Source organism: Microtus oregoni, unplaced genomic scaffold (genome assembly GCF_018167655.1).
Source record: "Microtus oregoni isolate MIOR12 unplaced genomic scaffold, Mior012 000008F_ref0000371, whole genome shotgun sequence".
NCBI classification, from domain to species: domain Eukaryota; kingdom Metazoa; phylum Chordata; class Mammalia; order Rodentia; family Cricetidae; genus Microtus; species Microtus oregoni.
Window position 1 is genome coordinate 25,882,806 of NW_024543067.1, and position 127,195 is coordinate 26,010,000.

At 43.9% G+C, this 127,195-nt stretch overlaps 1 protein-coding gene across 8 annotated transcripts; it reads right to left on the reverse strand.

The window, feature by feature from the left end:
* Positions 1–29,581: 29,581 nt before the first annotated feature.
* On the reverse strand, positions 29,582–119,676 carry Yap1 (Yes1 associated transcriptional regulator). 8 transcript variants are annotated; one of them, XM_041657192.1, is made up of 9 exons: positions 119,206–119,676; positions 116,591–116,835; positions 82,043–82,158; positions 71,462–71,575; positions 47,803–47,984; positions 45,568–45,615; positions 36,679–36,806; positions 33,513–33,625; positions 29,582–32,260 (listed from the first exon to the last, which is right to left on the reverse strand). In XM_041657192.1, the coding sequence occupies exons 1-9, from the start codon at positions 119,485–119,487 to the stop codon at positions 32,022–32,024; spliced, it is 1,467 nt and encodes a 488-aa protein (XP_041513126.1). In that variant the 5' UTR covers positions 119,488–119,676; the 3' UTR covers positions 29,582–32,021. The 8 variants fall into 8 exon arrangements, with proteins under 8 accessions (XP_041513126.1, XP_041513124.1, XP_041513125.1 ...); XM_041657190.1 differs by having other exon boundaries at positions 47,791–47,984; XM_041657191.1 differs by having other exon boundaries at positions 71,456–71,575.
* Between the last annotated feature and the right edge of the window lie 7,519 nt (positions 119,677–127,195).

The window sequence follows — 127,195 nt, forward strand, 5'->3', positions numbered from 1 at the left end:
GATCTTATCCCATTTTGTAGACTGCCATATTGTCTAGTTGACCATGTCCTTTGCTTTACAGAAGCCTCTCAGTTTCAGGAGGTCCTATTTATTAATTGTTGCTCTCAGTGTCTGTGCTGCTGGGGTTATATTTAGGAAGTGGTCTCCTGTACCAATGTGTTCAAGTGTACTTCCCACTTTTTCTTCTATGAAGTTTGGTGTAGTTGGTTTTTTGTTAAGGTCTATGGTCTATTTGGACTTGAGTTTTGTGTATGGAGATAGATATGGATCTATTTTCATTCTTCTACATGTTGATTTCCAGTTATTACAGCACCATTTATTGAATATGCTTTCTTTTTTCCATTTTATATTTTTAGCTTGTTTGTCAAAAATCAGGTGTTCGTAGGTGTGTGGATTGATATCTGGGTCTTCAATTCGATTCTATTGGTCCTTTTGTCTGTTTTTATGACAACACCAGGCTGTTTTCATTAATGTAGCTTTATAGTATAACTTGAAGTCAGGGATTGTGATGCCTTGATGCCTCCAGAAGTTCCATTATTGTACAGGATTGCTTTGGCTATCCTGGGGTTTGTTGTTTTACCATATGAAGTTGAGTATTGTTCTTTCAAGGTCTATGAAGAAATTTTCTGGGATTTTGATGGGCATTGCATTGAATCTGTAGATTGCTTTTGGTAATATTGTCATTTTTACCATGTTAATTCAACCTACCTAAGAGCATGGGAGATCTTTCCATTTTATGGTGTCTTCTTCAATTTCTTTTTCCAAAGATTTAAAGTTTTTGTCATACAGGACTTCCTCTTGTTTGGATAGAGTCACTCCAAGATATTTTACATTATTTGTGGCTATTGTGAAGGGTGATGTTTCTCTGATTTCCTTCTCAGCCCATTTATCGTCTATGTAAAGGAGGGCTACTGATTTTTGTGAGTTAATCTTGTATCCTTCTTCATTACTGAACGTGTTTATGAGTTGTAGAAGTTCCTTGATAGAATTTTTGGGGTCGCTTATGTAAACTAGCATTCATCAGCAAATAGTGAGAGTTTGACTTCTTCTTTTCCAATTTGTATCTCCTTGATCTCCTTTTGTTGTCTCATTGCTCTAGCTAGAACTTCAAGTACATATTTAATAGATATGGAGAATGGACAACCTTGTCTTGTTTTTCATTTTAGTGGGATTGCCATGAGTTTCTCTTCATTTAGTTTGATGTTGGCTTGCCATATATTGCCTTTATTAAGATTAGGTACGTTCCTTGTATCCCTGCTCTCTCCAAGACTTTTATCATGAAGGGGTGTTGAATTTTATGTAAGGCTTTCCTTGCACCTAATGAGATTATCATGTGAATTTTTTCTTTCAGTTTGTTTATATGATGAATTCCATTGACAGATTTTCATATGTTGAACCATTTCTGCATCTCTGGGATGAAACCTACTTGGTCATGTTGGATGGTTTTTCTGATGTGTTCTTAGATTTGGTTTGCCAGTATTTTATTTAGTATCTTTGCATCAATGTTCATGAGTAAGATTGCTCTGTAATTCTCTTTCTTAGTTGTGTCTTCATGTGGTTTGGGTATCAGGGTAACTATACCCTCATAAAAAGAGTTTGGCAATGTTCTTTTTGTTTTATTGTGTGGAACAATGTGAGGAGTGTTGGTATTAGTTCTTCTTTAAAAATCTTATAGAATTCTGAGCTGAAACCATCTTGTCCTGGGCTTTTTTTTTTTTTTTTTTTTTTTTTTTGGTTGGTAGACTTCTGATGACCATTTCTATTTATCCTTAATGGTTATAGGCCTATTTATTCTGCTTATCTGGTCTTGATTTAATTTTGGTAAGTGGTATTTATCCAGAAAATTGTTCATTTCCTTTAAGTTTTCAGTTTTGTAGAGTACAGGTTTTCAAAATATGCCCTGATGATTCTCTGGATTTCCTCCATGTTTCTTATTATATTCCCCCTTTAATTTCTGATTCTCTCTGCCTTTTGCCTAGATTGGATAAAGGTTTGTCTATTTTGTTGATTTTTCTCAAAGAACAAGTTCTTTGTCTCATTGATTCTTTGTCTTGTTTTCTTTTTATTTATTTTGTTGATTTCAGCTCTCAATTTGATTATTTTCTGCTGTCTAGTCCTCCTGGATGAGTTTGCTTCTTTTGGTTCTAGAGCTTTCAGGTCTGTTAACTCGCTAGTGTGCATTTTTCCATCTTCTTTATGTATGCATTTAGTGCTATGAACTTTCCTCTTAATACTGCTTTCATTGTGTCTCATAAATTTGGATATGTTGTGTGGTCATTTTCGTTGAATTTTAAGAAGTCTTTAATTTCTTCCTTTATTTCTTCCTTGACCCATTGGTGATTCAGGTGAACATTGTTCAATTTCCATGTGTTTGTGGGCTTTCTGGAATTAGTGTTGCTGTTGAATTCAAACTTTAAGCCATAGTGATCTGATAATATACATGAAGTTATTCCAATTTTTTTGTATCTGTTGAGGTTTGCTTTGTTACTGAGTATGTGGTCAATTTTTGAGATAGTTCTATGAGATGCTGAGAAGAAGTATATTCTTTTATGTTTGGATGGAATGTTCTATTGATGTCTGTTAAATCCATTTGAGTTATAACATCTGTTAGCTCCCTTAATTTCTTTTAAGTTAATGTCTGGCAGCCCTGTCCATGGTGAGAGTGAGATGTTGAAGTCTCCCACTATTAGTCTTTGGGGCTTAATGTGTGATTTAAGGTTTACTAATGTTTCTTTTACATATACCCCTTGTATTTGGGGCATAGGTGTTCAGAACTGAGGTTCCCTCTTGGTAAATTTTTCCTGTGACAAATATAAAATGTCCTTCTTTGTCTCTTTTGGTTGATTTTAGTTTGAAGTCTATTTTGTTAGATATTAGGATAGCTATACCAGCTTGTTTCTTAGGTCCATTTATTTGATTGAAAAATCTTTTTCCAACCCTTTATTCTGAGGCGATGTCTGTCTTTGAGGTTGAGGTGTGTTTCTTGTATGAAGCAGAAGGATGGATTTGTTTTTGTATCCAATCTGTTAGTCTGTGTCTTTCTGTAGGTGAGTTGAGTCCATTTATATTAAGGGATATTAAAGACCAGTGATTGCTATCTCCTGTTATTTGGTTTTCATTGTTGGTGATGTAATTATGTGCAGTTTTCCCTTCGTTGGGATTTGCTGCTATGAGATCATCTATTGTCTGTGTTTTTGTGCATGTAGTTGGTGTCCTTGGGTTGGAGTTTTCCTTCTAGTACTTTGCGTGGGACTGGATTTGTAGCTAGGTATTGGTTAAATCTGGTTCTGTCATGGAATACCTTTTTTTGCCCATCTATGGTGATTGAAAGTTTTGCTGGGCATAGTAGTCTGGACTGGCATCTGTGGTCTCTTAATGTCTGCATAAGGCTTTGTCAGGACCTTCTGACTTTGTTTCCAATGAGAAGTCAGGTATAATTCTGATAGGTCTGCCTTTTTCTTTTGCAGCTCTTAATATTCTTTCTTTATTCTGCTTGTTTAGTGTTTTGATTATTAGGTGGTGAGGGGACTTTTTTGGTCCAATATTTTTGGTGTTCTGTAAGCTTCTTGTATTTCAAAGGCATGTCTTTCTTTAAGGATGGAAAAGGGTTTTTTTTTCTATGATTTTGTTGAATATATTTTCTGTGCCTTTGAGTTGGACTTCTCCTTCCTCTATCCCTGTTATTCGAAGGTTTGGTCTTCTCATGGTGTCCAAGATTTCCTGGATATTTTGTGTTAAGCCTTTGTTGGATTTAACATTTTCTTTTGCCAATGAATCTATTTCCTCTATCATATCTTTAACACCTGAGATTCTCTCTTCCATCTCTTGTATTCTGCTGTTTATGCTTGCATTTGTGGTTCCTGATTGTTTACTCATAGTTTCCATTTCCAAAATTCCCTCGGTTTGTGTTTTCTTTATTGTCTCTATTTCAGTTTTCAAGTCTTGAATCATTTCTTTCTCCTGTTTGATCGCCTTTTCTTGGATTCCTTGTTGATTTCTTCCAATTTTTGTTTGTCTTTTCCTCTAGTTCCTGGAGTGAATTTTTCATTTCCTCTTTAAGAGCCTCAAACATTTTCCTCAAGTTATTTTTAAGGTCATTTTTTCTGTTTCATCTGTGTTGTTGTGTTCAAGTCTTGCTGTTGTAGAACCACTATTTTTTGGTGGTGCCATATTGCTTTATGTTATTGAGTGTTGTTGTTGACCCATCTTTTCCTCCAGTTGGTATAGTTGGGGTTGTCTGTCTCCAGTGATCATGCCTCCCGGTGCCAGTGGGTCCAAGACTCAGAAGGCTCAAGGTGAAGTTGGGGCCAGGATTCTAGATGTTTTGGCCTCCTTGCTCACCTGCTCCCAGAGGTCACTCAGAGAACATCATCTTTTCTTTATGTTGATCTGTCAGTTCTGAGAATATTGCTTTGTATAACTATATAGTACAAAATGATAGCAGTAAGTCTAGGTCTATTTCAGAAATTGTTGGAAAACATGTCCTAGTCCCAGACATCAGCTCATTGAGTGATATTTTAAGAAATTCAAGTCTGCAGCTCAAACAGCAGTTTGTGTATATGTGTGTGTGTGTGTGTGTGTGTGTGGTTTCGTTTGTTTGTTTGGTTTTGTTTTGTTTTTGAGACAGGTTTTCTCTGTGTAACCCTGGCTGTCCTGGAACTTGCTCTGTAGACCTGTTTAGCCTTGAACTCACAGAGCTCTGCCTGCCTCTGCCTCCCAAGAGCTAGGATTAAAGGCAGGCACCATCATTGCCCAGTTCAAACAGCAGTTTTCAAGATAAAATAGTCAAACAAAACACAAACCAAAGATATAATAATGTGATGGTTACATGTTGAGAAATGATGGTAGGTGCATTCCATAAGGAACAGTTAATGCTTCTATAAGAGCAGATAATTTTGTATGTACAGTAGAAATACTGCAACTCGTAGACTGTGGGCATCTCAAGTCTAAGCGTAGGTGTTCCTGGCAGATTATTATCATTGAGGAGTGTGACTATATGCACAGTGCACAATGTGCAGGTTGTGGGTTCAGAACCACAACCACAGATGCCACACAGACACTCCAGTAATACCTTTTGTTCTTTACACATTTAACTTTGAATCTTTGGACAAAGAGAGTTCAGAAACCTTTTATTGCTACTGTCTTCGGGGGATCCTCACATCCAGTTATATTGCGGGGCACACTTTAAGGAACTTCATTTATTTGATCATCTGCTCCCTGGGTGGAGACAGTATCTTCCTGGGTCAGCAAAGCTTGTGAAGAAGTTGGGTGTGTGGTAACTGACAGCAGGGAAACCACCTTCCCACAATATGGGTCATCTTGGTGGACCACAGTCAGCCACTCTACATGAAGACAAGCAGGTAACACTTCTTAGTCTGTGTTTCAGTTCAATCGTGAGACAAATAATTGCTTCTGCTGCATCCTGACATCTGCCATTTTCACCCACACATATATAACTATACCTTAGTCAGAAAACAGTCTGATTAAGTGTTTATATTCAATATAGAGATTTGTATTAATCCCGTGCCTATAATTTTACCAGTGGGAAATTGAGGTGGGTATGAAACTGCAGTTCAACCTGGGTTACAGAGCAGAGCAAGACCCAATCCCTCAAAAAAATAGGGAAGAGGGAGCTAAAATGTTGTGGAATATTTGTTTACACTGTAAAGATTGGTCTTTGCCAAGGTGACTTCTGATTGGTTTAATAAGGAGCTGAATGGCCAATAACTAGGCAGGAAGAGATTAGGGGGAATTCCTGGGACAGAGAGGACTCTAAGAAGAAGGGTGGAGTCTCTGTAGGGCCCCTGGGTCTACCCCTACTCCTGGGGTTCATCTTGACGACAGTTTCTGGTCAGCCAACTAAAGCATTCTGTTTGCTTTTGTGCTCCCTCTGACCCACCTGGTGATTAGCTGTAGGGCATTGTTTACTCGTTTTTGCTATGGTAATTTCCCACCTGCCTGGAGGGAATTCCTTGTGCAGCAGCTAAGTGTTTAGGGATTTTCCCAAGGCATTTGGCTGACCCAGGTCTTTTGTGTGTTCTTTCAATGTCCAGGCCCTTGCCTGGCTTGCACTAGGTACAGTGGGGCCCGAACTGCCACCGCTGGGACATCAGGAATTACAGTCTCCAGGCAAATGGAGATGAAACAGGAAGTGCAAGATGAAAGAAGAGTAGTGTCACATCGTAGAATGTAGTTAATTTAAGTTATAAGAACTAGTTAAAAACAAGCCTAAAGTAAAGGCAAGCTTTCTTAATAAATACTAAGTTTCTATGTCATTGTTTGTGGGCTGGCAGTCCAAAGATAGTCCAACAAAAAAGCTTGCTACACTCCAGGTTAAGAGCACTTGTTACTCTTACAGAGGAACTGGGTTCGGTTCCCAGCACCCACATAGTGGCTCACAACCATCTGCAATCCTAGTTTCAGAGAATCCAATGACCACTTCTGTCCTCCTCAGGTATGTGGTCACAGATATATATATATATATATATATATATATATATATATATATATATTATTCTCAGGGGTTCAGCAGCTCACAGAAATATATGGCTAAATGGTAGAATATATATATACAGGCAAAACACACACATATACACACACATGAGAGAGAGAGAGAGAGAGAGAGAGAGAGGCTGACTGATTTTTGTCTTTATCAACTCTCTTCCAGTTGAGAGTTGATAGTTGATAGAAGTTGATAGTTGATAAAAGAGTTCCACCATCCTAAATACTGAGAAGTACAGGAATTGGGGAATAGTTTTAACAATCAAATTGGTGTCTAATTCTTCATTTTTCAAAAGAAAAATTGTTCATGCTTAACACCATCTCTGACCTTCAATTACAGGTGGTTTTCAATTTTTAACCTAAATACTCTGATATAGATATGAATAACTTGCAGTGGTATCGATTTTAAGGTCAATTTTGTTATATGTATATGTATTTCTAATATTGATTAAGGTATTGTGATTGTGTAGTTCATTTTTAAAATGTAATGTATAATTAGGAAATATAGGTTGTTAATGGATAATCATCAATAATAATCAAGCTTATAGTCATGTTAGTTAGATTTTCTAGATGTACATAGATATATTTCAGATAGGCATTCTTCATGTCTTTCAAAGACTACTTAGGGCTTTTCATGACAATGAAACAACTCTGCTCCTGGCAGCACCAATCTACTTCAAGGGGAAGATAGGCATCAAAGAGGCTCTTTATGGAGTTTGATTAGCCATTTGGGCAAGAAACTGCTCTTGCCTGGACTGTTGCATAAACTGGACACAAAGAACCCACAGAGAGAGGACTGCTGAACTTGCCTAAAGGTGAAATGGACTTTCAGGGTTCCTGATTCATGAAAGAGTCTGTGAGACATTCTGCAGGACACAGCAGAAAATGACTGAACTGTCTTTGAAATTTCCTGCTTCATGGAAATGTCTGCTGGATACTATGGGCCTGTAGGCCAAAGATGGATGCCCCAACAGTACAGAGGAACTTTAGGTGACTGTACAGGCAGCAAGATGCCTCTGTCATTTCTACAGTTTTGGAAGTTGCTAACTTCTTGTTTACTTAGGTAATATATCCTTCTGGAGTCTTTGATGGAGTTGAAGAATAAATAGATAGTTATAATTTTCCTTAGTTATGATAAAAGATAAAATAGATATAAATATTGTAACTATAATTCTTGCTTGATAACTATTTTGTTATATGTAATTTTACTATGTTAAAGTTTAAACAGAAAAAGGGAAAATGATATAGGTGGGTCTTCTATCTATCTGTTGATTTCATTGGTTAATTAATAAAGAAAACTGCTTGGCCTGATAGGTCAGAACATAGGTAGGCGGGGAAGACAGAACAGAATGCTGGGAGGAAGAAGGCAGTGAGGTAGATGCAATGAAGCTCTGGCCCAAGATGGACATAGGTTAGAATCTTCCTGGTAAACCTCCACCTTGTGGTGCTACACACATTAATAGAAATGGGTTAACCAAGATGTGAGAATTAGCCAGTAAGAGGCTAGAGCTAATAGGCCAGGCAGTGTTTAAATGAAGACAATTTGTGTGTTGTTATTTCAGGTGTAAATCTAACCATGCGGGAGCCGGGCAGGACGAAAAGCAGGGCTGCTTGCCCCATCACTATAATACTCAAATGAACTAGGCATGACAACATGTCTTTAATCCCAGCCTTAGGAGGCAGAGGCAGGAGGATCTCAGCGTGTTCTAGAGCATCCTGGTCTACAGAACAAGTTCCAGACCAGCCAGGGCTGCATAGTGAGACCCTGTATCATAAAGAGAGAGAGAGAGAGAGAGAGAGAGAGAGAGAGAGAGAGAGGAGACAGACAGATAGACAGAAAAAAGAGGACAGAAAGAAAAAGGAAGGAAGGAAGGAAGGAAGGAAGGAAAAAGACAGACAGAAAGAAAGGAAAGAAGGAAGGAAGGAAAAAAGGAAGGAAGGAAGGAGGGAAGGAAGGAAGGAAGGAAGGAAGGAAGGAAGGAAGCCTTCAAATGAATGCTGTCTTATTTCTCCAAATCTTTTATGGATCTGTTTTGTCTCAGGCAGTAAATATGTCTAGAAATATATCCAGAAATGCACTCAAGCTGACTATCAGGAGTTCTGGTAGTTAGATAAAAAGCCAGCATTTCTCAGGGACTGTCAAAAGTGATTGCTATGTACCACAAGGAGTTATTTCCATTTCCCTTACCCCTGGGGTTGCATATCAGCTCATCCTGGCCCTTCTCACCTCAGCTCTGCTCTCTTGGTTGCACACCCTCCCCTGCTGTGCTAGGTATTCCCTCACTCCTCCCCCTCGCCCCAGTGATTTTTCTTCTTTCTTCCACTGGGCCTTGTCTTCTTACTAGTTTTTCCCCTGCTATTTTGTCTGTCAGGTAGCCCTGGTCATGTTCAATCTGTCTCTCTCTGTGTGTTCTGGATTCCTCCGGATGCCTTGGGATATTTTCTTTCTTTTGCCTACAGTATAATCCTACTCTTACACCATACTGTGGAGCAGCTGTGTTGGTGAATTTCCTACTACATCCCCAGCATATGCCATCACACTAAAGCCGATTCTTGCTACACATCTACAAGTTCTCAGTTCGGAAGGAGAGGTGACTAGCCAGGCAAACAGCCAAATTAGCTGCCCGTCAACACTTCCCACTGTTCTTTGGGGTTTTCAAATTTACAATTAATGTCCCTTGAATATGATCAAAACAAAATATCTATTTTCTGTCCCTACTTAGCACAAGAAAATAAATGTAATCTCTGTTGCGGTGATCTTGGGTTGGCCAGGTGTTCAGAACGGCAGCGCCTCTAAGTCTCAGTTCAAACTGTAGGTAAAGTTTCTAGCTATACTCTCTGGGGTTCGGCAGCTCACGGAAATATTTGGCTAAATGGTAGAATACATGTAACTGAAGGTCAGTGTTCTCTGATTCAGTGTTTGGAATTAGCTAGGACCCTTCATCTGCTCAAATGGGCACTACAGCTCCTTCACAGATTCCCACAGCTAGAGACTTTAAAAAATTGGGGACCATCAGAGAACATTCAATTTCTTGGAGGTTTATTTTTGCTGAATAGACCAGTCTAAAACATATTATAGGAAATGTTTCTGAGAGGTTTTTTTTCAGTGCCAGCATCGTTTTCCAGCCTTGTACTCACCCTTGCCTTCCCCCCTTTAGAGACAGTGTCTTCCCCCCACACCTCCTAACTTAACAGGAACTTGCTGTGCAGACTAGGCAGGCCTTGAATTCACAGAGATCCACCCGCCTCTGTCTTCCAAATTCCAGGATTAAAGGTGTGGCTACCACAACTGATTTCTTTTTTTTTTAAATTTATTTATTTATTAAAGATTTCTGTCTCTGATTTCTTTTCTAACAAAACAAAACAACAACAAACAAGCAAACGCTTTCTTTAAAAGGATTCTTGTGGGGCAGCGGTGCTGTGCACCTTTGGAGACAGAGTCAGGTGGATCTCTGTGAGTGCAGTGAAACCCTGCCTTCAAAAACCAAAATCAAACAAACAAAAAAATGCTGTTCCTTAAAAAACAATGACTTCTCGAATTTTGCATGCAAATGGATGGAAATAGAAAACACTATCCTGAGTGAGGTAACCCAGACCCAAAAAGATGAACATGGGATGTACTCACTCATAATTGGTTTCTAGCCATAAATAAGGGTCACAGAGTCTACAATTGGTGAACCTAAAGAAGCTAAATAAGAAGGTGAACCCAAAGAGGCAGGCGGATCTCTGTGAGTTCGAAACCAGCCTGGTCTACAAGAGCTAGTTCCAGGACAGGCTCCAAAACCACAGAGAAACCCTGTCTTGAAAAACAAACAAACAAACAAAAAAAAAAAAAAAAGAAGGTGAACCCAAGGAAAAACATATAGTTATCCTCTTGGCTATGGGAAGTAGACAAAATTGCCGGGGAGAAAATTGGGATCTTGGGGGTGGGGTGGGATGGGGGTAAGGGGAGATGGGGAGAGAAAAGTGAGAAGGGGAGGATGGGGGAACTTGGGGAAACAGGATGATTGGGATATAGGAAGGTAGGATAGGGGAGCACGGAAGCACAATTCTTAGTTAAGGGAGCCACCTTAGGGTTGGCAAGAGACTTGAACCTAGAGTAGCTCCCAGGAGCCCAAGGCGATGTCCCCAGTTAGTTCCCTGGGCAGCTGAGGATAGGGAACCTGAAATGACCCTATCCAATAGCAATACTGATGTATATCTTGCATATCACCATAGAACCTTCATCTGGTGATGGATGGAGATAGAGACAGAGACCCACACTGGAGCACTGGACTGAGCTCCCAAGGTCCCAATGAGGAGCGGAAGGAGGGAGAAGATGAGCAAGGAAGTCAGGACCACGAGGGGTGCACCCACCCACTGAGACAGTGGAGCTGATCTATTGGGAGCTCACCAAGGCCAGCTGGACTGTGACTGAAAAAGCATGGGATAAAACCGGACTCTCTGAACACGGCGAGCAAGGAGGGCCGATGAGAAGCCAAGGACAATGGCACGGGGTTTTGTTCCTACTTCATGTTCTGGCTTTGTGAGAGCCTAGCCAGTTTGGATGCTCACCTTCCTAGACATGGATGGTGGGGGGAGGACCTTGGACTTTCCACAGGGCAGGGAACCCTGACTGCTCTTTGGACTGGAGAGGGAGGGGGAGAGGAGTGGGGGGAGGGGAAGAAGGGTGGGAGGAGGGGGAGGGAAACGGGAGGCTGGGAGGAGGCTGAAACTTTTTTTTCCTTTTCTCAATAAAAAATAAAAATAAAAAAAAATGCTGTTCCTAGTGTGTGGTCCAGGATGCTCAAAACGTGCAGAACTTGAGTAGCAGATGAAAGGTTTCTGTGCCCCATAAGCCACTCCACCGATGCAACAATCCAAATCAGACCAAATCAAACTAAATTAGAAAAGCCCAGCTTTAATGGGGAAAATGCTCCTGGATGATTTTTCAGCTCAAGAAAGGAAGACAGTTTAAATACCCTGAGGGAGTGGTCTTGAGCATCTCTGGGGGAGGGTCATCATTTGGAAGGCTTTCTGAGATGTGGCAGGGTTTAGAGAGAGGTGGGGGAGGGGGCTGGGGTGGAGCTTCCATCTGAACATTCTAGACTTTTTGGATATATGGATGCCTGGGGCTGGGGTGAAACTTCTACCAGAACATCCCAGACTCTGTTCATATGGAAGGTGGTTCATGTCTGGATGCTTCCTGTGGGCATGGTGCAACATGGGGGAGGGGAGGAGTTAGGAGTTAGTGGACTCACACTCTGCTGGAGGTGTGAGTGGAGAGGCATGAGGTTAACGGCCATCCTGGAGACTGCAAGTGGAGATTGCTCTTTCATTTCGGCTGTCTGGACCTGAATAATCACCCAGAAACTGTATTAATTACAATACTGCTTGACCTACTAGCTCAGGCTTTTTATTAACTGACTCTTACATCTTAAATTAACCTGTTTCTATTAATCTGTGTATCACCATAAGGTTGTGACCTACTGGTAAGATTCTGGCATTCTGGCATTCTGGCATCTTTCTCCCTGGCAGCTACATGGCATCTCCCTGACTCTGCCTACTCTCTGTATCTCTTCCAGCCTGGCTATAGTCTGCCAAGCCATTAAACAAAACTGCTTTATTCACTAGCCAATGAAAGCAACACATGTACAGAAGGACCTCCCACATCAGAGACCTCAGGCATCTGTTCCTTGAAAGAGCTGAGAAGGCAGGTTGCTAGGAGAAAAAATAGATTGGTATTACCAGCCCTATGGAAGGGGCTAGCCATGGAAGGGGACAACTACCAGAATGAAAGGACTGGAGAAGTGCCCTGCTTGTGCAGGAGAGGAAGGGTGAATGAGTGAGCCAGGAGAGCAGATGTGCCCTTTAAAACAAGATTTTAGTTGTTGGGTAGGTGTCCATTTGAGCCTGGAGAGGCAGCCCAGGTGAAGTCCCAGCAGCCGGTGCAGGTGCTGACGTTATATGGAGAACCCTTTGCAGGTTGGCCTTGGCCCAGGTAGCAGGAGTGACCTGTAAAATACTCTCGAAAATAGGTGGGGTCGACATAGGCTCTGGAGACTGATAGTTTTCACCAGACCAGATTTCTTGATACAGCAGCAGAACTTCTCCCAGGAACGTGTAGGTATCTGTAAGACAGTTGGGACAGATTTACATCTTGGTGTCATAGCAAAAGGTTATGGTTTTAGGTTAAAAGGCATGAACATTTTAGAAGACAATTAGAGAAAATTGAAATTCTGAACCTCTGAAGTTACACCTGAAACCTGTTAATCCTGGATGATAACGCTTATGAAAGAGGCACTCCTGTGTGTGCTTTTAGCAGGAAACTTAACTAATGAGCTGCCCGTACCCTAGCCCTCAAACACCATCAGACGTATCTGAGAGGGACAAGTGAATGAACAGAAGGGAGACAGTTTTCCAGCTTCCTAGGCAGTCCTAAGTCTCTCCATGGTCTTTGGCAAACACTCCATACAGTACTTGCCTCCATGTGGAAGTTCTTCTGTCATCCATCTTTTTGAAGGACCTACAGGATGTTGCCAGGAGCTGGCACGTCTCTCTATATATCATAAGAAACTCTTTTGTTAAATGCCATACTTTCAGATCTGTAAAGGTGCCCGAGAATCAGGGTACCATTGTTATTCCCAGATCTGCAGAGTCCCCCAAAAAACAGCAAGGAGACTGAGTCCCATATGTAAAAGCAAAGAGCCTTTATTTTGACACAAGCTCCTGGATTCAGACTCTCCATTTGCCTAAAGTAATGGCATGATCTGAGAGCTCTGAGCTCAGTTGGGTTTTATAGTAGCAAAGGTGGGGGTGAGGGATTTCTAAGGTTCAAGACCCCTGATTGGCTGACATTTGTCTAGGGGTGTCCTGGTAAAAAGTGATGGGTGTGTGCTGGCAGGTGATCCTGTCTACAATGGTTGGAACCTTAGGAATTTCTCCTTGGTAAAAAGGGGATGGGTGTGTGCTGGGCTAAAGGACATCTGTTCCCGGGTGGAGCATGGGTGGTCTCAGGTTATGGTCTTTCTTAGAACCAGGGATTGTTCTAAGACTGAGACTCAGGCCTACCTTCCTGTTGATCTATAGAGCCTGTTTTGACAGGTTATACTGAGCTGCCCTGGGTCCTACAGCCATTACCTGTCAAGTATATCTAAATTAGACATATAAGTTAAATTTGGACATACAGTTTACCAATCAGTTACATCTTACTGATATTAGTAGAAGCAAGAAGATTAGAAGGAATATTTTAGTGTCTAGTTCTCAGTTGTGGTCCTGAGACCTACAGCATAATTTTAATCTGTACAAGGCAAAACCAAGTTTTAACATTGTGAACAATTTAATGTTTTAAATCAATGTCAAGGGGTTTTTACTCTTAGGTTACAAAATCTGTCTGCCAGCAAGATTCATCCCCGTACAAGAAGGCAGGTGTAGCTTTGATGTCTCAGTAAATTAGCATTGTTTTAAAGCCCTATTTTTTATAAACTTTGTTTTTAGGATGGGACAGGAATTCTATGACCTCTGTCTCTGACATTAGTCAAAATGGCGCTTGCCCACGTGATGTAAGGTTTTGGCAGAGCAGGTGATGTTTTCAGAGCTGTTCTAATTACAGGTTTACAGATTCTAAAGCACACACACAAACCCAGGCATAAACAAGCATACTGTGGTCACATTATTTACACATATATTTTAACAGAGAGATGGAAAAAACTTTTTTCAGGAAACTGTGTGTGCTGACCAGCTTAAAAATTCTGAGGTAGTCTGCAAGAGCCAGGCGAGCACACAGGTGTCCCACGAGGGGCCAGGTCAGCAGATGCTGTAAGGGAGGAGAGAGTGGGAGGGCAGGGCTGGGGGTAGTGGGGGAGGGACCAGTGTCTCTGGTTAGTCTTATTCCTAAGATGTTTGTGGTGTAGCTGCTAGCCCCAAAGAGACAGAGACGGTTGTAAGATCTCAGGCACGGGCTGGCAGAGCCCGCCATGCGACAAGCGGCTACAGTTTCCCACCAGTGGGAGGGCACGCGCCACGCAGGCGGTGGTGGCGGGTAACAGACACATAGACACAAAAATAGGCATAAGTATTTACTAAAGGAGAGAGAGAGAAAGGGGGAGAGAGAGAGAGAGAGAGAGAGAGAGAGAGAGAGAGAAGAGATAAAAGGAGACAGAGACAGAGAAAACGCGTGCGCACGCCAAGGAAGCAGAAAAGGAAGGGCGCAAGATGGCGGCAGGCAGGTCAGAGGTAATGGGAGTGGGCGTGGCTTGTCCCTTAAAACAACAGGAAAGCACAGCATTCCCAGGTCTTCCTTATAATAAAAAGCCCCAGGGATCTTACAACCGTCTCTGTCTCTTCGGGGTTAGCAGCTGTGCCGCAAACATCTTAGAAACATCTTTGGAATAAGAGTTAGCAGCATGGTTAGCGCAAAATTTTTCAATGTGACTTCTACCACCAGCTAGGCCGGATAAGTTAATGAGAATAATTGATCATAACTTAGATTGCTGAAAAAAATCAGATCAGGTATTCAAAGGTCTCAGCGAGATTCGTTATTTTATGTGCCTTGAGAGCTTCACATGCTTGTATGTAAGTGCACCATGTGCATGCATGGTGTCAGCAGAGCCCGGACGACAAAGTAGATCCTTGCACATGGAGAGTATGAGTGCTGGGAGCCTGGGTTCTCCTCAAGAGCGGCCACTGTTCTTAACCACTACGCCACCTCTCCAGTACCACATTTTCCTTCCCTTAGATACTGTTTAAGGGTAATTTAATACAGCAAACGTAGTCAAAAACTGAGCAAATAACCTGGAGAGAGCTAGCCAACATCTCACTGATGTCTTTCTAAATCTAGTAACTCCAAATAACTACGCTTACTTCACCTTTTAAAGCAATTCACAACCCTTGTAACTCTGTGCTTGGGGGGTTCAGTGCCTTCTTTTGACTTCTGTAGGCGCTGCACACACATAGTGCAGAGACATACATGCAGACAAACACACAATACACATAAAAAGGAAGTTAAGTAAACAATAAAGTGTTGTGTATATGTGTATACCCAGTACATATGTGGGTGTGTGTTCCCACAGTAAAGAATTTCTTAGTTATTTTTCTCCTTGCAAAAATACAAAAAAAAAAAAAAGAAACCCTAACAAAAGGTATATATGTTTCTACACATGTGCACACACCCACTTTGTTTAGGCTATGCTTGAGGCCTACAGTAAGTATTAAACTCTTGTGAGCTATTTTATTTTTCATAATTTATCTACAATACCTAAGTGTTATGTATTTGGCCCTTGGTTTTAGGGCACAGCGTTTTTTTTTTTTTTTTTCCCTGAGTTTAGTTTCCAGCACCCATATCATGGCTCATGACTATCTATAACTCCAGGTCCAGGGGACCCCCCCCCCCCCCTCAACCGTGGCTTCTGAGGGTACTTAGCAGTTCTGTGCACATACCTCATACAGACAACACCTACACATAATTCAAAATAAAAATAATTCTTTAAAAATTCAAAATAGAAGGCAGAAGAGGAGGAGGAGGAGGAGGAGGAAGAGGAGGAGGAGGAAGAAGAGGAGGAGGAGGAGGAAGAGGAGGAGGAGGAGGAAGAGGAGGAGGAGGAGGAGGAGGAGGAAGAGGAGGAGGAGGAAGAGGAGGAGGAGGAGAAAGAGGAGGAGGAAGAGGAGGAGGAGGAGGAGGAAGAGGAGGAGGAAGAGGAGGAGGAGGAAGAGGAGGAGGAGGAGGAAGAGGAAGAGGAGGAGGAGGAAGAGGAGGAGGAGGAAGAAGAGGAGGAGGAAGAAGAGGAGGAGGAGGAGGAGGAGGAGGAGGAGGAGGAGGAGAAAGGGACAGAGAGGAGAAGAGAAAGCATTCCCATCTGGAAAGTAGATGCACTCCTGCGGACACTGCACTTTCCCGTCAGGTCTGAACTGATGCAGAAGATGAGCTAGCAGATCCCTGGACCCCACAGACTAGCTTTGCAAAGACTTCCAATTACAGTGGGGATCCTGGGCCCAGTGACTCACCCTCACCTCTGTCCTTAATAACCTGGAAATATTTTGAAGCAATTGTAAAATAAGTGAGAGAAATCTGCCAATCCTGAGTTGTCATTGTCACCAATGTGCAAAGGGGGGGGGGACTCCTTGGTCTTCTCTCTCTCACCATGCTAATTGAAGCTGAGATGCCAGGAATTCCTCAGGAATTAACTCAAAGCTTGGAGGGCATAAGAATGCTGTAGGGTTGGGAGCCTCAGCCCTTGAACTTCAGGGATGGGGTTGGGGGACCAATCATGCCTCTGGTCCTGGAGCTGGGACGACTTGGGGTCATCAGATCATTTCCCCACCCCAGCACAGAGTGAAGCTTATGTAAATAAAAATCTGTGTCGTGAGTGAAAAAAAGGGGGAGGAGGATGTTGGAGTGGACTTTGATTAGATGGACTGACACATTTCTATCAAGACAAGAGCCATGATGCAGGGTGGCAGAGGTCAGCCTAGAGGTGTGACAGGTGTCATTAAAACCCAGGTAATGGGGGCTGAAGAGACTGGCTGCTCTTACAGAGGACTGGGGTTCAATTCCTAGCACCCACATGGCAGCTCACAACTGTCTGTAACTGAATTTCCAGGGCCATGTCCATGGCAAAAGACAGTGCACATAAAATAAAAATAAATTTAAAACAAATCAAATAGGGGTAGCAAGGTGAGTGTGGGTTTGAGCATATCTAATCCACGGGACCCTTGTGGTGGTTTACCATCCACAGGTTCCTACAAGCAAGTTCTCATGCTTTTGATGAAGAAAGGCCTGTCTGTCCTATGAAACACACTTGGTGTGGACACATACCTACAATGTCAGCACTCAAGAGGCAAAGGCCGGAGAATTAGGAACTGAAAGCCCGTTGAAGATACACAGGGATCTATAAGACCCTTTCTCAAAATCAAATCAACCAACCATCACTAATATAATTTCAAACCAAGGCCCAGGCACAGCTTCAGCCCAGACTCCTCATATCCCCAGGTGTAAACAGAGACTGTACTTATACTTCCCAGCAACCCAGACCCAAATAATCACACAGAAACTATGTTAAATACAACACTGTTTGGCCAATGGCTCAGGCATATTCCTAGTTAGCTCTTGCCTCTTAAATTAACCCATTTCTTTTAGTCTCTGCATTACCATGTGGCCGTGGCATTACCTCATTTTCTACATGTCTTGTTTCCTCAGTGGCTGGCTGGTGTCTGCTTGACTCTTCCTACTCTCTCTCTCTCTATTTCTGTTTGGATTTCCTGCCTGTCTTTACTCTGCTAAGTCATTGGCTGAAACTGCTTTATTCATCAACCAGTAAAAGCAACACATATACAGAAGGACACCCCACATGCCCAGGCTCCCCCACATGCCCAGGCCCTCATGCAATTCCCACAGTAAAGAATTACATTAGTTATTTTTCTCCTTGAAAAAAATAGAAAAACAAACAAACAAAACAAAAAAAAAAAACCACCACCACTACCAACAAACAACTTTAAACAGGCAGCTAAGGGATGAAGGGCTTGTTCTGATTCACAAGACTAGAGATAGTCTGCCTGGACTGGGAAGCTATTGTGGCAAGCATGTGAGGTAGTTGATTACATAACACCAGCAGTTGAAAAGCAACCATGAACGCTGTTCCCCTGGCTTTCTATTCTTTTTCTTTTTATGTAGTCAAAGTCTCCAGGCCATAGGATGGCACCCCCACATTCAGGTGTCTCTTGGGTAAACTTTCCTGGAAATGCCTTTATAGACATACCTAAGATGTATTTCCATGGAGACGCTAAACCTCATTTTGTTGATAAGGAAGACCCAACACCTTAAGGAATCTGTCTGCCATTGTGGAGACTAACGCATATACCTCCTGCCTGCTACCTGTGTCTCAGCTGGTGTCTGGTGCTATTTCTATATTATCAGGGAGAAGGAAAGGGGATGTGATACTCTGAGTCTGCTCACAGTGACCACTTCTGAATTGCTTGTCCTTTTTATTAGTATTGTTTCCTTCCTCTAGCCCATCTTCAGCCTCTGCACCACCAATGCTGACCTCCATGTCTGTCTCCTCTGTGGGGTTTTCTGGCCTGATTCATTGTCCTTTAGCAGGCGTTGAAGCAATCCTTTTGTTGGTTTTGAGACAGAGTCTCACTATGTAGCTCTTGCTGGCCCGGAACTCATTATGTAGACCTGTCTGAGTACAGCCTCCCACAAAGGCTACACAAGTGCTTGACCACATCCTAGCTCTCCCAAGAGAAATTTTTTTTAGGAAACTGCCTGTGGGTATTCATCACACACTGGTTGAATAAAATAATAGCTTCTCCATAGGGACCTGCTTCTTCCATGATTATTTCTCTCTGGTATTGCTTACTCTCCTGCTGACTGAGGGACCTGCCTTAGTTCTGTCTGAAAGAAAGCATAACATCAGACAGCAGCTGACTCATTCACACCACTGACTTCCTGTCCCACCTTTGAGATCCTCTAGAATATCTGGCAGTGTTCTCAGCATGCCTCTCTCATGGCTCTATTGGTGAGTCTGCTCTTCCTTTTTTTTTTTTACATAATATTTAAAATTGATTCTTTCAGAATTTCACACATGTACAATATATTTTGAACACAGCCATTTCCCCACAGACTTTATGTGCTTTTGGTGTGGAGACCCACTGGAGCATAGTCAATCCACCAGTGGCCACACTCTCAAAGACAGTGGCTCTCTCCTCCCCAGCAGCCATCACTTGCCAGTAGGTCCTTAGCAAGGGGCGAGGCTGCATGGCTGATGGAGGAGGGTCATCTTTCTATCTGTTGTTTCATTGGTTAAGTAATAAAGAAACTGCTTGGCCTCTGATAGGGTAGAATTTAGATAGGAGGAGTAAACAGAACAGAATGCTGGGAGAAAGAAGCTGAGTCAGAGAGTGGCCATGATTCTTACACTCCAGACAGACGCAGGTTAAGATCTTCCTTGGTAAGCCACCTTGTGGGCTACACAGATTATTAGAAATGGGTTAGATCAATATGTAAGAGCTAGACAATAAGAGGCTGGAACTAATGGGCCAAGCAGTGTTTAAAAGAATACAGTTTCCGTGTGATTATTTGGGTAAAGCTAGCCGTGTGGCGGAAGCGGCCCACTGCTCCACACAACAGGCAGCCTGCTGCATATTACAACATAGTGGCGCCCAACATGATGGACTAAATCCACTTAAAAACCTGAGAGGGCTTTTAAAAAAGGGAGAGAGAGAGTTTAACACAGCTCTTTGCTGTTTGCTAGGACATGCCGTAGAGAAATTTCCTGATTCAGCAACAGCAGCAGAAAAAAAGCTGCATCATTTTAAAGCGCAGCTTCCTGGGGCTGTGCCGCCAGTGCACACTCTGGCTTTAAAGCATTTCAATGGCTTTTATGGGACCGGATGTTTCTGTTCCCACTTGGGATCAGAAGGAGAGTGCTCTGAGACCTTGCCGATGGCTCAGCACTCCCCACCTGCTCAGCGCTCCACGCCTGCATCTGGGCAGACAACAAAATCAGGCTTAGGCGGAAGAGCATGGCGGATTCCCGCCACCATACACAGAGATGTTTTCAGACTGCGCAGTGCTCTGCGTGTCAGATTTGGATGTAACTTGGATGAAAAGAGTTTCTGTGCCACTCTCAGTCTCAGAGTTAAAGTGCTGAGTGCGGCTCCTACCTGGTGGCCCCAGAGCTGGTAGAAAATGATATGACCTCCATTTTGATATTGGAGAGAGGTGAAGCCACCATTCAGAGCAGCCCTTCGCTCTGCACCCCAGAGACACAACTGATTCAGTCACAAGCGGTTCCGCCATTTTGGACTGGGTGGGGCAAGCTGGCAGTACCTGTTTTTGACCTAGGAATGTCACAGCTTAGATTCTTAAGTGCTTAGTGATTTAAAGGCACAAAACAAAGTGCTCCTTTGATTCACAATGAAACAGATTTCAGACATCACAGTGTTGGATGAGTGTATGTAGGCTTGAGAGAGAGAAGAAAAAGAATATAGAGAATAAAGTTAATGCCTTTAAAAAAAAACAGGGTAAAGTCTTTAAAGAGACAGAATAAAGTAAAGTGATAGAGCAAAAATAAGCCATGTAAAAATGGAAAATTCACAGAGAGTCTGGATTATGTACATTGTGTTTTCTTTAAAATTTTTGACTGTGAAAGATCTAAGTAGAGAGAGACATTTCATTATATGGGCTGCCAAGTGGAACCAGAACGGATATCATGAGGGTATGACTTCAGAATTTGGGTCTAAGGATATGATGCTTTGGAAAGGGTCTTCTTTTGTTTTCACAGAGGATGAGACCCTGTGGATTGTGTCTATCACAATATGGTATGATAGACCACTCCCTCCTGAAAGGTTGCTGTGAACACCCTCAAAAAATTACTTCACTCAACTGCCAACTGAGATGACCCTGGCACACAGGTTTTACCATGAAAGACCTAATTAACGACGCCCCCATTCAGCAGGAAGCAGTTTGAAGAGAAAAAACTGCGCTCATATTCCCAAATATTGTTTATAAATGTTCTTTTAACATTTAAAGGGAGATATGATATAGATATGAATAATTTGCATTGGTATGGATTTTAAGGTCAATTTTGTTATATGTATAAGTATTTCTGCTCTTGTATAAGGTATTGTGATTGTGTAGTTCATTTTAAAATGTAATGTATAATTAGGAAATATAGGTTGTTAATGGATAATAGTCAAGCTTGTAGTCATGTTAGTTAGATTTTCTAGATATATAGAGGTATATTTCAGTAAGGTAGGCATTCTTCATATCTTTCAAAGACTGCAGAATATGGCATTTAATGTTTTAATAACTTAGGACTTTTCATGACAATGAGACACATCAGCTCCTACCAGCACCAATCTACTTCAAGAGGATTTGGGCATCGAAGAGGCTCCTTATGGAGTTTGATAGCCATTTGGGCAAGAAACTGCTCTTGCCTGGACTGTTGCATAAACTGGATACAAAGAACCCGCAGAGAGAGGACTGCTGAACTTGCCTAAAGGTGAGATGATCTTTTGGGGTTCCTGATTCATGAAAGAGTCTGCGAGACATTCTGCAGGACACAGCAGAAAGTGACTGAACTGTCTTTGAAATTGCCTGCTTAATGGAAAAGTCTGCTGGATACTATGGGCCTAAAGGCCGAAGATGGATGCCCCAATGGTACAGAGGAACTTTGGGTGACTGTCCAGGCAGCGAGATGTCTGTGTCACTTCTAGAGTTTTCTTATTTCTTGTTTACTTAGGTAATATTATATCCGTCTGGAGTCTTTGATGGAGTTGAAGAATGAATAGATAGTTATAGTTTTCCTTAGTTATGATAAAAGATAAAGTAGATATAAATACTTGATAACTGTTTTGTTATATGTAATTTTACTATGTTAAAGTTAAAGGCTTTCTTTTTTGTTTAAACAGAAAAAGGGGAAATGATGGAGGAGAATCATCTTTCTATCTGTTGTTTCATTGGTTAAGTAATAAAGAAACTGCTTGGCCTCTGATAGGGTAGAATTTAGATAGGCGGAGTAAACAGAACAGAATGCTGGGAGAAAGAAGCTGAGTCAGAGAGTGGCCATGATTCTTACACTCCAGACAGACGCAGGTTAAGATCTTCCTTGGTAAGCCACCTTGTGGGCTACACAGAATATTAGAAATGGGTTAGATCAATATGTAAGAGTTAGCCAATAAGAGGCTGGAACTAATGGGCCAAGCCGTGTTTAAAAGAATACAGTTTCCGTGTAATTATTTCGGGTATAAGCTAGCCGTGCGGGCGGCCGTGAGCCGGGGCAGCAGGAATGTAGTCCGCTGACTCTCCTATTTCAACACATGGCTGCTCTACATCTGAGCTGGCTTGATCTTGTAACTATGGCTGCTGTGAGGTCATGAGTGTACAGCTATGCCATGTCCAAAGGATAGGATTTCACACCTTTCCTCACCATCTACCACACTTATGTTCCTTCTGCCCCTTTTCCTTGATGCTCCCTGAGCCTAAATGAGATTGATATAGATGTCCCATTAAGGGCTCAGCATTTAACAATTGCTTATTCATAGCTCTTTGTCCAGTTATGACTCTCTGCATTAACCATTGCCGTCTGTAAGCAAGAAACCTCTGACCATGGTTAAGGGCAGCAAAGACTTATGGGCATAAACATTTAGAGGGCCATTTGGTAAGACCATTTAGCAAAATACTAAAAGTATTATAATGAAGAGCCTATAACTACCCAAGCTTTGACCAGGTTTCCAATATCAGGCATGAATTCCTTCTGTGAAACAAGCCTCAAATCCTAGTAGGAAACAGTTGGTTACTTCCCTAACAATCATGCCATTATTGCAATAGTGGGTATAGATTACCTGGTAGATTTTTATTGTAGCATGTATGATTCAAGACAAAGGCCACTGATATCTTTTCCTTCTCATTGGCCTGAACAGCAACTTCTAGTTCCATGAAAACTAGCCAATAGAGAGGAAGTTTCCTGGTCAGGTTGATTTCTCTTATATCCTGCAATATTTGGTGTCTTTAGCATTAGGGTCTTATCACCCAGCTAAGGTAGAAAATTACGGCCATATCTGTGTTGTTCTAGAAATTCCTGGGGCTCCCTGACCAATAACTCATAGAAGTATCCTACATGGCACTGAGCTTTTATGATATGTCTTCTGGGAGAATTGCCATCATCCCTCAGCGCAAGGTACCTCCATTCAAAATCCTTTAAAAATTATATGTTGTAATTAGCTTACAAATTAGTGATTCTCCATGAAGTTTTTCAAACATCGTTAGTTTTAGTTAACCCACCCTCTCTTTCTTCTCCCCGTTATCATCTTTTAACTTAACCACTAATCTTAACTTTTAACCTCAGGATTTTAATTTCCAGGATTCCTCTCCTCTTCTTTTATATTATATATTTTCTACTATCCTTTCCTATTGTATTTTTTAATAGGGTTCCCAGTGCTGTAGAAAAACTGTGTGCAGTAGAGGACACTTGTAATTCCAGTATTTGGGAGGTAGACGGACAAAGTTATGGTTATCCTTGGCTATACGGAGAACTAACTGCCAGCGTAGACTATAAAAGACTGTTTGAAAACAAATATTGTTTTGAAAAAGTATGGAGAGTTTATTAGATGGCCTTATAACATCTTTCTTTCCTCTTAAAATTATGTGTGTGCCTGTCTAGGAATGTGTGCTGGTGCCCCTGAAGTCCAGAAGAAGGTGTTGAAGCCCTTGGAGCTAGAGTTCTGGGTAACAGTGAGCCACCTAATGTAAGTGTTGGGAAGAGAAACGTGGGTCCTATGGAAGAACAGGAGGCACTCTGAACCTCACAGGCACATGTCTTGCCTTTTTTTTGAAACCCTTGATTTGGCCAATCAGCACCCATGTGCAGTACACTGTCAGTCAGCACCTGTGTGCTCTACACTATCAGTCAGCAACCGTGTGCTGTGCACTGTCAGTCAGCATCTGCGTGCTGTGAACAGTTAGCACCTGTGTGCTGTGCACTGTCAGTCAGCATCTGTGTGCTGTGAACAGTCAGCAACCATGAGCTGTACACAGTCAGTCGGCACCCATGGGTTGTGCACTGTCAGTTGGCAACCGTGTACTGTGCACATTCAGTACCCATGTGCTGTACACAGCCAGTCAGCACCTGTGTGCTGTGCACTGTCAGTCGACACCCATGTGCTGTATACTGTCAGTTGGCACCCATGTGCTGTACACAGTCAGTCAGCACCTGTGTGCTGTGCACTGTCAGTCGACACCCGTGTGCTGTGCACAGTCGGCACCCATGTGCTGTGCACTGTCAGTCAGCACCTGTGTGCTGTGCACTGTCAGTCAGCATCCATGTACTGTGCACAGTCGGCACCCATGTGCTGTGCACTGTCAGTCAGCATCTGTGTGCTGTGCACTGTCAGTCAGCATCCATGTACTGTGCAGAGTCGGCACCCATGTGCTGTGTATTGTGCAGTGTCAGTTGGCACCCGTGTGCTGTACACAGTCAGTCAGCATCTGAGTGCAGTACACTGTCGGCATGTGTGAGCTGTGCACAGTCAGTCGGCTCATGTTGATGGAGGAGGATCATCTGTCTATGTGTTACTCTCATTGGTTAATAAAGAAACTGCCTTGGCTTTTTGATAGGGCAGAATTTAGATAGGTGGAGTAGACAGAACAGAATGCTGGGAGAAAGAAAGCATAGTTGGTCAGACGCCATGGAGCCAGCAGTCAGGTCAGACATGCTGAATCTTCCCGGTAAGCTACGACCTCGTGGTGCTACACAGATTATTAGAAATGGGTTAATCAAGATGTGAGAGTTAGCCAGTAAGAGGCTAGAGCTAATGGGCCAGGCAGTGTTTAAAAGAATACAATTTGTGTGTTGTTATTTTAGGTGTAAAGCTAGCCATGCGGGAGCTGGACGGGACGAAAAGCAGGCCTGCTCGCCTCCTCACTACACCGTGCTGTGCACTGTCAGTATGTGTGAGATGTGCACAGACATTCTGTATCTGTGTGCTGTGCACTCTCAGTCAGCACTCATGTGCTGTACAAGTGTCAGTCGGCACCCATGCACTGTGCACAGTCAGTATCTGTGTGTTCAACACAGTCACGTTGCCCTTTATCCTGCTAGGAAACAGTCTGAGACTTCAGTTCCCAAAGTGGCTCCAGTCGGGCACCACCAACCTGCCTGTTCTATTCTGCCATTTTAGTAGCACAGGTTTCAGAACAGTGAACTGGAAAGTTCAGTCTAGGGATTCTGTTCCAGTGAGTTAGGAAAACCGGTAAGGGTCTGGTCAGTAATTTATATTTTAAATCAAAAATTTAGTTCAAATTCTGTAATTGCCCCCCTTATTTGTCCAGGACTAGCCTCTCCATTCCAGGCCAAGATGAGGCTCCCCCAGAAACCCTTGAGCTCTTTAACGCTCATATGCCCCGACAAACTGTCTTCAGCTAGAATGGAGACCTGTACTGTACAATGGTTTTGATGACAAAAGACTGAAACCTCCAATCTGCATCCTCTGTCTACTCCAACAGGACTTAATATGGGTGTGAGCAATTTATTGGAGAAGATTAGGCACACGTGAATTTGGGTAGTGACTTTAGTTTAGCCAGCTGCTTGCTCCTTAAAGTGTCTTTACAGCTCTCATAAATCCGAGGCTGGCCAGAGCCAAGGTTCAGGGACTGGTTAAGAGCCTATACAGCTCTTGCTGAGGACCTTGGGCTGGTACCCAGCATCCAAACAGCCAGTTCACAATCCCTGTACCTCCGGCTTTGGGGAATATTGTGTCCTCCTCCAGTCTACACACACCTGCGCTCATGTGCATATACATACACACAATTAAAAATAAATCTTTTAAGAAATCCCCAAGGCAAGCTGGGGAGTGGTGGTGCACGAGGGAGGCAGAGGCAGGAGGATCTATCTCTGAATTTCACATGGTAAGAGAACAGACTCCAACCAAATTGATCTCTACATAAATGCCACCACACCCACAAAATAATATTTAATAAAAAGAATAGAACCATACAAAATATTTGTATTAAAACGGAAGGTCTTGACTCATAGTAAGTGACTAGCTATTGGTTTTTCTTTAATAGCCTGATAAGCCTCTCCGTCCAAATCAGACCAAATCAAACCGAATTAAAAAAAGCCCAGGTTTAATGGATGCCAGCACTTTCGGGTGGCCTTCCAGGTCCCACCAGGGATGGAGAGGGGAAAGGAAGACCGGAGAGTCCACGTGCTCATTCTCCATGGGGCAGTTTAAATAGTCTATGGACGTGCTCATTCCCCGTGGGGCAGTTTAAATGCCTATGGACGTGTTCATTCTCCATGGGGCAGTTTAAATAGCCTATGGACGTGCTCATTCCCCGTGGGGCAGTTTAAATAGCCTATGGACGTGTTCATTCTCCGTGGGGCAGTTTAAATAGCCTATGGACAAGTTCTCAAGCGTCTCTGGGGAGGGGTCACTGGGCTTTCTCAGAGGTGGAGTCTGGACTGAGGCAACTGAGGGGAGAGGCCTTGGATGGAAAGTTTCACCCAAACATCCCTGAATGGATGCCAGGGGCTGGAGTGAAGCCTAGACCCAAACACTTCAGACTCATGGATGTTTGTGGCTGGGGTGCCGCTTCCAACCAAACAGCTATGACTGACCATGGGCCAGTGCAATGTCTCTGAGGAAGGGGGCTTGTTGCCAAGCCTGAGTATCTGAGCTGATTTCATGGCCACGTGCACCAGCATGCACACACCAAGAACACACATGTAAAAAAGTTCTTCCCTTGGCCATGTGCATCCGTATGCACACACCAAGAACAACACACATGTAAAAAAGTTCTTCCCATGGCCAGGTGCATCTGCATGCACACACCAAGAACATACATGTAAAAAAGGAGTTCTGGTCTCCTACACATCACTTTGGCTGTCTATTGAAACTGCACCTCAGATTCGGGGTGCAGACAGACAGATAGCAGGGGTCCTGCCCTATCATTTCCTCCTCTTAGTGAACTCATAGCTAAGCTAGTACCTAGAAAGCCCCAACAATCCCTTCCATCTGTTTCCAAAGGCAGTGGGTTCGTAGGTGTCTACGTCGGTGCTGTGGATTTGAACTCTGGTCCACAGCAAGTGCTCACCTGCTGAGTCGCTCCCAGCTCAAGCTTACATCTTCATCAGTAGTGAGAATACTTAAATGCAAGTTGTGAAGGTGACATTCCTTCAGTCAGGATTCCTAGTGTCTGCATCACTGGCTTCAATAGTTCATGCAGACGGTACAGAAATATCAGTGTTCTTCCTGAGTCTGTCACTCACGCTTCAGAAAGGAATTCCTCCTCAAGCAGGCCAGGGAGGCAGACCACTGTAATTCTGTGTAGACCCACCACCGCAGGAAAGCCATCTGGGGACCTGGGAGATGGCTCAGTGGGTAGAAGTGCTTACTTGCACAAGTCTGAGGAGATGTCAGAAGCCTTCAGCTAACAACATGCTGATGGCCCTGGCTCTCCAGCACTAGAAGGGGAGGAAGGGAAAACGGAACTGACTAGGCCTGTTGTTTTGGAGAGGAGGCTCAGTGTTGTTCAGAGTGGCACCACAGCTCTGAGTTCTGCCAACTGCTCTGCTCTCTGACCCTGGAACCACAGAAGACTCCACAGGACCACCACTGCACTCCCAACTCTCAATTTGGGCACCAGGTAAGCTCTTAAAATGGACTAGTGTAGCCAGGCGGTGGTGGTGCACGCCTTTAATCCCAGCACTCGGAAGGCAGAGGCAGGCAGATCTCTGTGAGTTCAAGGCCAGCCTGGTCTACAAAGGTAGTTCCAGGACAGACAGAGCTGTTACACAGAAAAACCCTGTCTTGGGGGAAAAAAAAAGAAATAGTGTTCACCACAAGTTTGTCTGAGACTGCAAACATTAACATACTTAAAAGTAGCTGGAATTGCAGCTCCAGGGAGGACCTGCCGCCCTCTTCTGGCTTCTGTGAGCAACTGCACACACACAACAGATATAGTGGAGTAGCATGAATGTGTCCACTTCAGATTTACTCCCACAGAGAGGCTGGCTGCCCTCAGAGAAAGCTCTTTCTGTGCAACCTTGGTTGTGAAGAAATGGAAGCAGAAGGGGGGGAGGTAAGCACCAATCACCACTGGGGTTGGCGGTGGGACTCCCTAGGCTGTCTTTAACTAACAAGTGTGGACACAGCGGTGCACAGCCCTGGGCAGCTCCCTACCAAGAGGCAGTGTTGTGGGCACGAGGCGAGCTTTTTCTCTGGGTGTTGGCGTCACACATGCTAAGCACGGACACCTCTAGCTCTGAGTCGTTTGTCCTGAGACGTAAAATCCCTGTATTTTGTGCCAAAAGGGAGAACAATGTCAAGTCTCATAGGCTGTTTTAGGAATATGAAAAACATTTCAGAGTCTAAAAAGCTCTCAGGTCTGCCTGAGCAAAGCTGATGTGTTAACATCAGAAACTACATATGCAAGAAATCAAACCTGCTCCTCGTTCAAAATCCAGGTCACGTCACTTTCTATGTATCTATAAAAACAAATCTTTCACAAATATAACTTATTCTGAAGATCATGAGAGAATGCTTTGGAAAAATAAAAACAAAGCAGGAGTAGGGAGGTAGGCCCAGGGAGTAGAGCCTTGCCTAGCATGGAAGACCCAGCTCCATCAAGGACCAGGACTTTCAGAAGAGATGGTGCCAGGTCCACCTTAGTTTTAGATAAGGAGCAAAACAGACAAGATTCTACGTAAGCTGGTACCTCTGACACATGCACGTGGGGCGTCGAGGGTACAGCGGTCAAGAACCTCGCTGTGTGCAACCACTGCAAACGCACCTCTTGGAGGCAACCTGTCTACCACGGCTGCTGCAGACTGCACTTTATGTTTCATAGCTGTTCAACTAAAAAAAAAAAAAACAAAAAACTAAAAATACGCTTCAGAGTTCAAGAACAGAGTTTAAGTTTGAACCGCATGAGGAAACAAAAAGGCAGAATAATACAGAATAATACAAATTCCTTGGTAACAATTTATAGGTGTACCTAACACGAGCAAGCACTTATATATAACATATACCTAGACACACACACACGTATAGACGTACAAGTGTGCACCGTTTAGAAATAGAGCATAAAAAACATGGAGAAGCCAGGTGGTCCTCACCACTCAGGGAGAGGCCAGCCTGGAGCTAGTTCTATGACAGCCAAGGCTACACAAAGAAACCTTGTCTCAAAAAAACAAAACAAAAAAACCACAGAGACTATTTTATCAAAGTACAGACAACAATGGAGAAAGGACATCCAGAGTCCTTCTAAAAACATGCTTGCCAACATGAAATCCATCTCTGCCCCCAGAAGCACTAGCACTCTGAAGCGATCAGAGATCCTGCCTCCACCTTTGCGCTCCAACCCCACCGCTATGGAGTGTAAATTACGTCATTCAGTCCTTTCAGTCTTCAGCGTCTTCTCTAGTGCACATGCTCATCTGACATCCCACAGCTGCTTCCTTGTGGCCTGTGTTTAGGAAACAATACAATGCACAGAGCATCGATTGCTCTGAAACCCCAGTCAATGGCCTTCTCTCTTGATCCCAGGGAACTCAAAAGAAGTGCTAACTAAAAAGAACGCAAATGTAAAAAGCTGATACACTTTAAGATTATAAAAATTGGTTTATTGTAAAAGAAATTCAAGAATAACCAGTTAAATTCTTATCCGCATGCTACCCACTACAGTCAGGAAGCATTACACACGTCTACAACGGGAAGGACACATCAAGAAGACTACATGGAAGCCGCGATTCAGCAAAGGGGCGCAGGTCCCCGCAGTCAGCACAAAGGGTTGAGAAGGTCAGAGAGCTGTCAGGCACCAAGGCTGCTGGACACTGAGGTATCACCAGGCAAACGATCCCGAGGGAGGAGGAGGATGGCACATCTCACTCTGTGGTGAGCTTAAGCAATTCAGAGTTTAGGAACAACTTTAAGAGTTCAGTCTTTACTGATGAGAAACAAGTCTATAAAAGCGCTTCTATCACGGCCCCACTAACTTCACCAGCCCACTCCCGCCTCCCCACCCTCCCTACACTAAAGCTAGTCTGCCCATACAGAGGATGCAAATCGCAGGCACTCGCCACACTGCTGTCTTCCAGCTGCTTGATTTTGAATTGCGAGTAAAATTTAATTTCTACACTAAAGTCAACGCATCCTCCTGGTGGCCGTTTCCCCAGACCTAATTCAAGGGTGGATCTTCAGCTATTTTCTTAGTAGAAGCCTTAGAGTCGGTGGCTAGAAATGACTATGAATACGTATAATACACTGGTTCTGACTATGAATCATCACATAAAATAATACACTGATTGCATTTTTGAGCACTCAGAGTACTGAATAAAACTTTCCTACTCCCATCCTTGCACAAACTAAATCAAAGGGCCAACAGGTTCTATCTTCCAAAGCTGAGGCTTTTTACAGCAGCTGTAGCCAGGGAAAGAATGTTTTGTTTGTTCATTAAAAACCCTTGAAAATAAGGGCTTCTTCTAGAAGCAAAGACCCTTAAGAGACAGAAGTGCTAGCTGGTACCACTACAGTTCATAACCAACTATTACTTTATAGCTTATATTGAAGAGCTAATTCATGCTTATTTTGTTCCTTTAAAAAATACTCTTTGGAAACCATCATTACTCCCAGAGACACATACTCTAGCAATCTCTCTTCTTGCAAAAATAAAGGCATAATCACACCTATCTCTAGTTCTCTGCTAATTTCAACTACCCCCCACATTACTGTCTGATCACTTCACCAGCCTTCCCATGACCTCACAGCGTTCTACACACTCCCCAGGGTCCATTCAGCAGGAAAATGTGAGCAGGTTTTGTAAAAATGACCTTGTAGATAACACTCAATGTGGTCTTCACTGTGTTCACTACAAGTGAGAACTCATCAAGTACTTGAGCTTACACCCAAAACTGACGTGAAGGCAAAGGGAAGTCCCGCCTCCAAAGCTCGCTCCTGCTCAACATGAATCCGCTCAAGGGGGAGTGAAGCCATTTGCTTCTGTCCCAGTCACCAAATTGTACGGAGGGCAAGAGCTCCCCTAGGCCTTACCACAAGAGCCCTTTCTAGAACACTGCCCGACCTCAAACACCTGCAGGTCGCTCTATCTGTGAAACATAAACTACTAGCCATGTATTCTAAATGCATGTTCAAGGCTACCATTTAAAAAAAATCAACTTGCAAGAAGGGAAACGTTTGAAAGGAGACACTCTGCTACCACACTACCGTTGACATTATAAGTGTGTGTACGTATGTAGACAGGAGATAACCAAGATTTAAATAGGACGGTAAAGAGCCAGGAAATAGATGCCCCCCACAAAAGAACAGCACCACCCACCCCAAGCTACTTTATTTGCCTACATGCCAAGAAAATCAATCACCTTAAAAGGAAGAAAGACAGACCAGCACCCACAAAAATACCCACTCAATCCTAGCCTAGAGTATGTGGCAATAATTAATATATTTCTATGGAAACTGTCTCACGCCATATAAGTTTCTAAATAAAATCCAGGTCACCATGTGACTAATGGCATCACTAGAAGAAGAGATAAAAAGTCAGTCTCCGTGATCTCCCGAACAGCACTGAGTACAGCTAAGGTCAGACGCCATGTTTTTTTTGGCTTGTTGGACCAGAGGGTCAAAGGCAGCTGAAGGAGCCACCTCTTGAACAAATGCGCTGCCGTGAAGCATTTCAGTTCCCAGTCTGAGTGTTCAGTTCAAATGATGGGTGCAGACACCACTGGGCAAACGGAAGGACATCCATCATCATCCGACAGGGTATTCCCCAGCAACCCAAAAGAACAGTAGCTATCAGAGCAAAAGAAACCAAAGGGCCTTTGTCGTTTTGTGGTTCTGATTCTTCAGGGCTGGCTGTGAAGGTCAGCAACAGTAACAGCAGCGACGGGCGGAGAGCGGACAGTGATGGAGGCTCCCTGCTGGACATCTGTTCATGTTTCCCGGGTTAGCCAGAAGCTCGGCCACTGGTTCATCTGAACTTGAGGGATGCACACCTTCACAGGCTCGGAGGGTGGCCTCCCGGCCATCTATAGCCATGTGAGAAAGCTTTCTTTATCTAGCTTGGTGGCAGCCAACACAGACTCCATGTCATTGAGGATGTCAGAACTCAGTGCTTCCTGAAGGCTGGGCATCAGCTCCTCCCCTTCTATGTTCATCGCATCTCCTTCCAGTGTTCCAAGGTCCACATTTGTCCCAGGGATGGCTTCAAGGTAGTCTGGGAAACGACTCTGCTGTGAGGGCAGGGTGCTTTGGTTGATAGTATCACCTAGATTTGGGGAGGGATAAACAGAGTATTTTGTGAGTACCATCGATGCGCTATATGAGCAGAGACTCACCAGAGTCCACCTCAGAAAAGCACACACAGGCTTACACGTGCCTCACCATTTCAGACATGCGATGCACAGCCTGGCTGCTCATTACAAAGTCTAATAACCACCGATGGGGGCTGTCAGGAGCTGAAACTCCTCTGGAAAGCCGTATGCAGCAGAAGGAAATGACACTCATGCCTCCTCTCTCTCTCCCAGAAAGGAGCCACCGTTCCTAAGATGAAGATGGAGGGTCTTTTCTCTCAGATGCGCTCTGGGACACTAACAGAACGCAGACATGAGGCCACACTCACAACAGCACAGGTCCTTGCAGACATATGACCTCTGCTCTAAATTTCTCAAACTTACCTGCCCACAAAACTTATTTTACTTATCTATGACATCAGCCCTCGTTCCTTCTGGGAACTTCATCAGAACTGACTTTCAGAACAACAAGCACTATTTGTCAGTGCTGCAGGGAGTGGGAGAGGAGCCAGGATGGGGCTAGACATGAGGTGGGCTTGAGCGGCTGCTAATGGGGGTTTCAGATGCAGGTGAACCCAGAGGAAGCAGGGGATGTGCATCAGATAAAAGCAGGCATGAAAGACTGACATTAGGAAAGAGTGTGTCGCTCCCAGCTAGTTCCCCGAGAGTGCCCCCTTTCTCTAGTTCAGTGATAAAAATTGGTGCGTTTTACCCTAAACTCCCCCACATCTGGCTTCCTAGCCCTGAAAAACCTTAAACACTTCAGCTGAACCAAAAGTATTCAGAGAAAAGAGATAGACAATGAATCATATAAAAATTATTCAAAATTAAGAACACAAGCCTAAAATGAGAGACTTCTAATAGCCCCCCCCCCCCCACATTAACATTAGGCATCAAAAGATGGTATGTGTCTGAAATCTCGGCATTCTGGAGGCAGAGCAGGAGGGTCAGAAGGTCAGCATAGGTTATACAGCAAGACCTTATCTCTAAAAGAAAAGAAAAACCAGTGTTTTTTGAGGTTCGTGCCTTAATCTCAGCACTCCAGGCAGGGCCTCTTTGAGTCCCAGGTCATACAGGGTAACCCTATCGAAGGAAGGAAAGACGGAAGGAAAGAAGGAAGGAGAAACAAAATGGGCTGAATCTGACTTAAAGTTCTTATCTTTGCTCAAAGTAGTTGATCAGAACCAATGACCACCTGTTACTCAGAGTGAATAAATAAATACTTGCCTGTATCCATTTCATCAACACTGTTCAGGAAGTCATCCGGGGTCCGAGGGACACTGTAGCTGCTCATGCTGAGGCCACTGTCCGTGCTCTCATCTCTAGAGTGATAGGTGCCACTAGGAAAAATTAGACAGAAAAGGTTTTAATCAATTCAGAGCAAACAGTAAGCATGCATTAGAGGATCAACAAGTAATCCTTGCCCTGCGATGCCTCTTCAGAGCCAGACAGCCTGTCCTATCTAAAAGGGACAACCGTTAGTGGGCCAGAATCTTAATTCTAGGGTTCTGAGCTTGGTGGCAATTGAGAAAGAAAGTGTCAAGTTCCATTAACTACCTTGAAGCTTAGAGGCTTCATACAGACCCAGGCAGAGAGGTCAAAACATACACTCCAGGTGGGCAAGTCCACATTAGGCTCATGTTGAACTCCCAGCTCCTGAGGCAGAAAACTTAGGCCAACAAAAAGCCAAGCCCAAATAAAGAACCAGAATCTTTTTGCCAAAACAGATGAGTCATTGCAGATAAGAATTCCCACAGCTAGATCTTCTTGCTTCTGTTGGGGGAGGGGAGCACCCAAACACTCCAGCACCAGATAAGAGGCCCCAGCTCCAGAGCAAAGGGCCTTCGGAAGAAACGGGCACCAGCAAGCATTGTACTTAAGGCTGAATGGAAAGTCTCAAGACTGCACTCAGGATCAACAGAAGACAGCCTTGAAAATTCCCAAATGAACACTTTCCTATGGGAAGGCAGAGAAGTGTGGCTGGTATTAACTGAAAACCTGCATTCTACTAAACTAAAACAAAACCCAAGCCCCAAGGGCAGCTGTTGTTCCTCCTGGTTTCTGGCCACAAATGTAGACTGACTCTCCTTACACGGTGGACATTTAAAGTGTTTAAAACAAAACCACCCACCAGACCCCACCTCAGCACTGGGAAAAGCTTTACTCCACCCTTCTTCCCTAACTGTTCAATGTCCCATCCTCTACCTCATCACCTTGTGGATGACAAACACTGCTGTATGCCAACGCTTCTGTCAGATTTTGGCAAAATTCAGAAGCCTCACAAAAATCTAAGAAACACAAACTTGCCTCTGAGACTGTTAGCATTCAGGATGCCTGTTAGCTTTGAATGTTGGGTTGCTGTCCTCACATGGGACACACAACAGACAACTCAGTGTGTTAAGGAAGACACTAACACTTTATGGACTCTCAGAAGGCACAGGGGAAGCCCACTGTGATCTGGGGAGAGCGCATACTGTTTTCTTGGCTACAATTGCTCTCTATCAAACCCTAGTTACTGCTGAGTGTCTACAACAACCTGACGGGCATCAGAGCAGCTCGATGGACAGGGGTTAAGATGGTGTGGAAAAGAACACACATCCTATGAAGCACATTCTTGCTGTGCGGCAACAGCAGCTGTGAGTCACAGGCGGACGTGCAGCACAGGGTGGTGCTGAGCTTCAAGGTGCAGATCTGGTTCACTAGCAAGCAACAGAAAAGACATCGGGTGTCTAAGTCTGAGGATAGTCTGGGCTGCAGAGCAAGGCTTTGCTTGAAACAGGAAAGAACAGCACAAGTAAACAGAAGATTCTGTAATGGGAAGAACTGCACTGATCTCACAGGCATGCCTAGGTTTCAGGTCTGAAGAGTCAGTCCCTGCCAGTTGGATTTTAATCCTCAGATAAGCCTTCAACAAAACAGGTACTTGAACAGCTCTGAAACCTTTCTCCTGGAAGATTCTGTGGTAGTGCCTTTTCTCACCATCTCCAGTTCAGAAGCACATACTTGTATAAATGTATGGGACTTTAGATAGAAACTTTAAATTCTGCATCTCTCTGTGTGCGTGTAGTAAATGAGACTTAAAAAACAATACCTTCACTTTGTTTGCGGACAGGGTCTTACAGGTTGTCCCGGAACGTGCTACACAGCAGCTGAACTGAACTCCTATGTCAGCCTCCCAAGTGACGGGGTCACGATGAGTAAAACACCCCAGGCCTGACTTCTCACAGCCTTTGAAAACACACCTGCCTGCCAGGCCAACTCCAGTCTTTCCTTTCTTTTGACAAGCTCTCACTACTCACAGACCTCACCCCTGCTTCTGCCTCGAGTGCTGAAGTGAAGGTGTGCCTGGCACTAATTTACTCCAAGAAGCAGCAAGGACGACAGGAAATTCAATTTTACTTTCTGTTCAAATTAATTTTTGAAAATTAAAAATAGTTAATAAACTTTTTTTTTTGGGGGGGGGGGGTGGTCTTCAAGACAGCGTTTCTCTGCATAGCCCCGGCTCTCCTGAACTCAGAGATCCGCCACGTTCCCTAAGCCAGTTTTACAAATGTGCTCCATGTGGCTCAAGCAGGTTGTCCCAGCACCTTAGAGGCTGAGGTCGGAGGATCACTGACCACCTGAGGCCAGTGTGGGCTAAAAGAGAGATCTTGACTCAAAATGAAAGAGGAAAAAGAGAGGAGGGAGGGGATATGTTGCTTAAAAGCATTTGGGGGAGGAGGGAGTCTACCCCCGAGTATTCTAACCTTTTTAAAAAGCAAAATCAACACAGCAGGAGAGGTTTCAGTTAAATATTAATTATAAACGGTTTCAAAGCATAAAAAATACATGACCCATGGGTGGTAGCTTTCAACGCAGCAGTGTGAACCTCGTCCACGTGAAGCCCAGACCCAGAGACTGGAAACTCATCAAGAAGGCACCTGCACATTGTACTGTTTAAAATAATGCCACCAAGTTTACAGTTCTGGGTGGGGCACAACTTTATATTTTATCTCCTTAGATGAGAGCCTTAAAGAATACGAGGCCTTACCTGAGCAGCTAGCTCTACAGAAGGAAAGCTACAGCCTCCAATCCTCCACTAACATGCTCAGGGCTAAGATGCTGCTTGCTCGCTTCCACGGAGGCACCCACACACCCCTCAAGACTGCCGTCACAAGTATGTCAGCATGGAGTATAGGCAGAAGCAAGCACGCTGGGGCTTTAACCCAGATCCTTTCCACAAGCCTAAACAGCTCGCCCTCCTGTGCAGGATGTGACTGCGCTTGGCACTGTGGAGAGGTGGCGGACAGTTCCGGGGTTTGGCCCACATGGATGTTCAAAACAGCCAGGACAAGGCACAGAGCGGAACAATGAAGCAAGGATCCTTTTCAGGTATTGGCCAGCACTCACTAACCTGTTAAGAAAGGGATCTGAACTATTGGTTGTCATTGTTCTCAATTCCTGAGACATCCCAGATGACACGGCATTCTGAGTTCCTCCATCCTGCTCCAGTGTGGGCAACTGGCTTCGAAGAGCTAGTTCCTTAAACAAACAAATGGAGAGAGACTCAGTCTGTGACTGACCAGTGCACTGTTAGATTTAAGAGAGATCAAGTGCCACATAAAAGGGGTAGATACAAACAAAAGGGGGCAAAATATTAACATTTTTCTTAAAGCTAACATATTTCCTAATTAGAATAAGCAAATTCTCCTACACATTTCAAATGACTAGGAAGAAACTGAGCTGCAAACATGTCGGTTTGCCTAGTTATACAAACCCCCACATATAATTAACTACTCCACTTCATGTTTCTCTTCTTTATTCATGAAGACCCCCAAATCCTCCCTTGGAACAGAATGGCAAGTCCTGACTTTAAACAATTCTTAGATCTTTATGATTACTTACCAGATCTCAATGGTTTGGGGCCAGCAATAAAAACAGAACAGAAAGAACATTTGATGATGTGTTGCCAGACGCCAACCCCTCCCTCCGTCCCTGTTCACACCATGCCCTCAAGCCTCACACCTCAGGGACGTCCCTCTCTTGAGAGACAATTCTTCAGGGCTCCAACAGTACTCACTGGAATCCTACCTGGAAATCGGGCACAGGCAGTGGGCTCTGGAGAGGCTTCAGCAGCTTCGAGCCAGGGTCTCTCACCAATGCCTCCACTACTCTGTCCTATGAATCATGGCCGTGTCTCCTGTGCAGGCACCAGCCTGCTTGAGCACAGGCTCCTCTCTGCCCACTTGCCAGCTGATTTGCAATATGCCCTTTTCTGTAAGTCACACTGCCGGGCCTCTCTGCAGTGTCCAAGAGCAAGGCTGCCTTTAAGGCACAGCCCTTCCCCACCCCTACATCACCACAGCAGGGCCAGGGCAGGAGAAACCTCTACTCCATAGCCACTTCCACGGCTTTTCCTCCCTGTAAACCCCACGTTTTATCCAGGCTTATCTACACCCTCTGTCATCTCATTCTTTGAGCTCCTTACTAGACTACTCAGGTGTTTGAACTTGCATGGGGTTGGGGGGAGGGAAAGACCACCTTAAATTTTGTTAAGTTTTAACGCAAATTTTACATCTTCTTCAATTATGAACAGACAATAGCAGTGTTCACTGTAGTTCTGATTTTCACCAGTATTTCCATAACTTAGATATTTTTCCATAACACATTATTGCTTCAAATCTTAAGTGCCATTTATACTCATTATTACAGAGTTCTAGATTTTTTATATATTGCAAAAGCTGTGTAATAGATTCTCAATTATCATTTTGATAAGCACTATTAATAATCACTCTAGGTGAGCCCCCCCCCATGATCTCTTCTCCCGTGAGGCTCTAGGTGAGCCCCCCCTGGATGACCTCTTCTCCCGTTCAGCCCGTCACACTGCAGCCTCTTCCTTCGAGGCTTTCCTGGCTTCTTTTGACCTCTCCACACGTCTTGACAATTGATGAGATACACACACGGACCTTTCAGCTTTTAACACAGTTTTCTTTCCATCCAGTGACTCAATTTGGAGCTGGGTGCCTGGAGCTCAAATAAGCCGAGACTGCTGAAAGTGGAGGGGATCACAGCTATCCATAACGGATCATTGCAAGTGAAAGGTCTTCCTCCGCTTTGTCTGGGCCCTGTACCTATCTAGGTGGTGTGTGTGTGTGTGTGTGTGTGTGTTCCTTATGCTGACACAGCGGGTCAAGTACATGTCCACTCTTTTCCCGTTTCAACAATAAGAACGAGCCCACCAGGCCCAGTCTTGGATCGTGCCGTCTCTTCCTATTCTGCTCAAAGTCATTGAACAACTCAGTTTCTCCCAAACAGCAAACGCTGCAGACCCAGCTGCCTATATTCACCGAAAAAGGTAACTTAGTGGGAGGCAGAAGCAGGAGGATCTCAGCGAGTTCAAGAGCAGCCTCGCCCTAGGACTGTCACACAGAGAAAGAGAAGGAGTGTGTGTGTGTGTGGGGGGGGGGGGGGGGGGGGACGGACGGACGGACTTAGGGATGTGAAGGCAGCCATTCATTCCTAGTCACCCAAGGAAGGCAACCTCCGGAAGGGTACCTGAGCCATAACGGAAAACTCAGCTACACTGACCACGAAGAGGATGGATGAGAGCAGGCGGCTGGCGGTACTGAGGGCGATGGCGTTGGCAGCGGTTTGACAGGAAACCAGAACCGGAGACACCGGTAGCACATGCACAGATCAGACATTATACTCAAAGCAAGAATATTTATTTGGCTGAATTCCAGAACTCCTAGAACAGAATAACCAGGTGCCCTAAGTAGTTCTGACATTGATCCATGCAGGGCGGATCCTCACCTTGTGACTGTGCACACAGTTGTGGGAATGCTCCACACACCAGGATCAGTCCTCACAAAACAGGGCCTGCACGTCCTGTCATTCCCGTGTGTTCAATTCACATGGTAGGCGCTGTTTTCTGCAGTGCACACACGCACGCACGCACACGCACACACACCAACTTCGACTAAGCCAGGCAAGCTGTTGGCACATCAGAACTTCAGCACCTGGAAGGCGGAGGCAGGACTTCAAGTTCTAAAGCCATTCTGGGCTACAAGAACCCTGTCTCAAACAACAAACCCTAGAACTAGTCTAAGTACCCACCCTGATTTCTGACTCTTACGACTGTATTTATCTTTAATTTTTAAAAGATGACATCGTTATTTAACACAGAGTCACATATTAACTGCCTTCCTTTTTTTCTGGGTAGTACCGGGGATCAAACCCAGCACCCCAAACTTGCTGGGCAAGTACTGTGGGAGATGATACGGCTCCTGAAACCAGGGTGAAAAAACTCATGTCCATCTTGGACAGCGACAAACGCTTCCCTGTGAACAACCATGGAAAGCACCCTCAAACCAGGCTGGGACCACTCCAAACATGTCCCAGATTAGCTGAGATTTACAGGCTCACTGGGGAAAGCTACTGCATGTTTGAATTATTACCGAAGAAAATGCACTAAAAATACTTACTTGACTTAGAAAAAGTCAAATACTCTAGGAGAACTATTTGATCTTTGACACAGAGAAAGCCTGACTAAGCTCTGGCCAAACTTCTCTAACTTGCTCACTTCTCCATTTCTGAAAGACTTTCACAAACTTTTCCAACTACTTTTGGGAAAAGAGAAGTTGAACAAACTCATATTTTTAGCTTAGCAGTCTAATTTTAGGCATTGTGTTCAAGATGAACTAATCCTCAAGCTCCTCAGAGATAGAAGCAACTTGCAACATCAAACGCTTTGGTGAAATCACTCTTGTAGACTATCCAATTATGTCCCAGGCTGAAGTTATAACAGTTCCACTACACTGACCCAGTTAAAGAATAGTGGATGTGTTTTCCGAAATGAGTGTTTGTTTCTGTGCTGAGGACTGAACTGATGAGAGACAAACACTCCACCATTAAAGCCATATCCCCAGCCAACATGTGTTGTTGATAGGACAGCTTACAGGGGATCTTTGGAAAAATTAGCTCAATTTCACGGTCACTCCCCTTCAACACTAGGTTAAAGCAAGGAGTAGGATCCACTCCCAAACTTCCACTCCTGCTCCGAGGGCTACCTTACATCTTCTCCAAAGTGCTCGGACAACATGTATTTGTTTTGCCATGTATCTTGGTACTTTCAAGGTTAGCAAAAATCGGCCACACACAGATTAAGGAGCAGTTAGGAAAACTGCAGCATCTCAGACAGAGCGGTAGCAGGTGTGCGTGGCTGTGTACAGGTGGGCCTCTACAGGAAGACAAGTTGCTGTTGTTAGACTCAATGGACTCTCAAGGTACGTGATTCAAAAAGAAAGGTGGGGAGAAGCAAGGTATGCTCCAGTCTGGAATCAGTAGTAGAGTGGCTGAGGCAGGAGGATTGTTTCTAGTTCAAGGCCAGGCCGGGTCACAGAAAACAAAATAGAAGAAAAGACGACAGAACATGGGCAAAATGACCCTCCCACCATCATTTATGTGGGAAATATTTACATCTCTGAAAAATATTCACACTGATCACTTCTTATGTTTTTGACAATTTCCTGAGGCCAACAGCAGCTTTAAGTTTACTGAACGCAATGAATCATATTGCTGCATATGAAAATATGAAGATCAGCGATCTGCAGAAGGGCGGCCAAGTCAGCCTACATTTTCTTAGAACAGTTGTCTTTGGTTTTGCTTTGGTAAAACATCTTTTAGACAGATACTACATGGCATTCACGTGTGGGCAAGGTTAACAATCAGATGCTTAAGGCGGGACAAGTTTGTGAACTGGAAGTCTAAATGCAGAAAATAAAGAACAACTCTAAATTACACATTCACATAAATAGTTTGCCTTGGAGACAGTGGTCTGGACCAACAATCTAAAATGGCAAGAACCAATCATTTATTTTCATTGTTCAACTCTAAGCCAGTTGTGTTGGTACTTGTTTGTGACCCAAGTTCAAGGCCAGCCCGTCTCAAAGATCAAAACAGACAGGGGTCTTCTCAGCCTCATTTTCCAACTCACTTTTAAGTCATATGGTTATTATTTCTAAACTAAACCTATTAAGTTGGGTTGGGGATTGCAGCTTAGTGGTAGAACTCTTGGCTATCATACACAAGGTCTTGGGTTCAATTCCCAGACCCACAAGGGAAGGGGGACTTTACTTCCTACTAGTTAGACTGAACCCTGAAGTCATGCACGGGAGGCAAGCACACTCTATCAGTGAATTATGTGTCCTCACCCCCTTTATTCTGATAGGGCCTTGTCTTGAACTTCCTACCTCCTGGGCAGTCCTATGGGCTCACTTTTTGGTGTTAGGGATTGCGTTTAGGATGTGATAGCTTAGGCAGGCGCTCTACCACCCACTGACCTTCCTTCCTAGTTTCTTAATGTCTGTGTCATCTACCAGATGACCTCCAAATCCACGATAACTCTTCTGACTGACAGAATATGCTGTATACTTGGGACCATGAGGACTAAACACTTCTCAGCTCTGGCAAGCGACACCACAAACACCTACAGTGAGTGTTCTTAGGACCACACTGAGATCTCACAGTGGTTTCTCACAGATTTCTAGAGATTGGTCTTTTATAACGTGGGGCTCAAAGCAAAAAAGAAAAAAAAACAACGACAAAAACAAACAAACAAACAAACAGAAAGCACCTTTGGAGAGACTTCAGTTAGTAAAAAGAACAGAGTGAACTATTGGCAGTGTGTGACTGTGGCTCCTCTCCAACCCTCTATCTCACTACAGCCCTGGAATGCTAGGAACTGACAACATAGAACAGGCTGGCCTTGAACTTGCCGCAACTGCCTGTTTCTTGCCTGTCTCGAGTGCACCTCCATCCACGCTCTCCTTTCCCCTTCCATTTTTATGTTTTAACATGCCCACAAAAGAATAAAACTTGGAGAAACCAGTTAAATAAATCTAGGATTTATGAAAAAGTAGGACTTTCCAGAGAAAAGAGTTAGTGTTGGGAAAAGTGTTAAAACAATTTGTCTGCTAACTTGACAGTTTGGGGCTGGGGGAAAGACAAACTCCTTGCTATTACTAAATTCACAGAGAAGTGTCTTTGGCAACTGGGTGAGACTTGGCTTCAGAAACAGAGCTTTAACTGATAGGAGAGAAAGGAAAGGAGCAAGGATGAAGAACTGATGAAGAACAGCTCACCAAATGCAGAGGCCACTGACCACACCACGAGCCATGAGGGAGAACTCCAGATGCACAGAACCCTACTTTCAGCAGAGAGGGAGGGCAAAGTCCTCCCAGAAGATGATGTTTTTGCATCACTGAAGGGCCTGGCGGCACAAGCTAGACTGCGCTCACAGGCCTCTGCAGCTGAGAAGCGGCACACTGCTGCGAGGCCCGGCTAAGACCTGCACAGTGCATGCACATACTCAGAACAGAGATGTTGACAGAGCTACAGCTTCTTCTGGGTTGTGGAAATGAAAACTTAAGCTCTATGTAAGGACAATTTCCCTGAATCCTGTAAATACACTGTAATAAATTATGTGACGAGTTCCATATTTAATTACGAAGATCTAAAAATGCCTTAAAAATCTTTCTTTCAGTATGATTCACACCACATGCCTTGAGGGTTTTCATTAACCCACAGGGATGCCACAGAACAGATGCCACAGAACCCTAAATACAGAAATGATTTGTTAACCTCATCAAAAGTACTGCAAAAAGTTTTTGACTTTAGCAACTTAAAAATGCTGACAGTGCTGATAGGTACGTACATACTTGCAATGCCACAACTCAGAAGACAGAACGCTAGTTCGAGGCCAACCTGGTCAGAGCAGGCAGTTCCAAGACAGGGAGACCTACATAGTTAAAAGCCTGTTTCAAAACAAAACAGAAGCCACCAATACACATTCTAGAGTCTGGGGCCTGCTGACACTCTGGGACACAAGGTGCTATCAACTGTGAAGGAGCCACAGCTACTTCTCCATTCACATGGTGAGGAAGGGCAAACCAATCAACAGCTGTGAAGTTTGCAAGTCTGGCACCTTCCTTTCCCACACCCTCGTAGACTAGTGAGCACCGTTTGGCTGACACGGCTGGTTCGATCCTCTCCTATACCTCCTGGGAAGTCACCTTCATTTAAGATCTTTCCTGCCAGGTATGGCAACACACACCTTTAACCCCAGCACTTGGGAGGCAAAGGCAAGTAGATCTCTGGAGGCCCCATCTACAGAGTTCTAGGGCAGCCAGGCCAACACAGAGAAACCGTGAAAAACACACAAACAACCCTCAAAACCAAGCCTTCCCTGACACTGTAGTAGGATGCTTTGGCAAGCTGAGTGCTCTGAAACAAAGGGTCAGAAGAAGGGCCTCGGAGGCCATGTCCCTTTCTGACTCTCTCCTGCCCATGGTCAAGGCAAACAGAACTTTCTCCGCAACACAAACCATGAAGTCCAGAAGCATTCCCCCCCGCCCCAATTCTTCAAGGAAAGTGGTCTCTAAGCCCCAGAGAAGGCCTGAGACCTCACCCCAGGAGTCGTCCTGATCTGAGGGGGCTGTACCAGAACTGCTGATTTATCAGCACAGCGTTTTATCCTCCTCCTAGTGCTCACTGAACTGCAGTATAAAACTGTTTTCCCTGGGTCTTTGGGCTGCTATTTCTGAAGACTGCTGGGTCATGAAAAACACTGATTAAATAAACAGACTGCGCTTTCCTTCACTGTTCTGGCTTTTGTTAGACAAGTAATAACCAAACCCCTTGTGCTAATTGAGAAAAGTCAATATTCTCTTCCCTACATGATATCTTAAAGTCTGGAAAAAATGTGTAGGACAAGAGAGAAACACATGATTGTTTCAATCCCACAGACCACACCACCTCAATCAAATATACTGATTGACAATTTCACAATCAATAGTATTTTGACAACTAAAACATACGCAGCCAATCATTTTGTTTTCAGGAAGGGTCTCATATAAGTATAAGCCGGTCTCCAACTTGCTATGTAGCCAAGGTAGGCCCTAACGTCTGATCCTCCTGTCTTCACCTCCCAAGTACAGGAGGTCTGTACAACCATGCCCACAAAACCTGTATTTTAAATCTTTAATATGTGTAGTGGCATTTCCAAAAATTATCTCTTAAATATTTTTCACTCTCTTACTTGGGTTTTTTTTTTTTTAATGAAGGCATTTATGAGATAGAGAACAGAGTTCAGACCAAGTGTGGTGGTGTACACCTTTAATCCTAGCATTTGGAAGCAAGGCCAGCCTGACTCAAAAATTGGAAGAAAGAAAGAAAGAAAGAAAGAAAAGTTAGAGTTTATTTTCTTACAAAGTTAACTGGTCTCTGAGGATGATATCTGATGTCATCGCCGAGGAATTCCCTGGCAGAGTATCGTTCTGGTAGCCCCTGCCTCTACAGCCAACCCAAACACTACCCTTTGTTTATTAGCCAGAGCCGCTCCAAAGATCCTGAGATGCTTGGCTGCAGTGTGGCAGCAATCCTAGCACTCGGGAGGCTGAGGCAGGGGAGCCATCGAAAAAGCCGAAGCCAGTCTGAGTTATATAATACAGTGACTCACTCCTCAAAGCAAAGCTAGGTAAGGGTGGAGCAAAGGAAGAAAGTTAGGGAGCATTTTTCATGGCTGCTTCTGCTCACCTAAGAGAGGTACATGGACCCTCTAGGTACTAATTAACTTGAGTATTATAAAGCATAAATATGCATGATCCACTTCGGTTTCTAGAACACAACTATTCCCATGGCCGACATAGGAGTCCGCCAGGCAGAAGAGCAGCCATGTCAATACCCGGTTCTTCTGTGACTGTGCCCTGGGGCTCCCCGTGGAGAAAGAGACCTGAAACACCAACTGGGCAGAGCTCAATTTCCTCTGAGAGCTTCGGCATTTACAATGCCTTCCTTCAGAAGGGCCACTGAGAAAAACTTTCATTCACTGTGATTTCCAAGAACAGCCTGCAAGTATATAAACTAACAACTTTCTTTGCTAGCTCAATTATGATTCTTTTAAAACGTTAGGAAAAAGAGATAAACAAAAATTTATTTTAAGCCGCTCAAACAAAAATCATACACATTTGGAGGCTGGCAGAATGACTACTGACACATACTGTGTGCGCACTAACTAGGAAGTCCTGAGAGTCTCCAAAGCCACACACACACACCCTGGGAGGATTGGCGCGGGCAGACAGTCCTCAGTCTCTTGGAAAAGCAATGCTAAGTCTCCTGGGAGAAAGATGATTCAAACATATTCACTCTGGCTCATCTCTAGAGAGGACAGGGCCAGGAACAGTGTCTCTCTTTCCTAATTTAGTTATCTTTTCCCCCAATGCTAGAACATCATATAAGAGCCTACCTGACATTTTGGAGCATTTGCTGTGCTGGGATTGATATTCCGTATTGCCTAAGAGTAAAAAATAAGACGGATAAAAATTACTGTAAGCCACATGGTTTGGCTGTGTAGGCTGATTATAAACTGTATCCAGACATCTCACGATAGCACAGAATTCCCAAGCTACCCAAGAACAGCAGGCTAAGGAGGACAGGAGCCAATGAAGTCACCACGGAACAGACTGGCCCTCACAGTCGCAGCACTGAAGACAGACAGCAAGACTTGGCACCAAGACAAAGGCAAAATTTAGTAACAGTCAGGTAGGCTCTTTGCTTCTGTGTTAGAGGAAGCGGGAAGAGATAACTTTCAATGTTTCAGTGATAAGACACAAGTTCACAGAGGCCTTAGGATGTCCACAATTTATAGGCTGCTAAACAAAATAGTCCATTAGCATCAGAACAGAGATCTGTCCCTTCAACACGAGGCAGTAGTAGGTAGCAGAGAAAAGTAGCAGAGGTCACCCAAAGAAGGGGGCCATTCTGTTCAGGACCCACCACCCAAGAACAGTTAGAAAAATTCTTTAGAAGCAGCAGAACTGGCCCACCAAGAAAACCAGGCTAACTGATGTAACACAGCAGAGCGACAACAGAACATTTTTTACTTTAAAAATGAATGTAAAAATGAGAAAACATTGACATTATAAATTAAGTAAGCTTCTTATTATGAAAGTTTCTTAATTTTTGGTAGCCCACATGCATGTAAAATTGAAACTTGCATTTACTTTGCCCAGTTAGTACTTGGTCACAACAGAAAACACACCAGGCTTTATTTTTTATTTCTTCTAACATCCACACACTGAAATCCTTGCTATGCTACTTTGTTCTTGGTCTTTTGTACAATTGTACCCTTCCTTTCTCCCATGAGGGAGTGAACAGGGCGCCCCCTGCATTAGGATGCTTCCCCTGTGCATCTGTCACAAATGGTTTTACAAGACCATTCTCCCACCATCCATTGGCATAAACTTTGCCAGTCACATCTGGATCACAGGGACACCTTATAAAGGAGGACCAGCATTAAGGATGAGTCTGTCTGAGATTCCATGATTCAGCTTACTGTATATAATGTAAAACTGATTTTAAATGTGCACAGTGCCTCTGATTTGGAAAAGGCAGCTTGGGAAGAGCAGAAACAGTTTTGTGTTTGCAACATCTTGGGGGCGGGGTGTAAACAAGATAGTTGGTTATTTTACAACCAAAACTAGAGAATCCAAGTAAAGAAGATTCTCCTTTTGTACACTCTTGGCTACTGTACTACGTTACCATCTATTCAAAGAGTTGATATACAAATTGGAAAAGATCTATTGCTTAGTCAAAGACCAATTCCCACTATCAACAATATCTTAAATACTTGAAGTAAGAAACACAACAAACAAAAATGGTTGGGTGGGGCTGGGGATTCTGTGAGCCCAGGAACTCACACATGCTAGGCAAATGCTCCTTCTGGACTACACCTCGGCCCCAAACTTGTTTTCAGAAATTTCTTACTCAGCCTGAACACCAACAGTGTGTACTGAAGGGAAGGGTCTCAAGTTCCTCGCCGTCAGGTCCTCCAGCCCCTCCACATGAAAACAACATACCAAAAGACACGCGGAGTCTAAACTCAGGGATCGCTGTAATCTGTCTTAAAGGAAATTCTTTGCTTTAGCAATGCTGAAACATGTCATTAAAGAAAATGTCACACTGGTATACTCTCTACCAAGAATTCGTTTAAGGTACAAATTGTCTTTCTCTGGGGGACAGCCCCGAGCACCTCCACCTACGAAGCTCTGGGAAACACGGCGTCTGCAGCATGTGCCCTTGCGACAAGCATCTCGGCTTCCTTTGATTTCTGTTCAAACTGCAATGACTATGGCCCAAATAGATAATTTTCATGTGTTCTTTTATTTTTTGTTTGCTTTGACATAGGGTCTCATGAAGCTCAGGCTGGTCTTGAACTCCTGATCTTTCTGTACTGGCTTTCCAAGTGCGGGGTAAGAGGCATGAGCCACCACTCTGGCTAACACAGGTGTTCATGTTGCATGACCATGAATTACAGGGTATGTAGCCTGAGGTCAGTCAAGGAAGAGGACAAGGACAGGCCAGACAGACCCTACTTTTATAAAGCCAACATTCCCTTAACAAAAACTAAGATAAAAGCAGAGACTCTTGTGTGAGAATGCAGAGTGAAAGAGAAAGGCTGGACTCTAACCTGTGGCCTCACCTGCCGCAGTAATTCTTGCTGCTTCAAGCGCAGTCTCTCCTTCTCCATCTGCAGCTGCTGCAGTTGCATCTGCTGCTGCTGGTTGGAGTTGCCCCCACCCAGGACGCTTCCCTGCGGGCTCTGGGGAGCCAAGGGTGGCGGCTGTTTCACTGGAGCGCTCTGAGTGATTCTCTGGTTCATGGCTGAAATGAAACAGAGACATGTCCTGAAAAAAACTAGCAAAGAACAACTTAGGTATGCAAGCAAGAACACAGATGGTCAGCCAGACATCCCTTAAGAGCCACCGCGAGAATGACGGCTGTGATTCATTGCTGCCGTCACAACTGTTACAGAAGCCCTAAGGCAAATGGAACTCCTATAGCATCAGAGAATAGGAATCAAAGCATATGCCACCAAAGTGGCAAGCTACGCAAATACAGTAAGAGGGGACACTGAGGTGCTTGGCAGATAAAGGTATTTACCACATATAAAACAGAATGTAGCCGGGCGATGGTGGCGCACGCCTTTAATCCCAGCACTCGGGAGGCAGAGGCAGGCGGATCTCTGAGAGTTCGAGACCAGCCTGGTCTACAGAGCTAGTTCCAGGACAGGCTCCAAAGCCACAGAGAAACCCTGTCTCGAAAAACAAAAAACAAACAAACAAACAAAAACAAAAAACAGAATGTAATGGCACACATCTGTAATCCCAGCAGTTGAGACAGGAGGCAGAGGAGGAGAACCCCCAGGAAACTCCTTGAGGGTTGGCTAATCTACAGTACGCAGGGAGAAGACTGTCTCAAAAGTAAGATGGGAGGAGAACTGATGCCAAAAAGTTGTCCTCTGACGTCCACACACAATCTGTGTGCATGCATGTGTTCATGCATGCACAACCATTAAAAACAAGGTTGAAGACTTTTTATAAAGGATATAAATTCAGTGACCCTGCGTGACCCCTTCCAAGTAAGGTTTCATTAACATGACCATAACCTGGACATACCACCCAGAAAGTCAACTTTTGTCACTGAACCCATATAATCCATTTGGACTGGTTTGTCTTCTAGAGGAACCAGTTTTATTCACATACTTATCTCTGGGTGTGCCACTGTGGGCCTGTAAAGGTCAGAAGACACCTTGCAGGAAGCTGTTGTCTCTTCCACAATGTGAGTCCCAGGGATCAAACTCAGCTTACCAGGTTCAGAGGCAGTGCATTTACCACCCAAGCCTCTTGCCTTAGCCATCTTGTATCAACCTGACAGCATCCCTTAAGAGTATAACAAGAAACACTTCCCAACATCAGGGGCAGCATGCCTGATGCTTTAGAAGGACATTAAAAAGAAAGCAGAATTAAATCACTCTTTAGCTACTAGCTTCCAGGGTAAGGTCCTTATACATCCATCCTGCCCTCTTTTGTGAGCAAACCCGGCATTCCCAGTGTACAGTTATAAATCTTGACGGGCTATGGATCTAGCTGAATGGCATTAACACATACATGCCTGTCTGTGAAAGGCCCAGGGTTCAATCCCTGTGGTAGTTAAGTCATCTGTCAAGTTGATAGGTCCTAGAATAATCTGGAAGACATGCCTCTAGTATTCTCTGTGAGGATGCTTCCAGATAGGCTCAGCTAATGAGGGAGGAACCAAGATGAACATGGGTGGCATCAACTCACAAACTGGGTAGCCAGACTGAATAAAAGGGGGAGGGAGAAGACCTGCAGGAGAGATGTAGTCTCTCATTCCCACCACAGTCATTCTCTCCAGCCATTCCCCACAGGGATGCGCAGGTCAAAGCCACAAGAAGAGTACTAAACCATCACAGGAGCAGAACAGGACCAATAAACAAATGTGAAGAGCAGTTAAGAATTACTTATCCACCAAGGGAGACATTCTAGCTATTGGTATAAAACTCGAAACAAGAGCCCTACCTTCTCTTTCGTCTACCTAGGTCCTCTACGATGTCAGCAGTATGGTGATACGGAACAAGAACATTGGAAGGGGGAAATCAAGATCATTCTCTGTGTGAGCCAGATTTCAGCAAGACCTGAGCCATCTGCTGTTACACTACACAGTGGTTTATCAATTTTATTTTTATTCCTCCCCTTGTTCCTATACTTCCACCCCAACCCAGATTTTCTGTATCCCCCCCCCCCCCCCCGTAATTTTTTCAGTTACATTTACTTAGTTTAGACTTACTTCTGCAGAGGACTCAAGTTAGTAAACTTACTTCCCACGCCACATGCCGCATACGTGTATTTTGGAACAGAGAATCATTCCCCACTGTCACAGACACCTTCTACTGTGATTTCACAAATCATGACGCATACTGAGAAGCATATTTCTAGGCATCTAAGATTATACTTTGGATCTTTAAAAAGAATTTCCATAGGCATGTAGAAACAGAAATAATACAGCGAGCCTCGTGTGTCTGTCCCTCACCACTCCCCAAGTTATCAACTGACAGCTAAACTTGTTGCACCTCTATCTTCCCTATTTTCAGACAAACAACGCGACCCTGTGTGTGCACAGCTCAAGTCAGTTCTCTCATTCTGCCTCATTTTTGAGGCAGGATCTCTGTATTAGCCAAGGGTACTCCTCTTTCACCTCACACCTCATAGTTCATCTTCAAAGGAAGTCAGGACAGGAACTCAAACAGGACAGGAACCAGGAGGCAGGAGCTAGCGATCACAGGGAGGTGTGCCTCCTGACTTGTTCAGTCTTACTGGCAGACCCCAGAACCACCAGCCTACGGATGACACCAGCCACAGCAGGCTGGACTCTTTCCCATCAATTGCTGAAAAAGAGAATGCTCTACAGGCCTATTTCTGGAGGCGTTTTCTCAACTGAGGTCCCCTCCTCGCAGATGACTTTAGCTTGTATCACACTGACAACCATGGAGCAGTCTCTTACTGTGCACTCCAAACATCAGATGGCTCATAAGCATCAGCTGATTCTCCTGTCTCCACCCCCAATCTTACAGCAGAGCACCAAGACTGCAGGTGCAGTGCAAGGCACCCCAGCCTTCACATGGGCTCCAGAGAGTAAACTCGGGTTCTTCAGGCTTCCGTGGCAGCTTTTACCCACTGATCCATTTCGTCAGCCCTCAGATATGAGAAACTCACACTAACATTTCAAAACACATATCTGAAACACATAAACACTAAAATAACAACAAAAACATGATTACACTGCTCAAATCCATCAGTTCCTTATGGTGTTTATAGTATCTGTCAACTGGTTTTTTAAAAATAATTTGTTTAAAACCGAATCTAAACAATGTTCATAGGATGCAGCAGAAACAAATCCTAAATGTGTTTTAATGATTCATTCTTTCCTTAGAAGTTCCACATGGCAGCAATTTACCAATCCTTCAGAGGTATTTATCTGAAGTTCTAATTTTGCCATATATCTTGATCACCTGAAATTTCGTTTGTGCAGGATTTAAGACTGTTTAGGATGAGCTGGCTCCACAGCGTCTTATTCACTCAGGCAGTGAGTCTGAGGACATCCCGACAATGCTCATGATAATGTTTTGGCTGGTGTCCTTGTGCTATGACAGAGGACCTGAGCAGCTTTTTCTGCTGGCTTTCAGGCATGAAAAGGTTCCATGCTCACTGTGCCCCAAACCAGATTTCAGCCACACCCTCAGTACTAACAGCCAAGGAGACTCTTCTCCCACAAAGTCAACTTCATTTATCTGAGGGTAAAAAGAGAATATACCCACCCCAGTGTGTCTTCACTTTTGCTAGGCCTATTCTAAAGTCTAAAAAACTCCCAGTGTTCCTTACCCCTCTTGCTGGGGAGAGCAATCCCAAGGCTTCAAGGATGCTGTACCCTCTCACCCAGGACGAACTGCAGTTCAGTCCCTTTGCTGCAAATGAACTATGCTCGTGTGTTCTACACGATAATCTACCATGTAGCCCAGGCTGGCCTCAAACTCCCAACCCTTTTGTCCCAGAGTCCCAAGTGCTGGGATTCCAGGTTTGCCTGGCTGGGCCATTGCGTTTGCTTCCTCACAGTGTATGTGGTAGGGATAGGAAATTGTTTGCTTGTGATAAAAAGGAAGCCATGAGTTCTTTTTGCTTTTAGACATCTTCTAAACTTCCCTTATTTATTCTCCATGGGTTCATAGCTTCCACTTAATAATTTTTTGTCATCTATACTGGTTATTTCTTATTTCTATTTCTGAATAGCCTACTCTGGTGTGCAATCTAATTAGATCACAGCACCGCCCTTCTCTCTGGTGCTGCCACACAGTGCACAGACAGCCACACATAAGAACACCCTTCATGTTAAAAGAGTTAATAAAGCAGGGTGTATTTTTAAAAAGTAAGCCTCTAATTTCTGGGTTTTAATTAATTGTATTGTTGGCAAAAGAATGGGGTGAGCTGTTTATTAAAAGCTTCATTTTTATTTTGTGTATGTTTTGCTTGCATGTATATCTGTGCACCACAGTGTGCCTGGTACACTCAGAGGTTGTTGGATTCCCCTGGAACTGGAATTACAGATGATTGTGAATCTCTGCGAGAGGAACAAGTGCTAGTAACTTTGAGCCACCTCTGCAAGCCCTAAGGTAGGCTACTTACACTAGAACATTGGTGCTATCCTGGAGACCTAACCTGCAGTTAGTTAATCCTTAAGTGTCTGTATTAGGGCAAGCCTGGGTAGGTCATCTAACCGTAGTGATATTCATCTATATTTTAATAAATAAATAAAGCTTGTCTGAAGACCAGAATGCAAAAACAGTCACACTAGTCAGCCATACAGGCCAGTAGCACATATCTTTCTCTTCTTTTCTTTCTTTCCTTCCTTCCTTCCTTCTTTCACTATTGGATCTTCAGCTTTTTATTAGACCAATCAGGTGCCTTAGGTAGGCAAGACCATCATTATATAATTAAACAAACACAGCATAAACCAATGTAAGACAACTCTACATCATTAACAAAGGCAGCAGAAACAAACACAACACACCTTTACACAGTTAAAGTATTATTCCGTAGCATAAACAAATGTAACACAATTTTACATAGATAAATATTCCACAAAATGGGTCAAACAAACATAGGATGTAATTGGAGACTGTATCCTCGTTTCCTGGCCACCCATACTTGAATAATCACACAGAAACTATATTAGTTATAACGCTGCTTGGCCAATGGCTTAGGCATATTCCTACCTAGTTCTTGTATCTTAAATTTCTATTAATCTGTAGCACACCTCTTTAATCCCAGTACCGCATTAGTTAGTCAGAGGGCAGGCGATGGTGATACACGCCCATCCCAGCACTGAAGAGAAATATAAGGTGGGATGATACAGGAAGTTACCCTCTTTTTTGGTCTGAACATTCATACAGGTGAGTACTTTGCTTTTCTGGTCTTCAGGTTGAACCCCAAAACCTACCTCTGGGTATTTAATAAACGTGCTACAATGGGCGTTCAACGTATGGGGTATGAATTCACGATAAAACTGTTTGCCTGTGGCTTTTTAGCCACCAGGACAGGCTGGAGCTGCATATGGGGTTCCAGCCCCACCTGGCTAGGCTTTCTTTTCTTTCTCCCCCAAAGCCTCTGAGTGAGTTCGGGATTTTCCTGTTGTAGCCTGTCTGAAACAGTCTCCAACTGCCAACCAAACTCCAGAAGCACTTGGGCTCCAAACACCACAGGACTCACCTGCCCTACACTGGCTGGTTCTGCTTTAGGCAGTCCCTGGCCCTCGAAAATCCCCTTTGCCCATTTTTTCAGGCAGCTGGCTCTCTCTCTTTCTCTACCATAGGTAGAGGGCTCTCCCTGAACCCCATTCTCAGGCGGCTGCCAAACCAGGGAGCTGCCTTGAAATCATTCAGGCTTTTACGGTTCTACACAGCAGCAATAAGTCTCACATCTTCATCAACATCATCGGTAGATTTGGGAAGACAATTGGGGATTCTTAAACGGAGGAATTAGTTAAAACAGACTTTCTTCACACATTAAAAAATGGGAGAAACCATTACAATGGAGGGATTTGGGTCTCTGTACGATAATATGCTAGAGAGTTTAAAAATGGAACAAATGAGGATATTTAATTTAGATGGGATTTATGTAATCTCAAATGTACACATTATCAGCTTTATCATTTGTCTTATGGCTAAAAAAGTTGGATAATTTGAATGCTAAGATACAGGCCTTAGATGATTTGTGCCACAGAAGAGCTTGGAATGCTTGGGACAAAATTGGAAAAATAGGAAAGAAATTGAGTCCTTTACTAAAGTCATACAGGGCCCAAGAGAAAACCTTCACAGATTCCTTACAAAGACTGGCATCTGCAGTAAAGAGAATGATACCAAATTCAGAAGCTAGACAAACAATAACTGAATCTCTGGCTTTTAAATATGCCCATTATAGAGCAGGCTTGAGCCGACGACCTCTGCCAGAGCAAGTTTGAACCAGTGACCCCCACGTGAGTAAGTACAAGGGAGCAACCACTGAGGGAGCAGGCCTGAGCCAGCAACCTCCACTGGAGCACGCTTAAACCAGCAACCTCCCACTAGGAGCAGGCCCTAATGATTTCCAGTATTGCAGAGGGACCACAGGGACCATTAAGCAACCTCCAGGAATACGTAGTGACCTCCAGGGTGACTAGAACCATGGCCCTGGCTGTACACAAGAAGTAATGATCTGAGCCTTGGATCCATTGGTACCTGGAAGACTGATCACTAGAAACACAGAGAGCCCAAAATGTATCAATCAGAGGAAAAGACAGATAGACAATGTAAGAACACACGCAACACCACACCAATAAAAACTAGTAGCCCTATAGCCACAAGACTTGAACAACCAAATATAGATGAAGCAGAAGAAAATGACCTAAAAAATAACTTTAGGAGAATGTTTGAGGCCCTTAAAGAGGAAATGAAAATTTCACTCAAAGAAATGGAGGGAAAGACAAAAAATTGGAAGAAATCAACAAATTCCTTAAAGAAAAACAAGAAAAAGCAATCAAACAGGCGAAAGGTTAAATGATTAAAGACTTAAAAACCAAAATAGAGACAATAAAGAAATCAAAGCAAGAGAATTATAGAAACAAAAATTATGAGAAAATGATCAGGAACCACAAATGCAAGCATAAACAAACAGGAGAATACAAGACATGGAAGAGAGAATCTCAAGTGCTGTAGATACAATAGAGGAAATCAACGTATTGGTAAAAAAAAAAAAACAAAAAGGAGCCGGGCGGTGGTGGCGCATGCCTTTAATCCCAGCACTCTGGGAGGCAGAGGCAGGCGGATCTCTGTGAGTTCGAGACCAGCCTGGTCTACAAGAGCTAGTTCCAGGACAGGCTCCAAAACCACAGAGAAACCCTGTCTCGAAAAACCAAAACCAAACAAACAAAAAACAAAACAAAAAGGAATCTAACAAAACCTTAACACACAAAATCCAGAAAATATGGGACACCATGAAAAGACCAAACCTAAGAATGACAGGGATAGAAGAACTCCAGCTCAAAGACACATAAAATATATTCAACAAGATCAAAGAAGAAAACTTCCTCAACCTAAAGAAAGATATGCATATCTTAGGTTTTCATAAAGATACAAGAAGCAGCTTACAGAACTTCAAATAGACTGGATCATAAAAATAAATAAAGTAAAAGACTACCCTTCGCCACATAATAATCAAAACACTAAACATATAGACTAAAGAAAGAATATTAAGAACTGGAAAGGGAAAAGGTCAGGGAACAAATAAAGGATCTATCAGAATTACACCTGACTTCTCAATGGAAACAACGAAAGTGAGAAGGTCCTGGTCAAGTCATATGCAGACATTAAGAGACTATGAATGCCAGCCCAGACCACAAACTTTAAATCACCATAGAAGGACAAAACAAGATATTCCATGATAGAACCAGATTTAACCAATACCTAGCTACAAAAGCAGGCCTACACAAAGTACTAGAAGGAAAACTCCAAACCAAGGAAGTTAGCTACATTCACAAAAACACAGACAATAAATGATCTCATAGCAGCAAATCCCAAAGGAGGAAAACACACACACACACACACACACACACACACACACACACACACTAACATCACCAACAATAAAAACTAAAATAACAGGAATTGGCAATCACTGGTAATTATTATCCCTTAACATAAATAGACATAGTCTAATGGATTGGATATGAAAACAGAATCCATCCTTCTGCAGCATACAAGAAACACACCACGGGCTGGAGAGATGGCTCAGTGGTTAAGAGCATTGCCTGCTCTTCCAAAGGTCCTGAGTTCAATTCCCAGCAACCACATGGTGGCTCACAACCATCTGTAATAAGGTCTGGTGCCCTCTTCTGGCCTGCAGGAATACATGTAGATAAAATACTGTATACATAATAAATAAATAAATAAATATTTAAAAAAAAAAAAAGAAACACACCGCAACTTCAAAGACAGACAGCGCCTCAGAGTAAAAGGTTGGGAAAAAATTTTTCCAATCAAGTGGACCTAAGAAACAAGCTGCTGTAGCTATCCTAATATCTAACAAAATAGACTTCAAACTATAATCAATCAAAAGAGACAAAGAAGGACATTTTATATTGGTCACAGAAAAAAAAATCTCAATACTGAATGAACATCTATGCCCCAAATACAAGGGCATCCTCATATGTAAAAGAAGCACTTCTAAAGCTAAAATCACACATTAAACCCTACACACTAATGGTAGGAGACTTCAATACCCCACTTTCACCACTGGACAGGTCAATCAGACAGAAAATGAACAGAGAAATAAGGGAACTAATAGATGTTAGGACTCAAATGGACTTAACAGACATCTATAGAACATTTCATCCAAACATAAAAGAATATACCTTCTTCTCAGCACCTCATGGAACCTTCTCAAAAATTGACCACATATGAGGTAACAAAGCAAACCTGAACAGATATTTTTTAAAAAATGGAATAACCCCATGTATCTTATCAGATCACCATAGCTTAAAATTAGAATTCAACAGCAACACAAATTCCAAAAGCCCACAAACACATAGAAATTAAACAATGCTCACCTAAATCATCAATGGGTCAAGGAAAAAACAAAGGAAGAAATGAAAGACTTCCTAAAATTCAATAAAAATGACCACACAACATAACCAAATTTCTGGGACACAATGAAAGTAGTGTTAAGACTAAAGACTAAGTACTAAATGCCTAAAAAAAAATCCCACACTACTGAGTTAACAGAACATCTGAAAACTCTAAAACAAGAAAAGAAACAAACTTACCAAGGAGAACTAGACAGCAGAAAATAATCAAATTAAGAGCTGAAATCAACAAAATAGAAACAGAGAAAACAGCCAGGCGATGGTGGTGCGCGCCTTTAATCCCAGCACTCGGGAGGCAGAGGCACGCGGATCTCTGTGAGTTCGAGACCAGCCTGGTCTACAGAGCGAGTTCCAGGACAGGCTCCAAAGCCACAGAGAAACCCTGTCTCGAAAAACAAAAAAAAAAAAAAAAAAAAAGGAAACAAAGAAACAATGAGAAGAGTTGATTCTTCGAAAAATCAACAATAGACAAAACTTTATCCAAAAGGCAGAGAGAGAATATCCAAATTAACAAATTCAGAAAGGAAAGGGGGGACATAACAATAGACACAGAGGAAATCCAGAGGACCATTAAGTCATATTTTGAAAACCTGTATTCAACAAAATATGAAAACATAAAGGAAATAGACAACTTTCTGGATAAATATCACTTACCAAAAGTAAATCAAAACCAAATTAGCACATTAAATAGACCTATAACTGCTAAAGAAATAAAAATAGTCATCAAAAGTCTCCCAACCAAAAAAATGACCAAGGACAGAGGGTTTCAGTGTAGATTTCTACAAAATTTTCAAAGAATTAATACCTATACTCCTCAAATTGTTCTACACACACACACACACACACAAACCCAGAAGAAACATTGCCAGACTGTTTTTATGAGGCACAATTACCCTGATAGCCAAACTACATAAAGACATTACTAAGAAAGAGAATTACAGACCAATATCACTCATGAACATTGATGCAAAAATTCTCAAAGTACTGGCAAATCGAATCCAAGAACACATCAGAAAAATCATCCACCACGCAGTTGGCTTCATCTCAGAGATGCAGAGATGTTTTCAACACATGAAAATCTGTCAAAGTAATCCACCATATAAACAAATGAAAAAATAAAAACCACATGATTATCTCATGAGATGCTGAAAAAGCCTTCAACAAAATACAACATCCCTTCATGATAAAGGTCTTGGAGAGAGCAGGGATACAAGAAACATACCTAAACATAATAAAGGCAATATACAGCAAGCCAACAGTCAACATCAAACTAAATGGAGAGAAACTCCCAGCTATCCAAGTGAAATCAGGAACAAGACAAGGTTGTTCACTCTCTCCGTTATCTATTCAATATAGCTCTTGAGGTCCTAGCTAGAGCAATAAGACATCAAAGGGAGATCAAGGGGATACAAATCGGAAAAGAAGTCGAACTATCACTATTTGCTGATGATATGATAGTTTACATAAGCAACCTCAAAAATTCTATCAAGGAACTTCTACAACTCATAAACACCTTCAGTAATGTAGCAGGATACAAGAGTAACTCAAAAAAAAAAATCAGTAGCCCTCTTTACACAGATGATAAATGGACTGAGAAAGAAATCAAAAGAAACATCACCCTTTATAATAGTTGCTAATAACATAAAATATTTTTAAGGAACTCTAACCAAAAGAGACCTGTATGACAAGAACTTTAAATCTTTGAAGAAAGAAATTGAAGAAGACACCAGAAAATGGAAAAATCTCTCATGCTCTTGAATAGTTATATTAACATAGTGCAAATGGCAATCTTAACAAAAGCAATCTACAGATTCAATGCAATGCCCATCAAGAAATCCCAGCAAAGTTCTTCACAGACCTCAAAAGAACAATACTCAATTTCATATGGAAAAACAAAAACCCAGAATAGCCAAAACAATACTGGTTTTACTGGAACTTTGGGAGGCATTACAATCTCTGACTTCAAACTGTACTACAGAGCTCAGTACTGAAAACAACCTGGTATTGGCATAAAAACAATGGATCAATGGAACTATATTGAAGATCCAGATATCAATCAATCCACACACCTACGAACACCTGAGTTTTGACAAAGAAGCAAAAAATATCAAATGGAAAAAAGAAAGCATAATCAACAAATGGTGCTGGCATAACTGGATGTCAACATGTAGAAGAATGAAAATAGATCTGTATCTCTCACCATGCACTAAACTCATGTCCAAATGGGTCAAAGACCTCAACATAAAGCCAACCACACTGAACCTCATAGAAGAGAAAGTGGGAAGTACACTTGGACGCATTGGCATTGGAGACCACTTCCTAAATATAACCCCAGTAGCACAGACACTGAGAGAAACAATAAATGGGATCTGCTGAAACTGATAAATTTCTATAAAGCAAAAGATACAGTCACAACAAGACAAAACGGTAGGCTACAGAATGGAAAAAAGATCTTCACCAACCCCACATAGGACAGAGGGCTGATCTCCAAAATATACAAAAATCTCAAGAAACTGGTCATTAAAAGAACAAATAAATCCAATAAAAAATGGGATAAAGACCTAAACAGAGAAATCTAAAATATGACTGAAAGATACTTAAAGAAATGCTCAACATCCTTAGCCATCAGAGAAATGCAAATCAAAACAACTCTGAGATTCCATCTTACACCTGTAAGAATGGACCAGATCAAAAACACTGATGGCAACTTATGCTGGAGAGAATGAATGTGGGATAAAGGAACACTTCTGCATTGCTGGTGGGAGTGCAAGCTGGTACAGCCCCTTTGGAAATCAGTATGGCGAGTTTCCAGCAAATTAGAAAACAACTTACCTAAAGACCCAGCAATACCACTTTTGGGTATATACCCAAAGGATGTTCAATCATACCACAAGGATATGTGCTTAACTATGTTCTAACAGCATTGTTTGTCATAGCCAGAACCTGGAAACAATCTAAATGGCCCTCGAACAAAGAATGGATAAAGAAAATGTGGTACATTTACACAATGAAGAAAAAAACAGCCATGACACCTTGAAATTTGCAGGCAAATGAACAGATCTAGAAAACATTATATTGAGTGAGGTAGACAAATATATGTACTCACTCGTAAGTGGCTTTTCTACATAAAGCAAAGAAAAACCAGCCTATATTTCACAATTCCACAGAACCTAGACAACAATGAGGACCCTAAGAGAGACATACATGGATCTTAACTACATGGAAGTAGAAAAAAACCTATCTCCTGAGTAAACTGGGAGCATGGAGACCATGGGAGGGTAGAAGGGACAAGAAGAAGAAGGGAGGAGAGTGCAGAAAAATATATAACTCAATAAAAACAATAATAAAAAAGATTATCCAATCTCTATGCAAAATTCTCTATGCAAAAGGATAGACTGTTAAAGGCAAGGTCAGCATCTTTGGAGGAATGGATTCTAGATACAATAATATTGAATCTCATGACTATGATGATGCGTGGGTAAGATAGGTGATTTTCAGAGATTAGAATAATCCATTCTGAACACCCCTCCCTTCTAGATTATGTGGAAGATGTGGCAAAGGCAGGCATTGGACTAATGAAGGTAGATTAGCAAGGAATACACATTCAAGATTCTCCTCTACTGTTGGGGAAACTCCCTGAGAGGCCTCTAGTAGGTCCCTATGCCATCTTAGAGGAAACCCCTTCCCAGAGCAATTAAAGAACCTAATGCCTATTGGGGAAAAAACCAACAAACTATATTGCTCTGGATAATAGAACAACTATAGAAGAGAGAACAAAATACTCAGGAGAAACCATAATGCGAGTATTTTGGCCAACTTTTATAAACGAACAAAGACCCAAACTAAAAATACATATAAATGATGTTGTCATTGAAGATCTGGTAGACACAGGTAGGGATATAACAATAATTTCATCAGAATCTTAGCATTCAAACTACCCCTCTTCAGGATGTAAACGTTCAGCTTTTAGGGATCTGAATTCTATCTCAGTTAAAACAGAGCAAAAGATGGATGGAATGGATAGGACCAGAAGGACAGAAAGGAAAATGCAAGTCATATGTAGCTAACACAGCAACGAATTTCTGGGGACATAATTCGTTACAGCAATGGAATACTCAGATTAATATTCTCTGAATCTCAGAAATAAACCATAAATTATGTATGTTTCTAGGAAAAATACTACAGGATATTATATAAAGAACAGTCACCCAACATCAGGTTGTACAAGAACAGGGTACAACAGCTGCTAATATTTCAAAGGCACCAACAGCCCCACCTTTAAAATGGTTGACAGACAAACCTGTATGGGTTACGCAATGACCTCTAACAATAGAGAAACTGTAGGCTTTAAAACAGCTGGTACAGGAGCAACTAAATGTTCAGTATATTGAGTTCTAGCCCTTGGAACTCTCCTGTACTTGTTAAAGAGAAATCTGGAAGCGGAGAATGGAAACAGCTCGAAGAGTGTTACTAAGGTGATTCAGTCAATGGGCCCTCTACAGTCTGGAATTCCTTTGCCTTCTCTACTACCTAAAGGATGGCCTCTTATAGTTACTGACTTAAAAGATTGTTTCTTCACTATACCTTTACACGAAAAAGAAAGAAAAATTTACATTCACAGTGCTAAGAGATATCAATGGAAGATTCTCCCCCAGGGAATGTTAAATAGCCCCACCCTGTGTGAGTCACTTTGTGAGTCGGCCATTGAAAAATGATACATAAGTAATTTCCTGAATCTATAGTTTACCAGAAAATGGTTGACCTTTTACTATCTGATTGATACTTTAGAAAAAAAAATGTAAAGAAAATTTTCCTTTGTTAAGGATTACATATTGCTCCTAAAAAAATACAAAGAGGGGATTCTATTAATTATATGGGTTATAAATAGGGTTACAAAAAATTAGACCTCAAAAGGCTCAAATTAGGAGAGACCCAGTGCAGACTCTTAATGACTTCCAAAGATTGCTAGGAGACACTTCCCATCTATGGTGCACTCTTGGGATAGGTCCTGATGAACTGATTCATTTAAACACAACCTTAGATGGTGACAAGGACGACTTAAATAGTCCCAGGGAATTATTAGCTGAAGTTGAAAAAGAATTGGCTTTGATAGAAGAGAAATTAAAGAAGACACACGTGCATTGTGTGGATCTGAATCTTAACTGCATTCTGGTTATATTACCCTCCAAACAATTCACCTACAGGAATTTTAATTCAGAGGGAAGATATTATCTTAGAATGTATATTTTTACCACATAAGCCAAGTAAAAAAACTAAAAACTTATGTGGAAAAAGTCTGAGCTAATTTTAAAATGAAAATTAAGACTTTGTCAATTAGCAGGAATAGACCCAGCAGAAATTACAATAACTTTTAATAATGATGAAATTGTCAAATTATGGAAAGAAAATAAATTATGGCAAAGAGCTTGTAATAATTTTTGGGGAGAGATTAACAACTATCCCAAATTATTAACAATTAAAAGCAAGAAAGTTCAACTTATAAAGATAACTAACTGGATCCTTCCTCCCATTGTATGGGACACACCAGTAACTGGAGCCCTTACATTCTATACTGATGCGAATAAATCAGGAAAAACAGGTTACAAATGAGAAAATTTAAGTAAAGTGGAACAAAGCACCTATGATTCTGTCTAAAAGTCAGAATTATGTGCTGTTCTCATGGTACTAAAGAATTTTAAAGAACCTCTCAATATAGTTACCAATTTGCAGAGACTTTTTTCTGCATATGGAAACCGCTAAATTTATACCAGAATTTATAGAGAACTGACTTTATTAAATATTCAGTTACAAGATACAATCAGGAATAGGAATCATCCCATACACATAACACACCTCTGATCCCATATGGGTCTGCCAGGTCCAGAAACACACACAAAAGCCCTGCACACTCCCATTTTGCAGAGACTGGACAACAGATGATGCAGTAACCTCAGGATTTGACAACTAACCAAAAATTTTCTTTTCAGGGTCCTCTAAAGATGCTACTGCCCCCAGACAGCAGGAAGTAAATTTAAGAATATGATGCCCACATTCCCAAGAGGTAGAGTGGGTGGTTTTTGGTCTTTACCGGGTTATGGATATTTGTTATCGATTATAAATTGTTATTGGTAATGGTCATAAAAAAAGCTAAACAAAAAAAATTAGGTTCAAGATTCTTGTTTTGAACAGAAAAAAGAGGATACAGATAAGATAAAAAGGTAGATTACTGAATCTACTTTTAAAAGGCAACTACTAGTTTTAAATGAATTGGATTTATAATAGATTATTATATATTATATACAAATTCTGTATATTGATTCAAATTTAAGATTAATTTGGTTAGAACAGTGTACATACATTTCTAATTGTATTCAACATATTGTACCTATACAGGTCATTTAACAATGTATTGCAAATTTCTAGCCTTTGAAAGTTGTTATTAGAAACCGTTTAGGATGATAAGGAAATGCAGGTTAGTAATTAGGCACCTATTATAATTGAACATACATAGATCTACTTTAGATAGACAGGTCATCTTCAAACACTTCAGAGATCTACAGAATGTGGCTAAAATTAAAAGATATTTTAATAATATAGGATCCTTTTTTATGACAATGAGACATGTCTGCTCCTGGCAACACCTATCTACTTCAGAGAAGATAACGGCATCAAAGAAACCGCACATGGAGTTTACTTTCTTTGTGGCAAAAGTAAACCACCTGCCAAGAAAATACCCTTGCCTAGACTGGTGGTAGTATGCTTTGCTAACTGGACAAGCAGGACACAAAAGAAAGTGACTGCCAACCATTGTCAAGACGAGAAGGGACAGCACTTCAGAATGTCCTGCTTCACAGAAGTCTGTTGGGTATGCTAGGCCTGTAGGCAAGATGGAGATATCCTATTGCAGAGGAACTTTGGGTGATTGTCCACGCAGACAACAATTGTTGCTGTTACTACATTCTTGAAAGATGCTTGTTTGTACTTCCTGCTTACTCACTTACTATTATTTCCTTCTTGGGTCTCTGGGGAAGTTGAAGACTACAGAGTTGTAGTGTTCCTTGCTACCCTGACACGGAAAAGCAAGTTGTGATAGAAAGTAAATAGGTACAAGACTTTGGACTCACCAAGATTGGACAGATATAGAATATCTTCCCTGAATTTGTCAAATGCAAATGAACTAGACATTGTTGAAGTATTTACTGTCTGAATGTATTGTATACAGTCACTGCACATATTTTTCCTTATTTATTTTTCGAGCCGTATATTTTTCTCCGCTTCCCTCCCTTCCCCTCAACTCTCTTCCATGGTCCCCATGCTCCCATTTACTCAGGAGATCTTGTTTTTTTCTACTTCCCTTCATTGTACTTATTGTATATAGTATTTATGTTAGTTATAGCCTCTTTTATACAAAAGGGGGAATGTAGTGATAGTTCATTTGTATTTTAATAAAGTTTCTATAGGTGATTTATAAAAACCATTCCCCACCTTCTTCAAAGAGTGCTTTGTAAACACTATGTGGCTCCTCCCCATATTTTCCCACTTGATCACGCTATTCACTGCCTCCAGGACAAGACTAACAGGTGTAGAGAGGGGAGATAGAGTCATGCCCGAGGATTTCTCCTTGGCGAGGTGTGTTCCTGGCATTCCAGAAAACAAGCAGCACATTTTCACATCTCATGAATGCCACTGTGGCAAGCTCAGCAGGGAACTAAATACGAGCTGAGGACCGGTCTGAGAAGCTCTGCACACAGTGAACAAGTCAAAAAGCCAACGATGAGATGACCTGGTGGAGAGAAGCAACTCCTGCATGTTGTCCTCTAATTCCGACATGCGAGCCATGAGACGACATGCGAGCCATGAGACATGCGTGCGTACATGGAAAATTATTTTGAAAAGTTGAGGCCAAGAGCAAACACCCACTGGGGGAAATGTGTCTGGAGAGACAGCACACAAGGCAAGAGCACGGGCTGCTCCTCCAGAGGTCCTCATGACACTCACCACCATCTGTAATTCTAGTTTCGAGGGATCCAGATACCGGGCATAAAGTGGTGTCCTGACAGTGATGCAGACAAAACACATAAAAATAAAATGAACCTAAAAAGTTTAAGTGAACAGTATTAGAAAACAGCCCCCATTAACTTGAGAAGTACTGGCATTTGAAATACGACAAGAATCAAAACAGTCCCTAGGCCTGATAAGCATCTCTTCTATAAAAAAAAAAATAGAAAATGGCAGAGGTTTGCACACTAGGCTTTTGTTGTTGTCAGTGAGAGTTTAAGTTAATTACTTATAACATACAATCGGTGAAAACAAATTGGGTGGGGAATAGTGTTGGTGTCCGCCATCCCAGCACTGGGAAACCAAGAAGGAAGGATTACCACAGACTATGGGTAAGCTGGAGTTGTACAGAGTGACAGGCCCCGCCTCAAATAAAACAAAACCACCATGTCAAAAAACAAAAACAAAAAACAAAGTGATCAATAACAAAACTGCATGGAAAAAAAGCTAAGAACATATGTTTCTCACCATCAGCTTCTAAAACAACACCTGAAGCAGAATCCACACTACAACAAGCTAAAACTGGATTGGTGAGTTTGGATTTTCAAAACTAAACCTATCTGAGTGATCAAAGACACCAAAAGAAGAAGAACATCAAAAGACCAGGAAGAAGCAGTCCTCACGGCAGCTGAGTTGGGGTGTGTCTGCTTCTGCATGCTCACTTCGGTGTGGCTGCCTAGACAGAGTACAGGCACACCTTCTGAGTATCTTACCTGTCCAACAAGACACAGCGTGGACCAATGCATCCACACACGGGTGCATCCATCTACTGGGGCCCAGCAGAGACCTCACCAGCAGGAAAGAGACAGGAAGAGGAGCCCCAACCCCACTCCACCCCACCCCAGGGCAGTGAAAAACAGGCAAAGGAGCTCTTGAGACTTCTTCCCTGAGGGCTCTTGGACCACCCCACCCATTCTGCCAATTCCAGTTTTAATCAACTCTAAAATAGGCAAAGGGAAAATTAAAAAGATAAAATAAAATCTGCTCCCTGATAAGATCCAGTCTGAGCTGCTCACGTGACAAAGAGCAATTGTCCTGAAATGCACTTAAATCTGCTCTGACAGCCAAACTACCTACCCGCAAGCACTGAAGGAGGAGCCAGCTCAGTCATAGGCCTCCCTGTGCTTCCTAGAAAGTATCCGAATTTTCAGAATTAAGGTAATTTTTAGGGAGGAGGGAAGCCTGACAACCCGAAATCAACCCTGACCCTCTCTCTCCTCCCTCCCTCGCCCCCCAGAGGTGTGTGTGTGGGGGGGAGAAAATATGATACAAATGTAAGGAGAAATTTTAGGGCTTGTATAATTTCAAACCTTGGACTATTACTATAAAGAATTACAGACGTGTTAATCTTAGCTTTAGGGTCATTAATTTCTAGTAACCTTAGCAAGTATAAATCTAAAATCAGATTTTTAATGAAAACATTAAACTACATCAATTCTTTTTTTTGTATTTTTTTTTAATGCTTACTGAAGGAATGATCTTCTAAAACTACAAAGAAACAAATGTTTTTCAGTTGATTTTAAACCATAAAATGCCTATGGCCGTCTCTGTTTATATGACGTAAGGGACTGAATTAGCTACAAAAAAAACTACAGTAAGTAGGCACATTAATTAATCAACTTATCTGAAATTTTACAACGTTAGGTTTTTTTTACTATTAAAATCTGTAGCCTAGAACAGGCGTAGAGAGGCAGGTGTATGCCTGAAATCCCAGGACTCGGGAAGCTGAGGTCAGAAAATCAGCACCTTGTATCAACAGGGGCGGGAGGGTGCAACCAAGGCCATAAACCAGTGACTGAATTAATGTCTTTATTATCAATATATAGCTTGCTTGCCAATACTTAATAAGTCATACACTAGAGTGGTGCATGGTTTTCACTAAGATAATTCAATAGCTGGCATACAAGTTTAATCCCAGCACTGCGGAGGCAGAGGAGAGTTCCAGAACGGGCAGGACTACACAAAGAAACTCTGTCTGAGGGAGGGGCAATGATTCAAATAGCATCAAGTCATTCCCCACCACACACACCTTTTGAGACTGACTGTCCTGGAACACACCCTTATAGACCAGGCTGGCCAAAACTCAGATCTACCTACCTCTGCCTCCCAAGTGCTAGGATTTAAGGCCTACCACAGCCAGACCAAGTATTCTCATCTTTAACTGATCAACAAAACAACAAGCAATTCTACCAATCCATTTTTCCCCTTCAACCGTCAAAAGGCTGTAGCTCCCAACCCTCAACAACACAATTAATTCGGATGGAACAAAAAAAAGGGAAATAAAGTCAACAGAGTCAGGTATCTGTAATCCTAGTACTCAAGAAACTGAGGCAGGGTGATTATCATGAGAATAAGGCTTTATATCTAAAATAATGAAATAAATCAAAATAGAACTTTCTCCTCAACAGCTCATTTTGCTCTGGGGAAGGACGTGGACTGCTAAATGAGGCGAGAGGAGGGTGTTCGTGTTCTAACCGGTTTTCTCTGTTTCTGGCTGCTTTGCTTCTCCTGTACTTGGAAGGAGACCACGCCTTAGATTCACAGGAGATGGTGCTGTGGGACCTTCTCGCCAGATACCCGGGTCTACAGCGAAGCACCAAACACTTTGGGTTTCATTTCTCCATTTTTCCTTGGTCTGTTTCCTCACACAGCACCTTCCTGTCCTTCGCTATGGAAGTTAGTAATTAGTCCTGTCCTGAATTAGTGACGTGTTGTCAGCAACATGCAGGGACAGACTGAAGTACAGGCAGAGACTCTGGGGTGAGCTGGGGCTGGAGCCACAGAAGAAAACAACACCTGCCAAACAAAGCCTGGACCGCTGGCTCCCTGCAGTCCCTAGTTCGTAATCTTTTCCTTTTCCTTCAGTCGGTAAGCAACAACTGTCCCATCTTTAGCATGAAGTCAATACAACTGGAATCCGAAACAAAATGTTGTATACATGTGTACACGTTCCAGCTTCCAACCATAAGCAAACTGCTAGTTACCATGTCTCAGGTGACCTTAAAGTTCTGGATTTAAAAATTCCCTGTTTAGCGGAGTAGCTCATATGCTTGCGAATCCCAGCACTTGAGAGAGCAGGGCAGGAAGACTGTCAGCATAAAGGTCAAACATTTATTACTACATAGTGAGTTCTAGGCTAGTGAGGACTGGTGTCTAAAAATTAACTCTGCTGAATTAGCTCATTCAAATAGCCACCACGTAGAAACTGTACATATTAACTTATGCTTACTCACCCTGGGTGAATAAAAATGTCAAGCCCAAATATTAAAGCCTTTTTAGTTCTAAACCATTATTTACTGGCAGTGGGAAGAGGGTACAAAGTGTGCCTGTCAACTTAAAGGGGCCAGTTCTCTCTCCTACTTCATGGGTTCTGGGACCAGACAATTCAAGTCCACTTTACTACTGAGCTAATTCAACAGTCCCTGAACTTTTGGGTATTTATTCAATAATCTTATGTGTCAAAAAAAACCCCAAAAAAACAAAAAACTCATGTCAAGGAATGCTTAAGTTGGTCAGGAGGTGGTGGCACACGCCTCTAATCCCAGCAAGTCTGAAGCCAACCTGATCTACAAAGTGAGTTCCAGGACCGCCTGGGCAGTTACAGAGAAACCCTGTCTTGAAAAACCAGACGAAAAAAACGAATGTGTAAGTAGAAGAACAGCTGCGGGGGAGACTGACAGGACTCAGCCTGTCTGCCAGTAACAGACCACTTCAGGCAGGGGGCCGACTCTGCTAACACCGCCACTGCTGGAGACTCTTCCTCACAGGCACTTGCCAGGACAGTCTCTGGAGATAACGCTTATCTCTAGATGAAAGGTAACAGACCCTGGCTCCTCTTCAAAGAAAAGTCCTAGCTTCGAAGCCAGTCTTCCATGGCATCTGAAACCCAGTGCCCTTAGAATAAGGTTGTTGAGAAGCCACCATATACAAGGGGCCCGACTATAAATACTTTTCTTTCTCTGTAGTTTTCATATCTCACACAGTGCAAAAATACACATGGAAGTGAAACACTCATACATGTGAAATTAAACAATAAAGAATCAATTCGCTTTTTTAAAAAAGAACATAAAATTAAAAGAAATGGTTAAATAAAAATCTGGGTGTGGAGGTGCGCATACCTTTAATCCCAATATTCAGGAGGCAAAACCAGAGACCAAAATAGTTCAGGGACTGTTGAAATAGCTCAAGTAGGCCAACCTGGTCACACACACACACACACACACACACACACTGGGCTCCTCATATTTGGACTTTAAATACTTTACTCACTGAGTCATTTATCTCTGTAGTCCAAAATATGAAATAATTTAAAGTCAGCATAAATACTACATAACATTATCATACTCTTTAATGCCGCTAAAAGCAGAGAGCCAAGTTTAACAACCAGCATCTTCCACAAGTGCATGCTAACCACACAAAAAATAAAGATGTGGCACACACCTTTGATCCCAGCATTTGAGAGCAGAGACAGGCAGATCTGTGTTCGAGACCAGCCTGGTCTACATAGAGTTTCAGAATTCCCAGGGTTACACGGAGAAACCCTGTCTCGAAAAACCAAAAGCAGTAACAACCACCAAGGGAGCTGTTCTATAAAAAGAATCTAACAAAGAATATAAACTTGAGAGGTCGCTGTTGAAGCAGGTGCTAAGTTTCAGTTCATCCTTTTTACTTGGCTTAGCTAAGACTCCACTGTATTTGGGAACACAGGGAAGAAAGCAAACTCCACACTCATGGAAGCAATAACTGACACCATGTGCTAGTGTCTGCATGGCCTCAGGGTCAGAAACGAGAGGGGCAGTTTATACTTCCCTGGCAGAGATAAAACATACACAACCCACTGTAGCTAACGAATGCTGGGTTTAAAGGCAAGCGTCAACTCCAGCAGCTAACAGCTTTCTTCTCTCTGCTCATACTCTAGAGCAGAGACGCCCACTTGGTTGTTCTCCCTGCCCCCCACTTACACTTCAGCTCTGACGGCGAAGGTCTGGAACAGATTAAAAGTCGGGCCACAAAATCAAAAGCTCTGGCGTGTAGTCAACCCTGTCTGGAATACACATCCACAGTGGGCCCAAAAAGGGAAACGAAAGGGAGAAGGGGACAGGAGACATTTGCTGTATCACTATCAAGCGCGGACACGTGTGCGTGCATGTGTGCATGTTGCATGTGGCAGGAGTATGTTGTATGTTGTATTTTTTTCCCACCTTAAATACCCACTGTTCCTTAAAAGACTCAGCTGTAAACTAACAGTCAAGATTCTCCCCTTTACTGCTAATGCTTTCCCCAATTCTTTTCTTTCTCTTTCAACAACACACACGCACAGAATAAAGAAGAAAGTAGAGAGAGTGTGAGTGTGTTAAAGGCTAGTGGCGGTGGCACACAAGGGCAGATGAACTGAATCATCAAATATGATTAAGGAAACACGGCTGTTATCATCCCGTGGATACCAATGCAGCGTTTAAGGGGTTTTCAACCACAGGGCTATTCAAGTATTAAAAAGAATCTGAAGTTGCCAACTGCTAACACGTACATTACTTTCTTAGCACCCCAACAGGTTTGGAAGCTCAAACAGTTGGTATTTGAGCCAAACTGGCTATCGAAATGACCGTCTAGGCTGCAACCCCACCTCTGATTTTCCTTGGGGGTAGGGGTGTCAACTAGTCCATAAAGCTGACACTCAAAGTTCACTCAAACTTCTTATTGTTGTTTGTTTCCAAGTAAATAGATGGGGGGGGGGCTGTCTATACTGGAGGCTGTTATTTTCACCCAGCCCTGGGGTTGTGTTGAAGGCATTCACAGAGTTAATTCTCCTTCCCAGTAAAGCCTGTGGCGTGGTCAGGTCAGCCCAAGGGATGCTTCAAAGGCTCCGCCAGCCGTGTCTGACCAGCACTGATCCACACATTGTTTCCATTAAGCAGCCCAGGGCCAGGATGAGTGCTCAAACCAAATTATCTGTTCCTTTTTACATCCATTTTCCATGCTTTGGAAGGAGATGCAGAAAGCCATCAGCTGAAACTACCACCAGGAAGGAAATATAGACAAAAAGGAGAAACAGGGCACAGAGACCCTCACCAAATTTAGACGGGGCTCTGCTTTGCTTTTCATTTCCTAAATAAAAAGTGCCGGAAAGGACCTTAACTAGGGAAAAAAAAAAAAAAAAAACAACACACACAACAAAAAAAAAAAAACCACATATCCCAAATGGTTGTAAAAAGCTTTCCTTAGGCTTGGCCTGGTGCTCAGGGTGAGCCGCACCTTCAGCCCTGACGGTCCAGGTTGTACACGTGCCTGAATGATGGCCCGCTTCCAAGAAGCATCGTAAGAATAAAGCAGTCAAGACACCATGGCCCTGAGCTTTTACAACATCCACAGCTCACCCCAGGTCAGAAAGCTGTTGTGGACCTAGAGATCTCAAGGTTAAACAAAACCCACAGTGGGTGTGCGGCCACTGCTAACTGCAAGGCAGTGCAGTTTCACTGAGATGTCTTTTCCTACATCCCCCAACCCTTAGACTATCACCAAATGACCACAAAGGTTCTGAAGTAAACCTTTACCAAAACGAGGGTCAAGTCTTGGGTCCAGCCAGGATGTGGTCTTGTTTTTGTGGTTTATGTAGTAAACATCTCCATCCTGCGTCATGGCCTGCTCCCATCCATCAGGAAGAGGTCCTACAACACAGAAAACAGACACAGTTGGCTTGGAGTTGGTTTCGATCTGGTACCTTAAGAAGCTGAGCAGGACTAGCTTAAAAAGAACAAACACAATTAGATATAAAGTAATACATTAGAACTGCAATCTCTGTCCATAGAAAAATAAGGCAGAACACATACCTAAATCTCCTCCATGAAAACTAAACCATTAAATAATGAAACTAACATCCCCAAAGACAAAGATGAGAACTTTAAGGGGTCAGATTAAAAGCACACTTTAGCTGACACAGCCACGCTCCATTTAGACCCATTATTTATACAACAAACTTATACCAAGAATCTAGAATACAGACTATTAAAGTCTAGAAATATTAAATGGTTTGTTGTAAAGCAGAACAGAAACTGCTAGCATAAGAGGACTGTGGCTGAAATTCTAAATTTGTTGGAAGTGTTGGAGAGGGCTAGACACCCGTTGGGAGGCAAAAAGATTTTCCTACGTTCATAAGGAAGCGTCTGCGGAGTAAGTAATGATAGGAGGCCCAGAAAATTATGGAACCGCCCAACCATCCTCAGGCAGACAGAACTCTCAAAACTTTAACTGGGAAGAAAGTTCACCCCTAAGATATTTTTGAAAAATACACAAGGTGTTTAAAAGTTCAAAGGTTGGTGTGGTGCATGCCTTTAATCCCAACACTCAGGGGGCGGGGGCGGAGGCAGGCAGGCTCTCTGTGAATTGAGGCCAGTCTGGCCTACAGAGTGAGTTCCAGAACAGTCAGAATCTACACGGAGAAACCCTGTCTTGAAAAACTGAAAAAAGTTGAAAGTTCTAAGATACTGTGTGACTGACAGACGGTGACCACTAGACTTAGTGAGCCTTAGTGAGCCACAACTGGACAATCGAGAGACCTTGATATTTTCAGTGTTCTTAAGTAACAACTCTGTTGCCTAGCAACACCATTCTATCCTGGTCAGAACCATCAGTGATATCATGGCCTTCACCACCTATTCAGGGACCCTAGCCCATCTGATAACTCATGGGCCAAGGGAAAGCAACAGGCCATGACAACTCATCTCCACCATGTGATGATGGCACTACCACATTTAAATCCACACTGTGACTCCACCTGCTTGGTCTTGTTCTTGTCCCCATACACAGATGAACAAGCAGGCACATATAAGGTAGGTCTGGAACTCCAACACTTCTCTTTCCCGTAAATCTATTGCCCTAAACTTCTGCCAGCGTTCCTATTACAAGAAATCTATCAAGCTTTAATTATTATTAATTTCACTAAGATTGGCAGACTTACAAGAACTAAATCCAAGTGGACCAGGTATAGTGTCTCTCTCCGTCTCATTCACACACTCACACCCTGTAATCTCAATTGTTCAGGAGACTGAGGCAAACTCACACAATAAAAAGTTCAAGGCCAGCATTAACCCAACCTTATCTTTAAAATCTTTTTAAAGGGTTAGATAGCTAACAGGTGAGAGCTTGCCTAGTATTTATTAGATCCTGGGTTTGATTGCTAGTTCTGGAAAAAGGCATTAGTTCAGAAAGTTTTTCCCCAATACCAGACTATCATGAAGAAAAGTGTGAGGCATAAATTACAGATATGGGCTGGGTGGTGGTGGTGGCGCATGCCTTTAATCCTAGCACTTGGGAGGCAGAAGGCAGGTGGATCTCCACGAGTTTGTGGCCAACCTGGTCTACAAAGTGAGTTCAAGGATAGCCAAAGCTACAGAGATCCTGTTTCAAAAAAAAAAAAACAGGAAAGTAACAGTGAAGCAAAAAAGAGTCCTTTACCTATTTGCTGATGTCTTTATAATATTTGCTGTATAAACAGACTGTTACACAAAGAAAGCGTTACTCTATAAACAAACAAAACAAAAAAGGAAAAAGGTACGTGGACACAGGCAACGGTAAGAGCAAGGAAGAGACCATGAAGGACCCAGACAGCTCTGCACCAGTTTAAGCTTTAATAGCAAAAGCAAGGTGAGAAAGCCGGAAAAGGAGTATGTATGATGCTAGACAATCTGATGTCTGAGAGTGTGAGCCAGCCATCAATCAATCATCAATCAGTAGAAAGCTGAAAAGAAAGATCTTTAACTACAGTCAAAATTTAGTAAAACAATATAAAGCTAGGCTTCAGACATGGTCCTGAGGAGGAAATTTGCTAAGTTAAATTTTCTCTTCTTTTTTTAAAATTTTTATTTATTTTTTTGGTTCTTGTCTCTTCTATTGAGAGAAGGTCTCCATCATCTCAATTCACATTCTCAAGCCAGGCTTTTGGGTGTTTTTCAAAACTAGACTACCATACCCCATATATCAAAGCCTTATGGGCAAGGTGATAAAAATGGAAGGGAAAAGAAATGTAAAACAACCCTTGAAAGGGAAGGGGAAAGATGCCAACATTTTAAATAAGATGTAAAAAGAAGGTTAAAAAACTGGAATTAGAATAAGAAAAACAAAGATTAAAAATCATTTAGATTTATCCTTAGAAAACTACAATTTTATGTAGAATTTGTCAATACTGTTTGATTGATAATTTATCTACTAGAACAAATAACGCTAGAGTTGATTCTACTCCACGCACTTGCCTGTGTATTCTTGCTTAGTGATAATGAAGGAAAACCGTTTACAATTTGTACGCAAAGAGGAAACTCTTTACTGCTGTCATGTCAGACCAACCCTCCTCCTCTCTGAAATCACGGAGGACACCGTGACCAGCACACACCCTGTGGAGTGGTTAAAGTACAGGGCTCTCAAGGAGTCTCCTTAGAACGGAGACCCAATGACCTCCTGGAGGAAGTAATCTGACTTCAGGCCAATTTCAAGTGAGTACAAACTGTTGTCAGCACACAGTAGGCACAGTCTGCGTTCTGAGAAGAGCATGAACTCACTGAGAAGCCTCACAACCCATCACAAAACAGATGAAGACGCTAAGTTAGGAAGTAGCAGGTCTGGGACTCAAAACCAGTCAAGTTTTTCTGAGTCTCCTCTTCCTGAAACTTGTGAAAGTCTCAGGAATTTCTCTCTTAAGCCTTGCACAAGTGAACACTAGTCCCCCTCCAACTGTCGCTGTCTTCTGAATGGGTTGTGTGCGCACTCAGCTTCTGAAATAGTGACATTTCTGTGTACAAGCTTAGATGTTAGAATCTAAAACCGTCATGTAAACCTGCTTTGGCAAACAAATACCCAACAAATTGTCAAGACACAATACGCATACACCAAAGTCTCAGAAAGATTCTATATCAAGCCAGCAGAACATGTTGATGTGACCCAAAGTCATTCTTCAAGACCACAACGGGCAGTGTGGGAGACAATACTTAGGACCACATGCCTGAAGACTTGGGGTGGAATCCCAGTCTGCCCAGTGTCCTGAGCTTACAACCTGGCCCATCTTGACTCAACATTCATTAGCCCTCTAATACTGGGAACACTCTTTAGTGACACTACTTCTCAGTGTGTACAGGAGATGAACACTCATAATTAAAGAAGAAAGTTCCACATAGAATCCTTACAGTAGGTGTTCTTGAACAAACAGTTCTGTGTCTGGAAGAGCAGTAAGTGCTCTTAACCACTGAGTCATGCATGTCTCCAGCCCTGGAGTTATGTCTTTAATGGAATTCTTAAAAATTTCAAAATAAGGCTCAGAACCCTTAGCAGCCCACACTAAGGCATTTGGAGAATGTCTTCTGCTTCAGCTCTTTCCACTGGTCTCAGCAGGTGCGGGCACGCCTTCATCTTTCTTCTCTTCACTGGGCCCAGAACCCAGACACTCACCACTCACCAGATACATTCCAGCCATCCTCATGCTACAAATGCTCCCTGATTTCCTGTCTGTTAAACGGATGAGTTCAGAACCTCACTTGCTAACCTGCTCTGACTTCCTGAAACAAGGCTCAAGACCGCCAGCTGTGCTCTGTACAGACTCCTCCCCGTCCTCAGGTACGCTCGGTCCACCTAGGCCTCAGCTCCACAGACAGCAAATACAGGAGTTACAGTGAAAAAGCCGTCTCCCGCCAGCCCTGACCACTTTAACTTGTAATTGGTCTATCTTCCCCTTTCCATTTTAACTACAGGAAACGCGATGTTTATAACTTTCTCATGATTTCAACAGCGGCTGGCATACCGCATGAGTATGGGCTGAGGGAGGAGTGCAGCTCCTCTGTCCTTGCCTCCACCCCTAGCTGTCCAGCCTGCAGGCTCAGCAAGGGACAGGCATTCGTAGCATTCCCTGCTGAGATTCTGTTACAGAAAACACAACATTGCATATCAGTTGAATGAATGATTTTTGGCAACATCTAGTCTCAAAGCACAACAGTGAGCACCATCAGAACTCTCCCCTACTTATGATGTTAGGTAGACAAACTTCCTAGAATGCCACATACACCCAGAGAGTCTATAACAGGCCACTCTCCAAATTTCACCCATGTAACTCCAGTCAGATTTCCACCCCCTGAGACAGGGTTTCTCTGTATAAACTTGGCTGTCTTGGAACTAGCTCTTGTAGACCAGGCTGGCCTCAAACTCCCAGAGATCCGCCTGCCTCTGCCTCCTGGGTGTTGGGATTAAAGGTGTGCGCCACCACCGCCAGGCTCCAGTCAGATTTTTTTGAGAATTCATATATGTACACAATCCACAAGACAGCCTGCCATATCCACTCCCCACTACCTCTGGACAACCTCCCTTCATGTTCATAACTAACTCACTGAGGGACTGGAGAGATGGCTCAGGGGTTTAGAGCACTGGCTGCTCTTCCAGAGGGCCTGGGTTGGGTATCCAGCCTCCGTATGGCAGCTCACAACTGTCTCTAACCCCATTTTCTGGCCTCCAAAGGCACCAGGAGTGTAGATGACACACAGATGTACACGTAAGTAAAATACCCATACACATTTTAAAAAAAAAGAAAAGTGACTCTCCGAGTCCAATCAGTGCTGCTCGAATGGGCACGGGTATAGCCTTGGAGCCATCTGTAAGCGCAAAGACAACCCCTCCTGGGCCACACCAACGAAGAAAAGGACTCCTATCTTCCAGCAGCCACCAGCTGCCAACGGCCTCCAGATCCCATCCTTCCGGTGTGCTGGAGCGCGGACTGGCTTGACTGCGCAGGTCACCATAGGCTGTGAGCTAACCTGCCAGGTCCACTCCATCCCTGTGGCTCTTACAGTCTTTCTGCCTCATCGTCCATGATGGTCCCTGAGACTTAGGGGACACAGGTCTATTATGCATACCCTATTTACGGATAAGCATTAAATTTCAGATTTTACCCTAACGCAACAGCTCAGTGGTTTGGTAAAGTGCTCACTTAGATTTCAAACTGCTGGAGTAAAGGCGGAGCAAAGCTTTATGCACTGATAACCTTATGTACATTTCTTCACATACTACTTAGGAGCTCTGCTACTGCTGCAGGATTTAGTCCATCTCACACTCCTGCCTATATATGGTAGTCTAGATGCCATTTTTGAAGAATTAGCATCTTAATCTTTCACACAAATACTCCTCCCATGAGTCACAAAACTGCTGGAGCAATAGTGACCAGAAGGATTTAGAAATCAGTGGAAAAGACAAAAATAAAATCCTAGCACTCACCAAGAGAAGAAACAAAACAGGCATTTCATTTGGTCCTTGAATGTAAATAATTTAATCTCTTTTCACAAAGTTTCCAAAACATCTACAAATAATACTGAAAAAAAAGTGTAGCGCGGACACTATTTTTGAGTGCTAATATTTACTAGCTCGTTTTCCTCGGGCCCGTGCAGCGGCGATTCCATGCAGCTACACTCCCCGTGCACTCAACAGTGTGCTCCTGCTCTTCTCCGGCTCTCACATCGGTGGCTGGCGCTCGGGCATCTGCGCCCACGGTAACTGTCAGAATTCAAATGACTCCCAAACGTACAGAAAGAACTGGCTTTTTTTTGGGGGGGGGGGGGGGATTGAGACAAGAGTTTCTCTGTAGCTTTGGAGCCTGTCCTGGGACTAGCTCTGTAGACCAGGCTGTCCTTGAACTCACAGAGATTCCAGAGATCTGCATGCCTCTGCCTACTGTACTGGGATTAAAGGCGTGCGCCACCACCGCCTGGGTATCTATCCGCTCCCATTGATTTAGGGGCTAACTGCTAATGCAAGACTTGGAAACCCTGCTCGCTTGCTATAGTCAAGATCTTTAGAAAAATGAAACAAAAACTCCACAGCAATATCTAGCACCAGCCTGTAACGACGACACCTGGCACACAGGAGGGAGAGGAGTCCAAAGCTCAAGGCTTGTCAGGGCTGCAGATTCTATCAAGGCTGGAGATAAGGCCAGGGTTAAGAGCACTGGCTGAGTTCAGTTCCCAGCACCCACTCCTTTGGACTTCTGCAGATTCCCATATGCATGTGACACACATACATACACTCAGACATACATTAAATAAACAAAGACTCTAAAATCCTGTTTAGAAAATGGAAAGGCTGGCAGAATGGTTTAGTAGGTAGGATGCTGCTGCCAAACCTAAAACCTGAGTTTAAACCCTAGGTCCCAATGGCAGGAGAGAAATTATCCCACAAGTTATACCCCCCCCACACACACACAAACTCTCTTTCCTATTTTGGAGAAAAGAGAGGCAGGAGGAGGGCAGGCAAGAGGGAGAAAGTAGCATTATTAAAGTTACAGAAAACAATTACCCATTATCCCACACTTAGGAAATTGGGTCAAGAAGATCATAAATTTGAGGCCAGCCTGGGCTGCAGTTGGATCCACCTTAAAACAAAAACCAAAAAGGTTAATTATAAATTCAGTTTTCGATACAACTACTCTGGGTTTAAAAATAAACAAAAAAATAAAAGGATACTTGAGAAGTGGGTGGCATTGGGTGATATCAAGTCATCTGTGTAGAATGTATGAGAAACTCTTGAGCAGAGAGGACGGCTGGAAAGCTGCCCCCATAAGCGGGTATGTGCAGAGGTGAGGCCCAGGCTGGCCAGCCTCAGAAGAGTACTGGTACTGGGTCCAAAGCCATCTCCAAACCAAGTGGCCATCTTACCCTTTGAGTGTCAGGAAAACTTAAACCTCTGTACTTCCTTCATGTGCCTGTTTGCATTTACTGACTCCCATTTTGGGAACAGGGTAGGGTGAACTGGAGTCAGGGCTGGGGCTTTACAAGAACGACTGACAGACAGGCCCAAGCGGCGTCTGCACTACATGTAAGAGTGGTAGTGTTGCCTGGTTCTGGGTCTGAGCCGCAGCACAAAGAACAAGCCAAATTTCTTCTTCCTTTTCTTTTTCTTTGGACTCAGGAGCTCACGTAGCCCAGGATGGCATTCAAACTATGTAGCTGAGCTAGTCATTAACTCCCGATCTTTCCGCCACCATTTCCAGAGTGCAGGGCTGGTCAGACACACTGAATCCCACTTCTAAGGGTGGTAGATTACCCATGTTTACACTTTTCATTCCCTGGGGCCATGACTCTTCCCTCCTTGCACCCTCCCACCTTCTCTTTTGCAAACACTCTACCCTCAAAGTCATTTTCCCCATTTCTCAGATTACCTGAATTGCCTTGTAGGGAAGAAAAACAGCCATTTTGTTTGAAAACATTGTAAAAAGCTATTTGTGACAGAAGTCAGAATAACTAACAAGACAGACTGGGTCCTGGTTGCACTGACTGTGGGTTTCATTACAATATTATTCCTGCTTGAGTTTTTGTTAATAATGTCTTGTTAGTACAGTACTGTATTCATTAATAGTATTATTTACATATCTCATCTTAAAATAATCAGGGAAAAAAGAGAAATCTGTCTTTTATGTAATCTGTCTCACAGTGCTATAGTCTGTAACACTGCGTTGCCCACATCAGATGGACTTCCTAAGTCTGAAAGCGACAAAGAAACTCACGACTTGGATAAAAGCCCCGAGGCCTATATTTGATCACAAAGAGCTTCAAATATAAACACAGTCCCAAAGATGGCGTGGTGGACAGATGTTTTAAATTACTTTAAATGGAGTAAAACCAGCTACCAGTAATTACAAATAGCTTATATTTACTTTGTATTTAAATTAATCTTTTTTTATATCTTTTGTTTTTGAGACATCATTACCCCCTCCCTCCAACGTCCCTCATACCCCAGGCACAGAGCCGCTTTCCCGAGAGACAGATGCCCATATACTGAAATCAGCAGGCCATTGCCTCTCATGCCATGTGGGCACAAGGTCTGCTGATCATGGCTTCTGGAGGCTGTAGCACGTGTGGCTCAGGCCTAAGGGGTGCTTAGCATGAGCATCAGGGTTTGCTCTCCAGGGCCCCCAAACTACAGCTCCTCTAACTTCCATTCCAAAGCATTTAATTCCATTCTTAAATGTCTACTGTCACAGGGGACAACCAAAATGTTCTCTAATTTAGAGCGAGAGTCCCAGCATCCGAGAGGTGCAGGCAGAAGAAGATGAAGGTGGCCAGAGGCAACCTAAGCTATGTAGTGAGTGCAAGGCCAGCTAGGGATACATAAGACCTGACCTCAACTATGTGAGGTCCCAACTTCAATTCTCAACTGGGAGAGAAAAAACCCTAGAGTAAAAGCCACAGCATTGCTGATGCATTCAGCGTTCAGCAGGTGAAGTCACAGGCATCTGTCTCCCTCAAGAGATACACAGCAGGCCCCCAACCCCTGGGTTTTATATGCAGCGATTCGAACTAATGCGAGTGAAAAGTTAGAACTGATTTTTAAAATATATGGACGACATCTTGCTACTTCACAAAATAATCCAGCATGACAACTGTTTACGTGGTTAAATCACATACGTAAGTTAGCATTTAAATAAAGCACACAGGAAATTACTCGCTAACTCTGTTTTGTAAGGGACTTGGGCGTCTTAGGCTAGGAACCCTGTGTATCTCACCACGCAGCCTAGCCTGGAACTTGCCACTTCTGCCTCTCATCTTGTGGTGCTGGATTCCTGGCATGGTGATGTTTTAAGGTCTTTTTTTTGTACTGTCTAACCTCAAAGTCCTCCTTAAGTGACAGTGTATTTATTCACTAGAAATAAAGCTAGAAGGACACCACACAAGCTTTTGGTGGCAGTGCCACCCCGTCCTCTTCTGTTTCCTCTACCACTTATGACACTGTTTAATGACGGGGTGAGGGGTGGGGTCTTAAAAGCTCACTAGCAAATTCTGAATCTGACTCCTACACTTTAAAAACTGGCTAATACCTCCAAGTTTAAAGGTAACTGAGTCCAAAGTCTCTTCTTACTTTAATACTTAGACCATGAACAAAATTGGTCTGCAAAGGGGTGGGGGGTCAGCCCAGAGGAAGGACGTTTTCCTGTGTGTACCAAGGTGCTCGTGTGGCAGCTGCGGCCTTGGGCCCCTCTAACCAAAGAGAAAGGTCTAAGGGTGTGTGGTGAGGGAGGTCCTGTAGACAAAAGCCAGAGGGTCCAGAGGTTAAGAGCCTGGTTACTCTTACAGAGGATCTCAGGTTGGGTTCCCAGCACCCATGGCTCATAACCGCCTGTAACTCCAGTTCCAAGGCATCTGATGTCCTCTCCTGTCTACATGGACACCAGTATGTACATGGTGCACCATACACACATGCAGGCAAAACATGCTAGATCTCAGAGTACGAGGGGTGGCTCTGGGGTTCATGACAAACGTGGCCTTAATATATGGTAGTTATAAATATCCTTAAGGTATTTAATATTAATGTTAATATTAATATTGTTATATTATATTATAATATTAATATAATAGTGTTATGGTAATATAAATATATGGTTTAAAATAAGTTTAAATGTGGCAAGCACCAGGCAGAGGCAGGGGGACTGCAAGTTTGAGGCTGGTTTGGACAGATTCTATTTCAAAAACAAACGAACAAAAGGGGGGGGCGGATTATGAATACCACAGCATGAAGTCCAGCACCCCTGAGGCAGTCATGCAATACAGCTGTGCTTTTTCTTCTTTAGAGCAACTAAAAATAAAACAATGTGCTTTTCATCACATTACAAAAGGATGAGGAGTGCCAACTCAAACCCCGGGCGGAAGTCAGCAAACACAAACACACATGGTACGCGGTGGTGCACCAGAAACCCCAGACTTGGGAGGTAGAGGTAGGAGGACCATGGTTCCAGGTCAGTCATCACTCCCAAGACCACCTCAGGAATGTTTGTGGGGGAGGGGGAGGTGAGATGGTTCCATGGGTAGAGCTGCTAATAACTCGAGTTTGATCCCTGGGTCTCACGCGGTGCTGGGAGAGAGCACACCCCTAAAGTTATTCTCGTGTCATTGTAGCCGCGCACACAATTAAGACACAAACATGATACCAAAACCTGAAAGAACAACTTAGAGCCTAGAGGAAGACTGCGCTGACGGCGCTGTGTGAGAACTCCACGCAGGCTACTTTGGAATAAATACAATGCGCCCACATGGCACTGGGTCGAAAACTTTCTAGGTTCCCTAAAGGAAATCAGATATCCAAACAGATTGGCTGTGGCTCTGCAGCAGGGTGGTACTCACCTGAGGCCGCGTTCATCAGCGCCTGGGGCACCGCTGGGCTGGCAGATGCAGGGACGTTCAGTTGCGAGAGCATGGCCTTTCGGGGGTCCTGCCATGTTGTTGTCTGATCGATGTGACTGAGACAAAGAAAAGTGAAAGGCAGACATTATGGCTCCCCTTATCAGCAAAGGAGGTCAAATGAGAACACCCTCACCACACTGCCCAACCCCAGCAGGGAGTCCTCACCCTGCCACATTCAGGGACACTTTCACCTCTGAAATGTGTTAAATATGAGATCTGGAGTCTTAGGTGACGAGACACCACCGTTTCTTAGGACAGAGTGTCACTTCTAATTCAAAGAGAAAGTGGTGTCTGAATCACCTAAGGTGGGAATTGGGATTAAAATTCTGGTTTGGCTAAAAATGATAATTTAACAAGCTTTTAGGACTCAAATTCTTTTTCAAAAGTAAAATGTCCTATTAATACATATACTCCAAAGCCAAAGCTAAACAGGAGAAGGAACTGAGTACCAACAGCCAACTCTCTCGTTCCTGTGCAATGTTTCTGGACACCAACTACAGCTTCCCGCCATAATACTGTGCCCTTACACTGTGAGCGCCCTCCCTCTCTTAAATGGCTTTTGGCGCCTATTTTATCATAAACAAACATGAAAGCAGTAATAAGTACACAATCATTATCCTAAAGTGGAACATCAACAGCTTAAGCACAGTAGGAAAAGGCTAGCGGTTGTGGAAAGAAAGGACAGTAAGTATATCTGTGAGGACCGATAAAGAGTTCAAACTCGGGAAAGGCATGGCGCCTGTCACTACACTCGTGTTTATGCTGGTATAAGCACACAAGTTGTCTTTGACCAGCTCCTCTTCTCCGTGGCTGCTCAGGTCAAGGCCATACAGCCTAAACTTGGTTCGAATTTTGCTAAGCCTCATATAGGGGATGTTGGGGCTTACTCCACCTTCCCAATCCTGTACATAAACTGTCTATCCCTGACAAGTCACTGAATCTTTAACAAATTGTTGGTACACTTTTCCCCTAAAAAAAAGAGAAAAATTATTTCTAGTTTTTTGGTATGTGTCTGAAGTTGTCCCTGTAACCTTCTCGCTAATCTAAATAAGTTTCCCCCCAGATCTTAGGAGAAGCTTGTAAGGCACACCTCCTCACTGCTCAGCTCAGGTGCTTCGACCTCAGGTAGCACCAACCATCTTGTGTTCCCCAGCAACTTAAGGCGGTGACAAGATGTCACATGTCACAATGCTCCTGTCATGATAATGGATTGAACCTCTGAAACTGTAAGTGAGCCACTCCCATTTAATGTTTTCTTTATAAAAATTGTCATGGTCATGGTGTTTTTTCACAGCAATAAAAACCCAAAGACAATGGGTCAACTCAAAAATCAAGGCAAAAAATAAGAAGCCACCAACCAAAGCCCAGGGATGGCTCAGGTGGAAAATACACTTGTCACAAGTCCTGACAACCCAAGTTTAATCCCTACAACCCAATAAAGGTGGAAAGGGAGAACCAAGTCTGCCCTCTATGCACGCGCACGCACACACACACACACACACACAAAACCATGGCAGATAATTAAAGAAAAAATAAAATAAAAAATTCTTGGTTGTGCATTTAATTATCAAACACAGAATCAAGGTCTGGGCATAGAGGTGCATGCCTTTAATCCCAGCATTCAGGAGGCAGGGGCAGGAAAATCTCTAGTTCAAGGCCAGCCTGGTCTACAGAGCGAGTTCCAAAATGTCAGAGCTGCATGCATATCATTTTATCTTTCTGGGAAAATAAGTAATTTTAATAGTTTAAAGTCCCGATAACTAAACAGCAAGTTCACAGAACAGACTACCCTACACCACAGTGTGCTATTCTTTCCCCCTTCTGTAGCAACAGTCTTAAAAATGGTTCCCAGTTTAAACACTTGTGTTTCTATTTCTAAATGTCTCTATTCAGAAAGTTATAGATTACACTGTTACATTCTTCTATTACATGTACCTAAGATGCAGAATCTCAGAGTGGAGACAGTTGTCTGGTAGTTGTGCAGGATAAAAAGGAAGAATAAGAGGCTGAAAAAGTAGATTTTACAAGCTTTTTCGTTTAATAAACATTTTCAAAAGTAGATTCTCAAAAGAGGCTTAGACATACAGTATCATTAGATCTCATTTATTGTAGCATCAATTACTTGTGCTAGTTCCAGACTGTAACCAAGATGACATCGTTTTGAATCAGCAGGATAGCTCAGCAGGCTGCACTGTGTTTGGCTTCCTGGAATCACCTACCTCCCACGTGGGAAACAAAGAGCTTGCTCTTATGAGCCTGTCTTCTGACATCCACATGGACACAATGGCATGAGCAAGCAACACACATGGTTTTTTAAATAGAAGAGACAATTTGCACTTATAGGCCAAAGCAACTGACCTCTTTCTCATATTAAGAAAAGCTGATTTAGCTGGGCATGATTTTAATCCCAGCACTCAGGAGGTCTAAAGATCAGGTTCCAGGACAGCCAGAGCTACACAGAGAAAACCTGTCTCAAGAAGAAATGGTTGGTCCAGGGGCTGGTGTACTGTATATACCATTAATCCCAGGACCCAGAAGGAAGCGGGAGTTCTAGGCCAGCCAGGGTTGCACAGAAAAACTCTGACTCTAGGAAAGCAGCAAGGGTGTTTTTAGGTTGGGTGTGAAGACTGTTTGAATTCAGAGCATTGGCTGTTGCTGTTGGCAGCTGGGCCAGATTTCCTGCCCCTTATCAAATCCATGCTCGTTGTGAAAGTGTTATTTATAGCCACATGCTACAAGCTATTCTCAAACCAGGAAAGTCTGTGCTTAACTGGCTCTAGGACCGCAGTATACTGTTCAATCTAACCTCTCCAGGTCCAGTCGGAGACCACAGCCATTCCTTCTTATAAACCCATCACCTATCTTTTAAAAGTCTCAAAGACTCAGAGGAAAAAACAAGACATAATGCTCTAATAAGGACAACTTACGCACTTTTCTTCTGTGGCAACTTTTTCAAGAATGTCAAAGTGCTGGGCTGTCAGAAAAGCCCAAAAGCGTGTGGGCAGAGACCGAAATGCCTGTGACAAATGATCTTCAGAGTAAAATGGCACGGCGCTTTGTAACCTGACCTGGATGGAAGGTTTCCCTGCTCATAAACAGGAAACAGCTAAGAGACCACACACACCTTCCCTCAGGAGTTGCTCCGAGAGGGAGCTGTACTGAGGAACAGCTCCCAGTGAGGTCATCTTCAGCCCAATGGTGTCTCTCTCCGCAGTTACATTCAACATGCTTGTCACAACATTGTAGCAATGGACACCACTTCTCCCAAGTTCACAGCTTTTCTTTTTCTTTTATGATACAGAAAATGACAAAGTCAGCATACATGGGCTGAGAACAAAAGCCAAATGCCAGGTCTGGCAGTTCTCAAGGACTTGTAGCCTTTCCTAACTGGTATTGTCAGGAAAAAGAATGAAACAAGAAACGCCAGCACTCAGGAGGCTGAGGCAGGAGGATTGTGATGAATTCAAAGTTAGTCTTGGCTCCAAAGTGAAATGCTGTTTAAAAAACTGAAGGAAGGTTGGTTGACCTCTAGCAATTTTAAATTGTCTCCTAAATCACCTTATAGACATGTTGTTTTACCTAAATATGCCAGATTAGGGCTTCACTGGTTCAGTCTTACCGTAGTTGATTAAACAAACTGACTGTCTTTAAATGCACAGGACAGGTCAGAAAAGTGACTGTTGTACAGACGAAAGGCAGTGTTGACCTAGGGTTCAAGGCTGTCGGCTGAGAAGGTGAGACCCTGAGGTCAGGAAGCAAAGATCTGCAGTGCAGACTCCACCTCATCCTCCACTGCTGTGGCATGAATGAAGCCTAAGGCCCTAGACTAGGGCAGGACGTGGAGGAAGACAGGCTTCGGCAGTCCATCCGATCTCATCAGCCCTCAGTGGCCACACGAGACCTGCTCAATGCACTGGCTTACGACTACGGCAAACAAAGGTCCTTTGGGTGTTCTGGTTCCCAAACCTACATGAGAGAAACCATCTTACTAAAGATCTGGAGCCAAATCCAACACATACTTACAGCTACACTTGACTTCAACTGCTAACACAACACGACCATGGCCACCCAAACCGCTAGGACAGGACAGGTCTGTTAAGTCCGCAAACACTCTCCAAACGGCAGACTACACACTAAACAAAAACAACTATCGCTGACAACACCAGCCCCCACTGAACATAACAGAAGAATCTTAAGGTCGTATTTTCGTTAAGAATTTAAAGTATGTGTGTGATGACTTTCAGAAGTCGGGGCTTTTCTCCCATCATGTGGGGTCCAGGAATCCCATCAGGCTGCCAGGGTCCTTTTAGCCACTGAGCCTCTACATATTTCCTTTAAAAAAATTACTTTATGTATAATGAGTATCTACCTGCATGAGTGTGTGTGTGTGTGTGTGTGTGTGTGTGTGTGTGAGAGAGAGAGAGAGAGAGAGAGAGAGAGAGAGAGAGAGAGTGTGTGTGTGTGTGTGTGTGTGAAGACCTAAAAACAGAATCAGGTCCCTGGAACTAGGTTACAGATGTTTACGGGCCACCCTATGGGTGCCGGGAACCAAATTCAGTTCCTCTGCAAGCCTACCTTGCCAGCACCCACATAAGACTTTCAGTTGACAACCATTGGATAGTATTATAAAATGTCATCAATCTTCTAAAAAGAGTCGCAGCAGCAGCAGCAGCAGGAAGGCACTCTTAGGAGTGATTCCAAAACTTGGAACAAATTTTTGGGGGAGAAAAGACGTGATCCATGCTAGGCACGGTGATTCATGTCCGTGACTGAGGCGCCTGGAAGATGAAGGCAGACTGTCACAAGCTTGAGACCACCTTGGCCTGTACAGTGAATTCTATACCAGCCTGGACTACAGTCTAAGAACAAAAAGATCTACTGCATACCAAAAATGAAAGGGCAGGCCTTCTATACAAATAGACACGAAGCAAAGTCACATTTGGTCTTAACTAAGCAGTATGTGAACTCTTTTGTTTTGCTATTTCATTATTATCTATAACTTTGTTACTTTTATAACTTTAAACTTTGGTAAAGCCTCTGGGTTTCCACAATCCCAGGGGAGAGGTAATGGATGACTGGATTAAGGAAAGGTTAGTTACCTCATCCCAAGCAGGTCTAGCAGCTTCCCATTCCCGGCCCCTCCCTCAATCAGCAGCACTGACAAAGGGAGAATCATCAAACAAGAACAACAGCTCACTTACCCAGACTGTTCCTGGCTGAAGAAAATAGTGTATCTGTGTTTGTGTTCACATCTGTGTGTGCATACGCAAGTGTGAGCAGAGGCTAGAGGCTGACATCTTCCTCGGCCCCGTCCACGTCAGTTTATGAGATAAACTCTCACCGAGTCTGGAGTTTGCTCATTTGGCTAGGAAGGCTACCTAGGCAGAAGCCAGAGATCCTCCTGTCTCTGCCTCCCCAGATTAAAAGTCTCCCTTTTCCTTGATATACTGAAACAAATCCTGTCACAAGTGACATTAGACCTTTCTTCAAGTTAATGACTATGAAATTCCATTACAGCATGAAACATATTAACACTTCTTTGCAGGGGACAAAGATGATCTATGGCATAACTGGCTGCTAGGACTTAACCAATAGACTTTCAATCTCTATAAGCAAATCATTATGTTTTTCTTCCTTCTGTTTGTTTGTGTGTGTGTGTGTGTGTGTGTGTGTGTGTGTGTGTGTGTGCATTGACACAGGGTTTCTCCGTAGCCCTCGCTGTCCAGGCTCAAACTTAGAGACCCACCTGCCTTTACCTCCTGGGTGCTGAGATCAAAGACACTGTCAATGCCACCTGACTAACTTTCTTTTTAAATCTTATATAGAGTGGCTGAAGAGATGGCTCGGTGGTTAAAAGCTCTTTCTGGCCTGCAGAGGACCAGATATGAGTTCCTAGCACCCCATCAAGACACATCACCTATAACTCCAGGTCCGGGGAATCAGACACCCTCTGCTGGCCTCTAAGGTCACCCACACACATGTAGAACACACTCAAACAGACACACACACAAGTTACAAAACTGTAAAAATAAATTCACTGGTTGGGTAGGGAAAACAAAATAGACATACATATAATACGTAACTCCTTATCTTTTGCTCCCTTTCCTACTGTTCAGTAGCCTGAAATTGGTCCCGTGTGAGCATGGCCCAGTAACCTTTCCCTTGACAGGACTATGAAGTCATTTCCAATCCCCAGTGGATGCCTGATTATCCACTGAGCCATCTAATTCCGTGACTTCTGCACTTAACTTTACGTGATGGTTTATAGCTTCTGTGTTTGAAGAGAAACTGAGATACCAACATGAATTTCCCTTCTCTTTCCTTACTATCTCATGGATTAAGTTTTACTCTAAGAAAGCTGTATTTTTTTTCTTTCCTTAGAGGCCCAAAAATGTAACCCTATTTGGTTTAGAGTGGCTTCAGGCCTAAACAGCAAAATGCTAATCACTTGAGACTTGATGTCTCAAAGCAATTGACTGAGTTGTCATTTGTATCACGTTAATGAAGTCTTTTGTTATGTTATTCCCCTTTTTGTATTGGATATAAAAGGGTATGGAAAATTAAACCTGGGTGATTTCAGTACTCACTGGAACGCCCTCCCGGCCCTAGTCTATGGTTCCTATTTTATTATTTTTCACGCATCTTTGTATTCTTTACTTATATTTCTAAATCCCCATGCCCCGACCCTGGCAAGTGGTATTTTTGTAGAGGCTGGTCCTCGACACTTATCCAGGTATAATCTAAACCTTAGAGTCCCTAATTCAGCAACTAAATCAGAAGAAATAAAGAATTCCTGATTTAAGGCCAAATCATACTGTACAGTGCAGTTAGAATCCAACCGTCTGACCAACTCTACACCTGCAAAAGACTAAAACACTCAGGTGCCGACTCAGTGCCCAGCCTTCCTCAGCTGAACCCAGAGGGAAATGTGCTTGGGCGCCGTGTCTCACCCCTACCACAGCTGTTGACTATGGCCAACCAGGAGCTCAACAATAAGGCACACAAAGACACTTCATGAGGGTGTCAGCCAACTCCCAGCTGAAGACTTCTCAATGCTTTCTCTAAGCTTGGCACTAATGGTCCTGTTTCTCATATGCTTTCTCAAAGTGTGGAGGGAAATACTCAGCAACCATGCCAAGGCCTCTTGTCTTGACTCCTGGGAACACAGTTGTGCTCAGTGGCATCTTCTGGCCTCAGGTAAGTGGATCGCAATGAACTTCTTGCTGGCTGGGTATTCTGAATCTTGCAGGGTAATCATTTCTCACTGCGGATGACAAAAATGAGGCTGATGGTAGTTGCTCACTACATGATACCAGTGAGCAGGAGATACAAAATGAGGCCCCATTTCTTTCCCATCAGCTTTGTGAGGTGACATGTTAACACAGATGCTGTAAGAGGAAGGCCTCTAGACTGTAGATCACACCCGAAGAGGCTATCATTCCATTCAATCCTGCCTATCCTAATATAATGTTGAAGGAGGTGGAGAAGAGGGGGAGGGAAGGGGGAGGGAGAGGGACAAGGTGCCATGTATGTTCAGATGATATCAGTACTTCCTGAAGAGTCCCAGTCTTTCTGAATTCCTCATATACTACACAGAGGAAGATAAGACTTTATAAATATTCGCAATGGAGCTGGTAGCACAGCTCAGTAGCAGAGCAACATCCTGGTTTCATTCCCAGCACAGAACAGGAAGGAGTCCTCTCACCCACTACAAAGCCGGCCATAAGAGAACATGGGAACCACAAGACTTCAAGATTCCGAATCAAGTGTTACCTTTGTGCAAGACTGGAGCGCAAAACACTGCTAAGTAGGTTTCAAAGTTCCTCAGAAGCAAACGTAAAATCAGCAAATGATTCAGCAATCCCACTTCTAGATGACCCAAAAGAACTCACAGCAGGGACTCGAGCTTCCTGCATTCACGTTCAAGTTGCACGATTCACAGCGGTCCACGGGGCAGCAGTTCATGGGACAGCAGTCCAAGGGGAGACAACCTAAACACCACTAGCAAGTGAACAGCAAAATGTGGCCAACACAAACAATGGAGAGCAGCCTGGAGACAGGGATGCAGGCCAGGGAGATGGCTGTTAGGGCAAGGGCACCGCTGTCAGTTTAAAAAGCCCACTTTATAGAAGGAGGGCACTGACCCCTATAAAAGTGCCATCTTTTTCCTCCACACAGGGGCACACAAGCACAAGTGTCTGTAGAGCGTGCAAGCTTTATCTAGACCAGCCCTTTTTCCTTTCCTTTTCTTTCGAGAGAAGGTCTCACATTTAAACCAGGCTAGCCTTGAATGTGAAGCAATTCTTCTGCCTCTGTGCAAGAGCACATCTGATAAATAAAGTTTCAAAACTAAGTAAAAACCACAACACATACCTGGAGGTAAACAATATATAATATATAGTCTACCAAGATGAGACTAAGAGAGGTCACATTTGGGCCAGGAGGTGGTGGCACATGCCTTTAAATCCCAGTACTTGAGAGACAGAGGCAGATGGATCTCTGTGAGTGCAAGGCCAGCCTGGTCTATAGAGACAGCTTCAGAATAGCCAGGACTGTTACACAGAGAAACCCTGCCTCAGGAAATCTCATTCAGATCTGCTCTACTCAGGAGCTGCTAGTGGGAGACAAATGGTGACCTTTTACTGAAGAGCAGTCGGATAGTATCCAAGTCTGTAACTCAAATAGCCCGAAAATACACTGTCAAGTGTTATCCATGAGCCAAGAGATAAGGGGTATGTATTTATTTGTTCTTTTCACCTCCCTGTGTTTTCCAGTCCCTACCCCCACATTAAAACCTCAGTTACTTGAACAATAAGAAACTACAACAGGCAGAAAATATATAAAGATACTTCAGACACTGACTGGTATGATGTCCAAGACATATGATACTATACTCAAAAACACTCTCAGGAAGGATGTGATGCAGAATCTCATACTTGGGAGGCGGAGGCAGAAGGGCTGCTTCAAGTTAAAGGCTAGTCTGATTTAACTGTCAGACCCTGTCTCAAGAAAGAAAGAAGAGGAAAGAGAAAAGGGAGGGCTGAGTTACATAGAAGCTTGATGGCTCCCAAAATTCTCTTCTGACTTCCTCAAACATGCATCTATACATACACGCACACACACGGCGTGCACTTAAAAGCAAACAACCAAACCCACACCCACAGAAGCATGTCCCCCACATCCCAGAAAGCACCCCCACCCCCAGAAGCTCCTACCACACACTCCCTGAAGCCCCCCACCCCCAACGACATCCCCAGAAGCCAGTATGGGTAAATTGGTCTCTATTTCAAAAACAAAAGCAAATCAAACAAACAAACCAATAGCACATAACTCAATAATGACTCTAATGTTATATGGCTGCCCCCCAAATTTAAACAAATACTAGGTATTAATTATAAACACATTCATAGGATCCTTCATCTGCTTTGTTTTCCTGGTTTGGGGCTGTTGAGGCAGGGTCTGAATATGCAGTTTCATCTCCTGCACAGGGGGCAGCTTTCAAACCAACACTCCTCCTGGCTCACAGATGCTCACAGGCAAATCAGATTACTCTTGCAGGCAGAGCAAAGTTTAACCTCTTCAAGTCAACCCAGAGTCCAAACTTTCCCAAGGTCAGCACACTGCTCACCATTTAAAAGACTAAATTCAAAATTTGTTGGACAGTTGTGGCCTTTAATCTTAGGTGGACCTTTGAATTACAGAGTGAGATCCAGTGAATTAGAGGCCAGCCTAGTCTACAGAGTGAGAGCCAGGACACTATCTCAAACTCAAAAATAAATGAATGAATGAAACAAAACTAAGTCATTCAAAATTCTGGTTTCATGTCAGAGCAAATCATGCTAATTGCTCTAAAATAACTGAGGATAACCATGAAGTTAATGAAACAAAATGGTTTCTAGTAAATATTTATAAATACATGTACAAGATGATGGTGGGGAAGGGTTCTTCTTTTCAAAGAGATTTTCCACTCTGTAGTTACAAACTGATCTCAATCTCATGGCAATTCTCCTGCCTCACCTCCTCAGTGCCAAGAGTATAGGTATGAGCCACTAAGCTTGGCAAGATTAAAATTTGGGGTGAGAGCTCATTATTATTATTAAGTTACACGAAGACCCAACAGAGAGTCATTTTAAGGACAATTCATTGATATCATAGAAGGATAGAAAAATAAAAAAAGTATATACAAAATGCAGTAAATAAACAGAAAAAAAAATCACTTCTTTTAACATTCTAAAGATAACACAGGAAGAACCTCCTTATTTGGAAGTCATTCCCAGGAATTCTTAGGAGGTGAATTCGGACTTCTTGCTCACTTCCTGTAGAAATCTATATTGATCGCAGCAAATGAGGTTTAATCATCTCAAAACTGTAAGAGACTGTGTTCTCTTTACAGTATCAAAACAACCGCTAGCATCTGTGTGAACGTGGCCCGTTTCTGGCAGACGTTCTACACCACTGTTGAATCATTATGGTGAGACTAAATGAGACGTTCAGCAAAAACCAGCAGCTTCTGCTGACAGTGTGAACAATGTGAGGGGTGTATGCTACGGCTCCACGGCGGCATCAGGCTCACTACCACAGTAACCAATTACAGAGTCTCAGCTTCCTCTGGTTCTGTCAGCAAGGAGCAAGGAGAGCAGAGCCCTCACCTGACTATGTTGGTGGACATCAGATATACCTTTCTAATATATTTGTGTCTTCTTGGTATTTGAGACAGGCCCCTCATGCTGAGCAAGGTTACCTAGGCAAATCACAACTAAGAAATACCCTAATTTCAGAGGTCAAGTAATACAAACTGGAGCTGAGGAGTGCTCCAGGAATAAACAGGAGCGGCCAGTGGAACATGCCAGGAAGGCAGTGCACACCTCTCGGTGCTGGCCTTACACTCCGGCCTGCACAGTAACGTCCAGACTAGCCTACACTACATAGCAAGAAACTCGTCCTCAAGAACTTACAAATTTCTTAACCCTGGAGGAGATGGGAATGAACACAGTTGAAATACATTGCACGAAATTCTTAAAGTATTACATACTTGTAAGAAGTCTAAAGTTATGTGCCTTCACCAGCAGTTCCTGAAGCCTCAATTTCCTTCATAGCTTCTCAGTATAAGAGGCTGAGATATGCTTATCCTAGTATGTATTTTCATGTTTGTTATGTACGGTTTGACCTACCAACAGCCACTTCTCCCGTTTTCAGAACTCATGTGGGAGAGGGCAGAGGTAGCCGCAGGCATTAGTGGCACCTCCAGTGTGTTACAGAACCCCACTGAGCCTCTTTGTCTCCCCTCACCCGCCATCCATTCAGGACACAGCAAGAGCAACCTGTGTGGGAGGCGCTGACCCACTGCTGGAGAAGCACTGATGGAGGAAGGTCATTGGCTAATAAAGGAACTGCCCTGGCCCATTTTATTGGTTAGAGGATAGGTGGGAGGAGTAAACAGAACAGAACGCTGGGAGGAAGAGGAAGTGAGGTCAGAGACTCGACAGCTCTCCTCTCTGGAGCAGACGCCTGGGAGAGATGCGATGCCCCGCTCAAGGCATGAAGCTCCAACCCAGGATGGAGTAGGCTAGAATCTTCCCGGTAAGACCGGTTCTCACAGATTATTAGAGATGGGTTGATCGGGATGTGAGAGTTAGCCTGTAAGTGCTAGAGCTAAAGGGCCAAGCAGTGCTTAAAAGAATACAGTGTCTGTGTAATTATTTTGGGGCATAAGCTAGCCGGGCAGGCGGCCGGGGTTCTGGGAACGCAACCCCGCCACCCTTATTACTTCAGTTGGCGCCCCACGTGATGGACTAAACCCACTTAAAAAACCTGAGAAGGCTTAAAAATAAGGGAGAGAGAGTTTAACACAGATTTTTGCTGTTTGTTGGTGGCGTGCTGTAGAGAGATTTCCTGATTCGGCAACAGTAGCAGAAAAAACGCTGTGTCATTTTAAAGCGCGACTTCCTGGGGCTGTGCCGCCATTGCGATCTCTGTCTGGCTCCTGCGGGAGACAGAGCTTTTGAATAGAGCATAAATGGAGTAAAGTGCTACGATTAGTTTGATGGCAACTAGACTCGCTGTGTTCTCCGGTCTGCTCTGCTTGCCAGAGGCAAGCAAGCACCTCATCTAAGAGAGGCTTCCTGACTCAGCTTTAGCTGCAAAGCCTGCAGCTCATTAAGAGGTCCTGCCACGAAATACTTAAAGGGTGTTGACGAAAAGCTGAACGCATGCTTTTCGGTTTTCAGCCGTAGCAGGAAAAAAGCTGCGCCGTTTAAAAATGCTGGCTTTCTGGGCCATCCTGCCAGGGCAAACTCTGACTGTTTGAGGCAGGAGGGCCGGCTACCAAGAGAGGACGTGAGTGTTGTCTGTTGTAGCTCACTTGCTGGCAGGGACCTTGAAATGCCATACAGTTGTTGCAGTAAACATGGCTACAGCCTGTATATCAGCCATGAGGCTGGAAAGCTAAGGAATGGACTGGATCTAGCTGGCAAAGCCACGCCTTTAATCCTACCCATATTGCTCAGTAATTTAAAGGCTCGTGTGGTCAGAAAAAGAGAGATATACAGTAAAGAGAGATTCAAAGACAAAGAAAATTTCTGAATGGTTTAAAGTGTGTTAAAAATATATGCAGACTAAAAGTTGAAGTTCTTAAAGTAAAAAACAAAAAAAGGAAGAGAGTTGTTGTGTGTGGTAGCACACGCCTTTAATCCCAGTGCCTAGAAGGCAGAGACAAACAGATCTCTGTGAGTTCAAGGTGTAGTAGTGTACACCTTTAATCCCGAATGCCTGGGAGGCAGAGACAGGCGGATCTCTGAGAGTTCAAAGACAGCCTGGTCTACAGAGTTACTTCAGGTCAAAGATACAGAGAACCTGTCTCAAAAAGCAAAGAGTTAAAAGTAAAAATAAACAAAATAGACGTTAAAACAAAGCTGTACAAAGATGGAAAATACACAGAGAATTTTGATACTGTATGCTATTATGCTCTCTTTGAATTGTTTGAATGCTGAGGAAAAAGCAAAATCTACTAAAAGATATTTGTTTATAAATGCTGCTGAACTAATCCAACATAGATATTTTAAATTTGTATCTAAGGATATGATACTTTGGAAAGGAGTTTCTTATTTTGTTTTCACAGAGGATGAGACGCTGTTCATTTCTTCTATTCCGATTTGGTATGATGGACCACGTCCTCCTGAATGGTTCCTGTGCACGCCTTCAAAAAATTGCTTCACTCAACTACCAACTGAGATGAAACTAGCACACAGGTTATACCATGAAAGACCTAATTAACGATGCCCCCATTCAGCAGGAAGCAGTTTGGAGAGAAAAAACTGCGCCCATGTTCCCAAATATGGTTTATAAATGTTCTTTTATATTTAAAGGGGGATATGATATAGGTATGAATAATTTGCATTAGTATAGATTTTGCTTTATTGATAGAGATTTAAGGTCAATTTTGTTATATGTATAAGTGTTTCTGATTTTGATTAAGGTATTGTGATTGTGTAGTTCATTTAAATATGTACTGTATAATTAAGAAATATAGGTTGTTAATGGATAATCATCGATAATAGTAAAGCTTGTAGTCATGTTAGTTAGATTTTCTAGATATATAGAGATATATTTTAGATAGACATTCTTCATGTCTTTCAAAGATTATAGAATATGGCATTTTAAATGTTTTAATAACTGAGGACTTTTCAAATGACAATGAGACACTCTGCTCCTGGCAGCACCAATGTACTTCAAGAGGAAGATGGGCATCGAAGAGGCACCTGATGGAGTTTGATAGCATTTGGGCAAGAAACTGCTCTTGCCTGGACTACTGCATAAACTGGACACAGAGAACCCGCAGAGAGAGGACTACTGAACTTGCCTAAGGTGAGATGATCTTTCGGGGTTCCTGATTCATGAAAGAGTCTGCGAGACATTCTGCAGGACACAACAGATAGTGACTGAACTGACTTTGAATTTTCCTGCTTTATGGAAATGTCTGCTGGATACCATGGGCCTGAAGGCTGAAGATGGATGCCCCAACGGTACAGAGGAACTTTGGGTGACTGTCCAGGCAGCGAGATGTCTCTGTCATTTCTAGAGTTTTAAAAGTTTCTTAGTTCTTGTTTACTTAGGTAATATTATATCTTTCTGGAGTCTTTGATGGAGTTAAGAATAGTTAGTTATAGTTATAGTTTTCCTTAGTTATGATAAAGATTATTGTAACTTTTACTTGATAACTGTTTTGTTATATGTAATTTTGCTATGTTAAAGCCTTTTTTTTTTGTTTAAACCGAAAAAGGGGAAATGATGGAGGAAGGTCATTGGCTAATAAAGGAACTGCCCTGGCCCATTTTATTGGTTAGAGGATAGGTGGGAGGAGTAAACAGAACAGAACGCTGGGAGGAAGAGGAAGTGAGGTCAGAGACTCGACAGCTCTCCTCTCTGGAGCAGACGCCTGGGAGAGATGCGATGCCCCGCTCAAGGCATGAAGCTCCAACCCAGGATGGAGTAGGCTAGAATCTTCCCGGTAAGACCGGTTCTCACAGATTATTAGAGATGGGTTGATCGGGATGTGAGAGTTAGCCTGTAAGTGCTAGAGCTAAAGGGCCAAGCAGTGCTTAAAAGAATACAGTGTCTGTGTAATTATTTTGGGGCATAAGCTAGCCATGTGGGCGGCCGGGTGTGGGGAACGCAGCCCTGCCGCCCCTATTACTACAAAGCACTAACCACTGCAGTGACCGGCTATTCTTAGGAAGCAGCAGGGGTCCAGGTGGCAACACTGCTGGCCTCTGGACCAGAGGTCACAGTCTCACGTTTCAGATATGAATTCCGGTTTCCAAGTCTTCTGAAGACTAGGCCAAGAGGCTGTTAACAGCCCTATCACTATCACAGTCTGTATGTAGGTCTTCAAATCTAAAGCACAATGCAGGAATAAACCAGGTAAGGTGGGTGTGGTTTTTCACGCCTAGAGTTGCAGCTTTCAGGAGAATCATGTGGGTTTGAAACTAGCCTGGGCTAAAGTAAAATCCTGCCAAAAAAGGAAGAAAGAAAAGAAAGAAAAAAAAAGAAAGGAAGGAAGAAAACAACTGGGCACACTAATTTTCTTTTTAAACCAAAGCCCATGCGTAGAAGCAGTTAGATAGAGAGGCTGTGTATGTGTCTTAGCCAAAGGTAGGATAAATAAATTATATTTCTTAACTATACTGACACATGTTTTTAAACACAGAGCTATTCTAAAAAGGGTCCGGTTAATACCAGCTCTGTTCAAAGTAAGCTTCTGGTCTCTAAATATTTCTATTAAATAATTTCACTTTAAGCCAGGGTGGTGAACTAAAAATACAGGCAGCATTTTTGCAGAAATGAGAGAGCCTATCAAATGATTTCATGTAGACAGTCCACAAGCACACGACTCAGACAGGGAGGCACCAGGCGATTAGCAACCCTTTACAGAAATAGATAAATAACACTGCAGCGCGCAAGATGCCCTCCAGAAGGCCGGCTGTATCCTGCAAGCAGAAGGATACTCCGCACTTGAAGGGGCACCAGAGCAAAATCAATTAAGGCATTCTGAACAATCCCACACAAGTCAGACGGCAAGTTTCCTTAAGCAGATCTTTTTTCTCTACTTAAAATTATTGATTCTTTTACTAACATGGAAGACAATCCACATCAAGACCACGATGAAACTTGTGCTAATCCTATATACAAACTGAGAAAGACTTGTAGGATTTCTATGATGTGCAGCTAAAAATGTTACATTCAGAACATGATGGAATTTCATTTACAATGGGTTAAACTCTTGTTTAAAAGTCTGCAGCTAGGAGTGACCTGGTCATCACATTGCAGATGCCCCTCTACAATCCCCTCAACCCCACACTTGGGTAAAAGGAGTAAGGATACCTTATCTGAATGAGGAAAGGTGAAAGAAGCCCCAGAGGCAGGGCACTCCAACCAGGACAGGCCCATTAAGGGTTAAAGTGAGCCAGGATGAGAACCAGAGACTGAGTGCTTGCTGCTTTACCAAGTACAACCTTGGGTTGATCCCTAGCATGGCAAGAAAAATAAGGGGGGTGGGAGGTCATGGAGGTGGGGAGACAACTCAGTTATGTACCTGCATCAAAAGCATTAGATGTTAAAAAGGCCAAATGTGGCAAGCACATCTGTAACTCCAGAACTGGGGCTGCAGAGACGCAAGTCCCCGGAGCTCCCTGGCCAGCGAGGGTATTAAACCAGTTTCACGTTCAATAAGAGACACTATCTCAAAATTAAGGTAGAGAGGGCTAGCTGGCTGGCTGGCTGGCTGAAGGATCAAGAGTATAGCACTCTGCAGTTGTTAGTCAGACAGCTAACAACTGCCTTAACAACAGCTTCAGAAGACACCTATACTCCCGTGTACAACCCCTCCACAGACACACACACACACACACAAAGTTATACTAAATGGCACAAGCCTTTAATCCCAGCACTCAGGAAGCAGGGGCAGGTGGATCTTTAGGAGTTCAAGGTCAGTCTAGCCCACAGAAAGACCCTTTCGTGCGAAGAACCAAAAATAAATGCCCATGACTGTGATGTCACTTCTTTCAGCAGCGACACGAAAGTGTAGCAACACAAACCTAAATGATCCTCACCACACTCTAACCAGGTCCAGGGTGTGGTGAGTAGCACCTCCTACCCAGAGAACACTAGGCCCTGGGTTCAATTGAGACAGCAGGGGCCAGGACCACATCACTGCTCTTCAGACAAAGCAAATACCTACGTAACTTCTCCTTTAGTAACTCAATTAGCCTTTAAAAACCCGAGTAACGAAGGACATTTCTATGGCTCCTTAGATATTAGATGGTACTCTCATGCACAATCATGTATCTTTATCAAATAACAAGGGAATGCTTATCTGGAGGAGCAGTGAAGGAGATGTGGTAAAGAGCTGTCCAGACTCAGCTGAGGCTTCTAAAAACTGTCAAGGGAGCCTCCACATACCCTCAGCTCAACCCTGTTAGATGACCGGGAAGAGCAGATACCAAGGATTTGCTGAATTCAAACATTTCCCATTGATTCCACTACGTGACCAGCGAATTCACACATCAGAATGACCAGGGAGCTTGGGAACCAGCAGGTAACACAGACTGCTTACACTGGCCATGTGGACCCAGGCCCAGACAGGTGAACAGGTAAAGCAGGTCCCTTACACAACATGTGGCGAAGATGAAATCTGACATCACCTTCAAGAACACTAACACGCACAGGTGATGTCCAACAGGGCAGATCTGCCCAAGCAGGGATACCACGCACAGGACGTTCACAAGTTTGCAGAATCTAAGGGCTCAACATCCAACTCCTGAAACAGCTAATTACCCATGAGTGTGTAAGTAATAGTATCAATTTGAGTCTGGGCGCCATCTGCAATCACCATTACAGCCTGTAAGTAGTTCTAAGTTGTAGCTGAACATCAAAAAGTCCAAATTTAAAATGATGGCAAAGAGCACACTTGAAACAACGGGCAGCTCTGCTCTCAGAAGTCCAGAAAGCCGCCTTTCAGGGCTGTAACGGCCTCTCAGATCAGAGAGGACACAGACGAGAAAAAAACAGCCAGAAGTTTAACTCTCAGGCTTTATTTTCTTATAGTGTGGTTGATAAGGAATTATTTTCCTAAGACAAATATTTTAATTAATGATTTTAGATTAGCATAGATTAGATTATCATTATCATTTCTGATTTTCTTTTCTTTTTTCTTTTTGGTTTTTCGAGACAGGGTTTCTCTGTAGCTTTGGAGCCAGTCCTGGAACTCGCTCTATAGACCAGGCTGAGCTCAAACTCACAGAGATCCATCTGTCTCTGCCTTCGAGTGCAATTTTCTTATTTTCTTTTTTAAGAAATGGGTACAGTCCCCCCCCCCGCCACACCTCCCAGTAACTTCCTCCACCTTGGCCACAAAGTGACCCTTTCATACCTATGTGTAGGACAAGTGTTTCTTGGAAGACTTACATTCTCACCAGAACTATATCCAGGAAAAAGCTGGTTTTCTTGCCGCGGCACTGTTTCCCTCCCTCAACGCCAGTTACATCACAATACTTACGAATGTCCAGCCTTAGCTTGGCTTGTTTCTAGCCAGCTTTTCTACTTAAATTACCCTGTTTCTCTTTAACTACGTTTTGCCTCTGGGTTTTTTACCTTTCTTTATTCTCTTTTTTCCCTTCCTACTCCATGGCTGGCTGTGTGACTGGCCCCTGGAATCCTCTCCTCTTTTCTTGATCCTTGCTCTCTTCCCTAGATTTCTCCCATTTATTCTCCCTGCATGCCAGCCCCGCCTATCCCTTCTCCTGCCTAACTCCTGGCCATTCAACTCTATTTTAGACCAATCAGGTGTTTTAGACAGGCAAAGTAACACAGCTTTAGAGTTGAACAAATGCAACATAAACGAATACAACACATTTTTGCATTCTTATTACACAGAATAAACAAAACGTATTTTAAACTAATATTGCACAACAGAGGCAGAGAGAGTTGGACCTGTGAGTCTGAGGACAGGCTGTTCTACAGTGTCACAGGCCATGCAGGCCTGTGAGAACCTAACTCAGAAAAGTCAGATGCACTTAAACAAATGCACTGTGAACTCAACAATCAGAAAACAAACTCAGTTTACTATGGATACAGAAGCCTGGGAACCGACAGGAAGTGTGCATCGACGGTCGCGGCACTTTAAAGTTGGCTAAGTTGAGTGCTGTCCATTTTGATCCTAATTTTACAGAGAAGCTGCTCTGGTGTCCCAACAGAGGACATTAAACATCCACCACAGGCTGGATGCCATACTGTGTGCGAGACACAGCTCAAGACTCCTGTTTTGGGTTGTTGATCTGCTTTTTTATGGAGCAGATATCCTTGCTCATTTTTTTTTTTTTTTTGGCTTGGTTCTTTAAGGGATTGATGCTGTTCTCACATGGAATATAGCTGGCACCTGTCTGTGCTATTTAGCTCACCACTGTACTAGTTAGGTGGGTATTAGCACTACAGTGTTAGGAAAAACACAAACTTCATTTACAAGCTTCCTACGAATTAAAATGAACAGACATCCGTTCATATATATCCATTCATACATTACGAACTAAAATGAACAGGCATCCATTCATATATATCAGCTTCTTAAAAAACACAAAAATGCTTAGGGAAACTACTTAATAACCAAGTAAAACTGTGAGCCACAAGGTTTAGTTTTGCAGACCAGGCTGGCCTTAAACTCACAGAGATCCACCTGCCTTTGTCTCCCAAGTATTGTATTTAAAGATGTGTGCAACCACATCAGGCAGATTTGTTTCTAGAGTGGTCCTATGTTCTAGAGCAATCTGAGCCAGTGCAGCCTGAATCTGCACCTCCCAACTATACCCTACTGCTTTAAACGCTGCTCACAGCTTAAGAAGCAAAGCGTTAGTTAAATGGCCTTGCACTTTCTCCCTAACTGTATCTTTTGCTTAAGTTTTTAATTTATATTAAGTTTTATACTTAGATGCTGGGGTGAAAACCTAGCTCAGAGAGGAAAAGAAAGCAGCTGCCACCATCCCAGAAGGACAGCCCCTCCTAAACTGCCTCAAAATTCCTCCACCTGGAATGGGTGGCGCTCCCTTTTACTGCCAGTGCCTCCCTCTCTGTCCTCCTGACTCCCTCTTACTATGATTTTTCTTAATAATCAACTGGTTGCTTGCTACACCTCTTGACCTATGGTTGATTCTGTTTAATCCTGTTATACTATTCAAGCTGAAAGCTCCTTAGATTGAAGGTGTGTGCTAGGGCTGAGTCACACCAGAGAGAAGCAGGTTTTTCCAGGAAATAATGCAATCTCAGGGTTCACAGTGTGATCAACAATCCTGTAACACTTCTATTAGCAGAAAGTTAGAATTGTGGACAGTAAGGAAACTAGGGTATAGATTGCTTTGCACCAATTAAACAGTCAGAGTCACTCCAGGGTAACTGTTCAGGAGACATGGCCTCATGAGAAGGCAGATACTAAAGTTCAAATAAGGTGCCAGGCATGGTGGCACACGTCTTTAATTCCAGCACTCGGGAGACAGAGGCAGGTAGGTTTCTGAATCTGAGGTCAGCCTGGTTTACAGAGCGAGTTCTAGAACAGTTAGGGCTACACAGAAAAACACGTCTCAAAAAAAACCCTGCAAAAACAAAAACAAACAAAAACCAATAATAACAAGTACATACATAGAAGGTATTTTAGAACTGAATGTGTATGTATGGTTTATACGGGGGGACAGTGGAATAAAGGGTGTAATCCAGATACTTCTCTACCCAAAAATGATTTTAAATATAGTTGATTGGGGTTACATAATTGTCTATTCATAACTGTGTTTTTATGTATTATACGAGATTGCAATACCACTTTGATTAGTCTGAACATTTTGAAGCCTTTAGAGAAAGCTGACTACATGGGGGAAAGAATGCCCATATGCTAAGAACTCTCCAGTCTAAATGGTCAGTTGGGACCAGTCTTTACTGCAGATGGGGATGGAAAAGTGGTAAAAAATCCTTTCAACACTATTGTTCATAAATTTTATTGTAATTCCAGCACAGAAGACTGGAAGAATTTCAGAATGACAAGTTACTCGGTGTCTAAATTCTACCCATATACATTTTGATGAACCTGCTAACCTAACAAGTTAACTCTTACTCCCAAGAACTAACATTTAAGCAGTGATATTTCGTTTGTATTTTAATAAATAAAGCTTGCTTGAAGTTCAGAAAGCAAAACAGCCAGCCACTGGCTCTCAACCTCTACCTCAGTCAGAAATGGCGACCCTGCCTTGGAGCTGTCTCCTCCGATTTTATAATCCTCTCTAGTGCTGGGATTAAAGGTGAGCACCACCACCTTGCTATGGTAAACTAGTGTGGCTACCGGGATTAAAGGTGTGTGTCACACTGCCTGCTGTGTAAGGCTGACATGACCAGTGGGGCTGTTTTACTCTTTGAACTTCAGGCAAGCTTTACTTATTAAAATGTAAATGAAATATCGCTACAACATTACATGGGCATCAATTTAAAAGTGAACATTCCACAACTTCAAGTGGTGAGACATGCTTGAGCAACAGAGTGACTTGGATCCAGTCTAATCTATGCTGAGAAAGCTGAGGAGCTTAGCCTAGGCTGGGCTTGGCAGGCCTCACATACTATAGGTGAGAATGTGCTTGCTGGCCTGAGGCCCTGAAACAACAGACACCAGAACTACATTTCAAATGAGCTGGTGACTCCAATCTTTTAGATAAATATATTTCTGGCATCAGGACCAGAAATCAAGGAAGGAGGTGTTCATGCCATCTTCATATTCTGTAAGGCTCAGAGATACCAACTTCCCAAAAGGTGCTGCAACCTCACACCTTCAAGAGGTCCTTTGCGGATTTTTTTTTTTTTTTTTTTTGAGACAGGGTTTCTCTGTGGCTTTGGAGCCTGTCCTGGAACTAGCTCTGTAGACCAGGCTGGTCTCGAACTCACAGAGATCCGCCTGCCTCTGCTTCCCGAGTGCTGGGATTAAAGGCGAGCGCCACCATCGCCCGGCCTTCCTTTGCAGAATTTGACAGATCAATTCTCAAAGTCAAAAGCTACAACTTCAGGGCTGGAGAGAGATGGCTCAGAGGTTAAAACTGCTCTTCCCGAGGACCTGGGTTCAATTCCCAGCACCCACATGGCAGCTCACAACTGTCTGAAAATCCAGTTCCAGAGGATCTGACATCTTCACACCAATGCACATAAAAATTAAACAAACCATAAAAAAGCTACAACTTCAAGTCAGTGGTGTACAAGATGAATACTCTCCACCACCAGGAAGCTCATGACTCAGTAACTACAGGGTACTTCTGACACAGAAACAGGAAGAGAACAATTGGGACAGAGCCAGATGCTGGTGTCTACAGAAGATGGAGTAAGAATCCTGACCCTCCAGAGAGCTGAGCACTGCACATACAGTTTCAGGAAAATCTTTCTGTTGTTGGAGACATGGTTTCTCTGTGTAGCCGTGGTTGTCTACCTCTGTCCTTTGTGCTGGGACTTAAAGGCGTGAGCCACCACTGCCTGGCAGTCTCAGGAAAACCTTATCTTCAATTGAGGGCAAAAAGAAGGGGGATCCTCACAGCATTCACAGAAGATGGCTCAGACAGTAAAGTGCTGGCTCTGCAGATGGGCTCCATTCATCACATAAAAGCTGGGTGTGGTGGTGCATGCTTGTAACCCAGGCAGTGGTGAGACAGAAGGCAGAGACAGGAGTGCTGGGTGGGGTTCTACTCTTTTCCTCTGGGCTTTATCTTTCTCTTTGTTTACCTTTCTTTCCTGCTTTCTCCATGATGACTGGCCCCTTATGTCCTCCTCTCCTTGTTCTCTTGCTCCCACTCTCCCTCCACTCAAGAGTTCACCTTCAATTAATACTCTCTGCCTGCTAGCCCCGCCTATCCTTGCTCCTGCCTCCCTATTGGCTGTTCATATCTTTATTAGGACCATCAGGTGTTTTAGACAGGCACACAAATACAGCTTCACAGAGTTAAACAAATACAGCGTAAACGTAAGTCACACACCTGAAAATAATATTCCCAACACAGGAGGGTCCCAGGGAGTTTGCTGGCAAAGCCAGCCTAATGAGAGCACCATGATAAACAAAAGATAGAAGGTCATCTAAAGACACAAACACACTAGGACTGGTGATCTCAAAGGAGGCTGGAGATAAAAGCACTTACTGCTCTTGCAGGACGGGGTTCAGTTCCCAGCATCCACACCGGGTGGCTTACCCCAGTTCAGGGGACTCTCCACCTCTCCTGGCCGGGCACCATGCACATACACTCATGTGGACTCACAGTGTCATTTCTTTAAAAGACCTTATAAGGAAACTTTCTGAATTCAGAGAAACAGCTCCACATCCTAGAGATGCAGAAAAGATTCGTAAAGCCAGGCGGTGGTGGCGCACGCCTTTAATCCCAGCACTCGAGAGGCAGAGAGAGGCGGATCTCTGTGAGTTCGAGGCCAGCCTGGTCTACAGAGCTAGTTCCAGGACAGGCTCCAAAGCCACAGAGAAACCCTGTCTCGAAAAACGAAAGAAAGAAAGAAAGAAAGAAAGGAAGGAAAGAAAGGAAAGAAAGAAAGAAAAAAAGAAAGGATTCGTAAACAAGCACAAAACAAAGATGCATGTACTGCATGTCCCATCTCACAAGGCCGCTGAGAGCAGACACTAGACTCCTATGAACGTACATGTAAGTCCTGCCTGACACATGAACACTCTGCAACATTACTTAACAACCTCATGTTTCTCAATAGTGCAGCAGCAACTTAACCTGTAGTCTAGTCACACAACGGAGCCACACTACTGTGGTGGTCCAGGCTTATAATCCCAGTCACTTGAGAGACTGAGACCAAGTTCGAAGTCACCTTGGGAAACTTAAACCACATCACAAAATAAAAATAAATAAAAATAGGGCTAAGGATACAGTTCAGTTGTACAGCAACTGCCTAGAATGTAGGAGTTCTCATGTGCACTCTTGGGTGGGAGGGAAAAAGGGAAAGAGGGCGACAGTCACTGAACTCACAGCAATGAAAAGGGCTATGCTGACATTCACAAGTCTCATAAAACTGGTCAAAGAAGCATATTAGAATCCCGGCATGGGAAAAAAAAAAAAAAGAATCCCGGCATGGGGACACCCTGGCATGGGAACACCCCGGCATGGCGATGCAGGTCTGTGATTAACTCCAGACACCTTCAGAGGCTAGGCAGAGAGAAGAGGAAAGACTGACAGCTCAAGGCTCTCTCTCAAAAATAAATATATAAAGCCAGGCTGTTACCCACCTATCCTTCCAATACTAGAGTAGGAAGAGGTAGAGGATTGCCTTTGTCTACTTAGCAAGCTCCAGGCCAGCCAGGGCCAGGCAGCCATGCACACTCTGACTCAAAACAACAAGCAAATGAAAAGAAAGGGCCTAGGACAATTGCTGCGGGGTTAAGAACATGTGTTGCTCTTACAGAGAACCTGGGTTCCATTCCCAGCACCTACATGGTAGCTTACAACCACCAGTTTCAAGGGCTCTGAAGCCCTCTTCTGATTTAGGATAGAGCACACGTTACATAGATGCATGCAGGATATACACACACACACATAAAAATTTAAAAATTAAAAAACTTGTTTTTTGAGTCCAAATTTGTGCTGATTTAGTGAACTGCTGGCCTAACTGGTAAAATGTGATATCCAAGATTAGCCGGGTTTGGGCCAGCCAAGGCTACACGGCAACATCACCCTCTCCAAAGTCTCCAGCTGCCTCTGGGTTCAGGGAACACTGAGCCCGGAGGATAGGAGGTTCTTGAATGCCAAAACAACCTGGGCTATACAATGAAGCTCTGCCTCAAAACTCAAAGGGGCTGGAGTGTAGCTCAGTTAGTGGAATGCTTGCCTAACACACCCCAACCCTGGATCACAGAGCCCTGGAGGTAGGAGGAGGAAGATCGGGTGTTGATCACAGTCATCCTCAGGCCCGATAGGGAAGCCACAAGCAGTCAGCGTTACAGAATGAGAATGAGAGGACAAGAAAGAGAAGAAATGACAAGAAAATTATGTTGAAAAGCCAGATGTGGTGATTCTTGCCTGTAATCTTCCCACCTGGGAGATGGAGGCAAAAAGATAGTAGTCAGGGGATCAAAGTCAGCCTTAGCTACATGGTGAGCTCAGACCAGTCTGAGAAGAAACATACAAAGTAAATATTCCAGTACTATTGCTTGAATTAGAGCTGTCCCCACAGGCTCACGTATTTGAACACTTGCTGCCCATCGAGCAGCTACAGTTTAAGGCGGTTGTGGACACGGAACCTCTTCTGGGAGAGAGCTATGGCTGGTGGGCTAAGCTACCTTACACTCCCACTGCTAGGAAGTAGTCACACCTTCCCCACGGGGACACTGTGAACTGAACAAATCCTCCTTCCCCTGTGGGTATTGTCTCAATGATGAGAAACTACGACTGCGTGCTCCACTGTGCCTTCAGAAAGTATGTTAGCATCAAACTGACAACTCAGAAGAATAAGGACAACAATTAAACCAACCAAAATGACCACTGATCAACAGACTCCACATTATCCAGCAAATCTAGGAGGCACCCTCTGCTACAGAAGAAAATATACCTCTTTAGAGAGCATCAACTAAGTGAGCCCACAGTGAGAAACAGCAGGTGTCACCCTAAGATTGAGGGCCTGTGCCATAAAGGCCACAAGCACACGAAACCAGCAGACCATGGGGCACAAGTGCAGGAAAAGCAGGAAGAGCCGGGCATGGAAACAACCTGAAGCACAGTGGAGGGCTGCTGTGCCACACTCGGCTACAATGAGCGCGAGACCAACTGACATAAACCCAGCCCTGGGAACACAGAATGAGCAGGAGGAGCAGTAACTGCATCAAAATGAGCAAACTCAGAAATGTCATCCCAGTGCATTTCCTTTGGTAAAAAGCCACTGCGTGGTTTGAAAGGGGGTCACCCTACCGACAGCTATGCCCTGGTCTTGTGTACCGCCTCTGTGTGACAAGTACTTACGGAAGTCAGGGCAGCTGGTGAGAGCTCCCTCCTTCCCTCACGTTCGGCAGGCAAGTGCCTTTGCCAGCTGAGCTGGCTTTGCTGGTCCACAAGTCGTTACCTCAAGTACACAGTACTAACTCAGAAGTGAAGCACACACAGGTAACCTAGGGCAGGCTTGTCCTCAATCGCAGTACAACAGGAAAGCCCGTGTCCCACCCTAGCTGGGTCAGGTGGTTCGTGCCACCCACTTCATCACTGGAGCATGTCCAAGCTGCAGGATCTCAGACACTGAACTGGTATCAGTCTGAACACGTACAGAAGAAAACAAACAACTGCGTTTGAACAGCTCTTCACCAGTTCTGTGGGGGATTTTCCTTTCATCTGAACAAAACCAACAAGCAAAAACACCAAAGAAAAAACAAAACACAGAGAGCATGGAGGTGACCCTGCAACTGATGATCGGTTCCATGCAGTGGCCTGGAAATGGATACGTAAAAGCTCACTGCTGCCCACACTGCCTGTCCTGCCGGTCCAGTCAACGCTGCTAGCCTCTCCCAGAGTATTTTCTGCCAGCAGCCACGGCTTCAGGTGGCATTTATCCCTCTTCTCCAATTGCCAGTGCTCTAGGCACTAAAGCGTTGTGCTTTTTCAAAAGCAAGGTCTTACACTATATAACGCTGGCTGTCCTGGAACTTGCTATGTAGCCTAGGCCAGTCTCCAACTAAAGAGAACCCCATGACTCTGCCTTCTGTGTGGCTCTTCTCTTTTCCCAACAAATTTCCCAGACTCTCCCATAACAAAATGGAGACAGAATAAAGCCGATGAGGACAAACTTGAGAGTCCTGAGCTTCTACAGTGTTCTCTAAAAACACCTCCGTGACGAGTACTAGTTGAGACGCTAACAATGATCCATTTAGATCAAGTATAAGCTACTTGGCCGAGTTAGTCATTAAAAAGCATTTGGGCGTTGTGGGGGGAGGACTCAGATGATCAAAGTGCTTTTTCAAGCATGAGGACCCAAGTTTGATGCCTAAACCCAAATAGGAAAAAAGCCAGATAGTCAAGGGTGGGAGTCCCTCAGGGCCAGTGTCCAGCCAGTCTGAAAAGCGTGGACAGCACCTGAGGAATGGCACCTCTCATCTCCACACATGCCCACACAAACGGACATGCACCCAAAAGGGAACGCCCACCAGAGAGAGGCACAAATGGAGCTAAGACCTGAGTGTCTCCTGCCACCATCTGCACTGCAGGCCTCTGGTCTCCGAGCACCTGGCGCCTGTGCTCACACACAGGGTATTTGCAGTCGTTCACCAAGGAAGGGAACCAGAAATCCAGTGTTTAAATGAGCATCAACTCTATCTTTTAGAGGGACAAAAATCAACTTAAAATATTAAAGACAAAGTTGAAGAGGTTTTGGGGTTGATTGCTGACGAGACAGCTCAGTGGTTGAGAACACACTGGCTGCTCTTTTAGAATAGTCAGAACCCTGGTTCAACTCCCAGCACCCGCATGGCAGTTCACAACTGTCTGTAACTCCAATTCACCGGATCCAACAACCTCACACAGACATACACGCAGGCAAAACACCAATGCACATAAAGAAAAGAAAACCAAACAGCCAGAACTAGCAGAAATACAGGAGGAATCCACTGGGAACCAGGAAGCATTGAGACTAAAGTTCAAAAAGGCTGCACTGCAAAGCCGTGAGGTCCTCTCGAACATGGTTCACCGCCGTCCTTACCTCTCGAACACACGGTTCACTGCCATCCTTACCGTGAGTTTTAAGGAATACACACCTGGGCTCTATCAAATTTCAGAACCCCAAGCACAACAAAATACTAGAGTTCCCAAGGGTTGAGGGAGAGCAGGCTTAGCTTCTCGGTCACACTGGAAACTAGAGTAAGATAGAACACAGCCCTCAACGTTCCAAGACAACCTAACTGAATTCTTAGAACCCAAACTGCTGACTAAGAGCTAAGAGAATCTCAGTCACTGCCTGTGAATCTGTGTAGTTTTCTCAGCAAATTTTGGAAAAATGAGCAAAAAAGTGTGAACAAATCAAGGGAAGGAAAACTTAAGTTCATTTAAGTGAGCAGGCTCCTGCAAAGAGAGCCCATGGCCATGCCTCACATGATCTCAAGTCTAAGTAGTCCAGAGTGCAAACACAAAGAACTCTTGGCAAGTTCCCAAATGAGGGCAAAAGAAGCAACAGAAATAGAAATTAATGGTGAGGGATTAATAATTCTAAAGAAAATGTAAAAAAGTGTTCAGAAAAATTAGCTATTGGAAAAACCCAAATAGTCCTAACAATGTAAAAACCAAAAGAAATAAAGATTTAGTAATTACTCTAGGAGGACTAAGGAAGTAGGGGGTTAAGAAAAACTAAACAGCAGTGTAGCAGTTTATGAAGACAATTTCAGGAGGTTTATGAGTCTGCTGGAGTGGTAGATGGTCCACTTAGTAGAGTGGCTGCACCAGAGCTCACGCACACGCACACGCACACATCCACACACATGCACACACACGCACACACATCCACACATGAAACCAGTTCCATGAAAGAGAAAGTGAGGAAATGTCATCCGTGCATTTCTTTCTTTACAAAAAGCCCATCTACTCTTGCCGCCCCAACTCTCTGATGGCTGGACTGACGATCCTCTTCAAAGGCAGCTTTATATTACAAACATCGTAGGACCCTGTCAGCGGTGAGCTTTCTTACAGGTCTCAAAAAGTGCACCTCTCAACGGGGCATGGTGACACACACTGGTAATCAAAGTGATGGAGGACTGGCAGGAATTCAAGGGCATCCTGGAGAACGAGGCAAAACACCAGGCTAGCCTGGGGTAATCACAAGACCGTGCCTCAAACAAACAGCACCTCTTTTTTCAATATATCTGATCACACAAACTTAGACCTTAAGAAAAAAAAGAAAAACCTCCTCAATTTAAACAAGTACAAGAGGAAGGACCCAGAAGAACTGAACCACTCGAGTCACACTACCCCAGAAGCACGAGAGGACAAAGCAACAGTACTTGGTGGGTACTTGGTGGGTAAACATAGCATTTTAATGACTATTTCCGTTTGCATTATCCTGCTAATTTGAAACACTATTCCGAGAAAAGTTTATCGTTTGGTATGTTAAAAACTATGACTGCTGCTAACAGTCAGACCAGGATAAGTCCTACCTGGGCTAGTTCAAAATATCCAGGGAGATAGAGGAAGGTCCTTTCTGGGTACACTTTTGAAAGAGATGAGTGCCCACATAAACATATGCTTCTGAGGTGGCCACTGCTACTCCCAGGAAACCTGGGCTGAAGTATTTGAGCAAGCAGAACGGAAGCATTTTCATGAAGTGACCAGTCTTTTCATGCCTGGAGTTCTGAGGAAAGGGCTGCATCACTGAGTGACCACAGGCAGAGCCCAAGATCTCCAGTAAGGCTGCTCAGGCGTAGACTTTCAAGCTATAAGCAATGCTAAGATTATGCTATCACAGACAGCAGCAAAGGGAGTTTGAGTCATCTTAAGTCTTAATTGACTTTATGAATTATTTCATTTGGATTTGTCCTCTGCCTAGAGCTAACCTCTACCCCAAAGCCTTAAGGTACAAGATCATGGATGGGTAGAACACAACTAATTTACATTCTACCTAATTTAATTACATTTAATTTACAGTGTCTAATTTATATTATCTAACTACATACAAAATAAAAGGTACTTCTCTACATTACTAAAGGAAACTGAGTCCATGGACTCAGAAAGACTTTATTTGCCTTACACTGTTTTAAAGTGTCCGCTACTCCCGATGTGGTGCCCATACCTTCAACACGCCAGAACTTGGTAGGCAGAGGCAGGGGGATGGATCTCTGTGCCTTTGAAGCCAGCCTGGTCTACAGGGTGCCTTCCAAGAGAGCCAGAGCTACACAGTGAGACTGTATCTTAACACTGCACCCCTCCCCGCCCCACCACCAATTGTCGCCTACAGGCAATCCGCTTTTGACTTGTTTCTCCTAAACGGTTGCTACAGAATGGAAGGAGCAGTGTTGAATGTTATCGTTTAAAGAGTTTTAGCTTCTGGTACTGGTATTTCCTGGCATTTTAAACATCCAGGTCCCATCAGAAAGAGTGTCTTCGTCATCCCCAGAGTAAACGACTTATTTTCCTGTTTGTCTCCAGCACCTTCTCCCCATTCTTTTTCTCACTGTACAGTTCCTTGAGTTTTTCTCCCTGAGTCACTGGGGGGGTGGGGGGACAACACACACGACAACGTGGGACAGGATGTCTGCCCACCGAGGAAAGGCTGTTGGATCAGCAAGGCAAACAGGTGAAGGTAAGTACCCCCCTCAGGTAGGGAAAACTTGTGATGGCAGTTTGAAATGCCCGTGTGTTCACGGGTGTTTGCAGCTTAAACAGTACTCAATGGCCAAGCTACTTGTTGAGAACTCCCTTTAGGGAGAGAAACCATTCTGGTTCCTCGGATGCGTGAAATGCCACAGCCCCACTCTGCACAGCTGCCTAGGCAAACATTTCATCGTTACAGGCGCGTGGTGTTTACACTCCTCCACTGAGCAATCTTAAGACAGAACGGAAGGGCAAATTACAACAAACAGTTTAACCCAGGTCTTTCACCTGATGTAATGCTGAGGTGGTTTTGGGGCTCTGACTGCTGGCTGGCAGTGCTGGCACACCTTTAATCCCAGCACTCGGGAGGCAGAGGCAGGTGGATCTCTGTGAGTTGGAGGCCAGCCTGGTCTGCAGATTGAGTTCCAGAACAGTCAGGGATACAGAGAAACCCTGTCTCTAAAAACAAACCAAGGGGGTTGGGAGAGACCAGGAAGTGCCTTCTTCTAAAACAGCAGGTAACAGAGATAAAATTAAACTACTGTACTTGATAGTCACCAAGTACACTCATGAGGCAGGTACATTCCGTGTGCGTACGTGACTAAAGGGTGAGTAACTCTCAAAAAAATCTGAAAAAAATGACCTTTGGAAATGATGGGAATAAGCTACTCCAGTAACTTTCATATATATTTTTTTAAGTCATTCAAAACCACAAGCTATTTAATTTGCCTTTTTTCTATTTTTTTTTCTTTTTAAGCAGGGGTGATTTTTTGAGGCAGGGTCTCTCTGCAGCCTGGTTAGTCTGGAGCTTGTTATGTAGACCAGCGAGCCCCACCTGCTTCTGCTGGCATGAAAGGTATGCACTACCACAGCTGGCCGGCTCCTATCTTTCTTTCAAGTTCACCATTACTGTGTTCATGAGAGTTGTGAGAGGGAAAAGGAGGAAGATCTGAAGAGTAGACAGCTTTGCAACTCTGGGGAGATGGTTCTCTTCCCACCATCAGATGGAAATCAGGTCATTAGTTTGAGGAGCAGAGGTCTTATCCCACTGGCTCATCTGGGCCTACTACTGCATCCCGCCCTAAGTAGGCTAGAAAGTTAATACAGCAAACCCAGGGTGTTGTGCTTGCTGTAGCATAACTACATTTCCATCTCCTAAAATACTCTCTTAAATAAACCACAGCCCTAAGATCTTGAATCTCAAAGACTAAAAACACTAGAACTGGCTCTATCCAGAAAATGACAAATGAAAACACCCCCACAGAAAAATCTTTTTAAAACTGTCAGGACATTATTAAAACAATGTATACCTACAAATCTATTAAATTGGTACATAGAATTGTAACGCCCACATGGTACACAGTTTGCAGTAAGTTCTTTGTACTTGGCAAAGGCTGTAAGGTACCAGATTCAATAATAAACCTGAGAACTAGAAGCAGTCCTTGTAACCAAAGATATTACAGAATGCTAATTCAGGAAGTTATTCAGCAGCTTATAAAAGAAATAGGAAGTTGTTGGACAACTCCTTGAAGAACTATCTCCTGCAGGAAAACCTGCAGAAGTGCTGAGCTAGAAAGAGAATTGGTTCCTGTCAAAGAGAAACTCAAGGTACCGTGGTGAAACTGGTTTCAAAGGCTGATCTCCAACGACTGGGCCTTTCTTAGGGACAGCATACTCTGGGCCCATCATTTGCCAATATAAAGTCCCAGGCTCTAGATCTCACTGACCTAGGCTTTAACACCAGCATGGGGGATGGGCCAACTGACTCCAACACACTCACTCATTCCTCTACAGTCCCCAGGCAACAACCAGCTGTTCCCAAAGTCAACAGTTCTCCCAGATCTCTCAAGTTACAACACCTCACCCACTTGGACCACTCGGGGTCAGAATTCTTCCTGCCATGTATAAATCTCAAGAAATGACATACTTTGTACCAACAACTACCTAAAAAGATGGATGAAAGATTTAGTTTTTCACGGCTGGCATGAACTAAACTTCAGAAACTAGTTCAGATCTTCATTCCACAGCTGGCTGGTATCCTCTTGAAAAGTTTAATAATTTACTAGTTATTCACCTGTGTGTGCATATTCAAATGTGACTGTGGACACAGCACAGCTGAGTGTGTAATATCTGAGGACAATCTTCCCTAGTCAGCTTTTTCATCGTGAGGGTCCTGGGCTCACACTAAGACTATAAGCTATCTTCAGGACCTCACAGGAATCTTCAGACAAAAGGAAAAGTACTGACTGTGAAGAGAAATGGATTCTAAAAAACTAAGATAAAAATAAATTTTGACACAATAGCTACTTGGCAGCACGGCTTAGTTTACCATCATTTCTGACTCAATCGGGGCAGATATTAATTTCATTCATCTGTTTGGTGCACGACAGCTCCTTACAGCAACCACACAGTACATAACCTCAGGGGAAAGCCAACAATGGAGAAAGTTCTCTTTCAAATCGCTTCTCCAAACTGCACATTATTCATAAAGCATTTCCTCTTCAGAAAAGCAATTTTGTAGACTCCAGCACCCACTCCTAACATCCAGTTCTCAGCGGCCTCCACAGGCTCTTAACCAGACCAGTGATTCAGTCCACCTGCTGGGAGCGTTCAAGTCACCCTTGGGGGGTGACCTTCTACTTCTAAGAGCTCTGCAGAACCCAATGCTTCATTCTTCACAGAAGCAGCCCTGATTCCCACCTGCAACCTCAGAAACAATGCTGGTGTCTGCTCCCTAGGCAAAGCCCTCCGCAGTCCTCCTTCGGCCTGGTCTATCTGCTTTCTGGCCCCCACTTGAAAAGGGGTGAGGACGCTAAGTGGGGGTGGCGCTGGTGTGGAGCCCCTCCTCACATCCACACCCGGAAGTCACGTGTCAACAACAGTCACTGAGAAAAATCTAAAAAGTAAGACTCTATCATGAGGGTTATTTCAGCTCAGAGAATTCTCACTCACTCAAATAATGAAGATGCAGACAGATGTCAAACAAGCCATTTTCAGAAAACACATGAGTAAAAAACAGCATAAATGTTGCCCTTTAACCTGCTCACAACCACAACTGAAGGGCAGCAGGCTATTAAGTGTTTAAATCTCCCCAAGTCAGCATGGGACACAGCAGGGAGGCTTTGGGAGTCCAAGCCTTTCTCTTCCTCCCTAACAACCTGGTTTGTTTCCCCTCCCTTCCCCTTCAGGACACGTTGGCCACAGCCAGCCCCTCTTCCCAGTCATTTACTTTGGCTGCTGTCTGCTGAGAGAATAAATGATCTTGCTCATGAGGATGAGTTTGCCAGGCTTGTGTGTACTTTCCAGTCTCAGGCTCTTTATTGTTCTCTGTGAAACCTGACCCTCTGAAGTGCTTTGAAATGAGGACTGGGACACCAGAAAATGGTTTTGTAAAAAGAAAAAGTTACAGGGGAAAAATGGCAACAAAACAAAAAACAAGTTGGGGGGAGGGTGGCCAGAGGCAGCTTCCCAAGATCAAGATCAAAGCTCTTCCCTGGTGTCCTTACTACAGTAACATGCCAGCACTTGGGAGGCAGAGGCAGGCAGGTCTGAGCTGGAGGCCAGCCTGGTCTACAAAGCAAGTCTCCAACTCAGAGTTCCAGGATAGCCAGGGATACAAAGAGAAACCCTGTCTTGAAAAACAAACCCATACAAAGTAGCAACCCACACAAAGCAGCAACCCACCCAAGACAATCAACTGAAAATGGGGGGGGGGACTCACAATCAAAACAAGGTTGTTACTAGTGTCCTCTGAACCAACAAATAAGGCTGCATTTACTTGGGATTGTCAAAACAAATTTAAATCAAAATGAGCATTGTTATTCATCTCATTATCTCAACCCAATTAACCACTTCAAAGAATACTAGAACAATCTGCAGTCTTTAACTGCCAGTCTGAGACATTTTGCTCACTCTAAATTCAAACAAGTCCTTGAAAATTAATTTTACTTCCAATCTCAGAATTAGGAGATAAATTCTATTTTGTCCTTTTCAGGTGAATGTAATTTTGCCATTTGGTAAAAGCAAGAAGACAGGGGTGGGGGCTGCCAGCCTGACAATGTGGAGACTAGAGGGCACACCTTACTAAGTACCTGATGGTTTCTCCACACTTTAAGGGAAGGGGGTATCAAATGACATCAAAACACAGCTTACTTAAGTGTTTGCTGACTCACAATTTGAGTATTATAAAGTCACAGCTTTCCCAAGTCCTACTTCCTTTTTTTGGAAAGAATACACAAGGTCCTGGGTTCAGTACCCAAGACAGAGACTTACAGACACAGACACACACACCCATATGTGGGGAGGGGGCAGAAAATATAACACATGCCAATCTCGTTATTTAAAGTTTAAATTTTTCATCGTATTCCATTTTGTGCCAGGCTAATTAACAAATCTGGCACAAACTCAAAAGGAGATGATCCCATATTGCCACAAAGCACAAGTTTGCAAAAAGGCTCTGAACCAAGAATAAATACTGAAGAGGGTACTTACATACATAAAATAGAATGTTTGGGGGCTGGGGTGCAGCTCAATGGTAAAGTATGCTTGTTTACCATTCATAAGGCTGAGTTCCATCTTCAGCACCAGCAAAACAAATAGATAATGTCACCCCTACATTGCCACCTCCCACATTGTCTTCACTTACTTTAGGAAGTATCTCTGTCCGGAAGACGTCTTGGCCATCTCCCAGCCTGCCGGCAGCGGCACGTCGTCAGGGATCTCGAAGGAAGACTGTCGGAGGTGCTGCGCTGCCGGAGTGGCGGCGCCAGAGACCACGGTGGGGGTGAGCGTCCCTGGAGAGACGGCCCCCAGCTGCAGGGATGCCGGCGAGGAGTGAGCCCGGACGTGCTGGGGAGTCAGAGCCCCTGCAGTGCCGGCATCAGTACTGGCCTGTCAGAACAGCAAGATGAACATGTACACAACTGAGACAACAGCCCTACCCCGATTTCTTAGAATTTCATGGCAGCCAACTATCGAAAGATCAAAAGCAAACTTTAATGGTCATTTTTGACACCAAGGTACACAAGTGTCCAAATGGACTCACTTTTAAATTATGTAAATTTAGTATGTACTATAAATGTTATTTTACTGAAGAGCAGTTCACCTGAATATCTACCTCCTAGACACTGTGAAGACAGCAAATAGTGGACATTAAAACCTATTTTCAAAAAAAAAAAAATGAGCAAGAGCTGTTATTTGGTGGTGGAGAACATGTTTATCCCACACACTCTAAGCATTCTGGTTGCTTTTCAGAGTCCTGTGTGCTTTCCATGTGCTTCTCCCTTACTTCACTTTAAATAATACCCCATCTGTCACTTTTTTTTACTGTGAACAAGTGCGATCAATAAATAAATTTAATGAATTCAAAGGCTCAGAACTGCACCAATGCTAGAAGCTACCCACGAAGAGAAGAAGCTAACCAACCCTCTTTGTGCCTTAAGGATAAAGATGTAATCAATTCAATTACAACCTAAGCATTCACACACAAGGAACAGGAAGGAAAAAGAAAAGCCTGCAGAGACCCCAAGGGTTCAAATCTGGGTTCATCCAGACTAGTGTTAAACGAAGTATCAGAAATTAACTTCTTCATTTCTATAAATTAGTTTTTCTATGCCAGAAGCACACAGGGATATAAGAATTCCCGGGCAGGAACCTGTAGACAATTATTTACAACTTAGATAAATACTTATTCATAGTCTAATGCTTTTTATTAGAATTAGGGTTGATCAAAAACGTTTGATTTCCTAGATTCATGCGGGTAAGGAAACTGAAAGGACCTAACAGTAACTTAAAGCACAGAGCAAAGCCAGGGGCATTTCTGAGTTTCAGATCAGATTAAATTTAGGACTAGGAAATCATTAGCACACTGAAAAGGTAAATTTCTTGATGCACAGCTCTCTTAAAACGCTAGTGAGAAGGCAAATGTACCCCACAAACGGCGGGGTGGAAGTCGGGTATTCCCCGTGCTCGTTCCTTCTGGCTTCTAAGTATTACAAAATGGAGCATTCAATCTGCGTGTTCCTTCAAAGTTTCCGCGGCCGTTTGTGATTGCATGCCAACATAGATTTAGCTCAGGGAGCCCAGAAACCCACTTGTGGGGGAGGGAGTAATGAACAGTATCGAAGTCTACGACTGTTGTTACAAATTAAGTGTTTAGGCTAGCGGCTAAACAACCTTTCCTTCCTCCTTAACTCGGCTTTTTGTAGCGAGGTTAATGGAGCTTTTCCGAGCTCCAAAACCCCTGCTCTGCAGCAGGCCTGCCTGGGAGGGGGCTGGAGTGGGAGTGGCGACTCTTCTTTCCACTCAAGTTACAGCCCGAGTGGGCTAACGATGGCAGCGTTTGGAAAACCAATTAAGTTTTGGGCAAAGTTCCTATGCTGGTTTAGCCTAAAGCAAGGTCTCTAAAAATTAAGTAATTAAACGGGGGGGGGGGGGTAGCGCCACTAAAGAAATCTACCAGGACCTATCGGAATGTTAATACTTTGAAACCGTTTCACTTCTGTGTGGGATCCAGTTGGGAAAATAACCAGGCGTCGTAGATGTGGCTAAGCAGCCATGTTCACATCCGCAGTTAGTTAAAAAGCAATGGCGAGGCTGGAATTAGTCATTGCTTCCCAAACATTACCTTTAATCACAGTTGAGCCAGGCAGGACTCGGCCTATGAGTCAACCTGCAACGCGCTATCAAAGGCCGGCGCTGAGCCTGTGCGCCGTGAGCGCAGCCGAGGTCCTGCGCAATGCCCAGATGTGGCCCATTTAAAAGCTTTCGGGCCGAACAGTAAATAATAGGCTACGATTGGGCAAGCAACACGTGAGCCCACCAAGTGTGAAAACATCCCGCCCGCGCGAGTTCCAGGGCACGGCGGGGGCGAGCCGGGCCCGAACCCTGCACTGGACCGCGCCTGGGCCGCCAGAGCAGAAAGCTTCGGCGAGCGGGAGGGGGAGGGGAGGAGAGAAGGAACCAGAAACTCAATGGACCGGTTCAACCCCCACCCCTCACCAACTCGGGCAAACAAGGGGACAGCAGACGCGGCTTCACGGAGACTGAAGAGGCGCGGGCAGGGGAGGCGGGCTGTCCCCCGGCTGAGGTCCCGCACGAGACGCCGGACCCCTTCCTTCTCCCCTCCCCCCTCCCCTCCCCCTCCCTGCCGGAGCCAAGGTGCGGAGCGGAGGCGCGCGCATTGTGCAGCCCCCCGCGGCCGCCAACTCCGGGAAAACAAACCCCAGCCCCGCACCCCACGCGCCCCCGGGGCGCCGCTACCTGTCGCGAGTGGGACTTGGGCTCGGGCGGCTTGAAGAAGGAGTCGGGCAGCTTGCGCAGCCGCATGGGCACGGTCTGCGGCACATTGGCCGTCTTGGGGTTCATGACGGCGTTGAAGAGCGCCTCTAGGTCGGTCTCCGAGTCTCCGCGGACGTGCACGACCTGGTGGCCGGCCGGGGGTGCGGGTGGGGCCGCGGGGGTCCCCGGTGGGGCCGCGGGCGCGGACGGCGGCGCGGGGCCCTGCGGGGCCGGCTGGGGCGGCGGCTGCTGCGCGGGCTCCATGGCTGCGGCCTCGCTCGACGCTCGAGGCGGTGCGCTCAGGCTCGGGGGGCAGCGTCGCGCGCCCGCATCGCCCGGCACTCCGTGCCCGAGGCCGCCGAGCCTTCCCTGCCCTCCTCGAGCTCCTTCCTTCCTCCCTTTCTTCGCCCCGGCCGCGGCGGCGTCCCGACTGAGACAGAAACTTCGGCTCCAGACGCCCAAACTAAAAAGTTGCGCGGAGCGCCCGCCCGCGCGCCTCACGGGCTCCGCCTCCTCGTCGCTCTTCCTTCCTCTGCGCGCCCGCCCGCACCGAATCCGCGGCTCGCGGCCCCCGGGGAAACTTTCCCTGCACGGCGCTGCATTCCTGCAGACTCCCGGGCGCACGTGACCCGGAGGCTGCTGCGCTGCGTGCGCACCGGACGGCCTGGAGCTGCGCGTCCGCGGGCCGACCTCCCCGGGCCGCCAAGGCCGCCCGGAGGCGAGGCTGGACGGAAGGCCGTCTACTCACCCGCACTGATTTTAGTCGGCTCCGCGTTTTAACGTAGATTGCAGTTTTGCCGTTTACCGGCGAGTGTGCAGAAAAACAAAATGCTTGAGGGGAGGCAAATGATTACAGATTGAAGCTTGGAGAGCAGGTCTTACACTCAGTGTATCTTACAAAAGAAAACGTATCACTTTAAGTTTTGTTTAAACTGACTGTAGCCAAGGATACCCTCCAACTGCTTACTGTCTTGTGCCACAGCTTCCTGACTGCTAGGATTCCAAGCAAGGGCATCTACATCCCCGACTTTGGGAACTGATTTAGCTTTGTTGTCGTTCGTTCTATTTTCTTTCCTTTTTTATTTTTAAATTACACTCACTACGTAGGAGTGAGCTCCACATTCCGTGGAGCACAAGTGGAGGTCAGAGGGCAATTTGTGGGGTCCTCGTTGTAGGTCTCAGAAATCGAACTGGTAGACCAGCCTTTCTCGTTTTTGTTCTCATGTAGGGCAGGCTAGTCTCCTACTCATGTAGCTGAGGTTGGCTTTACATTCTTGTTTCTTCCGCCTCGTCCTCTAAAGGGCTGGGATTACGAATGTGGGCCACCTTGCCCAACAACCATTGATTGATTTTTTTTTTTTAATGAAAACCAAATTTTTTGTTTGGTTTGGTTTTTGAGACACAATTTCTCTGTGTAGCCCTGGCTGCCCTGAAACTTGCTATGTATACCAGGCTGGCCTCTACCTCTCGAGTGTTGGGATTAAAGACATTTTCCACCGTGCCCAGAGTCAAATCAATTTTTTTAAGTACCACAACTTGCCATTTGGTCTCTGAGAACGTCAACTCAAATCATAATGAGGGAGCATATTACTTTTACCTCCTGTGCCTGGTACAAGGGTAGACAGAGAGAGAGAGAGAGAGAGAGAGAGAGAGAGAGAGATCGATCTTGTGTGGTCTTACTATCTGTAATCACTTAAAAATGATGAAAACTTGTTGTCGTTTTTACATAATTGTTTTGTATTGGGTGTTTCCTGCGTATGTGTCTTTGCATCATATGATTGCCTGGGTCCCACAGAGGCCAGAAAAAGGTATTGATTCCACCGGTTGTGAGCATGCGAGTGCTGGGGTTTGAACCTGGATCCTTGGGAAGAGCAAGCAGCCCCTTGCTGATGTCATGAACTGTTGAGCTCTACATCACACATTACAGTTTCCACTGGAGCAGTCGGTGCTTTTTGAGTGTATTCCCAGGGTTGTGCAACACTGATTTTTAGACACACAAATTTCTTCTGCAGAAATTGGTGTTCTTGTTGCAGTGATTTTGTCTGAGGGCAAGTGAAACGGTATAAATAGGATTAAGCAAAGAAAGGACCCTTGAGCAAAAAAGATAATCTCTTCCTCCAGCCAGGACATGCCCAGAAGAATTCTGAGCAGCTATCTCTAGTGCTTGCTGCTGTCGAGTGGGGTGAGCCAGCTTCAGACAGGCAAGATTTTAATCAACCCAGGAGCCTCAGGTTCCTGTCCAAGAGAGGAAGTAGGGTAAATACCCTCCTAGAACTAATTCCAGAATTGCTCTCCACCCCACCAAGTGCAAAGAGCATTTAACCAGTCTTGTGGGTTCCTAAACTTCAGGGTTTGGAGTTCAGGTCCTGGTTCCTCTTGCGGCAGCTGTAAGATAGGGAGCAGACTACTTCCTGCTCTTTAATTTTGGCGTCAAGGTAATGACATCACCTCACATTGTTGAGACATTGAATGACTCAATGGACATAAAGCACTGACCCGGTCTGTGGCACAAGGCGAGTTCTTGGTCGTCGTCAGCTCTATCATTGCCCTGTTTACAGGGGACTTCGCTGGTAGTAACCCAGCCTATTATGCCAGAGCCCTTTTAGAACCCCGATCGCTCTCCCTCTTTCTCATATCCAACAGTTAAATCCACAAACAAAACCTTTGGGCAAAACAATCCTCAGTGAAAAGTTGGCGGGGCACAGCTGTTGTGCATCCAGCACAATAGAGACCGACGCAGGTGGGTCTCTGAGTTCCTGGTCAGCTTCATCTACACAGTGAATTTCAGGCCAGCCTGGGTTATATGAGAGACTATCTCAGAAAGGAAATGAAAAAGAAAGGAAGGAAGGACTGGGTGGTGGTGGCACACACCTTTAAATCCCAGCACTCAGGAGGCAGAGACAGGCAGATCTCTGTGAGTTCGAGGCCAGCCTGGTTTACAAGAGCTAATTCCAGGACAGGCTCCAGAAGCTACAAAGAAATCCTGTCTCGAAAAACCAAAAAAGAAAGAAAGAAAGGAAGGAAGAGAACTGAAATTATCTGGAAATTTGGAGGGCTGAGGCAGGAGGAATGCCATGACTTCTAGGCCTGATTGAACTGTATAGAACTGTCTCTAGTGGGCACGGTGGCGTGGTGGGAAGCAGAGGGTCAAAAGTTTAAAGCCAATCTCATTGGACAGTTAAGTGTAAAAGCAGCAGGGGCTGCCTGAGACCCCATCTGAGAACAGCAAACCTTTCAGCTGAAGGGAGATGTGTAGAACAAAGGCGGCTGTGGCCACAGGTTGCAATGGAAGCTGTCCCTAACTACAGCCTTACTGCTATGGACACTGTAATTACAGGGTGTGCTCAATAGTTTGCCGGCCTTTAAATTGAGAACAAAGTTACTGTGGATCACAAGGCTTTCTGGAGTAATCTTACGTTCAGTTAGAACCTCTGTCTCTTCATCAAGACTGTGCCCCTTACCATTCTCTCCAGCATTTCAGTCACCAGTTAGGAAGAGATGGTGACAGTGGTAATACATTCTTTCGTCTTCATGCCTGACCTACCCACCTCCAGGAGTTATTATTTTAAACCCCCTTGAAACAGAAAGATAGCTTTTCTTTGTGTATGGTTTCCTGAAACAAGATTGCAGGCTATGGTCCAGAATCATCTTGAACTAAGATTGCAGGCTATGGTCCAGAATCATCTTGAACTCACAGCCTTCCTGCCTCAGCCTCCTGATTGCTGAGTTTTCAGGCATATACCAACAAGCCCCACTTGGGAGGCATCTTTATATATAGACCTATCTTTGGGTTTTGGGTAAGGCTGCTCACTTTTCCTGGCTGCCCAGACTCCCAAAATAATCACATAGAAACAATATTATTTAAATCACTGCTTGGTCAATCACTTAAGTGTATTGCTAGCTAGCTCTTATATCTTTGGTTAACCCATTTCTATTCATCTGTGTAGCGCCACATGGCTGTGGCTTACTGGCAAGGTTCCAGCACATCTGGCAGCTACATGGCTTACTTAGCCTTCTTTTTCCCAGCATTCAGTTTAGCCCCGAACCCCCTTCCTCCCCCCCCCCCGCCCCAGCCCCGTCTAGCTCTACTGTGTCCTATCACAGACCAAGGCAGCTTCTTTATTCATTAATCAATAAAAGCAACACATATACAGAAGAATGTCCCACACCATTTGGGGACTGGAGGGGCAGCACAGGGCTTAAGAGCACTGGCTGCTCTTCCAGTGACCCCTGATTTGATTCCCTGCACCCACATGGCAGCTCACAACTCCTGTAACTCCACTTCCAAAAGAACTGGCACTGCATTTGGCCCCTGCAGTCACCAGGAAGTACCCGGAAATACACTCAGGCAACCCAGCCATACAAATAAAAACATCCTTTTAAAAAAAATCTACCATTGTTCTGGGCCATTATCAATGTTTGTGTAGATCACTAACTTTACAGTTAGTTGACTCACTGGGCAGGGGTGGCACACACCTTAAATCCCAGCACTTGGGAGGCAGAGGCAGGCGGATCTCTGAGCTCGAGGCCAGCCTGGTCTACAAAGTGAGCTCCAGGACAGCCAGGCTACACAGAGAAACCCTGTATTGCAAAAGCAAACAAACATGAACCAAAGGATACATTTGGACTGTGCAACACTAGACATTCACCTTTGCTTCTCTTTAGCCGCAGACCCATGTTGTTCAGAGCACAGCAGCTGGGACGGGAGGCTTGTGGTCCTCTCCTCTTGACAGGCAGTTGGCAGTGTGGTTTCCAGCCACATATCTCATTTGTCATGATCCTCTCTCCTGAGCCACCCATCTCCCTCTTCCTTCTGCTCTCACTGGAATGTTTGTGACCTCCCAGAATTAATTCAGGCTGCACTCCATGTCTAGTGCATCCGAGCTTGCTCCCACTTGGAAGTTGTGATAATCCTTCTGCCTCAGCCTCCCAAGTGTTAGGATGATTTCATTTCAACTTTTTTTTCTTTCATGCAGCACCTTGCCTCGCATATGCACTGGACTCTCATCAATTAAAAGCTTCAAGCATTTAGCTTTGTTCCTGAAGCTCGATACTACCATTCCGTTGACAGACTGTGGTATGCAACTGCATGAGAACTCCACCTGCTCATCAGATGACGCTGTCTGTGCTACATTATGAATTGGTCCTGTAAGAACATTCTGTAACTGCCTTGGTGTAATGGTCTGTCCTGTCTCTTTAAGAGACAAGCCACAAGCCGGGCTGTGGTGGCGCATGCCTTTAATCCCAGCACTTGGGAGGCAGAGACAGGCGGCTCTCTGTGAGTTGGAGACCAGTCTGGTCTACAAGAGCTAGTTCCAAGCCGGGCGGTGGTGGCGCATGCCTTTAATCCCAGCACTCGGGAGGCAGAGGCAGGCGGATCTCAGTGAGTTCGAGACCAACCTGGTCTACAGAGCTAGTTCCAGGACAGGCTCCAAAGCCACAGAGAAACCCTGTCTCGAAAAACCAAAAAAAAAAAAAAAAAGAGAGAGAGAGAGACAAGCCACACCCACTACCCCTCTTCCACTGAGGCAGGCAGATCTTCCTGCTTGCAGCTTAAGTCTCTTCCTTTTCCATCTCCCTCTTGAAGAGGCAGCTTCTGTCTCTCCCTTCTCTCTCTCTCTCTCTCTCTCTCTCTCTCTCTCTGCTCTTCTCCTTCTCCCCCTTCCCTTCCATAACCCACTAAATAAATATTCAATTTCACCCTGCATGGCGTGCCCCCCCCCACTCTCTTTCTCTCTCTCTCTCTCTCCAGGGTTTCTCTGTGTAACAGTCCTGGCTGTCCTAGAACTCGCTTTGTAGACCAGGCTGGCCTCAAACTCACCTTTTCAGATACAATCTGGGTCTTACTGAGCCATCATGGGAATTCTATTACATCTAACATTTGAAAAACAATATACTATCATATTCTACACTGTTTTGTTCTTCAAATGAAAAATTCATTTGTGTAAGTTTATACATCTAAGTAAACACTTAATACATATTTAGGTGATTGCTGAAAAGTTGATTACATTTTGTGTTGTAAAGGATCACTAAAAATGATGTCTTGAATCTTAGCTGGTAGCAAAGAAGTTTGAGATCATCTTTGAGAATGTGTTAGTTCTAGGTCAGCCTGTGCTGCCTGAGATTCTTCCCTATTTAAAAAATAATAATAATAATAAAAAGAAAGGGCGGGTGGTGGTGGCACATGCCTTTAATCCCAGCACTTGGGACGCAGAGGTAGGCGGATCTCTGTGAATTCGAGGCCAGCCTGGTCTACAAGAGCTAGTTCCAGGACAGGCTCCAAAAGCTACAGCGAAACCCTATCTCAAAAACCAATAGAGAGAGAGTCAGGCAGTGGTGGCACACACCTTGGGAGGCAGAAGCAGGTAGATCTCTGTGAGTTCAAGGCCAGCCTGGTCCTGGTATATAAAACATGTTCCAGGACAGCTAGAGCTGTTACACAGAGAAATACTGTTTCAAAAAACAAACAACCACCCAAAAAAATGAAGAAAAAAGAAAAGAAAACCCACAAAACAAAAACTGACGACTTATTTTTTTTAATCTTTTAAAAAAGTTTTAATTTGTGTGTGTGTGTGTGTGTGTGTGAGTGTGAGTGTATGCTGTGCGTCAGCGGTGGGTGTCTTCAAAGGCAGACTAGGACATAGAGTCCCCTGGAACTAGAGGTACAAGCAGTTGTGAGCCACCTAACATGGTGTCTCTGCCTAAGGCATCTTCCTATTTGTTTAATCAAGAGATAAATGGCCAATAGTAGGCAGGAGAGAATAGGCAGGACTTCCAGGCAGAGAGAGAGAAACTGGGAGGAGGAATCTGGGCACTCGGAGAGGAAACAGCAGGTACAAGATGGAAGAAAGGAAATCCCACATGGCAGAGAGTAGATTAATATAAATGGGGTAATTTAAGCTCTAAGAGCTAGTTGAGAACAGGCCTAAGTTAAGGCCGAGCTTTCATAATTAGTAAGTTTCCGTGTTGTTATTTGTGAGTTGGTAGCCCAAGAAAAGTCTGACTACACTACATCTTCAGCCTGATTTTTCTGTTTTTGTTTAAAAACATTTATTTATTTATTTATTTATTTATCTGTATTTTTATGAGTTGGAGTCTTCGACAGATATGGGGACAAACCACTACCATCAGCACTGAGGAGGCTGAGCAAAGATCTTATGCTGTGGTCAGTCTACAGAACAAGACCTTGTCTCAAAACCCAGACCACAGGGTCAGACCACAGTCTTCCTGCCTTAGCCCCACCCCCACGCCACTGGAGGATCGCCATGGGGCACTGTGCCTGGTCTGCTGGAGTTAGAGCAGCACATTTTGACAAAAGAGACTGCTCGGCAGTTGAGGAGAACACTTGCTCCTCCAGAGGGCTTAGGTTCCATTCCCAGCACCCACATGGCAGCTCCCTTCTGTCACTCAGCTCCTCAGGATCTGGCCTCCTCTCCTGGACTCTGCAGGCACCAGACATGCACTTGGTACACAGACATTCCTGAAGACAAAACACCCACACATAAAATAAAATTTAAAAACAAAAATTTAATTAAAAACTTATATTTTATGGCTAGAGAGATGGTCCCATAGTTAAGTGTACTTGCTACGCTTTCAGGGGGCTTGAGTTCAGACCGACCCCAGAAGATCTAGCTCCACAAATGTGCACATGTATGCATGCACGCATAAATAAAAAAATCTTTGAAAACAAATAGAAGCTATACTTCTTTTGATAATTTAAAATGCCAAACTCTGGAAACAACTCTTAATGCCTATGCAATCTGGTCAGTGAAGAAGGATTGATACTATTGAATGGCTCCTGTGCTAGAATACCATGGTAAAGCTTGCCCGTCTGTTTCTCTATGCTCCTCAACTCTTCAGTCTTCTTCCCAAAGTTCTGACTTGTTTTCAAATACGCCATGCCTTTCTCCAGCTAATGGTACCGAATTCACACCATGGATGTTGTGAATTCATTTACGAACACCTGATTAAT

Bases quoted from the DNA above. Each gene is read 5' to 3' on its own strand.
- Yap1 (XM_041657189.1), bottom strand. From the start codon at position 119,487: ATGGAGCCCGCGCAGCAGCCGCCGCCCCAGCCGGCCCCGCAGGGCCCC. The intron at 47,985-71,455 runs GTTTACTTCAGA...GTTTCATTTCAG, and splicing joins TGACCCTCGTTTTGGTAAAG to CCATGAACCAGAGAATCACT. The intron at 32,261-33,512 runs GCAAGTATTTAT...CCCCAAATCTAG, and splicing joins TGTTGATGAAATGGATACAG to GTGATACTATCAACCAAAGC.